Source organism: Acinonyx jubatus, chromosome E1 (genome assembly GCF_027475565.1).
Source record: "Acinonyx jubatus isolate Ajub_Pintada_27869175 chromosome E1, VMU_Ajub_asm_v1.0, whole genome shotgun sequence".
In the NCBI taxonomy this organism is placed as follows: Eukaryota; Metazoa; Chordata; class Mammalia; order Carnivora; family Felidae; genus Acinonyx; species Acinonyx jubatus.
Genome location: NC_069397.1, coordinates 10,976,988 through 11,093,707, shown reverse-complemented (window position 1 = coordinate 11,093,707; position 116,720 = coordinate 10,976,988). Strand labels below are relative to the sequence as shown.

At 55.9% G+C, this 116,720-nt stretch overlaps 3 protein-coding genes across 3 annotated transcripts; all 3 read left to right on the top strand.

The window, feature by feature from the left end:
* Positions 1 to 3,583: 3,583 nt before the first annotated feature.
* On the top strand, positions 3,584 to 24,361 carry DRG2 (developmentally regulated GTP binding protein 2). The gene is made up of 13 exons (XM_027047472.2): positions 3,584 to 3,769; positions 7,495 to 7,655; positions 12,219 to 12,308; positions 12,964 to 13,024; positions 14,953 to 15,043; positions 15,699 to 15,771; positions 15,867 to 15,957; positions 16,816 to 16,913; positions 17,323 to 17,399; positions 19,088 to 19,176; positions 19,962 to 20,020; positions 23,183 to 23,236; positions 23,592 to 24,361. The coding sequence occupies exons 1-13, from the start codon at positions 3,706 to 3,708 to the stop codon at positions 23,676 to 23,678; spliced, it is 1,095 nt and encodes a 364-aa protein (XP_026903273.1). The 5' UTR covers positions 3,584 to 3,705; the 3' UTR covers positions 23,679 to 24,361.
* A 2,667-nt stretch (positions 24,362 to 27,028) lies between these two features.
* MYO15A (myosin XVA) lies at positions 27,029 to 84,664 on the top strand. Its single transcript, XM_053211919.1, has 64 exons — positions 27,029 to 36,069; positions 38,170 to 38,252; positions 38,879 to 38,942; positions 39,763 to 39,872; positions 40,158 to 40,232; positions 40,484 to 40,580; positions 44,854 to 44,957; positions 45,093 to 45,156; positions 46,047 to 46,160; positions 46,716 to 46,877; positions 48,297 to 48,410; positions 48,879 to 48,937; positions 49,031 to 49,154; positions 49,410 to 49,505; positions 49,924 to 50,055; positions 50,605 to 50,730; positions 51,431 to 51,508; positions 52,297 to 52,445; positions 52,561 to 52,606; positions 52,795 to 52,923; positions 53,369 to 53,482; positions 53,809 to 53,984; positions 54,500 to 54,584; positions 55,319 to 55,372; positions 55,468 to 55,549; positions 55,633 to 55,763; positions 56,271 to 56,366; positions 57,399 to 57,634; positions 59,117 to 59,298; positions 59,629 to 59,701; positions 59,894 to 60,085; positions 60,409 to 60,569; positions 60,677 to 60,771; positions 61,306 to 61,432; positions 61,643 to 61,710; positions 61,784 to 61,861; positions 62,004 to 62,184; positions 62,284 to 62,416; positions 62,746 to 62,851; positions 62,984 to 63,056; positions 64,200 to 64,321; positions 64,561 to 64,620; positions 65,099 to 65,174; positions 65,499 to 65,614; positions 65,702 to 65,820; positions 66,617 to 66,758; positions 67,079 to 67,190; positions 67,279 to 67,353; positions 67,860 to 68,038; positions 68,681 to 68,796; positions 69,070 to 69,142; positions 69,410 to 69,482; positions 69,738 to 69,811; positions 70,056 to 70,138; positions 71,612 to 71,742; positions 73,159 to 73,253; positions 73,507 to 73,584; positions 73,876 to 73,972; positions 74,992 to 75,152; positions 76,202 to 76,335; positions 78,315 to 78,448; positions 78,775 to 78,908; positions 80,079 to 80,219; positions 83,319 to 84,664. Exons 1-64 carry the CDS (start codon positions 32,488 to 32,490, stop codon positions 83,418 to 83,420), a joined length of 10,578 nt encoding a protein of 3,525 aa, XP_053067894.1. The 5' UTR covers positions 27,029 to 32,487; the 3' UTR covers positions 83,421 to 84,664.
* A 4,495-nt stretch (positions 84,665 to 89,159) lies between these two features.
* Positions 89,160 to 110,877, top strand: ALKBH5 (alkB homolog 5, RNA demethylase). Its single transcript, XM_015079549.3, has 4 exons — positions 89,160 to 90,708; positions 98,941 to 99,021; positions 108,095 to 108,250; positions 109,134 to 110,877. The coding sequence occupies exons 1-4, from the start codon at positions 89,939 to 89,941 to the stop codon at positions 109,309 to 109,311; spliced, it is 1,185 nt and encodes a 394-aa protein (XP_014935035.2). The 5' UTR covers positions 89,160 to 89,938; the 3' UTR covers positions 109,312 to 110,877.
* Positions 110,878 to 116,720: the final 5,843 nt, after the last annotated feature.

Genomic DNA, 116,720 nt, shown 5'->3' with positions numbered 1-116,720 from the left:
TAACCCCTGCCTTCCGCAACCGTCCCGGGGGAGGCAGAGGATCAAGCTTCAGGCTTCCATGCGCCGGGTCTGGAAGGGTGGGCATCGCTTTTCCCTAATCAGCGGCCGCACCCAACTACAAGGGTGGAAAGGTGGCCTAGCTTTCCAGGGGGACAGGGGAATCGATCTGGGGACCAACTGGTCAGTCTGAGGTACAACAGCTGCAGGTGGAAGAGGTCTGGAGGAAGAGCAGAAGGTCAGCTTTGGATGCGCTAAGTCTAGATAAATATGCATTAGATTTCCAAGGGGTGATCATGTGTGGCTCTGAACCTCAGGACAATGTCTGGACTGGAGCAAAAATGTAAGGGGCGCCTGGGTGACTCAGTCAGTTAAGCATCCGACTTCAGCTCAGGTATTGATCTTGTGATCCGTGGGTTCAAGCTCCACGTTGGGCTCTGTGCTGACGGCTCAGAGCCCCAGAACCTGCTGCGGATTCTGTGTCTCCCTCTGTCTCTCTGCCTCTCCCCCATTTATGCTCTGTCTGTCTCTGTCTCTCTCAAAAATAAAACATTAAAAAAATTTTTTTTAATTAACATTAAAAAATTCAAAAAGTATGTTTCCAGGGGCGCCTGGGTGGCTCAGTCGGTTAAGTGTCCAACTTCAGCTCAGGTCACGATCTCGCAGTTTGTGAGTTCAAGCCCTTTGTCGGGCTCTGTGCCGACAGCTCAGAGCCTGGAGCCTGTTTCGGATTCTGTGTCTTCCTCTGTCTCTCTGCCCTTCCCCTGCTCACGCTCTGTCTCTCTCTCAAAAACAAACATTAAAAAAAATATTTCTACAGTCACGGTAGCAGCGTCTCCAGAAAGTCTGTAAACTCTGTTTCAAAGATTCCTCAAGTGAGATGAACAAACAAGGCTTCCCAGGTTTGGGTTTGGAGAACCCAGACCTTCTGAGCAGAAAGGGCCAGTTACCTAGACAATGCTTCATATTCAGCTTATCTCTCTCGACCCTTGAAGGAGGAATGAGTCTCATGTAATTTACGAAGCCACTGAGGCCCACGGGGACTGTGACCGAAGCAGACACAACAGCAGAGATGCCAGGACTCTTGGAAGGTGAGTCATATTTCAGAACGCTTCTGTTTCCCCAAATGGAAACTTTGTAGGCACAAGCATAGTTGGAAAAGCAGCCCAGTGAGCCACGTCATGTCCAATTTGGAGGCGGAGGAGTGTTGGAGACCTACTCCTGAGTAAGGGCTCTTACAGACCTCCACGTTGGCATGGGCCTCCCTAGGTCTCAGAGGGCTTTCACAGAACCTTCTTGAAAGCTTACCCAAACCCTCACACGCAGGTATTCTCAACCACAGTCTACTTTGTTATGTTCCCTTGGGGTCACTGGACTTGGAATTGGAGGCCCTGCTCTCAAATCTCAGCCCTGCTACTGAATAGCTTGAGCCACCAGACCAGGCACTCTGCATGGCTTAGTAATCGCACTTTGTAAAAGGTGGGTGAGAATTGCAAGCTCAAACCTCCCAGAAGCCCCCCTCGAGCCTAGAGCCTGGCCCATGATAAACATTCAATAAATGTGGGTGGAATCTGAGGAGGATGTGAGACCCACAGGGGAGACATCACTTACAGTGGCCCTGACATTCAAGAAAAACTTAGGGGCAAACAATGTGCCCGGTGCACATTTTCATAACAACCGTGTTATTCCCATTTTTAAGATACAGAAAGAGATTCGGAGGGATTAAGACATTTAACCAAGCTCGCGCTGTTATGAACCTCAGATCTGAACACAGAGTCATTTCCAAGGACCCACTTTCCACCCCCAACTTTTTATGAAAAACATACAGAAAAGTTGAAAGAATAATTCAATACACACCTACACACTGTTAACATATGGCCCCATTTACTTCAGCATCCTTTCTTTAAATGTATACATATTTGGAACTATTTAAAGTAAGGTACAAACATCATGTTCTTTAACTCTGATATAGACTGAATGTTTGTATCCCTCGAAATTCATATGTTGAAGCCCTAACCCCCCGATGTGTTGGTATTTGGAGATTCGTGTTTTGGAATCTGACCCTTTGGAAGGGTCAGATGAGGTCATAATGGGATCCACGCTCTTGTAAGAACACACACCAGAGAGCTCCCCCTTCTTTCCTTGTGTGCACGCACCTAGTAAAGGCCATGTAAGGACACAGCAAGAAGGTGACCGTCTACAACCCAGGAATAGGGCTCTCACCAGAACCCAACCATACTGGCTCCCTGATCTCAGACTTCCAGCCTCCAGAGCTGTGAGAAAAATAAATTCTGTTGTTTAAACCACCCAGTGTGTGGTATTGTGTTATGGCAGCCTGAGCAGACTAAGACAATCCCTAAATGCCACTGGGTACATCTGTTAAGAATAAAGACATTCTCGGGGCACCTGGGTGGCTCAGTCGGATGAGCGTCTGACTTCAGCTCCGGTCATGATCTCGCCGTCTGTGAGTTCGGGCCCCGCGTCGGGCTCTGTGCTGACAGCTCAGAGCCCGTAGCCTGTGTCTCCCTCTCTCTCTGCCCCTCCCCTGCTCATGCTCTGTCTCTCTCTCTCTCTGTCAAAAATGAACATAAAAAAAAAAAAAAAAGAATAAAGACATTCTCGGGGCGCCTGGGTGGCTCAGTTAAGGGTCCAACTTTGGCTCAGGTCATAATCTCGCAGTTTGTGGGTTCGAGCTCCACGTCAGACTCTGTACTGACAGCTCAGAGCCTGGAGCCTGCTTCAGATTCTGTATCTCCCTCTCTCTGCCCCTTCCCGCTCGCACTCTGTCTCTCTCTCAAAAATAAACATTAAGAAAGATTTTAAAGAATAAAGACATTCTCCTACATAATCATACCCATGAACAGTAGCAATGATTCCATAATATCTAATATCCAATCCAAAGTCGAAATTTCAATTGGATTAAGAATGTCTTTTTATAGCTGCTTTTGAAATGTTAAACCAGATTCTAGGCAAGGTCCACACATCGTATTTAGTATCTTTTTTTATCTGGAACAGTCTCCCTATCGCACCTTTAGTCATTGACAATTTTGAAGAGCCCTGGTCACTTGTCTTACAAAACGTACCACGTTCTACATTTGTCTGATGGTTCCTCGTGTCTAAACTCAGATACGGTATTTTTTGGCAAGAATGCCACGTAGGAGGTGCTACTTTATAACGCACCACATCAGGAGGCATCTGATGGCAGGTGGTTAAGGCTAAGTTGGAACATTTCGTTAACGTGGTAAGGGGGACCCGCTTTCAACCTCTACACAAAACAAGAGCCATCAAGCTTTCAGCTCAGCGATTCCTGACACCAGCAGAGCCAGGTGCGCTTGGAACCCAAAGTTCGGGGTTCCTCACCCAACATTCCCTCTTTGTCTCCCAAGCTCGCATCCCGCCCAGCTCGCGCCTGGCCCAGTACAAAATGGCCCCGCCCCGCCCCGGCCCCGCCCCAGCCCATCCTGGCCCCGCCCCGGTTCTTAGTTGGCGACGGTGGGGAGGCCAGCCCCGCCGGCCCAGCGGGCGGAACCAATTGTGTCTAGCACTCCGCTCGACGTGGCCGCACGGACTCTGAATGCCGGAGCGCCGGGCGCACGAGGACGCTGTTCTCCGTGCGCTTCCGGGCGCACGCAGTTCGGCCGCCGCCGAGAGGGCGGAATTCCCGGTGCCGCTGCCGTCTCTGTCGGTGCGCCCGGTTCAGCCGCCACCATGGGGATCCTGGAGAAGATCTCCGAGATCGAGAAGGAGATCGCTCGGACGCAGAAGAACAAGGGTGAGGGCCGGCCTGGCGGGGCCTTCCTTTCTGCCCGCCTCAGTTTTCCTGTCTGTAAAATGGGGGAACAACTCCAGCGATAGAGCTGAAGCGGGCTCGAAGGCCGCAGAAAAGTGCCAGAGACGTGACCTCGTCTCCCAGCGCGCCGAGGCAGGCAGGACCAGGCAGGATCCGGGTCCCAACGCGCTGGGCTAAGTGCAGACGATCCCTGTGAGATCTGCTTGGTGCCAGACCAGGTGACCGAGTAGAGAAATCCCAGCGCGCAGCCAGCATCTGACCCAGAGAGGCATGGTCTGGGTTCAAACCCGGGTCTCCCGGTGGTCGGGCCTGGGGGAGTTGGCGCTCGCCCCGCTTTGTGCTGGCAAGTCCAGGAGGACCCCTTTTACAGGTACCCAGCACCAGGAGGTACCCCTTTTACAGCTTCACCCAGCACCTCGGGAACAGAGACCATCAAGACTCGAGTCTGGCGGACCTGGATTTGAACTCCAGCGCCACCAGTACCTGCGTGAAAGCTTGGAAAGTCACTTCACCTCTTTGCGCCTCAATGTCCTCATTTGTCCCTGTCTCATCTTAGCCCACATCTAGGTTAAACTAGATAGCATGTGCAAAGTACTAGGCACATGGGAAGCACTCAGTATTTAGAGTAAACCCCCGACAGAGGTAGCACATAATGAAGGATCAAATCTAGGCTTCAGATTGTAAGGGCTGGAAGAGCTCACCGGAGAAGAGCAGTGGGGAGAAACAAATGATGACACCCAAGAAGGCTTCCAGGAGGAGGTGGGGCTTGAGCTGCTTAAGGGGAGGATACTGCAGGTGAGGGGCACTGTGGAGGCAAAAGCATGGGAGTCCTGGTGAGCGTGGTGTGTTCATGGGACTTCTAGGTCTAAAACATTCTAGAACAGAAGGAGGATCTGGAGTGATGGGGGATACGACTGGCCAGGGCGAGTGAAGCCCAGTGCCTAGCCAGTCCTGCTTTGGGGTTGCAGGAGCAGGAAGCAGGGGATATTAGGTGGCTAATCTCAGTGTCTGTCCTTCCTTGGCTCCATTTAGTTCTGGAGGCTGAGAAGTTGGGGGCATCTTTCATTCATTCATTATGTAAGTCTTTTTTTTTTTTTAAGTTTATTTGAGACAGAGAGCATGAGCAGGGTAGGGGCAGAGAGAGGGGGAGAGAGAGAATTCTAAGCAGGCTCTGCACTGTCAGCATAGACTCCAACGAGGGGCTCGAACTCACAAACATTGAGATCATGACCTGAGCTGAAATCAAGAGTCAGACGCTTAACAACTGAGCCACCCAGGTGCCCCTCACGATGTAAATCTTAACAGAGCCCTTACCGTGTGCTAGGCACTCTGGTTAAGGCCATCAGCACAGCAGGCATATCCTTGCCCTCATGGAGCTGACCTTCCAGTGGGTAGTCTGTAAACTAACAACCAAATAAATAAGATTGTTTCATCCAGCAATACATGCTGTGAAGGCAGACCAGGGTGACACAGCAAGGGTGGAGGTGGGGGCTGGGCCTGCTAAGGTGAATGATCAGAGAAAACCTCCATGAGGCGGGGGCATTTTGAGTTGAGGCCAAAATGAGAAGGTACCAGCCATGCAAAGATCTGGGGCAAGACTGTTCCCAGCAGAGGAACGAACATCTCTGAGGCAGGAACGGACTTGGCTTGTTCAAGGATCTGAAGGTCTGGGGCTGGAGTGCAGTGATGGGAAAGGAAAGGGCCAGTCATGTAGGGCCCCGTAGGTCATGGGAAAGAGTCTGAATTGTGTTCTCAGGGCAGCGGGAGCTAGTGGAGGGTGTTAAACGGGACAGACGTAGTCTGATTGCTGTTTTAAAAGCTCCCACCAGCTGCCCTGTGGATGATACTCCACAGGATCAAGGAAAGTAGCAGGGAGGCTAGGCGTGCTGCCATTTTGTCAGTGGTAGAAAAGGGGATGGAAAGGTGATTTAAGGATTAAGACTTAGTCCTTCCCTTCAAGAGGTGCTTAGAATCTCAACGATCTAGGGTGACAGGAAGGTCCAGATGAACCTGACGGTTGCCAAACCCATTCTTGACCACTTCTCCCTGCCATCCATTCACTCATTCACTTGTTAGACGTTTCCTGAGTGCCTGCCCTGCGCCACGGGAGACTGGGGATCCTGCCCCACTTGAGTGAGGGAAGTAAAGAAACAAGATAGTTTCAAATGGTGGTAAGAGCCATGAACACCATACCCAGGGTCATGAAGCAGAGCCGGGGCCTGAGGAAGGGCAGGGGTTACTGTGGATCATGATACTAACCAATTTTTCCTGGGTGCTTAATGGTGCTAGGCATTATTCTTAGTGCTTTAAGCCTTACAGAAATCCAGTGGAGTGGTTACTACTGATAACGTCCCCGCTTTGCAAATTGAGAAACTGATAGGCAAGAAGATTAAGGAACTTTCCCAAAGTTAAATGGCCAGGAATGATAGGGTGGGATTCTAGCACAGGTTACTTACCTTTGCGGGACACTGCCCACCGCCCCCTCTGGCTGAGTAGGGGAGGCCTCTTCGAAGAGGTGACATCCGAACTGAGCCTCAGATGTCGAGAAGGAGCCGGCCCCGTGAAGACAAGGTTGAAATGGAAGGGATAGCAAATGCAAAGATCCTGAGGCACGAAGGGTGTCAGCATGTCCCGAAGAAGCAAAAAGAAAGCCACTGTGGCTGGAGTATAGTAAATAAGAGAGAGTGGAAAGAGATGTTGGAGCAGTAGTGAGGGACCAGGTTACTAAGCCACAGCCCACTTTTCTAGTGAAGATTTTGTAACACCTTTACTGTCGTGAAATACCACTCCCCATCACTGTGCAACTTTTGTACACACCGAATTTGAGAAAAATCAGTATCGTGCTCTAATCCTAATACAAAGGCAGAGCGAAAGGAAAGTAATTTATAATTAAAATAGCGTTTATTTCAATATTTAAATGTTGGGGCACAGCCAAGGTACAGCGACGTTATAATGAAGTGAGATATTTGCACCTCTGGGCAGAATCACTGGGTATGTGGGCTTAGCCACGATCTACACCAGCGCACAGTGTGTTATGTTGGTGACTCAGGTACCCTGCAAGAGGCATCACTGTGAGCAGCCTGGGATCCCAAGATGGTGAGCACCTCTGGGTAAAGTTTGAAACACAACATGCTAGACTCTTTCCTTGACGTACACAGCAGTCGCATTCCTGGAAATTTCAGTGTTTATTAACACTGTAAGAAAATGTCCTGGGGGTTTCTTTTTGTGAAAGAGAGTTAGGCTCTAGGCCCCGGTGCTCCTAACCCAGGTTTTCCCTCCACAGATGTCTTAGGGCTGTGAAAAAAAATCCTATGGGACACGGGACAATTCTTGGCTGTGCCAGACTGACTCACACTTTGTAGGGCCACTGGCGTCCCTGGCCCCTGTCTGGTAAATGGTGATGGGGACCTCACCATCACACTGACCACAGAAAACATCCTCTGGCACACCCCAGGGGGTGGTGCTGTCCCCTGGTGCTGACATGGGGTCATGCGGTCTTAATAAGGACACTGGCTTGTATCCTAAATGAAGTGAGAGGCTAAGGTGGCATTTTGAGACAAGGAGTGTTTTCTTTGCTGATCTCCTCGACGATTGCCATCCGGTTCTGATGTTTCCAGCCAGCATTTGGTTGTATGTGGGGTTGCCCCTGACCCACGGGGCTTGGATACCCTGGATACTTACCTTCTGTCTTGCTTTCCGTCCTTCAGCCACTGAGTATCATCTGGGCCTGCTGAAAGCAAAACTCGCCAAGTATCGGGCCCAGCTGCTGGAACCGTCCAAATCGGCCTCATCCAAAGGAGAGGGTTTCGATGTCATGAAGTCGGGTGACGCCCGTGTGGCGCTGATTGGATTTCCCTCTGTGGGTAAGGTCAGTGATGGTCAGCGTGGGCCTTGGGGAGGAAGCAGCCTGTCTTCCGAACACGACTGCCTGCGCCTCCTCGCGCTGCCTTTCTGAATTCGCTCCAGGGACCAAGAAGACCCAGCCTCCCCCAGGATCAGGTCCCACCCCTTTATCATCCTGCCTGGTGACCATTGTTTCCTGTCTCCGCTCAGTCTCTGACCCATCCATCATGCACAAACGTTTATTGAGTGCACACCCTGTGCCAGGCTCTGTGAGGCACTGGTAATATGATAGGGAACAAGATAGTTCTGTCCCTGCCCACACGGAGCTCCCCTTCTTAGGGGAGAAAAGACAGTAAGCAAACAGTGGAAGACTGGTGAGGACTGTTGTGGAGGAATATGCAGGGCAGGGGTGGAGTTTATGTCAGGGAGTTCAGGAAGGCTGCTCTGAACCACTTCCTTACCTTCTGGTACCACCGAGATACTTCAGGCTCATCATGTATGTTCCCTGCCCCAGCCCTAGAATCGGCCGTTATTTCCAGGGAGCCCTGGTTCCTTTTCTTCTTCTGAGAATGCTGTTTAGAAACCAAGATCTGGGTGTTAACTCACTTTGTAGCAGAATCGTTCTGGCTGTTGCGCAGATGATAGGTCGGAAGCGGGGACCCCGGCTCAGATATAGGCCAAGGGAACAATGACCAGGTGGCTTGGACAGACGCTGGTGGAATAGCATCAGGGGAAGTTGGTAACAGCTCTCGCTTCCCGAGTGCTAACTACAGGCTGAGCGCTATGCTTTGTACGGGTTTGGTTTTGTTTTCCCCTTGGCCTATATGATGGGTGTGTGTATCACAGGAGGTGGGAATTGATCTTGCGCTCTGTCTACACACAACACACACACACTCTCTGAAAATGGGATTATGGCTACATTGGGCCCTGGCATTTTCACTGCCCCGTGGGTATCCGTCTCATTCATACATTAGAGTTACCTCCTCTCTCTTTTTTTTTAATATATATATATTTTTAACGTTTATTCCCTTTTTGAGAGACAGAGACAGAGTGTGAGCAGGGCAGGGGCAGAGAGAGAGGGAGACACGGAATCTGAAGCAGGCTCCAGGTTCTGAGCTGTCAGCACAGAGCCTGATGCGGGGCTTGAACTCGCGAACCGTGAGATCATGACCTGAGCGGCCAAAGTTGGACGCTTAGGCAACTGAGCCACCCAGGCGCCCCAGAGTTACCTCCTCTCTTAGCAGCTGCCTAGAATCCCTCACTGTGGTCATAGTGTCATCAATAGTCTGCTCCTTCCCTCCTCTGCCGTGGTAGCTAGGTCACCCCCAGGCTTTTGTTTGCCCACACGGTGCTGTAGTCACTATCCTTGTGCATGGATCTTTATGAACTGGAGCCGGTATTTGTGGAGGACGCATTTGGCCAAGTGAGCACAGCAGCTCTAGGATGTGGGTTTTAGAAATGGCCGTCAGCACACTGCCATTTACCCCCCAAAGGAGCTGTAGCCAACGCCATGTGGGGACAGTAGGAATGTCTCTAGTGTCTGCTCACGTACCCCTACACGTGATGCTGCATCAGCGCTGGGCTGTGAGCTGGCCCAATCTCTGCCTCAAGTTCTGCAGAAGGGTTCCTTCCCTATGACAGGCAGGTGCTTCTTAATCTTTGGGAACGCTCTTACCCCAGTTGGACCTTATTATCAGTACCCAGTTGGGTGCACTGCCCCCTGCCCTCCATCTGTGCGGGCTCGGGAAACAACGTCGTTTTCGTTATCATCCGTGCAGGTAGGATGAGGACGGGAAGGTTGCTGTAGCCGAGGGTGATGAATACCCTGGAAGGGAGCCACTGTGACCCCCCCCCCTCCCCCCAGGCCGCTTGCCGTCCATCCAGCCTGCCCCTTTCAACCCTCGTGCCAAACCTGAGCACCTGTTTGGCGTGCGGCTACCTGGCCAGCGCTCAGAAACCTGTAGTGATGGTGCTTATGACTCCTCAACTGGACGCCGAGCAGCGCAGGGGCCTCCCGCCTCAGCCCCTCAGGAGGAGCCGGCGCTGCAGGAGCCTCTCTGGAGAGGTGGGACTGTCCCCAGCCGTGCCCTCTGCCAGCTGGCCACCCGCACAGTCTTCAGTCCTGGTGTGGTTTCCAGATCCCTGTCTTTTTGTCTCTTTCTCGTTTTTCCCAATTTTGTGTAATAGAAATTTCCAAACTTGCAGGAGAGATGAAAGAACAAATGCAGTGTCCCCGCCATCTGGGTCCACCAGTTTGCCATATTGCTCCATCTCCTTGTGTTTGTGTGTATTTGTGTGCGTGTGCGAGTGGGCTTTTGTTGTTTTGACTGAACCATTTGAGACTCGGTTACAGACCTCATGCTTTGTGACCTTTGACCCCAGTATTTAAGCTTTATCTCTAAAGGATAAGGATATTTTCCTGCTGAGCCACAAACTATCTATCACACTAGACAAGATTAACAGTAACATAGTAACCATCTAATGCCTGGACCATATCCTGATTTCAACACTCGCCCCAAAATGACCTCTGCGGCTGATCCGTCCAAATGGAGGTCTGTTCTAGGACCACATGGGGCCCCTGTATGTATTATTCCTCCATCTGCTTTAATCTAGAACAGTCCCTTTTGTCAAGACCCTAGCTCTCAAGAGACCGGACAGTGGTCCTACAGAAAGCCCATGCTCTGCAGTTGTCTGCTTGCTTCCTTGTGGTGTCCCTTAACCTTTTCGTCTGTTCATTGTTCTTCCTGTGAGCCGGAAGTCAGGTAGACACCTGGGACTTGGGGCCTGGTTCCACATAGGAGACAGGGTAGACCTCGTTTTGCACCATGCCGGAAAGCCCCTGATAGCTGGTTGCATTTCCAGAACCACTGGGTTAAGGGGAGGGATACCCTGTCTCCCTTCCGCATAGTTGCATTAGCCTCCCCATCCCCCCCCCCCCCGCCAGGGGACTGCAAAGTGCCCTGCAAGGTGTGCCTACAGTAGTGTGCAGAAGTCAGGCCCCGTTGACATCCCCTTGGTGTCCTTGACACCAGTGAATTGTCCTTGCCTGTGAGTTTTGTTAGTGGTTGCAGATGTCGACTTTCTAGTTCTCTTCTTCCTTCCTCACTAATTAGCTGATGTTCCTCAAGAGAGTAGCACTTTCTGTCATCAGTGTTGCTGTCTGGTTAGCCTGAAAAAGTTCCTGGAAAGGCGGGACAAATGCTTATGTGTTGCCTATACATGACCAGTAAGGTGTTGGGTCATAGCTGTCCCACAGAGTGACAGGTAAGTATTTTCAGGCTTTAATTCTTCAGGTGTTTATCATGGACTCTATCCGTTTTCACCTTTTATTTTGAGTTTACTTTCCAACCTGCCGAGGACTTCTTTTCCAGATGAGAAGCCCAGGCTGGGAGAAGCCACCTTGTTTACCAAGGGCTATGCCCTTGAGGGTCTGCCCTGTGGCCAGATGCCACCGTCCTGTTGGGGATCTGGGCTCTCCAGCCACGGGAGGGCCCAGCCTCCCCACTGCAGAGGCCAGAGAGCCTTCCGTTAGCGTCCAGTCGCCATCACTCAGTGTCTCGGCAGCCGTTGCTCTCGGGCTGCCCCACCTGTCCCTACCTGTCTACCCCACCGGGTTTTTATCTTTCCTCGAGTTTCTAAGAGGTCCCCAGGGTGGAGAGTTTCTGGATTCGAGGGCAGTGTTTCCTTCAAGGTCTGAAGATATGTGAGTGAGATGTGCCCCCAGCCATTCCGGTTGCCAGCGAGGGGCACGGTCCAGGCGGCCCCGTCACAACTGCGTCTCAGACTTTTTATTCCAGGTGTCCTGCGACTAGGATGGGGGCAGGAGGCCAGGGCTGGCTTTCTTCCCCTTCTGGCTCTGCCCACTGCTTTGCTGGCCCTCTGGGCCACTGCATCCATCGCCGTGGTCTCGCCATGCTCGGGGCTTGGTGCCTCGGGTGCCTCATCATCTTTAACCCCACGTGGCCCCATGCGGTAGGGAGTGAGCAGATGGCCAGCCTATGCGTGAGGACTCTGAAGCTCAGAGCATGAAGTTTCTTGCCCAGGGGAGCCACATTTCTAACTCCCCACCAGGCCATGGCTCTGGTCCCACAGTGAACCGTGGCATAAATGTTCCCATCAAGACCCTGCCTGGCAGCCCCCTCTTCTGCCATCTGGCTCTGTCTCAGACCTCATCTGCCTCCTTGCGTATCTCACCCCTCCCTGGGTGAGCAGCCACTTTGAGTGCCACAGGCTGTTGCCTGCTTGAAGTTCTCCGGGGCCCAGGAAAGGCTGGAGGGTTTGGTGGAGCTAGAGAGGGGCCCCTGATTTAGTTGGGGATCCCACTTAGAAACCAGGTCCCTGTGTCCACCTGAGATGGGCCTTGACGCCTCCGAGGAATAGAGTGTCCTTCTGGCGCCCTACCTGCCCTGGGCAGAGCCAGAGGCGACCTTTCCAGCTGTTGTTTTCTTTCTAGCTACCCAGGTCCCCACCCTGAGGCGGAGGAGGGAGTCTCTGTGATGCCTGCATCCAGCAGGCTCCTGGCCTGTGGGGATTCTCGAAGGAGGCTGGGACAAGACTCCTCACTGCAATGACCTCTTTTTCCTCCTAGTCTACCTTCTTGAGTCTAATGACCTCCACAGCCAGCGAAGCTGCGTCCTACGAATTCACAACCCTGACATGTATCCCTGGAGTCATTGAAGTAAGTCGAGGTGTGCTGGATTCCAGAAGGGGAAAGGGTACATGCTTGGGTTTGCGATTATATATTTGTAAGTCATGAGTGGAGGTGTCCCTGGGGGGGCGGGGGGCGGGGGGCGGAAGCTCAGTTCTGAACTGAGCTTCTTTGCTCTCAAGCAGTGGTACCTCTGAGGATTCTGGCTGCTGGGACCCCAGAGATGCCTGCCTGGAACCCTGACTGGTTCTGGGAGTCCGGCCAGCACCTGGCCGCTCTTGCTGGTGCCCCTTTGTGCTCCACTGGCCCGCGCCACCCCGGCTTGGGTCACTTGGTGGTGGTTGGCTGTATCCCTCTGTTTTCTGTGAAGCTTCAACGCCTCGGGTAGCTGGGGTCCTATGGCCCAGAGCCTCCGCGGTGAAGTGATATTTTTGTAAGGTGCTGTTACCATCAGTGATGGGTGGGTAGGATTACAAAAACTCCAGAGTCTGTGCCTGGGGGCTCCTCAGCTTGCAGGATCTGGAGCTGGAGCTGTGCCAGGCTGAGCAGGCTTGGACCTGGCCCCCGAGGCTGAGCCCTGGGATTCCCAGACCCCTGAGCTGCAGGCCAGAGTGGGGGTCCTGGGTTCAGGCAAGCCCTTCCCACGGTCACCCCTCTTCACCTTACCTTCTCCTCTGCATCCTAGTACAAAGGAGCCAATATCCAGCTCCTGGACCTTCCTGGGATCATTGAAGGTGCAGCACAAGGTAGGGAGTGGGAACAGGCGGGTGGGAAACAGGGTGGATCTCTGTACCCCAGCCCGTCCTCTTCTGTAGGGATTTGCTGTACTGGCCTCACCGTTAAAATTGGACATGGCTGCAGGGCTCAATGGGTAGGGGTGGGTTCAATGCCCTGTGCTTCAGGGACTCTGGCCTCATACGGTCCTGGCAGGCCCCGTATTAAAGCCGAGGAGACTGAGGCCCGGCAAGGTGAAGGGACCTGTACAAGGTCGTGTAGCTTACCTGGCAGGTTTGAGTTCCCACTTCCATGGTGTGTCCCTGGACAGACCCCTGCAAGGACTGGCCCCTTAGCAGCTGGCTAGCTCAGGCCGTGCTCCTAGTCCTGGGGCCCTGTCCTTTGTTTTGTCATTGTTTTGTTTTATTTTTAAGAAAAGGTTTTTTTTTTTACGTTTATTTTTAAGTTTATGTGTTAAGTTTATTTACTAACTTTTTTTAAGTTTATTTTTTTAAGCTTTTTTTTTAAGTTTTTTTTAAGTTTTTTTACTTATTAAGTTTTTAAGTTTATTTACTTATTTTGAGAGAGACAGAGACAGTGTGACTGGGGGAAGGGCAGAGAGAGAGGGAGAGACAGAGAATCCCAAGCAGGCTCCGCGCTGTCAGCACAGAGACCGATGTGGGGCTTGAACCCATGAAATTGTGAGATCATGACCTGAGCCGAAACTGAGAGCCGGACACTCAACTGACTGAGCCACCCAGGCGCCCCTTGTCTTTGTTTTCTGAGATAGGAACATGCCTGTGGCTCCTGGTGGCTTCCTGCAGCATTGCGGACACAGTAACCAGCTGATGGTTATCCAGCACGGCTAAGTGCCGGGCTCTGCGCTGACCATTATCTCACTTAATCCTCACATAGTCCTGTGACTTAGGAACTGTCATTATTTCCCTTTCATAGCCAGGAGGAACCGCAGGGACAGACAGGTAAAGGGTCTGCCCTAAACGACTCTTCACCCATCAAGTGGCAGGGCCAGGGTTGGTGCCCACCTCTCTGGTTTAGTAACCCTGTCCAGGCTGGGCAGCGGGACCTCTCCCCGGGGGTCCAGTTGCCATCTCCTCTGCACGTTTCCGGACCCCACTGCCCCCATCACGGCAGAGTCCTGCCTACTTGAATTGGGCTGGTGGAAATGGTGATGGTCCCCCAGGAACCTGCTGTCCCAGCAGCATCATGGGGCCTGGTGTGGTCTGGCCACTGTGGGGGAAGTACGTTTGGTAGTGACAGGAGGCCCCTGGCTTGTGAAGATCACTGGACCCAGCCCCCCATTCTCCAAAGAGGGAGGCAGATCATGGTTGAAATCTACACTACCTGGATCCTAGTGCTGTGACCTTGGCAAGGCGCTTGACTTCTCTGGTGGTGCAATAACCACATGGTCTGACCTTTGTGTGGCAGTTCCTAAAGTACCTCTTCCTGTGGTGTCTCATGTGATCCTTTCTGCAGCCCTTGGATTGGGGGTGGATTATATCGCCCCATTTCCAGAAAGGGCAGACATGTTCAAATCCTGATAGCACACTAGCTTTGTAATCTTGGGCAAGTGATGAGCTCCAAACCAAGCCTCAGTTTTCTCATCTATAAAATGGGCTTGATAACACGGACTATATAGGGTGGTTGTGAGGAAGTGTTCACGAAGCGCTTAGCGTGTGGCCTATTGCAGGGTAGGGACAGGAGGAGAATGTTACTTCTCCTGAGGTGGTGATGTCAGATTGCCTTCTAAAACAAGTCTTCATGAGTAAAACAGCACACGGATTAGTGAAAAATGGCAAGGAAATCACAGCCAGGGGCTGGCATAGGGCAGAGACCATGATGGGTCTGTCGAGGACAGGAGTCTGGGGCTCCGTGGCCTGGGTGGGGGTCACACGGGTTGTGCCTATGTCACTGTGTGACCGTGTCCCTTCCACCTGTCCAGGGAAAGGTCGTGGCCGGCAGGTGATTGCTGTGGCACGCACGGCTGACGTCGTCATCATGATGCTGGATGCCACTAAGGGAGAAGTACAGAGGTCTGCAGGGGAGTGTGGGGGTGGGGCAGGCTAACATGTCTGGGGGGCGGTGGGATCCCTGGGCATGCTGGTAGGACACTGTGGCTCCAGCTGCTGTGTCCCTGATCATGATGGGTGATCCACGGGGCGCTTGGGCCTCTCACGCGTGGGAGCAGCAGCAGGACTGTCCACAGGCTAAACCCGTGCAGTCAGCCTGGAGCGTCCTCTCTGAGTGGCTTACATCTGGCACGGAGATGTCTGGAGGCTGGGGACTGTGGTACGCTGCACCGACTGAAGCCTGTGTCACCCGTGAGCCCCATGCTGGCTCTGGCTCCTGCCTGCAGAGGCCAAGGTGCCTCAGTTGCTGCCCAGAACCCAGTGGGAGCCCAGGCCCAAACAACAGAAGCCTTATTCATGCCCTGACCTGCTGGCTAAGGGGCACAGCGGGCCTGCCTCTGCGTGCCAGTCGCAGGCCCAGCCAGTCTCCCTCGAACTGGGCAGAAGGTCCAGAGGCTCCTCAGCGGCTTTGGGTTGTTGAGAAGGAACGTTCTGGGTTCCCAGTGGTGGGTAGGACGGCATTGGCCTCCCTCTGGAAGGGCAGGGGCTTCCTGTGTAACAGGGAAGCCATTTGGCCTGCCTCTGGACACCTGTGAAGGCTCGTGGGGGTTCTTCCCAGGTCTCTGCTGGAAAAGGAACTGGAATCAGTGGGTATCCGCCTCAACAAGCACAAGCCCAACATCTACTTCAAGGTGAGGCCCCCCTCACCAGGAGGCCAGGCACGGGCGGGTTTGGGATGATTGCAGCTGCCCCTTTGTGAGCCGCTCTCCTTTCCTCTCTCCCCCAGCCCAAGAAAGGTGGTGGCATCTCCTTTAACTCCACAGTCACACTGACCCAGTGCTCGGAAAAGCTGGTGCAGCTGATTCTGCATGAGTACAGTATCCTCCCAAAAGCAGCAAGGGAGGGCCCAGAGCCCTCAGGGCAGGGGAGGGGCCACCCGAGACAGGAGGGAGGCCTTGCGGCCCAGGATGATCACAGACCACCCCAAGCCACCCCGGCTCCATCCGAGCGACTGCCAGGAAAGCGGTAGTGACATGGGACACTTCCTGTCCCCCCTGCCTCCATACTCACCAAGCTGCAGGCCGGCTGGGCCAGAGCCGTGAACTCAGCAGTGGCTTCCTAACTCCCTGGCAAGTACTAGGCACTGGCAGCCAGTCACATCTGGAAGGAAGATGAGATGGTGAGGGGAAACAGCGCCCAAGGACTGGGGGTTCCTGGCCTGGGGAAGCCTCAGGAAGAACCAGGGGCCTGGCTGCTTGTCGGGGGTGCTGGAGGACAGGGCAGGGCCCCAGAGGCAGAGCAGCTCAGCATGTGAAGAAGTCACCTTGGGACAGGCTGTGTGCAGGGTGATGAGGCCCCTGTCACTGCAGGTATGCAAGCCTCCAGAGGAGAGCTTTGCGTGAGGCAAGCTGGGTTAGACCAATGCTTGCAGACAGTGCTCCTGGCACCGAAGCCTGGGGTTCCACTGAGGTGCTTTGGGGATTCTGGCAAGTCCATTTTTCTTCTTGCCTAATGGAGAAGATTGAAACCACTGATTGAAACTTTATGTATCGTGGCACCTTTTGAAAAACAACGAGGGCAGTCCCCAAACTTCAAAAGCTTGTAAAACCTCCAAAGCAGATGACCTCCGAGGTCCCTTTCGGCACTGTGTTTCCTAACTGGCTATCCAGGCCCCTCTCCTGCGGGGGTGCTGGTGGCTGCTGGTGCTCAGGTGGCCCTTAATCCGAGCCCCTCAGAGATCTTCAACGCAGAGGTGCTCTTCCGAGAAGACTGCTCCCCGGATGAGTTCATCGATGTGATCGTGGGCAACCGGGTGTACATGCCCTGCTTGTATGTAAGTGGCACTGGGCCCTAGGGCGCACATGTGGGAGCGGAGCTCGCCCCGGGGTGACCCAGATGGGAGACAAGCTTCCCAGAGGGGCAAGAAGAGCATGGAGCTGCCTTCACCCCCCTGCCCCTCTTCCCTGGCGGCTGCATGAGTTTTGCAGACCTCCCTAGCTTGACACCGGGTTCTATCCCAGCCTTCCCTTCTGGGGAGGGACAGCGGTCCCAGGACCCTGCACCGTTTCCCCACCCTTGAGGCAGCAGGGGAGGGACGACGCTGGCATCGGCCCCTGCCCCTGTTGTGTTCCGGCACGCAGAGGGAGGCACTGTGGGCAGGGCCGTGGCATTTGGGGACCCGGTTCCTGCGCTACTGTATTCTTTTCCTTCCCCGACACCCACCTCCATCTTCTCAACCCCAGGTTTATAACAAAATTGACCAGATCTCCATGGAAGAAGTGGACCGCCTGGCCCGGAAGCCCAACAGTGTGGTCATCAGGTGAGGGTCCCAACACCTTCTTGTGTGTGTGAGCCCGTCAGGCCTCCCCACCACGTTGGCCAGGCAGAGCCCCCACACGCACCCAGGCCAGAGTAGACCATCTTAGTAACGGCTTTGACCTTGGCCTGGTCCTACCCTGGATCGGCCTGGGCAGAGTGGATGGTGTGGGATGGGCTCTGGTGAAGATAACAGAAGGATTTCATCCACCAAGGTAAATGGATAAGAATTGTTAACAGGCTTCGTAGCTTAGTAGGTAACCGCAGACCTCAGAAATCCCAAGGGGCGCCTGGGTGGCTCAGTCGGTTAAGCGTCCGACTTCAGCTCAGGTCATGATCTCACAGTTCGTGAGTTCAAGCCCTGCATCAGGCTCTGTGCTGGCAGCTCGGAGCCTGGAGCCTGCCTCAGATTCTGCGTCTTCCTCTCTCTCTGTCTCTCCCCTGCTTGTGCTCTCTGTCTCCCCAAAATAAACAAACATTAAAAAAAAAATTTTTAAGAGATCCCTAGGCTGTGAGCCAGCTGCTCTTAATCCTCCAGAAGATGCGGCTACCACTGCATGGCGGAGGGAAGAGGGAAGTTAAGTCCTCGGGTGGGGGGGTGGGGGGCATCCTTGCCCTCCTTGGAGCGGTGGGTCCTGGGGACTGTAGTTCATTTTTTTTTTTTAACGTTATATTCATTTTTGTGAGACAGAGACAGAGCGTGAGCGGGGAAGGGGCAGAGAGAGGGAGACACAGAATCCAAAGCAGGCTCCAGGTTCCTAGCTGTCAGCACGGAGCCCCACGCGGGGCTCGAACTCACGAACCCCGAGATCATGATGTGAGCCGAAGTCGGACGCTCAACCGACTGAGCCACCCAGACACCCCTGTAGTTCATTTTTCAGTGTCCTTGCAAGTTCCTTCTTGGGAGCAGCCCGACCTGTGTGCTCCGCTCTCTGGCTTCCCGGCTATCACAAGGCATTCTGTAGCTTCACACTGAGGCAGGGCTTACAGGGAACCAGATGCTGAGCGGCCAAGGGGGCGGGGTGACTGGTGCAAATGATGGGTGAGGGTCCCGGACCCCCTCCCAGGCGTTGCCAGCTACCGCCAAGAGCAGGAGAGCGCTGGCATCCCTCCTGAAAGACCGCCTCAGTTCCTCTCCTGTCGCTATATCCCAGGCTGCCTTCAGGGGCTGCCCAACGATGTGCCGGTTCTCAGGGCATGAGGTCACCTCCTCACCACACCTTCATTTGCTATGCCAACAGCATGTCAGTGGAGGTCAAGGTGCCTGCTCAGGCTCATGCCTCTACAAGCGATCAAGCCAGGAGCCACCCGTCAACAAAACCCCCCCTGGGCTGAGCTGTGCTCGGCATTCTCCTTCCAGCAGGTGTCAGGAGGGAAGCCCCACCTCCTGGCGCTCTGTGTCCCTCAGAGATGCCACGTGCCCTCCACAGATGCCACCGGGACCCCCAGGAGAGACCGCTGAGCTCTGCTGGGCGTGACCGTGGTGGTGGCCGGAGGTGCTGGCAGCTGAAGTGTCGAGCCTTCATCAGAACTACAGGCTCAGTTCCCCACGGGCCCCAGATGGGCCACGCCGGCCTCTCTCCCCGGGCCAGCCAGATGGAGGCTGTCCCCTGCAACAGTGAGAAAGCAGTTCTCACTGTCGAGAACAGAGCCCATGGGGCTACTCTGACCGGCCGCTTTCCTCCCTGGCAGCTGCGGCATGAAGCTGAATCTGGACTACTTGCTTGAGATGCTTTGGGAGTACTTGGCCCTGACCTGCATCTACACCAAGAAGAGAGGACGTGAGTTAGATGGCGTGTGGCCCAGGAAACAGGCTGAGCCTCACCCTCCCATAGGGCGGCCACGCTCTGCGTGCGGACCCTGTGCCCCTGGCTCAGCCTGTCCCGTACAGATCTCAGCTTTTCCCCCATCTCGGAATTGTCACCGCCCTCTACCCCAGGCTGCTAGAGACCTCGGCTGAGCCTTTACAGTACAGAGGGCCACTTCCTGGGACTGCTGGTCTTGATGAATTCCTTGGGAGCTGAGGCGGGGAGGGGCAGTGGGATAGAGGCTGTCCTGTGGTTCCCCACTGGCTACAGCAGTAACCCCCCTCCCAGCCTCCTCGAGCAGGAGCGCGCCCCCTGGGTCAGGCCAGTGAATACACAGGAACCTTCATTCTGTCCCCTCCCCCTGGTTGCACACCTCACACACCCTGTGACCTTGTAGTTGAGTTCTGGCACTTTGCATCAGCCTTGACCTTGTCGGCAAGGGAGGAGATGTAGCAGCTCTGACCGGTCCCCGGCAGCTGGCTGCCATGTCTTACCAGTTCCATCCAGATGCTTCACGTGGCTGGACTTATTCTCATGGCTGACCGGGTGGCCGGCCCTCCTGGATGTGGGTTTATTTTTATTTTCTGTGTTAAAGTCAAGGTTGTAGAACCCTGCAAGAGGACCTGTAGGGCAAGTGTGCCAAATAGTGAGGGGAAGGTTGAGCCAAGGCTGGGGGCTGGAAGGGCCTCTGTCCCCTGATGGAAGGGCACAGAGCAGCTTGGGGCCGTAACTGTGGTTGCCTCCCTCTACCTTTGCAGAGAGGCCAGACTTCACAGATGCCATCATCCTCCGGAAAGGGGCCTCCGTGGAGCACGTGGTGAGTTGCCGAGACCTGTTGGGACAGTGGGGTCAGGGAGCTCTCTGTCCCTGCTGCGGGGTTTTGCTGAGGTTCTCCCGTTGACTCTTAGATGCCGCCGGCTCAATAGCAGAGTGGCCCAGCGCGGGCTCTGGAGTTAGACCTGGGGTTGCATCCCGGCCCCCCTTCCTTGCTGCGTATGAAGCCGCCAGGCCTTTCCCGCCGGCAGGGCTGGCACTTTCTACCCCAGTGGTGGTTAGAGGGCGGGGTTGAAGGAGGTCCAGCGTGTGAATAGTCAGCGTGCCGCCTGGCACTTGGAAGCTGTCCAGGAAGCGGTGGTCGTCACTGTCCTGTCACGTCTGGGTGTTGCAGGCTCAGAGCCACAGCTGTGCAGGTGTTCGTCAGGTAGAGCCACTGCCCTGGGGCGTTTCTGTGCTGTCACTCCACATTGTGTTTCCCCGGTGCCTACGGCTCAGAGCTACTGCCTCCATGCCCTCGGCCCCTCCTGGCTTCCTGTCTCTCAGTCAGCCCCCAGCAGCCCTCCCTGCTCCCACATCCTGCCCCCCAGCCCAGGATGGCTTTGATTGCTTTTTACACTCAACACACATTTATCGAGCACCAACGATAAAGCAGCCCCGGTTCCTGCCAGAACAGGGTCCATCGGGGTCAAAGATGCCAAATACCCAATCCCAGAGCTAAGCAGTCACACATAACGGGGAGTGGAACAAAGTAAGGGAATGGGGAGTGACCCTGAGTCTACACAGAGAGGCCAGGTGGTCTTGGGGGGAGGTGTCCTCATGGGGGCCTGTAGACCAAGTAGGACCTGACAGTGAAGGTTTAGGGGTGGTGGAAGCCCTCCTAAGGCAGGGGTGCAAGGTATGCAAAGGTCCTGAGGCAGAGGGGCTCTGGGCTGAGCCTGTGGGCTCAGGGAGAGGAGGGTGCATTTCTGTGTCTAGAGTTTTGTTGCAGGCACAGCTGTCACCTGTCCCTTCAATGTGACCCTGCACCATCTTTTTCAGAGGTGTATTGGGCCCTACGGGAGCAAATGATGGCTCAAGCGCCTGGAACAATACTCCAGGTCGACACAGGCAACTTCTTAGGTTTTTTGGGGGTTTGTTTTCCATCTAGCTCATTTCTTCTCAGGATGTGTACTGTGGACAGGTGGTGGGCCAGCCTGCGGTCTGGGCTCATGCGTGCATTCAGTCAGCAAGCCCAGCCCGAGGCCTCTGCCAGCTAGAGGTTCCTGATACAAAAGGGCAGGGCTCGGCCTTGAACGCTAGCACGCCCAGCAGGAGCCGCATCCCTCAGATCACTCCTCATGACGGGGGGCGTCCCTGCCGCTGCAGGCCTATTTCGGAACCTGTGACTGCTGAGGTGTCTCTTGGGGAACCTGTGACTGCTGCGGTGTCTCTTGGGGACCCGGCAGCTGTCGATACGGGTGCCTCCATGTGCTGGCCCTCTGTGGAGTTACCCTGCACCTTCTGTGGGTACTTTCCTCAACCCTCTCAGGCCCTGGCTGCTTGCCCAAGAGGATGTAGGACTTCAGCCACTCCCGGGAAGAAAAGCGGGAGATAGCAGTAGGAGAGGGTTTTCCAGGCGGTGGGACTAATAGGTACAAAGGCCCAGAGGCAGGGGTGAGTGTGGGGAATGCTGGGTGTTTGTCATCAGCTGCACGGGGGTAGGAGGTGACAAGGGTCCAGTGGGGTAGGGGAGGGGCTCTGGGGGCCTTGCTCCGGAGCCTGGACTGGCCTCCTCCCTGCTCACCCTCCCCACAGGTGCTTCCCTCCTGGGACACCCAACTGTCCCAGATGCCGCAGAGTATAGTACAGGCCTGCCTGGATGCTGGCAGCAGGGACCCAGGTAGACAGTGGAGCCAGGCAGACCGAGGGTCATATTCTGGTTCTCCCCCATCCTGTGTCAGCCTCCCTGTGCCTCAGTTTCCTCATCTGGGGGTAACTGAATCCCCACCCCCAGGGCCTTTGCGATGCACCCAGCCTAGGCCCCGGTACGGATTCAGTGAGAGCTGACAAAGGCCTCGCTTCCAAAAGGGTCATGGGCCGTAAGCCCCCAAGGCAGAGAGGACCTTGCAGGGCTCTCAAGAAGGGGGGGTACAGTGGGCACTGAGCAGCAGTGGTCTTCCTGTCGTCGAACGACACGTTCTTTCCCATAGTAGAAAAGACGGCCGTCCATGACCTGCCATTGTCCCCCATTGCTAGAGATGCGAGTGCAGAGAAACTTCTCCGAGCCCCGTGGTAAATGGCTCCTAGTGTCACAGACACTAGGGTGCGGTGCAGGCTGGAGGGCGCACACCCTGTCTGCCTCGAGGGCAGGAGCACCCGCTCCGTGCTCCCAAAGCTGTCAGGGTCCCAGGGGAGTCCTTGCGGGGGTGCGGCCCTGCTCCATTGTTGTGGGTCAAGCTGAGGAAGACGTAAAACCCGGAGACGACCCCTGGGCCAGTGGATTTCATTCTCTGCTCTAGAAAATAGCGTTGGAACCACTTGTGTGGGTCTCTGTGCTCATTACTGGCAGCAGTGTCCTGGCCACCACGGCCACCTAGAGGAGGCCCCGTCAGGTCGGCTGCCCATATGTGCTCAGGAAATGTTCTTACAGGCTCAGCGTCCCCACAGAAGCTGTCTCCCCAGCCCCCCTCCCCTGTGCAACCCAGGGCCCCCAGCCTCTGGGAAAGAGCTGGCCGCCCTTGCAAGTTCCCCTCCTTCCAGCTTCCTTTAAGAGCTCTGGGATTCCTGAGGTGGAGGCGGATGATGTCATGGGTGGGAAGCTCCAGGTCACAGGGGACAATGGCCAGGCATGGTGACTCCAGGCTGAGGTGGGGTGACCTGAACACTACCGTCACCCATCTGAAGGAGCATCTGTCAGGGTTGGCATTCAGGCAAGGCCAGCGGAAGCCTGCCGACAGCCAGGTCCAGACCTTCTTCTGATGGCTTCGAGAACGTTTCTAGTGAGCTCCATGGCCTTTGGGCCAACCTGGAAGTGGGAGTATCAGAAGAGCCTGCAGCCATGCACGAGACCGCCTGTGGATTGAGCCTGTGGTGTTCACAAGGCCAGTGCTGTGTGAGCACCTGCCTTGGGGATTGCTACTTGGCGGAGGCCTTGGGCTTGGGTGTGTGGCTAGGCTCGGTGGGCTTGGTACTTATCTCACTGTTACCCTCTCCCGTCCCCCAGTGCCACCGCATCCACCGGTCACTTGCCAGCCAGTTCAAGTACGCGCTGGTGTGGGTGAGTCTCTGGGAAGGAGGAGGGCCGGGGTCATGCCCAGCATAGCCTCCGGGTAAGGCAGAAGCAAGGCGTTCACGCCACTCCGCGTGGTGTCCCAGTTTACAGGGTGTGCGTGCTGACCCGTACTGGACTTGGGCCTCTCCCATCTTGGGATCCGGGGATGGTCAGTCCACTGGGGACATCTTCCTGTCTGGAGGGGGGGGTGTGGCCAGTGATGGGGCCCCCACTTCAGCCTCTGGCATTCATCTATCCCGTAACGTGTACACCCACCCACCTTCCTCCCGTAATAGCTATCAGCCTTGGCCTTGCTCAGTGCAGAGGCTGACAGGGCCCCTCTGCCTTGTTCCCCACCTAGGGCACCAGCACCAAGTACAGCCCGCAGCGGGTGGGCCTGACCCACACCATGGAGCACGAAGATGTCATCCAGATTGTCAAGAAGTAGTGCCTCTTGCTGGGCGCCCTGCCTGCCCGCCCTGCCTCCCTGGGGAGTCGGCCCCAGCAGGGCGCACCAAAGCCCAAACAGGAAAAATACAGATACATACACCCCAGGAAGGGGTCTCTCAAGTCTCTGCTGTCTCCAGAAGTTTCTTCCGTAGGCAGATGATGAAGAGTGTTGGGGCAAAGGGACATGGCTGGGGGACCTGGGCTGGTCTGGTGGCATTTCCCATGAGACTGGCCCCTTGTGTTTGGAACCCTCCCCCTGGCCCCCTTCAGGCACGGGAGGAGCAAGTTGCCCGCTGCCCCACAGCCGGGGCCTGACATCGATGGCTTGCTTAGTGCTGGGGCTAGGAGCTGACCCTGCCCGGGTCCCTGGAAGCCGTAGTTACTGTTGTTGCACCTTGGCCCTTTAGAGCCTGCTGGCACCTGGGGAGGGCGCCTCCCAGGACAGACCCTCGGCCCCACCCCAGGCTGCTTCATGGTGGCTGTAAGCCCCAGCTCATGCCTTCCTCAGCCTGAGGAGTCCTAAATATTGCCCTCCGAGGGCAGCCCCTGCCCAGCACGGACCCCAGGACCCAGAGCCTGCAGGGACACCTGGAGCAGAGGCTTTGGCTTTTGGTTTCTGTATTTTTTTCTCTAAGCCCCTGGTCTCCGTGCTCCTTTCTGAAATAAAGAGTGAAAACAATTCCTGTTCAGACTGAGGACAATTCTGTCGGTTTGGTGAAGTCTGTGGCCAGGCTGGGTCAGGGCCAGCAACGAGCGTGATGACCAGAGGGGGGTGGTGCCTGGTTTGGGGAAGAGCAGGCCCAAGTCCGGGGTGCATAGGAAAATGTGGGGTCTTCCAGGGCGGTCTCTGCCCTAGAAGGTTGGCCGGGGGCTGTGGGCTGTCCGTGTGGCACCTCCTGAGGCCGGGCCTGGCTGCCAAGGTAAGCTGCATCCCCAGAAGGTCCTTGAGCACTCACAGGGGAGAGCAAGGCGGCTGGGTAGAAGACCCGTTGCCTCGGAAGGCAGAGGTCGACAGGCCTTGGCCTGGAGAGTCCTCGCTACGTGCCACAGTCGGTGTGGAGCTGTCTCCACAGCAGCCTGTTCTCTAGGGGCAGCACCTTGCCCTGGGCTCATACAGCTTCTAAGTGCAGAGCTGGGATCTGGACCCCAGCTGGGTCTTCTGGGCCATAGGGGAGGCTTCCTGGAGGAGGTGTGCCTCTTGGGAGTGAATGGTAACAGGTTTTGTGGGGCTACCTGGCACCGGGCTGGCAGGAGGCATAGAGGGCTCCCCTGGGGTCTTCAGATCCAGCTGGAGTGTGGAGCAGGCCCACTGCCCAGCTTTCCAGGCTGTTCTTGGCTCCTCTGTCAGCTGCTCAGGCTCCTTTCCGGAGACAAAACAGGAATAATAGACATCATTAAATATACATGGGGCCCCAGGCGGTCGGCGTGGTGGGCTGGGCCTCCCTTCCCCGCAACACTGAGCTGCTCTGTTAGGCTGGCCATGCTCCTGGGGCCAGCCACAGGACCCCCGTTAGGCGGCATGCAGGCAGGGAGCAGGCCACAGGACTCAGGTAAGAAGACCCCGGCCCAGGGCCCTTGGGGTCTGCCCCAAGTACCTCCCCACAGGTTGCAGCGAGGGGAAGAAGGGAGGGGGGCAGTGGGAGAGCTGGGCCTTGCCCCTAACTCACTGTGAGGTGCTTCCCTGGGCCTCAGTTTCTTCATCCATAAAGCGGGCATGATGCCCATACAGCTCCCCTCTTAGTGATGGTGGTATGCCAAGACAGGTGAGTACTCAGTGGCTGACTTCAGCCCTTCTCCCGACTGCCACAAGGCCTGGCCATGAGGTCCCAAGTAAGCATTTCTGCCTGGGTGATGGTCACCGCCACTTCTTGCCTTACAGTTAGGGAAGGGGCCTGTGTTTGCAGAGCATCAGATCCAGGCCCATTCTGTCTGCCAAGCTGGCTGCGAAAGGGTGGGAGATGAGGCCAGAGGTCTGGGCGTCCCCGGGCTACGGGCTCAGGGCAGGCATTGTCAGAGTCTCCAGCCACTGGGCCACCGTGTTCCTCACCATGGACGGACTATTTCCTGGGCCAGGTCTGTGTGTTCCTAGATCAGGGCAACTGGTACTCTGTGTTGAATTTTTGGCTTTCCGGGGTCGGTGGCTGGCATGGGCCTGCGTGAGAGCCAAAGGAACCGCATGCTATGCACCCCCAGGTCGGTGTGAACTGGCAGCTTGCAGTGCCCGATGCTAGAGGAGGTACCCCCAGGGCTGGAGAAGGTTCCCACCCCACCAGGGTGAGCTCCAAGGTTTGGGCCCCCCTGTTGCCACCTCTCACCCTCCCTGGGCCTTCTGTGCTAGGGAGGCTCTGGCCGGGCTGATAGAAGTCCCTTCCTGCTCAGACAACCTGATTGTCTTTGTGAAGGTCAACAATACCCAAGCCCTCTCTCAGGCCCGTCCGCAGACTACAGGGCTGCTTTCCCAGAGGGCCCAGCCTGCAGCTTTACAAGACTCAGGTGCAAAGGAGCCCAGGGCGAGAATTTTCACCCCTGTCTGTCTGCCTCCCTGTCCCTCAGCTTCGCTGAGATTCCACGCTGCCTCTGTCCCCAACCCCCTTTGGCAAAAATCCTTCTCAGCCGCCCTCCAGGTGCCCTCTGGCTTGGCCCCGGAAGCAGTGCTGGGAAGCTCGAACCACCTGTGGGGGAGGGTCTCCGACTGCTTCGGGCACCCCCTCAGCAACTCTTCTAACCGCCCCCTGCTCCCCTCGGATCCCAGCTAGGAAACTCCTCACCCCCAAACGCTTGTGTTCATCTGCACCCACTTCTCCATGCTGGAGAGGCCAAGTCCGGGCCACCTTCTCAGGGCTTTCACACTGCGTGGATAATTCAACCTCCCTCTGTTCTCTCAATCTCTCTCCCTCTGTCTTCCTGAATCTGTCCCATTGACCTGCCAACGAGTCTATTCGTTTGCTCCTGCGGCCGTAACCAAAGTGTCACAGACCGGAGGTCCTAAGCAACAGAAATTTATTTTCTCACAATTTCTGGAGGCAGGAAGCTTGAGATCAAAATGTCAACGGGGATGGTTTCTCCTGAGGCCTCTCTCCCCGGCTCACAGGCCCACAGCTCCTCCACGGAAACAATTACGAGCCCCTGGACGTGTCATTCCCCGTGGCCACCTCTTTTTCCTGGCATAGATGCTCGGAGCACCCCTCCCCTGCATCAGTCTCCTCACTCACCAGCCCTCCCCAACATGCTGCCCGAGCAGCCCTGCCCCAGCCCGATGCTGCACATTGCTGAGCAGTGACCATCTTTTTTTTTTTTTTTTTTTTTGTAAGTCTATTTATTTATTCTGAGAGAGAGAGAGAGAGAACCAGTGGGGAAGGGGGGCAGAGATGATGGACAGAGGATCCGAAGCAGGCTCCTCACTGACAGCAAAGAGCCAGATGTGGGGCTCAAACTCACGAACCATGAGATCATGACCTGAGTCAAGGTCGGACACTTGATTGACTGAGCCACCCAGGCGCCCAACGGCGACCATTCTAACCACGTTTACCAGGCCCAGCAAGGTTGGCACAGTCAGTGCCTCACCTCTACCCCACACAGTCGTTAAGGGCTGGTGTGGGAAGCCCCCGACTTCTTGCTCTGTCCTCCTTCACAGGCTCATCCCACCCCCTGCCTCTGTTTCATCTGCCCTGCGGGTCTAAATTTCCCCGACTTCCCTCTGTCTCCCCAACCCTCCATGTCCTAGACCAACCCCGTCGTATTCCCGCCTCTCTCCGCTCATCTTAGCGAACGATTCCCCCGTTCACGCAGCTGCACCAAGCCAACCCAAGGGTCCCCCAGGCTCCACCTTCACCCCAGCCCCCGCACAGCCCCTCACTGGCTGTGTTGAGTGCGCTCCATCACAGCTGTCCCAGATCGAGCCGCTGTCCTCTCTCTCCCGGCCTCCACTGTGCGTCCCCTCCTCATCCTTCGCCACACGGTGGCCCAAGAGCTTTTCCCGCACCACTTTCCAAGAAGCAGTGAGAGGCAGTGGTTGAGGGCATGGACACTCTGGAGCCGGACTCCCCGAGCTCGAATCTGGTTTCAAGCTGTGTGGCCTCGGGCAACTTACTAGACCTCTCTGGGCCTGTTTCCCCACCTGTAACGTGGAAAGAATAACAGTACCTACTTCCCGAGGTTGTAGTGAGGGTTGAATGAACGCTGTGTGGCCCAGTAGTTCTCACTTCCTCGCCGGGGATTCTCTGCTGAGTGATGTAACCTAATAGAGCACCCTTCGTCTATAAGACGGGAATAGCAGTTCCCACCTTACACATCGTGTGAATTCAGTGGTAATAGCAAAGCACTCAGGACCAAGCCTGGCACAGAGTAAAACTTGTCAGTGTTGGTTATTTTTACTCTCAAAATGCATATCTGGTCATAGCATCCTGGCAGCCTGAAATTGTGCCAAGGCTCCCTACTACCTTAGGGATGGAGACCAAGGTCCCACTCCAGCCTCCATGTCTCAAGGGGCAGGTCCCTCCTGCCATCCTGGCTGCTTCTCGCTTTACATGCTCTGCATCACTTTGCCCCTCTCACCACTTGGCCTTTGCACATGCTGTTCCATCTGCCTGGAACACTGCTCCCTCTTTCATGTGATTAGCTCTTTCTCATTCTTCAGATCTTGGCTCAGGGTCACCTACTCAGGGGCACCATCCTGGTCTTCCAATGCACTGGGCTGTGGCCTGGCCTTCAGAGCTCTTCTCATGGCTGCAGTTTCCCCTCGGTATGGCTTTTTGCTTCAAGTCTGTGTCCCTGTGACACTGGGAGCTCCACCAGCACAGAGACCATGTCTGGTGCCACTCAACCCTGTGACCCCCCCCTCCCCCCCCGGCACCCAACATAGTGGCTGGCACACAGTAGACACACAATCAATGTCAAGGAATGAATGGACGAATGAGAAACGTGATCCCCGATAGCCCTTCTGTGCCTGCTGCAGAGGCAGGCTGGGGACACCGAGAAGGAGGTGGGACCCAGGCCCACCAGACAAAGGGTAGCCCTGGTCGACTGGGGACACTATCCCTATAGCCTGGGGCAAGCCTGGGCCCCAGAGACCAGAAAGGGTCATGGGAGCAGGCCCTGCTGCTGGCCCTTACCCAGACCACCTTCCCAGAGTGGACGGGAGCAGCCGGCTGTAATAACGATGCCAGCAATAATAAAATAATAATAATAAAATAATAACGACGATGATAAAATACGAATACTAATAATATTACTAATAATAACGGCAATTTACTCCAGGCTAGTCACTGTGCCAAGCTCTCGCGTTCATTTAATGCCGCGTCAGCCCTGGGAGCGGGAGGTACTATTAACACGAGGAGACCCAGGGGCAGAGGCTACATGACTTTGCCGTGGCCTCGGTTTCCTCAAACGGCACATACGGTCAGAGAACGGGGTTGGATTTTGTGGTTCCAGGCCCTGACGTTCTTCCAAGAGCTCCTCGAAAGGGATGTTTCCACTCACTGTTTCCAATTCCTTTTTTCCACTTCCACGTTTTTTATTATTATTATTATTATTTTGTTAAATGTTTATTTTGAGAGAGGGAGACAGCGTGCAAGCATGAGAGCAGGGGACAGGGAGAGAGAAGGGGAGGGAGAATCCCAAGCCGGCCCCCCACTCTCAGCGCAGAGCCCGACGCCGGACTTGGTCTCACGAACCGCGAGATCATGACCTGAGCCAAAATGAAGAGTTGGACGCTTGATTGACGGAGCCACCCAGGCGCCCCTACTTTTTTTCTTTTTAAATGTTCCTTTTTGGTGTGTTCATCTGGATCCGAAATACACTTACATGCTTCAGAAATCCAACCGATAACGGGAAAGTCGACAGCAAGATAGCCACTTTCATGAACTTCGTGAATATCTTTCCTAGTATCTCTACATGTAAGTCAAAGCAAATTAACTTACATTCTTCCCCTCAACACATGCACCTATGACAGAAAGAAAGGCCTAGGTGTGTATTATCCGCCACGCACTGTTGGACAGTCCATCATGGAATGCGTCTCCGTGCAATGCGTAGCTTGGTGTGCACGCCATTCCCCTGTGCACAACGGGCTCCGCAGGATGGATTCCCTGCAACGGACCCCTTTCCCTCCCTCTTCCTTTTTCAGTAACAGCTTTATTGACGTGTAATTCACACACCTTATGATTTACCAACTAAATCGTGTGTGGTGCAGTGGCGTCTGACACGTTCACAGGCACGGACACCCCTGTGACCACCACATTCCCTTCTAGCTAGAACCTTCTCCCGTCGGGCTGTAACTACCCTCACCCCCACTGCTCCACTGGGGCCACCCTTATGGCTCCGCGTAGCCACATCCAGCGCGTCCTCAACTTACCTGACCCGTGTGCCCATTTGCCGCAGCGCCCTGCCCCCCTCCACGGCCACTCACTGCCTCCTTGTCCCCAGACGGTGCAGCCCCCGGGGTTCATCCCTTCTCCTCCATCTGCACTCATTCCCTGGTGCCATCCTCCAGAGCTGTGGCTTCAACACCGGCTGGATACCACTGGCTCCCGAACTGATGTCATCAGCCCTGACCTCTGCAGAGTGCCGCCCACCCCCCCCCCAACTCCCTGGCAAGGCCAACATGTGCAACGCTGACATCTGGCCATTTGTCCTCTACCTGCTCCGCCCACGCTCTTCCTCCTCTCAGCCACTGGCCTCTCCATCCTTCCCCTTGTTCAGTAAGGAAACCTCAGAGGTACTCATGACTTCTCTGTAAATCCTGTGGGCTCTACCAACAGAATACGCCAGCATCCCACCACCGGCCTCCGCCTCTGCTGCCTCCAGCCCGGGCCAGATCCCCGGCGCCGGTCACCCGGACCACCACGCGGCAGCTTCTATGCCAGTCTCCTGCTCTCGCCCTCACCTCCTGCAGCTCTTGGCCCCAGTGTTACTTCCTGGTGTCACCTTCCCCAACCCCTACTCAACGCTGCACAAACGCCCCTTCCCCGCTTTATTTTAACCCACAGCACTTACCCACCAACTGACCGATTAGATCTCATTTTCCTTGTTTGTTGACAATCCCCCCCAGCCCTGTAATGTCAACGCCACAAGGGCAGGGTTTTCCTCGGTTTCCTTCTCAGCTGTATCCCCTGTGCTCTGACAGTGCCTGGCCCACAGCAGGCTTTCAACAAATACTACTGAATGGATGAATGAATGGACCAGCGAATGTGTGCTGCCTCCAGCACCCCCGGAGGGGCAGGGGCCGGGCTGACAGAGGAATCCAGGCGGGAGCCCTGAACACGGACATGGCCTCCAGTGGTATGTCAGAGATAAGCACCGTGGAGGCCTTGGTGCCTGATGGATGGAGGCCTGGCTGGGTCTCTGGCTTACCCAGTGGTTTAAGCAGGGCCTTCAGCCCCAGAGCTCCAGGAGTCGGCTGGAGTCGGCTCAGTTAAGCCCCTGCCTCCACCTTATGCGAATTGAAGATCTGTTTTCAGTCATTCAGAGCATGCCCTGATCCTTGATCCTTGGGCAGAGGGAGGAGGAGGAAAAGAGGGATAGTGCTGAGGCCTCAGGTTGCAGACCTGCTGCCCCTGAGGCCCCCCACCACCCCCCACCTTCCACACACACCCTTTGTCTAACATGCCACAACCCCTACCACTTAAAGTGCAGATTCTCAAAAGTGGACTGGTCACTGGCCAGAGACTGGGCGCATGGCCTTGGGTCAGATGTCCACCCTGGAGCAATCAGCTGCACCCACAGAAGGCAGGAGCTACACGATCACTACCTTCTCAGCAAGGGCAGAAACTGGGAGGAGAGGCCAGGGCTGGGTAGGCATCCCAGATGTGAGCCATGCATGTGGCCTCTCCAGCCACTTATGCTACCCAGGAGCTCCATCAAGTCTTGCTTCCTCATAAAGGAGACAGGGCATGGCTTATCACTCCCATCCTACAGATGAAGAAACTGAGGCCCAGAGAGGGTAAAAGGCTTTCTTGAGGGCATACAGCCAGCTGCTGGCAGAGCTGGAAGTCAGAGCCGGGACTGGCCCATCCTCTGTTTTTGCTACCCCAGCCCCCTGGCGTGTGGTTTCACGGGGCCCTGCGGGAGTTCCACCAAGATGCCCCCCACCTTGTCCTGCTTTCTGAGCTGGCAGCCCAGTTGTCCCCAATGCATTATTCATGCTCCTGAGAGCTGGCCAGCTCTGGTTACACTGACCGCAGCGCTGGACATGTGCTCTGCCCACTCCCCTCCTCCCTTGCCCAGGACCTGGTGGGTCCAAGTTTCCCCTCCAAGGTAACTTAGTGGGCTTTGAACATCCCACTGCGGCTCAGGGCATGTGGCTCCACTCTGGCCCAGTACAGATATGCTAGGTGATTTAGGGCAAGTGGCTTCCCTGTTCTGGGACTCAGAGTCTCCCTCTGTGAAGCAGCCGTGACCCCAGCATTTACCTGGGAGCTACCTGAGGCAGCTAAGGCACAGGGAGAGCTTGACTTGTCAAAACAGCCCCCCTCCTGGAGATTTTAACGCCAAGATGGTCGCCCCCAGCACAGGTCTGAGCCAGGCTTCCCCTGCTCCCTGGTAAACAACACCCATGCACTTTCCACCACCACTGGGGTGAAACCCAAGGCGGCTCTGGAGGAGATGAATTATGGATCCGCCCTCCCGTAATCTGGTCCCAGCCAGAAGAAGCTTGGCTGTCCCTCCCCAGGCCACCCAGACCAGTCTCAGCTGCTCCCAGCCCGAAGAGGCCGAGTGTCCAGCTGCGGGCAGGAAACGCGGTGTGTCCCCTTGTCTCCAAGTCCCAGAGCTGGTGACACGGGCCGCGGCCCGGTGGGGAGCAGGCAGCCACCATGGCGAAGGAGGAAGAGGATGAGAAGAAAGCTAAGAAAGGGAAAAAGGGGAAGAAGGCGCCGGAGCCGGAGAAGCCCAAACGGAGCCTGAAGGGGACATCGCGGCTGTTCATGGGCTTCCGCGATCGCACGCCCAAGATCTCCAAGAAGGGCCAGTTCCGGAGCGCGTCGGCTTTCTTTTGGGGCCTGCACACCGGCCCGCAGAAAACCAAACGCAAGAAGAAGGCACGCACCGTGCTCAAGTCCACGTCGAAGCTCATGACGCAAATGCGCATGGGCAAGAAGAAGCGGGCAATGAAGGGCAAGAAGCCGTCCTTCATGGTCATCCGCTTCCCGGGCCGGCGCGGCTACGGCCGCCTGCGGCCGCGTGCCCGGTCCCTCAGCAAGGCATCCACGGCCATCAACTGGCTCACCAAGAAGTTCCTCATCAAGAAGGCCGAGGAGTCCGGCAGCGAGCAGGCCACGCTGGACGCCTGGCTCAACCGCTCGAGCTCCCGCGTCGGTTCCCGCAAGCTGCCCTTCCCGTCGGGCGCAGAGATCCTGCGGCACGGAGGCCACCTCCGGAGGTTCCCCCGCAGCCGCAGCATCTACGAGTCGGGCGAGCCCGTGGGCTTCCTGCCCTTCGAGGACGAGGTCCCCTTCCGGCCCTCGGGCTCCCGCAAGTCGCTGTACGGGCTCGAGGGCTTCCAGGACCTGGGCGAGTATTATGACTACCACCGCGAGGGCGATGACTACTACGATCGGCAGTCGCTCTACCAGTACGAGGAGGAGCAGGAGCCCTACATGGGCTACGGCCCCTACGGCCCCTACGGCCCGGCCTGGCCACCCGACGGAGACCACGCCCACGGGTACCCGCCCGAGGACCCCTACGACTACTACCACCCGGATTATTATGGCGGCCCCTATTACCCCACGTACCCCTACAGCTACGGCTACGACGATTACGAGCCCCCATACGCGCCCCCATCGGGGTACGCGTCTCCCTACAGCTACTACGATGCGTACCAGGGCGAGGCGTACCCACACGGCTACTACCTGGATCCCTACGCACCTTACGAGGCGCCATACCCGCCCTACGACCGCCCGTACGACCTCCCGTACGACGTGCCCTATTTTGATCCATACGGGGGGCCCTATGGCGCCCCCTATGGCATCCCGTACGACGAAGGCATCTGTGGCGGCGGAGACCAGGCCATCTATCCGCCCGAAGTGCCCTATCTTTACCCGGAGGAGCCGGCCTTCGCGTACCCGTGGGTGCCGCCGCCCATCCCGTCGCCCCACAACCCGTACGCCCACCCCATGGATGACATCGCGGAGCTGGAGGAGCCGGAGGAGGCGGGCGCCGAACGGCAGACCACCTCCTTCCGCCTGCCCAGCGCCGCCTTCTTCGAGCAGCAAGGCATGGACAAGCCCGCCAGGTCCAAGCTATCCCTTATCCGCAGGTTCCGCCTCTTCCCGCGGCCCCAGGTGAAGCTGTTCGGGAAGGAGAAGCTGGACGTGTCCTTGCCCCCCTCCCTGGACATCCCTCTGCCCTTGGGGGATGCGGACGAAGACGACGAGGAGGAGATGCCCCCTGTGCCTCCGGTGCCCTACGCCCACCCCTTTTGGGGCTTCCTCACGCCGCGCCAGCGCAACCTCCAGCGCGCCCTGTCCGCCTTCGGCGCCCACCGGGGCCTGGGCTTCGGCACCGACTTTGGCCGCCCCCCACCTCGCCCGGCCACCTCGCTAGCGCGGTTCCTCAAAAAGACGCTGTCCGAAAAGAAGCCCATCCCGAGGCTCAGGAGTAGCCAGAAGGCGCAGCTGGGAGGCCCGGCAGTCCGGGAGGCGGCCTACAAGCGCTTCGGCTACAAGCTGGCCGGCATGGACTCCGAGCGCCCCGGCACGCCCATCGTGCTGAGGAGGGCCGAGGCGCGGACGCGCAACAACAACAACTCCCACCGACCGCCCTCGCCCGCGCCCGCGCCTCGGCCGCCCTCCCACTGGAGCGCGCTCCTCTCCCCGCCCGCGGCCCGACGGCCCCCCAGCCCGGGCCCAGGGCCCCCGCCCGCCGCGCCCTTCGCCCCCGCCCTCTCGGGCCTGCCCCGGCCCGCGTCGCCCTACGGCTCCCTCCGCCGGCACCCGCCGCCCTGGGCTGCCCCGGCCCACGTGCCCCTCACGCCCCCCGCCAGCTGGTGGGCCTTCGTGGAGCCACCTCCCGTGAGCCCGGAGGTGCCCCCGGACCTGCTGGCCTTCCCCGGCCCCCGGCCCTCCTTCAGAGGCTCCCGCCGGCGAAGGGCGGCCTTCGGCCTCCCCTGGCCCCCGCTGCCCTCGCCCCAGCCCTCGCTGAGGAGCCTGCCCGGCTTAGGCTACCGCTCGCCCGTGGGGCCCCCGTCCCCTCAGCCATCGCTCCGCCCTCGGCCCTTCCAGCCTCCCTTCTCGCCCCCGACGCGCCGGCCCCGCTCGCTGCGGGAGCCCCCGTCCCCGCACCGCCGCTCTGGGCGCCTGGGCCCACCCCGCTCGCCCGTGCTGGGCTCCCCGCAGCCGCCCTCCCCACCCCCTCTGTTGGGCCACAGCTCGCGGTGTCGCTCCCTCAACCTGCCTTCTCACCTCCCGAACACATGGCGGCGACTCAGCGAGCCGCCCACCAGGGCCGTGAAGCCCCGGGTGCGCCAACCCTTTCAGCGGCCTCCCAACGCAGGGTCCTGGCCGGTGGCTGCAGCTGCCCCTGAGCGCCGGGAGAGCCAGCGTGAGCCTGAGGACTCAGAGACACCCTGGACGGTGCCCCCATTGGCCCCCAGCTGGGACGTGGACCTGCCTCCCGCCCAGCGCCCACCGTCGCCCTGGCCGGGAGGTGCAGGCAGCCGCCGGGGCTTTTCCAGGCCACCCCCTGTGCCCGAAAACCCCTTCCTCCAGCACGTGGGCCCTGTGCCACCTCCTGCTTCCCAGTCTGAGGACCCAGCCTCCGCCGACCTGACCAGTGTCTTCCTGGGTAGGCACCACCACCCAGGGCCTGGACAATTGGTAAAATCAGCCAGCCCGATTCCTGAGAAGCCAGAAGAGGAGACCACTCCGGAGGGCCCTCAGTCACCAGCAGAGCCTGAGCCCTCCACCCCCACCCCTCCCAAGGATTCCGCGCCAGAGCGGAAGACGCTAAGGCTCAGCCTCTCCTACCCGCTGGCCACATGTGATAAGATGAGAGCCACGTGGCCGCCATGGCGCCGCTGGGGGACAGTGCCCAGCGCCCCAGCCCCCTTGGCACCCACTGGGGCCCCAGGGCCCCTGCCCAGGGTGGGCGAGTGGCGCCAGGCAGGCCCTGGGCGTTTTGCAGTGGTCATGCCACAGGTGCAAAAACTCAGCGCTTTCCAGCGAGTTGGTCCTGCCCCTCTGCAGGCCCCTGTCCAGATAAGCCGGGACCCGGAGCCCAGCCCCAAGCCAAGAGCCTGGAATTTGCTCTGGTCCTGTTTCTGGCTGCCGGCAGAAGCCCCTCGACCCTGGCCACGAGTGCTCGCCCGCCCCCAGTCCTGCCGCCTGGGCCGTGGAGCCAATTGCCTGCGCCATGGGGGCCCCTGGGAAGAAGCTGGTCCCAAAAGCTGGTGGAACAAGGTACGAGGGCAGAGGGCAGAGGGAGGGTTTGGGGCTTCTGTGCTGGGAAACAGGAACGGCCTCGGGATCTTGGTCAGCTGCCGCCTGCTTGGGCCTCAGTCTTCCCATCTGTAACCTGAGGAGAACAGCCTTGGGCTCCCAGAGCCTCTGGAAGATTGAACAAGAGGATGCCCAGCACAGGCAGGCACAGTACAGAGACTCCTGAAATTCTTCCCAGTCACTTCAGAGAAGGGATCTTGTCCCAGCCTGTGCTCTGGGCAGCCCTGTCCCGGGCCAGGCTGAATGGCGCATCTGTCCCCAGCAGCCCCCCAGAGATTTTGGCTGAGCACCCAACTTTAGGACTTGCCTGTCCACCCTGTCCCATCCCCACATCCACGTCCATGCTGTTCCTCCTGTCTCCTGCTGACCCTCCCCCAGACTGGAGTCTTTTTTTCTCTTCTGCATTCCTGCTTAAGGGTGGTCCCCTGGGCTGCAGGACTCTGCACTGCCCAAGGGTGAGGGGCTTAGGACCCAAACTTCTGGGTCCTCTGCATGGTGAGGAAAATGAGGACCAGAAGATCACACGGGGGACCAGGGGCTGAGCCAGGAGTCTGTCTGGGCCCTCTGTAGGGTGCAGGGCAGGTGGCTTAACTGAAGGGTGCCGAGCTCGTGCGTGGCTACCCTGCTCAGGGAGGAACGCGAGCCTGATGCTGGGTGGCCCTCTGAGGAGGGGGGTGGTCACCGGAGACTCCCCCGGGACGCCTGGGGTGGGCGGGGCACGCAGGGGGTGGCGGGCGTTTCTCAGCCTCTGCAGACGGTGCCCCGTGGAGCGGGCAGCTAGCCGGCCCGGCGATGGCGACCGGGGCGGCCTGGCTGCTAGGGGGGCCCTGGCCCCGGCGGCGGGTGCCCCGTGCTGTGTGGGCGGCAGCATTGTGGGAGCGGGGCGCGGGGCGCCCGGGGGTGAGGGGCAAGGATGCCTGGGCCCTCCTCACCCTGGAATACGTGAGTGGCTGAATTATTCAGGGTTTGTGGCCACTGGCGCACATGGCCAGACGGGTGGGCGGGAGGCCAGGGCCTAAGGGTGATACTTGCCGTGCCCTACTTAGCAGCCTGCTGACAGGCAGGCGGCATGCAGGGCTCTGTCCTGGTGTCCCCTTTCCTTGCCTGCTCAGAGAAGGGTGCGGGCTGGAGCTGAGAGGCTGGAGAGGCAGGAAGCACACGTGTGCTTGCAGACACGCAGGTCACATGCAGGCCTTTGTGCCCGGGACACGTTCTGAGGCGTACCGTGGCCCGACAAGGAAAGCGTGTGTGTGTAATGTGTGTGTGCCAGGGCCCGCGCGTATGTGGCATCCTGGGTGTCACGAATGTGCACATCAGTGGGCAGGATGGAGATCCCGCAGGCCACGGGTGGCATCGGGACTTTTGTCTTGAGACCCCCAGGCGTGGTTGAGACAGCCCCAGCTCTCTGTGCACACGAGAGTGTGTCAAATGGGCGTTGAGAGTATGTATTACAAGCATGTGTGCCTCCGGCCAGGCCTCCCAGGCCTGCGTGCATGCCCTCAGGCATTCTGCAAGACCACGGGTGTGCGTGGGGGCTGCATGAGCTGTTGCATACGGAGCTGCGTGTAGGGGTCTCTTGCTCACCCCGGGCTGGAAGCAGGGGTACGGTACTGAGCAGGGCGGTTCAGTGTCAGCCCTCCCAGAGGCCCCACGCACCAGGACCCGGACGTGCATCAGGTCGTTGCAGAAGCAAGGATTTGGGGTCCACCCAGGGAAAGAGCGGCTGGGAGAGCCTGAGGTTGGGAGGCCTTCTAGGCAGTCAGAGAGAACACTGTGTGTGTGCGTGTGCTTCCCCCCCCGGGGTCAGGATACTCGGGAGCCCCTGGGAGCACCTGCCACAGGGAACGCACGGGCAGGAGGCCGGCATGTGTCCCCCGAGTAAGGGCTGCACGCAGGCTCCGTGGGCCACAGTATTCCACGGCAGGGAGGCCTCAGGACCTGGCCGGGCCCTGGCCTCGGGGTTCTCTTCTCCAGAACAAGAGCAGGTCCCAGGCGTGTCCAAGCTAGGGGGCCACCCACGGGCGCTCTCTAGCCAGGCCGACCACAGACTCTCTCTCCCAGATGCACTCCATCCGCAACCTGCCTACCACACGGTTCCGTGACCAGTGCCGGGAGGATGGTGTGGAGGACATGACACAGCTGGAGTGAGTGGGGTGGGGCCGGCAAGGGGTCACCACGGGGCTGCACGCTCCTGGCCCGAGCACCTCCTCCTACGAGGGGTGCCCGTCACCTCCTAGAACATCTCCAGAGCCTCTGTTTCCTCATCTGCAAAGTGGGAGTTGTGAAGTGTCCTGGAGCCGGTGTGTGCGTGTCTAAGCTCTGAGTTGGACGGGCCTGAGTTCAAACCCCAGCCTCACCACCTACTGGCTGGGAGACCTTGGACGCATTACTTTGCCTCTCTGTGCCTCGGTTTCTCATCTGCAAGATGGGGGTGGGTGGCTGTTATTGGGTGGGAGGCTGTTATTGGGTGTTATTGGGTGGGAGGGTGCTGGCACGTTGGAGGTGCCCAAAACGTGAGGGCTATGCTGGTCAAGATCATTATCCAGTCACGGTGACTCAGCTCTCACGTTTGCTTTGCCAGAGAATCCCCCAACCCCACGAGGTAGTATATATATCCATTGGACGGATGAAGAAATGGAGGCACAGAGAAGTTAAGGAACTTGCTCAAGGCCTCACGATTGGTTGGTGACTTGAACTCAGGGCTTTCTGACCAAGGCCCTGCACTGAGGGGGAAGGTGGGCCCTGATGTCCCCTCTTCGTGCCCTTTCAGAGACCTCCAGGAGACCACCGTGCTGTCTAACCTCAAGACCAGATTTGAACGGAACCTCATCTATGTAAGTTCTGGGACTGGGTCTGCCCTGGGCTCAGATCAGGAGGTAGCTGTCTCTCGGGGCCACAGTGGGAAGCACAGATTTCTTCTGCTGAGCCACAGAAGCCAAGTTTGTGGCTTCTGGTTTGAACTCTGGGGTTTCTACCATTTGAGTATGACATACTAGAGCCTGGGGTTCTCAAATCCAAAACCCTAAAATACAGAGTCTTAGACTGGTGGATGCCAGGGAGAGAGACCTGGAGACAGGAAACCCAGAAATGAGTGGCTATTCACTGGGGACCTGATGGATAAAGCTTCCAGGGTCCTAGAATCTGTAGACCTGGATCCCAGGAAGGGGTTGGCCAGAGAGGTGGAAGGAAATCTCTGGCCCCAGAACAGTGGAATGGAGGGCCAGAGGCCCAGAACCACAGTGAAGGAAGGAAGGCCACCCACAAGGGCTCTGGCCACCTCAGAATGCCCTGGGCTTCTGACTCCCTCCCAACTCCAGGCAGTGGAGGTTTGACCTCACTGCGAGGCAGAAGCTTCTGGGGCCTGGTGCTGACTATGAATAAATGAAGGATGCAGCAGCTGACACAGCCACCTTTGCACAGTTGTGGCAGGGCGGTTTTGCTCACTTAGCCTTCTCCCAGCCTCAGCCTGGTACGGTGCCTGAAATTCCACTACCAGAGTACGTGACCCATCAAACTATGAGAGGGCCCGAGGTGCGAACACGGAGGCCAGGCAGCCACACATCTGGCCCCGTGAGAACGGGGCTCCGGGCTCCTGGGAGCAGGGAGAAGGGCCATGAGGAGGCAGAGAAACTGAGACCACCGTGTGCCCAGCAGACCTACATCGGCAGCATCCTGGTGTCGGTGAACCCGTACCGAATGTTTGGAATCTATGGGCAGGAGCAGGTGCAGCAGTACAGCGGGCGGGCCCTAGGAGAAAACCCCCCGTGAGTATCTCTGGGGATGGGGAGGGGGCTGTCCCGGGGTCCCCTGGGTCCCTGCCTGCCCCTGAGCCAAGGGTGGGGCCAGCTGGTGGTGGGTCGTCCACCTATTCGGCTGAGTGGTCTCTCCCCAAATTTCTGTGGCTCTGACCAGAATGGGGGCAGGGAGCATTTCCCCAGGGTGAAGGGTGGAGCAGAACTGGCTGCCGAGGTGGACAGAGATGTTCTCCTACCCGAGGGTTTTGAGAGGCAGGGTCCTGTCCCAGTGATACCTGTGGCCTGTCTCTCTAGGCACCTCTTTGCAATCGCAAATCTTGCTTTTGCCAAAATGCTTGATGCCAAACAGAACCAGTGCATAATTATCAGGTGAGCAGCGGGTCAGGCCGGGGATCTCTGTGTACAGGGTGGGCGGGGGGGTATGTATGGGAGGAGTCTCAGATGATGGGTCTGTATCAGGCCAGACCTGCTATGGGACCTGGGAAAGATCACGTGACATCTCTGGGCCAGCCAGCCCATGTCCTCTGGTGTCATAGGAGGTCGAAGAAGGGTAGGGGTAGGGGGAGCCCAGAACAGGCAGTGAACTGGTTAAGTCTCCTTCTGGTCCTTTTCCCGGTCAGTGGAGAGAGTGGTTCTGGAAAAACCGAGGCCACAAAGTTGATTCTACGCTACCTGGCCGCCATGAACCAGAAACGAGGCATCATGCAGCAGGTGAGTGTGTCCGTTACATGGTCTGTCTGACTCCCCAGGACTCCCAAGCTCAGTGCTCCCCGAGAGACATTTGGAGGATGGCGAGGCTGAGGCCAGGGTTGCCCTGGGGGGGGGGGGGGTGGGGCTCCTAGGACTCTGGCTCTTTCAGCCACACCCCTGCCCGCCCTGGCCATGCCTGCAGGGAGCTCCCTCCTGCCTGTGCTCCAGGGCAGCTCTGGTTCCAGCTGTGCTGGGCCTGGCCAGAGAGGAAGCCCCATGGGCAAGGGGAGTCACTCCATTTCTGCTGCCTGGCCTCACTTTCTTGGTGGTGAAAGAGAAAGGACAGGCCTAGTCAAGGGGGTGGGGTGCAGTAGACGCTGGGGTGCTGAGGACACGGGACCAGGGTAAGCACAGGATTGGAACATTGTGCATTGTGGAGAGTGCTAGGTCCTGCAAACCTGAGAGTGTTAGACCCTCATAAAGCTTTCCCGAGGGCATACTGTGTGTCCCTCACAGTCCGGGCTAGGTGATGGCAGCAGCAATGTGGACAAGTGTTCCCGCCCTCATGGGAATTTCGTTATAGTAGAAATGGAAGAAAAAAAATATACAAGTAAATCGTGTTTCTGTGAAAGGGTGGGAATTTGTGGAGGGAAAAAAAAGCAGGGAGGGAGATGGGGAGTTTGGGGGGGTTGTAATTCAAAGCATGGTGGTCAGGGTAGGCTCCACTGAGAAGGGGTGAGAGTGGGCCCTAGGACATCTGGGGGAAGAGCAGACAGGGAGCGGGAAGAGCAAGTGCAAAGGCCCTGGGGTGCAAGGAGGTCTGGTGTGCTCAGGGGATGGCAATGTGGCATCATGGAGTCCAGGCAAGGGAGGACAGTGGCTTGGGCCAGGGAAGTGGTGATGGAGATGGTGAGCACAGCTAGACCCGGGTGCAGTTTAAAGGTCAGCCAGAGACTTGCTGAAGGCCAGATTGGCGTGTGACAGAGTGGGTCGGTCCGGGGACAACCCCAGGCATTTGGATTGAGCCATAGGCAATGTGGAGGTGCCATCAACTACATGGGTAGGGCTGTGGAGAAAGACACAGGTACTCTGAAGTGTCTGCTGGGCATCCAGAGATGTTAGGAAGGTGGCAGATGTACCATGAGCCTAGAGCTCAGGGACGGTGAGGCTGGATGGAGGTGAAGCCCCACCAACTGAGACTCCAGAACCTGACTCTCAGACTCCCTGCCCCAGACTATGAAGATTTGCAAGTGGCCACAGCGTCCCAGCCAATGGCAATCTTGGCAGGGGATCCAGGGGCATCAGGTGGGGGCCACGTGGCCCTCAGTGGGAATTGGGTCAGCCCAGGCTTAGGAGTCAAGAGAGGTTACTTCCCCCGGTCCCCCCTGACACCTTCCTTGGCCTACCAGCCTCTCCTATCCCAGCCTGGGCCTCTGGGGCCCTCCCTTTGCTTCAGCCAGGGTTTTCAAAATCTAAGTTCAGACTTCTGGAAGGACTGGCCGGGTAGCAGGGAAATGTGTGCATTGAGCCCCTCCTGTTTGCTCGGGGCTTTCATTATGTTGTCGCGCGAGAGCCTCACGGCAGCCCTGGGAGGCAGGTATGTTTGTGTCCGTTTATGGATGCGGAGATTGGGGCCTGGGAAGGGAGATGACTTACCCAGTGTCCCCAGGTGAGAGGGTGGAGGAGCTGGGATTTGAAGCCCAAGGCAGAGAGCTGTCTTAGCAGGGGTCAGGGAGGACAGTCGTGGTCGTGGGACGTGCCAGGCATTCTGTAGAGGTAAGGATGGGCCCGCCAGCTGGGATGGTCACCACCTCATTTCCCAGCCACCACTCTGCCCTGCTCGTGTAATCCGACAGTCCTTACCCAGGGTCAGTTTCAGGCACACTCTTAAACAATCCAGGGTTTTATTTATTTATTTATTTATTTTTAAATTTTTTTTTAACGTTTATTTATTTTTGAGACAGAGAGAGACAGAGCATGAACGGGGGAGGGTCAGAGAGAGAGGGAGACACAGAATCTGAAACAGGCTCCAGGCTCTGAGCGGTCAGCACAGAGCCCGATGCGGGGCTCGAACTCACGGACCGCGAGATCATGACCTGAGCCGAAGTCGGCCGCTTAACCGACTGAGCCACCCAGGCGCCCCGACAATCCAGGGTTTTAAACAACGTCTCTTGCTTTGGCTCCACCTTACCCATCTATGGGCGTCATCGTCAACCTCTCTGTCATCAGTCAGCAGGGTAGTGCCACGGGGTACCACCCAAACCTTCCAACGTGCTGGGGAAAGTCTCAGGGTTCCCTTTTGTTGGACTAGCTCTGGCCATGTGTCCTCACTGGATCCGGTTGTGTCTTGATTGGCCGAGGCCCCGGCCACGGGCTCTGCGTCTGGGCCGGGAACGTGAGCAGCATTCCGCGGGGAGGAGGGTGGCTGGATGCCGCCCAGCCCAAACCGCAGGCTGTCACCCCACCTGCGGGTTGAGCTAGGGGCCCCCACAGGGCCAGATGTTCACCCGTCCAGAACACCAGTCCTCTCCCCAGCCCCAGGCTGGGTGCTAGGAACAGAGAAACGGCTGACCCACGCTCAGGCCCAGGCGGATCTCAACTTTACTGAACCACCCTAGGCCAGTTCCCCCTCTCGTCTGGGCCTCATTCTGCTCCTTCACATGGTAGACGTGGTATTTCCTGGACTGAACGGGACCAGGAGAGTGAACAGATGGAGGGGGCTGGCACCTTCCCCAAAGTAACATTTCTGCAGACGCTGGGCCTTCCCTGCCTCTTCCCTGAGAATTTATCGTGAGGAAATGACTCAGCCAGAAAATGCTGTACACCCGACACACACATGCTTGTCACGGTGTTGTGATCTCACTCGTATAGACTCTGGAGTCCCCGGGAACGTTACCTCGCCTTTCCATGTCCGTTTCCTGATCCGTAAAATGGGTGACATCAGCACCTACCTCCTGAGATTGTTGACACCCGTGTAATTAGGGCAGAGAGTCTGGCACATGGTAGGTGCTTAATAAATGGCAACGGTGATTGGCTACGCCTTGGGCAGTTCTGCTGTCGTGAAATGCTAGTCCTCTTGAGATCTGTGGAGCAGGTATTTTATGAGGGCCTCCCACGCCCCTGCTCCCGTGTAGACGCTGGGGTCCCAGAGGTTGCAAACAGACAAACATTCCTGCTGTGGGGGCTGACATTCTAGTGAGGGAGACGTGATACAAAGAAGTGAGGGGAGGGGCGCCTGGGTGGCCCTGTCGGTTGAGCGTCTGACTTCGGCTCGGGTCATGATCTCACGGTTCGTGGGTTCAAGCCCCGCGTCGGGCTCTGTGCTGACAGCTCGGAGCCTGGAGCCTGGAGCCTGCTCCGGATTCTGTGTCCCCCTCTCTCTCTGCGCCTCCCCTGCTCCCACCCTATCTCTTTCTGTTTCTCAAAAATAAATAAGCATTAAAAAACATTAAAAAGAAAAAAAAGAAGTGAGGGGATTTGCCAGTGGTGCAGAGGGAGCGGACTCTGGTCCAGAGGCTGGCTGGGGCCTGGGTATTGAGGGGCCAGTCAGAAGGGCTGAGGTGCCCTGCAGAGAGGGGGAGGGAAGAAGAGAGGCCAGCCGGGGGCTGGACTGTGCAGGGCGTGCGGTCAAGGCAAAGGCTTGGCTTTGAGCCTGAGGTGGTCATGGGGATGGGGATGGGGTAAAGGGGACATCCCCAGAGCCTTTTGGCACGTGGGCCCAGCAGACTCCCACACCCTGGGGCCACGCTGCAGGCCCCAGGCCGGGACAGCTGGGGTCTCTGAGATTCGTGGGTTTGCCCACCCCGGAGGCCCAGAGGGGTCGGTGGTCCCTCCATGGTCTAAGGCCCCTGGTGACCTGGCGGGAGAGGGGGTCAGTCCTACAGGTGACCTGCTTCTGTTCTTGTGCCTCTCTCCTCCTCCTCCATCCTGGGGACTCCTGAAGATAAAGGTACTTGGAGTGTGCACGTGTGCCTGTGTGTGTGTACGTGGTACACACGCTCGTGTGCGAAGGCAGGATGCGCAGGAAGAGGCATCCAAAGGCCCGTCCTGGCTGGGGGCTGTGGTGGGAGGGGCGGGGCTGGGAGAGGGTAGCTGCGGCCTGAGTGTGGGGGTTGGCAGCATGAGGCAGGCATTGGGGGACACTGGGGAGACCCAAGGGTTCTACAGGGAGCCCACCTGCGGTTGCCCCTCACACAGGGGGTCCTTGGGGAGGTCTGTGTCTGGGAAAACCTAGGGGTGGCCCTAGCTATGCTCCCTACTCTAGGCCCCCAGAACAATTCCCACATCTTCTGGGGTCCAGATCCTGGAGGCAACACCCCTCTTGGAGTCCTTCGGTAACGCCAAAACTGTCAGGAATGACAACTCCAGCCGCTTCGGGAAGTTTGTGGAGGTCTTTCTGGAAGGGTGAGTGGGACGGTGGAGGGACCCCCAAAGGCCTTGCAGGGCATTCCGCGTCCTGGTGCAGCCCCTGAGAGCCCACACCAGCGACTCCACCCACCCAGCTACCCTGCACGAGCTGACTGTGCTCCCCCACTCCAGGGGCGTGATTTCTGGTGCCATAACCTCCCAGTACCTGCTCGAGAAATCCAGGATTGTGTTTCAGGTGGGCCAGGCCCTTCCAGACCCTTGTGTGTTGGGACGGGCTGGGGGTATGCAGATACTCAGAGCCTGACACGTGGCAGGGCTGGGTAAATGTTGAATTAATGAACAAAGACGTGTCCGTGTGACCATGTGATCTGCTCCCCTCTCTCCCTCTCCTACAGCCACATTGACTCTTTTCTTGTCCCTGAAGCACATCAGCCATGATCCTGCCTCAGGACCTTTGTACCTACGATTTCTTCTATCTGAGCACTCTTAACCCCCCCCCCCCCCCCCCAGACACCTACATGACCAAACCCCTCACCTCCTCCAAGCCTTCCCTGAAATGTCATCTGCTCAGGGAAGCCACCCCATTTAGAATGAAGTCCCTCTCCACCCCCCTGGAACCCCCCCACCCCCTCCCCTGCTTTATTTCTCTCCAGAGCTCTTGTCTCTGTCTGACAGGTTTTAACCAGTGATTTGTTGAGTGTCTATCTCCCCAGCTATCAGGTGGGCTCCGTGAGGTCGAGGCTTCTGTCTCCCTTGTTCCCCGCTGGGTCTCAGGGGCCTACAGCAGGGCCTGGAATACAGTTGTCCCTCAGCCACCCCAGCTGAGTAAACCATCAGAAGGTCCCGTGTGTGCACATCTGGGCTGTGGACGCAGCATAGGCAGGTGTGTGTGCCCAGCGTGCACAAGCGAAGAAAGGCTGTCTTTCTCGTGTTTCTCCAAACGGAATTAAATCTTGACCAGAGCCCCCTCCCTACCACCATACCAGTCCCCCACCCAGTGCCAGGCCGGGAGCTTACTCATCACAGAGGTGCCCGGTCTCAACTGTGGGCCCTGGCGTCGTGTGTGTGTCTGGGGGTCACCTAGGTCGTGGCTCCCTTTTCTGCACCCACCTATCCGCCCTGTAGGCCAAAAATGAAAGGAACTACCACATCTTCTACGAGCTGCTGGCCGGGCTGCCCGCCCAGCTCCGACAGGCCTTCAGTCTGCAGGAGGCCGAGACCTACTACTACCTGAACCAGGTGAGTACCCGCAGGTGTCCAAGGGCCCCCCGGCCTGGCACCCCTGCCCCATCACCCAGGGGGGCTGAGGGAACCAACTCATGGTGTCCTAATAGCCAGCCAGCGTAGGCGATGGGGTCTGGGGGCATGAGTTTGGATTGAAAGTGTCTCATCACGGCAAGGGTGACAGGCATCTTTAGGGTCCACGGTGGGGGTAAGAGAGGCCTACCTGACTCTTCATTTCTCTATAGCTTAGAACAGCACTAAGCAGCTTGGAGCTACTGCACTTCCCTTTTCGGGCCTCAGCTTCCTCATCTGTAAAGTGGGGACAGCATAATACCACTCGTTAGGGATGCGGTGAGGAGGAGATGAGGAAAGCTACACCAAGGGCACAGGGCCTGGCGGGCAGCACCTGCTCAGAGCCTCCTGGCCCGTGGGAATGGGAGTGCCCACCTTGGGCCACACTGCCAGGGAGCCAGGTCAGGGACCTTGAGAGCCCCCAGCCCCCAGGGCCCTCAGGGACCCTGGGCAGGGGCCGGGGGCTCTCAAGGTCCCCCGGCCCCTGCCCTCGCCCAGGGTGGGAACTGTGAGATCTCAGGGAAGAGTGACTCGGACGACTTCCGCCGGCTCCTGGCTGCCATGGAGGTGCTGGGCTTCAGTGGCGAGGACCAGGACAGCATCTTCCGCATCCTGGCGTCCATCCTGCACCTGGGCAACGTCTACTTTGAGAAGTACGAGGTGAGAGAGCCCACAGCTTGCCGTGGGGCCCTGGCACCCTCGGGACACAGGTCATCTTCTCAGAGGCTTGCGGGCCATGTGTATTTGCCTTTCAGGTTCCACCACGCACATATCATTTGTTCCCTCTCCGGCCCCTACCGCCAGTGGGGTTGCTCATCTTTTTATGGATGTATGAGAGCTCTTTGTATATGTGAAGGAAATTGGCCCTTTGCCTCAGATATGAATTATGAATATATTTCCTGGATTACCATTTATATTTTGTTTACAAAAATTTTTTTAATCTCAAAAATTTTCTATTTTTGAGAGGCACACACACACACACACACACACACACACACACACACACACAGGGTGCAAGTTGGGGAGGGGCAGAGAGAGAGGGAGACACAGAATCCAAAGCAGGCTCCAGGCTCCGAGCTGTCAGCACAGAACCCAATGAGGGGCTCGAACTCATGAACCATGAGATCATGACCTGAGCTGAAGTTGGACGCTCAACGGACTGAGCCACCCAGGCACCCCAATATTTTGATTTGTATCCAGGTTTTTTTGATGTTTTACTTGGTGGTTGGTTTGGTTTGGGTTTTGCCATGTAGATTTGTAGAATTATTCTCAGGCATTTGGTTTATCAATCTTGTATAAATTTTAGGTTTTTTTTCTTATCACTTTTAGAGAGACTCATCTCTTTAAAATTACAACAGATTTCTCCCATAATTTTTTCAAACCCTTTTATGGTGTGTGTGTGTGTGTGTGTGTGTGTGTGTGTGTGTGTTAATATTTAATCTTTGGCTTATCAGGAATTTATCCCAGTAAAGTTTGAGGTAGGAATTCAATTCCTTTTTTTTCCACATGATTCCTCAGTTTTACTAATCCTGTAATTTGAGAAATACCTACTCACCATGTATTAAGTTCTTATGTACATTTTTGCCTAATTCCCAATTTTCTGTTGTGCTTCGTTAACCAATGTATTATGTGTCTATTCCCAGACTGTTTTAATTATCGTAGCTTTATAGCGTCAGACTATCTCGTAGGGCCTCCTTCACTCTTTCGGAATTTTCCTGGTTATTCTAGCTTATGTTTTTAATTTTTATTTTCTTTAATGTGTGTTTTTTTTGGGGGGGGGAGGGGAGAGTGGGAGAGGGAGGGGGCAGAGACCAAGGAAGAGAGAGAATTCCAAGCAGGCTCTGTGCTGTCAGCTCAGAGCCTGGCTAGGGGCTTGAACTCATTAACCGTTAGATGATGACCTGAGCTGAGATGATGACCTGAGCTGAGATCATGACCTGAGCTGAGATGATGACCTGAGCTGAAACCAAGGGTCGACACTTAACCACCTGAGCCACCCAGGCGCCCCTACCTTGCTTGTGTTTTTTATATGAACTTTAAACCCAGTTTGAAACGCAGTCCTATTGGTATTTTGCATAGACAGATGCACAGGAGACGGCCTCGGTGGTGAGTGCCCGGGAGATCCAGGCCGTGGCGGAGCTGCTGCAGATCTCCCCCGAGGGCCTGCAGAAGGCCATCACTTTCAAAGTGACCGTGAGTCCCTGGGGACCCGGATCTACCAAGCCTCCTGCCGGCCCTTAGACAGCATGGGCTCCTCCCTCTGCCTGGCTCGTTCTTCCCTTTTCCACGCCTACTCTTCCTTTAAGACCTGATACAGGCATTCCCCCACCTCCAGTGGGCCACCCCTGACCCCTGTCTGGGTCATTACTTCCTCCAGGCTCCCACAACCGCTGGCCCTTTGTCCCATCCCAAGGCTGATCTCACTGTGTCTGTCTGCTCATGCCTGTGTCTCCCCCCTTAGACCAGCAGCCCCGTCCCTGCCAGTGTAGGCAGGCAGAGGGGGGATGAGGGTGTCCTGTTCCGCCGCTGGCCAACTGCGTGCCCAGGACCAGTCAGATCATCGTTCCTGCTCCCTTCCCCATGTCCCGCCTCCAATCCTCTGGGGGCTTCCTGGAGGTGGTGGCCAGCCTGCTGTCATTCAGGGGTCTCATCCCTCCCCAGGAGACAATGCGAGAGAAGATCTTCACCCCCCTGACAGTGGAGAGTGCCGTGGATGCCAGGTGAGTCCTGGTCCTCCACGCCTGAGCCCCCAGATCCGAGACCCCCCCCCCCCCCCGCACTAGGCCCACCTGCCCCACACCTTCTCTGCTCAGAGATGCCATCGCCAAGGTGTTGTATGCACTGCTCTTCGGCTGGCTCATTGCCCGGGTCAACGCGCTGGTGTCCCCACGGCAGGACACGCTGTCCATTGCCATCCTGGATATCTATGGCTTTGAGGTAGGGCTGCACGGGTGGGTGAGGGACAGGGGACATAAAACGTCATCTCTCTCACGTCTCTGCCTATAGCCCACACCGTTATCTGTCCTCAGTCTCCTGCCATCACCTTCCCTCACCCGCAAGCACTCCCTGAGGCCACGGAAGGCAGGGAGGGCACTGGGCCTCCAGACGGGGGTGAGCGGGGCCCTGGTGAGGGGCACACATGGGCTACTGGCCAAGGAGGGAGCAGGCCCAGCCTCACCACCCACCTGGCAGGACCTGAGCTTCAACAGCTTCGAGCAGCTGTGCATCAACTATGCAAACGAGAACCTTCAGTACCTGTTCAACAAGATCGTCTTCCAGGAGGAGCAGGTGGGCGGGGCCTCGCTTAGCACTCTTGTCCCCTCCTGACTGGGCAGTGGGCCTCCTCGGAGCCTGACAGGATATGCTGGTCCTTTAGGGGCAAACCGGAGGGTGTCAGGTGAAATAGAGGGAAAGGCATTCTAAGCCAAGGGCCAGCACATGTGAAGGCCTGTGCTCTGGAGGGGAAGACGCTTGGTGCTGAGCCCAGAGAAAAGCCCTCTTAGGGGATCCTTCTCACCCCGTACCGGGCGGGCCCAGGTGGAGGGAGAAGCCGGGCTCAGAGGGGGTTCGTGTTGCCCTTCTGGGGAGGGAGCTTCCTGTGCAAGCAGAGGGGCCCCTGGTCAGGCCCCTTCAGGTGGATCCAGCCCGGGAGGTGGGTGGATGGGAGCTGGGCAGGGTGAGGAGGCTGAGCCCCTGACGTCTGCAGGAGGAGTACATCCGGGAACAGATCGACTGGCGGGAGATCACCTTTGCTGACAACCAGCCGTGCATCAATCTCATCTCACTGAAGCCCTATGGCATCCTGCGCATCCTCGATGACCAGTGTTGCTTTCCCCAGGTGAGCCACGGGGGTGCCCTGTGAGCCTGGTCAGGTTGCTCAACATCTCTGGGCCTCATGTCCTCATCAGGCCTGAGTCCTGCATTCTTCTGTGCTCTGGCCTGGGGACAGGAGATCAGGACACCCAGCCGGCCATTCACAACCTGGGGGTGGGTGATTGAGGCTGGAGAGGGGGCTGCGGGTGTCCAGAGGAGGGTACTAGCCTGGGAAGTTATAGAAGCCTTCCTGGAGGAGGTGACCTTGAGGTTGGGCCTCAAACTCTTGATTAGAAGACACGAGGGTAGGGTGGGCGCTCTGGGCAGTGGGACTAAAGAGTACAAAGAAGGCTGGGCTGGAGGGTGAGGCAGCTGGGAGCTAATGGGACACTCCTGTCTGGGAGGGGGGTCCACTTAAGCCTCCCCACCCAGGGCAATGGATAGCCAGAGGAAGCTGTGACTTGCTTCTCCCCAGTGCTCCCTGGGAACCGGTTCTCCATGGTGAACTTGTCACTGGCCCAGGAGCAGGGTACCCAGGTTCCCCACACACCCGCTGACCCTCACCTGCCCCCAGGCCACAGACCACACATTCCTGCAGAAGTGCCATTACCACCACGGCGCCAACCCACTCTACTCCAAACCCAAGATGCCACTGCCCGAGTTCACCATCAAGCACTACGCAGGCAAAGTCACCTATCAGGTGAGACCCGAGACAGCACGCACGGCCCCCAGTGCCGCTGTTCCCCGCAGCTGAAGATGGAAGGGCAACGTGGGCTGCGAATGCTCCCACCTGGTTCTAGTTCTGGCCCTGCCGATCCTCAGCTGTGTGACCCTGGGCAAATTGCTTCACCTCTCTGAGCCCATCTCCTTATCTGGAAGATGGGGATAACGATAGTGCCCATCTCACGTGCTGAGTGTGAGAAGCCTGGGGCTGGGGGTGGGTGATAAAGAGTAACTGTTATCAGTAGTGATGTGGTCACTCTCATCACTGTTATCTGACACATTCCAGCTTTTGTCCCCACCTGGGCCTCATTTTCCTCATCTGTAGGACAGACACAGGACAGTGTCCTCCACCGAAGAGAGGGCTAAGAGCCACACTGGTCATGTGAAGCTTTGGCTAGGACTCCCCTCCCTGGAGGATGGGAAGGGTAGTGGAGGCAGAAGGGGAGGGGACCATAGCAGGGGGAAGAATCCAGCACCTCCCAGGACAGATAGGGAGATGGGAGGCCTGGAGGGGCAGGGCCAGGGTCCCCCAGGGGCTGTGAGCCCCTGACCTGCTGGAGGGAGGCAGGGAGGAGGAGGGGAGCAGACAGGCTGATGCACATGGGGGTAGGGGTAGGCTGTCCCCCCTGCCTACCAGTGGGTCCACCCCAAACTGCCCTGTTGTTCCCCCTTTGCAGGTGCACAAGTTCCTAGACAAGAACCATGACCAGGTGCGCCAGGATGTGCTCGATCTCTTTGTGCGGAGCCGGACCCGGGTGAGCAAGCCTCGCCTCCTGCCCTCTGGCCCTGCCCCAGAGCACACAGCCTACCATCAGGCCCCTCTCTTAGTCCAGGAAATGGGGAAGTCCCCTGGCGCTGGTCTCGCCTCTGACGCGTCCTGGCCCCGGCCAGGTTCTGACCTTGACCCCAACCCTAACCCAGAGTCTTGCCTTGCTCTGTCTTTTCTTCCATTCTTGATCCTGTCTCCTGAAGGTCTGTGCCCCTGGCCGGCCCCACTGGATTGCCTTGTCTGTCCTCTGGCCCATCGCGGCCCTGCCCACCCAGCTGTGCCCTGCCTTATCCCCTCGCTGAGCAGTTCTCCCAAACGGCCTGTTGTGCTCAGCCACCCACCCCACTCGCTGGACCTCCACCTTCTCTCTTCCAAATGGGAACCCTCCTCCTGAGGTCATTGCCAGAGTTCATGACCATGTGTGTAACAGGCCAGCTCAGGTGCACAGTCAGTGCCTGTGTGCTCCCCAGACTGAAGAAAAAAAAAAGTCAGCCCAACCGTGGCATAGGTCCTCTGCGAGGACCCTGATCTCACCCTGACTCGGGAGGTGTGTGATCTGGGAGGACAGCAGCCTTGCAGAGAGGGCAGGGGCCCAGTGGGTTAGTTTGCTGATCACTTCGGTTTGGAGATTTGACTCCTTTTGTTCTTAACTCCTTTTGTCCGCCCCCTCAACCTCTATTTCCTCATTTCTGTCTCTTGGCCCCCATCTCTCCCCGTTTCCCTGTCTCTCGGCGCCTTGACCACTGTCCCGGCCTGCTGCCCGCCCCTGCTCAGGTGGTGGCACACCTCTTCTCCAGCCACGCGCCACAGGCTGCCCCTCAGCGCCTGGGCAAGAGCAGCTCTGTCACCCGGCTCTACAAGGCGCACACAGTGGCCGCTAAGTTCCAACAGTCGCTCCTGGATCTGGTGGAGAAGATGGAGAGGTGAGCATGGCGGGCGGGTGGGCACCCAGCCTCACCTCTGACCCACCCCGTGACCCTCGGGTAAGCACCTCCCTTCCCTGGGACCTCATACTACCCTCCTCCCACCTCCGTCCAGGTGTAACCCCTTGTTCGTACGTTGCCTGAAGCCCAACCACAAGAAGGTATGTGATGGCTGAGGTCCCTGGGAGAGCCATATCCTCTTCCCCATGCTGTGTGACCTTGGGCAAGTGGCTGTGCCTCTCTGGACCTCCATCTTCCCAGCCCACTGTGGGAGCTATTTGTCATCGATAGTGCCATTTGCACGCGGGTGGGCTAGTATGCCAACTCCTCATCTGGGCTTTCCTTACAGGAGCCAGGCCTCTTTGAGCCAGATGTGGTAATGGCACAGTTACGCTATTCGGGGGTGCTGGAGACCGTGCGGATCCGCAAGGAGGGCTTTCCAGTGCGCCTGCCCTTCCAGGTGTTCATCGACAGGTACCTCAGCCAGGGTGGGTCCTGAGCTGCCCAGATCCTTATGCAGCTCCCCCATGGCCCCAGGAATACAGAACCCAAGGCAGGACAGAGCTTGCTGTGCACAGTTGCTCAGGTTGTGTGCCACACAAGATTATTACCTGCTAGCTGCCACGTGGCAGGTACGTTTCTTATTTTGCCTTTTCTCATGCTTTTATTGTTAACGTGTGGAGATTCCGAGGGAATAATTCTAGGTTATTATGACAAGTTTCCAGCAGATGGCGGTAAAGCGTCTTATTCGACTGAAACTCTGTTGGGATTTTCTGACAGTCAGAAGTGGAGTCTGGGGATGGAGTGCCTATTTCTGATTAGAAGACACTATGACTAGAGCCTCTGCTAGAGACTCCGTGGTCTAGCGGGCAGCTGGGGGTAGGTCCCTTAGCCCCAGGCTGAGTGTGCGCCCCTGCAGGTACCGCTGTCTAGTGGCCCTCAAACACAACCTGCCAGCCAGTGGGGACATGTGTGTGTCGGTGCTGAGCCGGCTGTGCACGGTCACGCCAAATATGTACCGCGTCGGTGTCAGCAAGGTGAGTGCCACCCCACACGCGGTCCCTGAAGCCCCGCGTTCAGGGGTTTTAGAACCGGAGCCTCTGGAGGCAGAAATGCCCAAACTAAAGATCCCTGGCCCGGAGGCCGCGCAGTTGAGTTTGGTCGATGGAATGCTCACTCTGCCTCTGGACCTTTGCTCGGGTAGCTCCCACGGTCTAACGCACCGTCCCTCTTTGTTCTCCCTCTCCAAACTCAGCCTGCGCTGCTGCCCCATCTAGTCTGTCTCCACCGCCTTCTGGAGGGGAGGGGCCCCAGTCCACTCCCCAGGCCCTTATGTGCCTCAATGCCTGGCTCCTCTCCTCAGCTGTTCCTGAAGGAACACCTACACCAGCTGCTGGAGAGCATGCGCGAGCACGTCCTGAACCTGGCAGCCGTCACGCTGCAGAGCTGCCTCCGCGGCTTCTTCATCCGGCGGCGTTTCCGCTCCCTGCGCCGCAAGATCATCCTGCTGCAAAGTCGGGCCCGTGGCTACCTGGCCAGGTACAGCCCAGACACGGCAGGCCTCCCCGGAGGCCCAGGGCTAGGCGAGGCTTGGGAGAGGCCATACCTGAACTTGGGCAGTAAGCCCCCTGGCCTGGCGGCGTGCAAGCTGAGAGTCGGGGCCTCTGCGGGAAGGATGTTGGGATTCTCTAGGTCTCTGCTTTTGGACGTCCCACCCACCTACCCCCTGGCGCTTGTGATTGATGGGCGGGAATCTTTCCAGCCAAGAGGGGTCCCAGCCTACATCCTAGGAGCCCCAGTAGGATGTACATGCTGGAGACAGGTTAATCCAGGCCCTGCCACTTAATGTGCTGTGTGATCTCGGCTAAGTCACTGCCCCTCTCTGAGCTCCAGCTTCTCTTTGTAGCACAGGGCTGCCACACTGACCGTGGGCAGTGATACCCAGGCCAGGCTGGCATGGGCATCTCTGTATCTCTGTCACCTTGTGATCCCAACCCCTGCCCCTCCGTTCCCGCCCCCCCCCCCCAGACACTTCTTTCCTCCCCACCCCCCAGGCAGCGGTATCAGCAGATGAGGAGGAGCCTGGTGAAGTTCCGGTCCCTGGTACACACATACGTGAACCACCGGCATTACCTCAAGGTACAGTCCCACCCCTCACCCTCCTCCCGGGAGCCAGGCGGCAGGGAGAGGGAGGAGGCACTTAGCACCCAGGAGGAGACTGTTGGCCTCAGACAGTCTTGGGTTCGAATCCCCGCTCTGCCACTTCCTAGCTGTGACCTTGGCCTCCTGTATCCTCACTTTACCCGTTTACCCCCTGGGGTCTTGGAGGGGGGCGGGTTCAATGAGCTCAATGAGCTGTTGCGCGGGAAGGAATTGGCCTGTGCCGGGTTCACGGTGGGGCCTTGAGCAGTTGGGTATGATAGAATTTGTCGACCTGAGCAGCACTGGATATGGTCTTGCTCTTACCTTAATGCCGGTCTTGGCTTACTGTCATCTAAACCAACCACCAGAAAGACAATTGCAATCCCCAAGGCCCCGAAGAACCACCTGGCTTCTACTGAAGGTTTTGTGGAGCTCAGAGAGGATTCCATCGCACATCTCTCGGCTTCTTCCCAGAAAGCCCCCTGTGGGTCTTTCCCTTTCCCCAAATTATTACTCCCTCTGCCCCTTACCTCTTTCTCTTTGTCCCTTCCTTTCCTGTTTCTCTGGCCACGCTTTTGCCTTCCCTCTGCCATCTGCGAGGCGGGGCAGATGCCCCCTTTGCTTCTCTCGCCCACTGCCTCGTGCCGGGCCGGCTGGGGCCGCCCCCGGGCCCGAGGCCTGCTGTCGCCTCTGCCCACCGTTCCCCGCCTTGACCATCTGCTCTCCTGCAGCTGAGGGCAGAGCGGAGGCTCCGGGCGGAGGAGGCGCGGCTTCGGGAGCAGGAGGTGGGTGTGGGGGCCGGGCGGCAGCCAGGACAAGAAGGGAGGCTTGCGGGTAGAGTTGTGGTGGGCCTGGCCCTCACTAGGCGCTGTCCCTCCAGGAGCTGAGCAAGCGGGAGGTGGTGGCCGTGGGGCACCTGGAGGTACCCGCTGAGTTGGCGGGACTCTTACAAGCCGTGGCAGGTACTTCTGTGCCGGACGGTGGGGTGGGGGTGGGCGTGGGCAGGCACAGGAGCCTGGCACCTCATACCCTCCTCTCTCCACAGGCCTCAGGCCAGCCCGGGTGTCCCGGGTGGTCCCCGTGCGGACTCCCCGGCTCCAGGCCGAGCCCCGTGTCACACTGCCCCTGGATATCAACAACTACCCCATGGCCAAGTTTGTTCGATGCCACTTTAAGGTAATGGCTGGCATAGGCCCAAGTGGCTCTGGCCAGTGGGCGCTGACCAATTAAAGCTAACACTGTACTTGTCCGGGGGGCCGGCTCCTGGCCGTGCCCTGTGGCATGGGGTAATGAGCCCTTGAGTTGTGGATCATGAGGAGTCTGGGGGCTCCCGGGGAAGCGCTGGACAGAAGCAGTGGGCCCTCGGGGGCTTAGGAAGCAGCTATTTGCCAACCAGTTGGAAATATTCCAGAAATTTAACAACCGGTAGGGCCACAGTCATCCCTACTCTCACTTCTGGCTCTCCAGGAAGGGGGGCTCTCCAAGGGGCGCAGATAGTCTCCACCGCCAGCTTGCTGAGGGCCAGAGTCTGCCCCTCTTCAAGCCTCAGTTTCTCCATCCATACACTGGGGAAAGGAGCCCTTACCTCACAGGCTCCTGTGCCCCCACCTGGCATAGGGCAGTGGATCCAGATGTGCCCGTGAGTCCCAGGTCTGTCCCCACGCCCCTGCCCCGTGCCCCCAGGAACCTGCCTTCGGGATGCTGACCGTGCCCCTGAAGACACCCCTCATGAGGTTGCCAGTAGAGTGCCATGCAGAAGCCGTGAGCGTCTTCAAGTTGGTATGGGTCTGCCCAGGTCACCCCTGAATTCACAGGCCTTGAGGCCCCTTGTCTGTCTCCCCTGGATGCTCCACTAGCCCAAGCCCTTAAGCCCAGCCCTCTTCTTTGGAGGAAAGACTTCTGGGGGTGGGGGTGGGGGTGGGGCCAGGAGATAAAATCTGGGCTCCACTCTGGGCTAGGCTTTGAGGATTGGGAGTCTTTCTTCTCCCAGCCATCTTCCTGGCAAAGAGGCTGCCCCAGGGCCTTTGTGGAGCTTCCCAGGAACAGCAAGAATAGATCAGGCCCTCTCCTCGAGGACTTCCTAGTCTGAGGGGGGAGGTAGAGTAGGCCTAGTCCGAGGGGGGAGGTAGAGTAGGCCTGACCAGTGACTACAAACATGGACAGAGATTAGGCATGGCGGCCGGGGAGTCCAGACTGGGCCCCTAATCCAGTCCTGGACAGAATCAAAGAGGGGGCATGTGAGCTAGGGTGGAAGGGGTCAGAATTCACCAGTCAGGACAAATGGAGAAGGCACAGAGGGAAGAGGGACTTGATGTAGTCAGGACACATCAGTGGATGAGAGTGAGAAGAGCAGGGGCAAGAAGGGGTCAGGAGGTCTTGGCTGACAGATCTGGAACTTGGGATTTCATTCTAAGGGCCCTAGGGAGCCAAGGAAGGTGCTTCCGTGGGAGGTGGTGTGGTCAGATATGAATGTTAGAAAGTACTCTCCGGGGCCTGGATGGAGTAGGAGGTGAGGGGCTGGCTGGAGGCCAGGGATGCAGGGAGGGCTGGGGCTGTATGGGCAGCTGTAGTGGGACATTCATGAACAGGTGAGAAGGTCAGTATGTGCTTTGGGTCTTGACTTTTCTCATAGTCGGGATGGGCCACCTGGTCATTTGGCATAGGATGTGGCAATTATATTGTAACACAGGGGGCCGTTACGTGGGCTTTCCTGGGACGCATGGGAAGCACGTGAGAGGGGTGCCCGTCGGGGGTGGGGCCCTGGCAGGAACAACCTTCCAAGAGGCCCAGGAGAATCTGTTTGTGGCCCAGATCCTGCGCTTCATGGGCGACCCCCACCTGTATGGCGCCCAGGAAAATGTCTTCGGGAACTACATTGTGCAGAAGGGTCTAGCGGTGCCCGAACTTCGGGATGAGATCTTGGCACAGCTGGCCAACCAGGTGTGGCGCAACCCCAGCACCCACAATGCCGAGCGGGGCTGGCTCTTACTGGCTACCTGCCTCAGTGGCTTTGCACCTTCATCGCGCCTCAACAAGTACCTGCTCAAGTGAGTGGAACTGGGCAGGGCCAGGGCATGGGGACGGTGACGCTGGCATGAGACCCTGGGCTGGGATGTTAAAGGGCTGGCCAGGAGTGAGGTCTCTGTGCTTGGAAGCTGAGGCATGGGGGGCCGGTCAGGGGCTGTCCTCTTTCTCTCTTGGGCTCAGAGGAAGAAAGAAGGGCAGGTCTTCACTATGGAGAGTCGGGCTCAGGTAAAACTGGATAAAGGATTTGCAGAGCTCAGAGGGTGGCAAGACCGGGGTGTGGGGAGTTTGGGAAAAAGGCACTGATCTCATGTCATGGGAGTAGAGCGTGTCTGGACTCGAGAGAGTCTGGGTTCAAATCCCAACTCAACCTATAAAGCGTTGTAAGTGCTATGTGAGCGAGGTTATTGTCAGCATCCTGATGGTATTGATAATGATGATGAGGCCGATGATGATGATGATGATGAGGATGAGGATGTCGTCACCCTGTTGGGTGAGAAGGATGATTTGCAAGAGAAAGAGCTCAGGCAGGCCCTGGGTGTAAACCCTAGCTCTGACACCTATCTGCTGTGTGTCCTGGGGCAACTCCCTGCCCTTCTCCGAGTCTCTTTCCTCGCCTGTAAATTAGGAATGGTAACAGGATCCACCTTACGGGGTGGGTGTGAGCCTAAGAGCATGCAGAGCTTCACCTGGGCTGTGTGCAGTAGGTGGGCAGCTCACTTGGTCAGTCTTGCTGCCAGGTTGGGACCACTGCCTTGCTGTGCGGGGCTTCCTGTGGGCACGGTTCTAGGTTCCTTCTTTCGGCCACTCTGGGCCTACTCCCTGCTGCTCCTGGCCAGGCCCGACAGCATCAGGAAGGGGGACAGGAAGCCAGGTATGTGGATCACCTGCCCTGGCAGGGATCAGGCTTGTTGGTCCTGGGCCAAGCTGAACCCTCACGGTCATCTCCTGTATAGGTGGGAACTTGGAGGCAGGCTCAGAGAGGGCAGATGACCGCACAGGGATGCTTGGTGAAGGAATGGAAGGCAGAGTCTTCCAGAGTCCAAGTTCTTGCCCATACCCTGCTGTAGCCCCCAGCCTGTCAATGACATTTTGCTCCAACAAATTTTGGTGGGCCTTTCTGGAACCTCTTTGGCCTATCCTTTGGATCTCTGTGCCGGCTTAAGATACTTCTGGTTAGCCTGGGACCCTTTCAGCTTAGTCCTAGAACTCTGGGATAGCCTGAGATCTTTTTTAGTCTAGCCCCAGAACTCTGAGACTGACCAGAGGCCCTTTCAGCCTAGTCCTGGACCTCAGGGCTGTCCTGGGACCCCTTCAGTATCATCCCAGAGCTCTGGACCATAGCCCGGGACCCTTCTGATCTAGCCTCAGAGCTGGGGCCTTCTCAGCTTCACCTTAGAGCTCTGGACTAGCCTGGGCCTCCGTCAGACTAGACTTAGAATCCCTGTCTATCCTGGCCTAGCCACAGATCCCTCTTCATCCTGGTTCCAACTCTTACCCATCAGGTTTGTGTCTGATTACGGGCGGAATGGCTTCCAGGCTGTGTGTCAACACCGCCTCATGCAGGCCATGGGCCGGGCCCAACAGCAGGGTTCTGGGGCAGCCCGCACCTTTCCCCCGACCCAGCTCGAGTGGATAGCAACCCAGGAGAAGGCCAACATGGCGTTGGATGTGGGCTGCTTCAACGGTGAGCTGAGCTGTCCTCTCCACACCTTGTGCTGCCTTCCCTTCTCCCTGTATCCTGCACAAAGGGGCACCTGGAGTCCACGGGCCCCAGCAGAAGCCGTGGGGTGTTCTGGAGTGGGGAGGAGCCCTCTGGGTGTGGCTCTGGAAAGAGGTCAGCATGTGGGTGTGGGGGCTGGACCTAGAATGGGGGAAGGGAGCTGGGGCTTCGAGGATGCGGATCCAGGGTCCAGGACAAGAGTGGGGAGGCCTAAGAGCAGGGTGCAGGTGGGGAAGCAGTAGGCCTGGACCTCAGATGCATCCTGGCTGAGCCCAGCACCTGCTGCTCCCCCAGGTGACCAGTTCTCCTGCCCGGTGCACTCCTGGAGCACGGGGGAGGAAGTGGCTGGAGACATTCTGAGGCACAGGTCGGCACCTGGAATACCCCACCCAGCACATGCTTGTGAACCTGGGAAGGAGGGGAGGGAGGGGCAGAACACCAGATCCCCCGTGGGGTCCGCTGTGGTCATGCTTGGGGTCTGGCTTATGTCCCAGGGTTTTCCTAGGCAGTACCTGTTGGCTGCATCCCTCATTTCTGTCCCTCCATGTGCTGTCACCAGGGGGCTGACAGATGGCTGGCGTGGCTGGACAGTGGCCATGAAGAATGGGGTCCAGTGGGCAGAGCTGGCAGGCCATGACTACGTGCTGGACCTGGTGGCGGATCTAGAGCTGCTCAGGGATTTCCCGAGACAGAAGTCTTACTTCATTGTGGGTGCAGAAGGGCCCGTGGCCGGCAGGGGCGGCCCCAGAGCGTAGGTGGCTACCTGAACCCTTCGTGCAGATGGCCTCTCCCAGCGCAGTGCTCCCCTCCCAACTGCTGGCTAGGAGCTGAGTTCTAAACCTAGGCTTTAAGTAATCTCTGCACCCAATGTGGGGCTCAAACTCACAACCCTGAGCCCGAGAGTCAGATGCTCTACTGCCTGAGCCAGCCAGGCACCCCATTCTTAAAGGAGGAGAGTCAGCTGTTTCCAGGGCCCAGAGGAGAACATGGTGGTGGAGGGGGTGGGGGGTGGTGATTCTGGGAGGGCCATGATCTCGCGGGAGGTCAGCTGCTCCTTGTCCCCCTTCCCTACAGGGTGTTTGGGAACAGCTGGGACTCAGACTCGGACACTCCCACCAGACCGGAGCCCCAGGGACATGTACCCAAAGTGGCTGACTCCGATGGGTACTGCAGCCACAACGAGGACGGTACAAATGGGGAGACTGGGGCCCGGAGAGGGACAGCGACCCACCAAGGTCAACCAGCAGTGGCCACTGTCTCTGGTGGGGAGGGATCCTGGGGGCTGTACAGGGTGATCAGCAGGAGAAAATAACTTGACTTTTCTATCTCCCTCACACACCAGGCTCAGACAGCCTTGGAGAACCCTCTGTGCCCCACAAGGGACTGGACTGCTACCTGGACAGCCTCTTCGACCCCGTGCTGTCCTACGGGGATGCGGTAGGCTTGGGATGGGATGTTTGCAGACAGCTGGGACCGCATGTACACATCAAGTCACACACCCACAGGGTGACACAGGAGCCTCTCCCAGCCAGGGCCTGGGAGTGGTTTGTCTCATCTGGGTCTCCTGGGGGCCAAACGAGGGTGTCCTCATGACTAGGGAGGCTCCTGGCTGGGACCCCAGAAGGACCCACGGCTGAAGGTTCAGCCCCCTCCTCTGGTGAGAACCGGCACCCTTACTCATTCTGGGAACTCCCAGGAGCCCCTGCGTGGCATGATATGTGGCCCTGAGCAGGGTACAGCTCCTTTTTGAACCTGTTTACTCCTCCGTGGAGGGCAGAATGGGTTGGGGGTTTGCAAGGCTGTGGGGGTACTGCCTGGGATGCTGCAGGGGCAGGGGCTGGGCGTGGAGCAGACACTGGGCTGGCGGGAGGCCCCCGGGACAGAGGAGGTGGCCGGTGTCAGGTGCCCGTTGCCTTGGAACCTCGGGAGTATGGCATTGAGGCAGACACTTGAGCCATCTGCTGTCCCCAGGACCTGGAGAAGCCAACAGCCATTGCCTACCGCATGAAAGGGGGAGGCCGGCCTGGTGAAAGTGGCAGCAGCAGCACTGAAGACCCCCCCAGGAGACCCCCAGAGCCAAAGCCAAAGCCAAAGCCAAGTCAGTGCCTACCGCCAGGGTGGTTCCAGGGTTGGGCAAAGAGGAGGCCCCCCCACCGCTGGTTCTCGGGGCTCCTTCACAGGCGACAATGGGGGCAGCCATGGGTGTGGTGGGGGCGAGTCAACGGCAGGGTGGGGGTTAGATAGGGAATTCCACTTCCCTCCATCTCTCACCCCTTGGGATCTACGCCCTCCGACTTGGCTCCCCCAGTCCCAGGCCTGGATGCCTCCACGCTGGCTCTGCAGCAGGCCTTCATCCACAAGCAGGCCGTGCTACTGGTGAGTGCTGGCTGGGCTGCGGGAGGTGCCCTGAGCACGGGCCCGCCTGGTCACCACCACCACCTCTTCCCAGGCCCGGGAGATGACCCTGCAGGCCATGGCACTCCAGCAGCAGCCCCTGAGTCCCGCCCCAAGGCCCTTGCTCCCAGAGGTGAGCCCGGCTTGCCCAGGTGAGCACTGCGCTGCTCCAGGGCATCATGGTGCCTCTCTGAGCCCATCCTGGGCAAGCACGGGGTCCCTGAGAACGGGCTGATGTGTCCCAGGAAGCGCACCTTCTTCCCTGTTCTCTGCAGAAAGCCCTAGCGCCAGAGGCGCGGCCGAAGTTTGTAGGCACGGGACCCCCAGCCAAACCCGTGCTCCTGCGCTCCACTCCAAAGCCCTTGGCCCCGGCCCCTCTGGCCAAGGCCCCAAGGGCCCCCACCAAGCCCGTGGCTGCCCCCATTCTAGCTCAGGACCGGGCTTGTCCAGAAACCTGTGAGTGTCCTATCCCAGCAGTGGGGGCTTCCCAGGACAGGACTGGGGGTGTGGTTGTGCTCCTTGTGGCCTTATCCTGTCCCCGCCCCTTGCCCACAGCTTCGCCCTGCCCGGAGCTGGTCCGGTATTCAACACTCAACTCGGAGCACTTCCCGCAGCCCACACAGCAGATCAAGAACATCGTGAGGCAGTACCAGCATCCTCCCCGGGGAGGCCGGCCCGAGGCCCTCAGGTCAGCTGTGCCCCGACCCCAGCCCTCCAGCCCTCTGGACGAGTGGCCTCCTCACCGTGCCTGAGTGCCCATTAGCAGTGTGGCCATCTACCCAGTTAGCAGCAACCTTTAGGGAGTGAGTTTGTTTATGATCTAGATGAGCCCTTTAGGCAGAGGGGAAGGCCCAGACTGCTGCTCTCTAGGTTGTGCTGTGTGATCTCAGGCCAGTCTCTGATCCTCTCTGGGTTCTCATGTGTAATGATGGGGGTCGGGGGAGGGGGGCGGAGGAAGAAGTTCCCTGTCATAGGAATTTGTGGCTGGGAAGAAGAAACTCATGTCCAATCCACCAGGAAGGATGGCGGAAAGGTGTTCGTGAAGCGGCCAGACCCCCACGAGGAGGCGCTGATGATCCTCAAGGGGCAGATGGGCCACCCGGCGGCAGCCTCTGGCAGCCAGGTGAGGGGCAGTTTCTGGCTGGGCCCAAGCAGAGCAAAAGACAAAGCGGGGCCTTGGAGAGCTTCAGCCACCAGCTGCCCCCGTGAGCTAAGACCTGTTGCCCCCTGAGCGCTCTCTTTGTGGTGGGGACAGGTGCCTAGAGAGGCCGTGGCCTTGGTGAAGCCAGTGACCAGCACACCACGGCCATCCATAGGACCCACTCCAGGTGAGGGGCCAGGAGGGGAGGAGGGGCAAAAGGGCTGCTGTCCGAGTTTATGAGGAAGGCTGTGTGAGCACAGGTGCGTCCTGGGCTACATGTCAGTGGCGTGCGTGTGTCTGTGTCCCCGAGCCCACGTGGAAGTACCAGGTGGACACTTGTGTAAGTGTGCCAGCACTTAAATAACACTGACTTCAGGCCAGGCCCACTCTGGCCTCACTGAATCCTCACTAAAATCTTTCAAGGAAGTACTACTCTTGTCTATATGTTACAGATGGAAAACGGACGCAGGGAGGTTAGTGACTTGACCATGATCACACAGTTCAAAAGTGTCAGATCAAGTGTCTAAACCAGCCCTCCTAGCATCACCATTGGAACCCTAATTTTACGTTCTCTGCCTATGGTAACTACAGTGAATCTTAACGGATGTAAATCAGCTCGCATCATGTCCGTGCCAGAAATTCTCCCGTGACTCTAAGGATGAACTCCAGACTCCTCACTATGGCCTATGAGACCCTGCATGATCTGCCCACCTTCCCAACCTCATCCCTTCCCACTATCCCCTTGGCACACACAGTTCCTGGAACACAGCAAGCCCACTCCTACCTCAGGGCCTTTGCACTTGCTCTGCTTAAAATGCTCTTCCTCAAAAGATCGTTGCATGCCTTCTCATCATTCAAGTCTTGGCTCAGTGTCTTCCCAGAGAGGTACGCCAGATCACCGAGACCAAAGGACCCTCACAGGCCAGCCCCTAGACTCTTTCCCGGCTAGCCCACATTTATTTCCAGCCCAGCTCCTAGAATTGAGAGCTTTGTTGTTTCTTAATTGTCTGTTCTACCTACACTTAACCACGAGACTCTAAACACAAGGGCAGGCTCTTTGTCTATAATGTTCACCGTGGTACCCCCAGCCTTTAGCACAGACCTGCTGCATATACGAGGGTGTTGCATGTATGTGTCAAATGAAGGACTGAGCCAGGGTTGAGTGGTAGGATTGTACAGGTGTGCCCTCAGGATTGGTATGTGTACAGCCTGGGGTGTGGGAGAGCACCCAGCCCCTGCCCCTTCCCCGACAAGAGGTCGCCCCTTTGTCCCCTTCCTCATCAGCCCTGCCTCTCTCACTCATGCCTGTCCCACTCACTGTGCTCCCCAGTGGCACCTTCGCGGTCACTGGAGCCCCCCGAGGAACCCCTGCAGACGCGTCTGCACCGCCTAGTCAACCCCAACTACTACGGCTACCAGGATGCCCCCTGGCGGATCTTCTTGCGCAAAGAGGTACCCGGCCAGGGTGGAGCCAAAGCAGGGGCTGATGGGGGCAGGGCCCCCTCCCTGGCAGAGAGCGGGGAGGAGGGGCGGGAGTGGGGGCACAGGAGCCTGGTCTGAGCCAGAGGGCAGAGTCAGAGCCAGGGGCTCTGGTGGTATGGAGCCAGCCGTATCTGGCTGGGGGTGGGGCCGAGTGTGAGGCACAGTGAGGGGACTATCCAGAGGGCCTCACGGGAGCCCCGATCCCGCAGGTGTTTTACCCCAAGGACAGCTACAGCCACCCTGTGCAGCTAGACCTCTTGTTCCGGCAGGTGAGGACTTCTCTTCCCTTTCTGGCTTGGTGTACTCATCAGGGCAATGGGTACATAGACTAGCCGTCTGCTGATTTCACTTTTGTACTCTTAGATTTGGGGTCCTTGACCACAGTGAGGATGGGAGGTTGTTCTAGTGAATTTCCCACCCTCATGGACAAGGTCAGCAAGCCCACGGTTCGATTTAACCAGACACACAGATTGTCTGCGTTAGATGGGACTCAGAAGTCAAATCCGAGCCCTACCATGTGGATGAGGAGACTGAGGCCTAGGAAGGGCAGCCCTGGTTGTGGAAAAGAGGAAGGAGAAAGGGGAGGGTCCTCAGTAAATGAGATCTGATTCACACAGATGACCCCACTGCTCTGCCAATAGGACCCTCTACATTCCCACTCACCCTGGAACCGTCCAGCCTGAGTTCCCAGCTGGGGTTGGGGGGGGGGGGTCCCACGAGCTCCCTGCGTTTGGCCCCTTCCCACAGATCGTCCACGACACGCTGTCCGAGGCCTGCGTGCGCATCTCCGAGGACGAGAGGCTCAAGATGAAGGCCCTGTTTGGTACCACAGGGGGAGGGAAGGGACGTTGCTGGCACAGCCGGCCAAAGCCAAGCCGGCCCTTTCCAGAGGACGAACCCAGCCCCATTTGCCTCCCAGACACCCCTGGCCTCTTCCATGGCCAGGCTGCCACTCTGAGTTCAGTTTTGCCTAACACAGCGTGTGGCCCTAGTCATCCTGTCTGTCCGTGGATCTTAGTTTCCCAGTGTAGCCAGTGAGGACACACTTTTCCAATACGTTCTTGCTGGGTGTCAGCCTCCCTCCCTGCAATGTGGGCTGGCGGGGGAGGGGAGAGACCCATCCCTGACCTGACCTGGCATCCCTCAGCCCAGAACCAGCTGGACACGCAGCGGCCGCTGGCAACAGAGAGTGTGAAGCGGGCCGTGGTCAGCACCGCACGCGACAGCTGGGAGGTCTACTTCTCCCGCCTCTTCCCAGCCACGGTGCGAGCCCCCTGCCAGCCCCTGCTCACCCAGAGGCTTCAGGGATGAGGCTAGGAGACTCTCACATGTCCCTTATCCCCACCCCAGGGCAGCGTGGGCACTGGCGTGCAGATCCTAGCTGTGTCCCACGTGGGCATCAAACTCCTGCGGATGGTCAAGGGCAGCCGGGAGGCTGGTGGGCAGCTGCAGGTTCTGCGCACGTACAGGTGACCGGGAGGCAGGCAGGCGAGAATGGGGTCAGCTGGAGACGGGGTTAGCGGACTGGCATTAGCATTTCCTCACTGACTCTTTCCCAGCCAGTTACCGAGTGCCTGTGATGTGCCAGGCTCTGTGCCAAGCCCTATAAGCAAGCCCATTTTAGAGATGGGGAAACCGAGGCTCAGTGAGAAAAGTTGCTCTCAGGTCAGCCAGGAAGCGGATGAGCTGGGAGCCCATTACTACCCTCTCCTGCCTTTCAGACCACACCTCAGCCCTGCCCTCACAGAGCTCACTGTGCAGCGAACGGTGTCTGTGTTGTGAACAGCCAAATTTTAGTGCAGCCGGGAAGGGAAGGGTGTTCTGACATAAGACCTCACTGAGTCCTTGGGCCCCCTCCCCTGCCAGCAGCCCCTTTTGTTCTCTGTCACACAAGGACAGGAGTAGAGCCTTGTTCATCGGTCGCGTGACAGATGCAGAGAACTTGGTCAGTGGGTGAAAGAGATACGTGTGTGGGCAAAACCAGGGGGGTTGGATCAAGAGGCAAAAACAAAAAAAAGAGAGAAAGGCAAAGGGTAGTGAGGGCTGGAGTGTCAGTTCAAAGGGTGATGAGAAGTGAGCTGGAGCCACAGGCAGGACGGGGAGGGGAGGCTGGGCAAGTTGTCAGGTCCCCCGGTGGCAGGGGCAGGGGGGCTGAGGCGGGGCTGGGCTTTGGGAATGGTACAGGGCAGAATGAGAAGGATGGGTGGGGAGGAGGGCACCTCTGGCCAGGGAGCCCTGCCTTCATGCCACTTTCCCGTTCTCCAGCTTTGCGGATATCCTGTTTGTGACCATCCCCTCCCAGAACATGCTGGAGTTCAACTTGGCCAGCGAGAAGGTCATCCTCTTCTCAGCCCGAGCCCACCAGGTCAAGACCCTGGTGGATGACTTCATCCTGGAGCTGAAGAAGGTCAGGATCGCCCTACAGATGCCCCCCTCCTCAGGTGCTGGGTCCCTGGCCCCAGTGGGGAAGCTCAGGTGAGGGATGGAATGGGTAAGCCCTGTGCGTGGACTCTGGTGCCTGGGTTCATCTGATTCAGGTCTCCAGTGCTTTACATGGCCCCCCTTCTACTTGTCCAACGCCCTTTCCTCTCTCACCTGGGGAATGTTCCCTTCCCTGATGAATCAGGAAGGAATACCTATGGAGGAGAGGAGCAGGGGAGTGGCCCCAGGCTTCTGGGAGGAGGGGGATGGGACTGCAGCCCCTCACCCTGCCCCTGGCTGACGCAGGACTCAGACTACGTGGTCGCAGTGAGGAACTTCCTGCCCGAGGACCCGGCCCTGCTGGCCTTCCACAAGGGCGACATCATTCATCTGCAGCCCCTGGAGCCACCTCGAATGGGTCAGGGCCGTGGGACAGAGCGGGTACGGGAGGGGGAGGCTGGGCAAGGGGGCCTCCCTCCAGGTGCTGATACAGACTTCACCCCCAGGCTACAGTGCCGGATGCGTGGTCCGCAAGAAGGTCGTGTACTTGGAGGAGCTGCGGCGCAGAGGCCCTGACTTTGGTGGATATCCCCGATCCCCCCGGTCCGGTCTCCAATGCTCCCAAACCTGGAAAAGCTAAACAGTCTGCCCCGGTTTCATGCATTCACACTGCAGATGCTCCGTGGGGGTTTCTCGGTGCCCCAGGGGGGTCTCGCCCGGCCAGGTCTCCTCGGGTGCCTGCTCTGGCCAGCCAGGTCCTCCTGGTGGCCACCTAGCCCAGCTCTCTGCCTCCATATCTGGATGTGGGGTCTCCATGAGTATTCGTGTTCCCACCTATGTGGCCCAGGTCTCTCTCTCTCTGCCTGGGAGTCTACAAGCACCGTGTTTTCTGCTCCATCTCCCGATGAGGGAATGTCTTCCCCTTCCCCTGTTTCCTCGTCTGCAGATAGGCTCCGTGACATGCCTCCCTCACAGAGCACTGAGGCAGGGTCAAGAAGGTGCTCGAGTATACCTAGAGGGTCCCCTGAGTCCCAAGACGAGACCCTCCTGTTTGTCTCAGACCCTTTACCTCCCCTCCCCCCCCCAGGCTGGAGGTTTGGGACCATCCACGGGCGTGTGGGCCGCTTCCCTTCTGAGCTGGTGCAGCCTGCGGCCGCCCCTGACTTCCTGCAGTTGCCAGCTGAGCCTGGCCGGGGCCGTGCTGCTGCGGTGGCCGCTGCGGTGGCCTCCACGGCTGCCGCACGGGAGGTGGGCCGCAGGAGAGAGGTGAGACCGGCAGGGCCAGGTGATGGGGCTGAGACAGCGGGGGTGGGTGGGTGGTGGTCAGCCCGACTGTGGAGGTGGACAGGAGCAAGGTCGTCCTGGCCGGGACAGGGCGAACTTGGTAGGGCTAGCCAGATGTGTGACCCATGGCATCTGACCAGAGGTGGTTGGAGGTGTGGCCAAATGGGGTAAAGATGGTGGGGGTCAGCAGAAGGGTTGTGATGAGGCCCGTGGGGCAGGACCAGCCTGGGGGCCAGCAGGTGGTCGACCTGGGAGGGGGTGGGGCCAGCCAAATGGGGCAGGGTCAGCCTTGTGGAATGGAACCAGTGAGGGGTGGAGTGAGGTAAAACTAAGAAGTGAGGGGCAGGGTCAGCTAGGACTAAGCAGTTGGGGAGGCCAACCCCAGGATGGGATGTGTATGGTGGGGGTGGGGGCAGATGTGGCAGGGCTGGGGGGCAGGGGGGCAGCTGGACATGTGGTAGGTGTGACCAGGCAGAGGGTGTCAGGACAAGTGAATGGCGGTGGGGCCGGATCAGGTGGGGTGGCGGGCAGCCTGAGAGGGTCTGGCCAGAGTCATCCTTGAGTGTGACCAGGTGTGACCGGGTGTGGCAGGGCAGGCCCTCTTAGCTCTGGCCCTCCCCGCAGGGTCCCCCAGTCAGGGCTGGCTCCCCTGACCGTGCGGAGGACGGCCTGACTCTCCCACCGTACACGATGCTTGAGTTTGCCCAGAAGTATTTCCGAGACCCTCGGAGGAGACCCCAGTGAGTGGCGGCCCCACCCCTTATCCTCACTGTGAGGAGGGGAGGGTCTTTCTGGGGCTTCTCCCAGCCATCCAAGGCGGGGAGACCCCACTTCTGGCAGGGGGATGAGAAACCACCCCGATGTGAGGTCGCCTGCGGCCTCCGCTTCTGGGGGCCATGGGAGCCTTCGTGCCTGGTTGACTGACGTTGGGTCAAGAACATTCTGTGTGGCAAAAGGATGTAGCCAAAGGCTCGGAGACAAGACTTGTCAGTAGCACCTGTTTCCTGTTGCAGGGATGGCCTCAGGCTGAAATCCAAGGAGGGTCGGGAGTCTAGAACCTTGGAAGACATGCTTTGCTTCACCAAGGTGTCCAGCCCCAGGCCTGTTTCCCCATCTGTAAAATGATGACGCCAGAGCCCCCTCCCAGGCCCCTCGGGCAAACAGTCTTGTCCTCAGTGGGACCCCTCCCAGCCCTCAGCAGCCCAAGGGCCTGGATTCCTCCCAGGAGCAGCATCCGTCCCACTGTCAAACCTGTGTCCTTTTTTGTGAGGGGGACTCTCCTGTCTCGTGTGGCCCTCCTCTTTCTGACTTGTCCGTCCGCCATCATGACACGGACCCTCCCTCCCCCCACAGACCCCGCTCCAGGAATCTCTCATCGAGCTCAGCGACAGCAGCCTCAACAAGATGGCCACCGACATGTTCCTAGGTGTGGGGTTGGGACTGTGGCCAGGGCCTTGGGTCAGGGGGGATCCAGCACTGTGTGACCCTGCTCATCCCACTTCTCTGGCCCTCAGAGTCTTCCCCTCTCCTCAACTCAGACCTGGGGACCCTTTAAGGGAAGAGGAGCCTCCCAGCGGCCTTTGGCCATGGCCTCCCAGAGATAGACCCAACCTTGGGATGCCCTGGGGTGAGTGGGCAGCTGGGTGTCTGGTGGCCTGAGTGGGACAGGTCTTTCCTACAGCTGTGATGAGGTTCATGGGCGATGCCCCGCTGAAGGGCCAGAGCGAACTGGACGTGCTTTACACCCTCCTGAAGGTCAGTCCAGCCGATTTTGTCAGATGCTTCCTTTCCTGCTGTGTGGCTCAGTTTCCCCATCTGTCAAAGTTTCAGGACACGGGGGTGGGAAGCCCAGAGAGGAGTACATCCTGCAGGTGGGGTGGGGGCTGGGGAAGGGACCCCAGGCTTCTCTCCAGGTGCTCACCCTGTTCTCGTGTGCCTGATGTGTATGGTGTGGGCCCTGGCATGGCCTCGGCATGTGACCTGGCCTGCCCTCCTTCAGCTGTGTGGGGACCATGAAGTCATGCGGGACGAGTGTTACTGCCAGGTTGTGAAGCAGATCACAGACAACACCAGCACCAAGCAGTGAGTGAGCTGGGCCTTTACCTCTGCCCTCTTGTCCCCACTCTGTGTCCTCACTGTAGGAGGGGCCAGTTCAGTCTCTCACCTCCCCAGGCCTTCCCTCCTGATTCTCCCCCCTCATTCTCTCCTTCACTCAGTAGGCAGAGTACATGTACTTGGAATTGCCGGGTCTGGGACAAGCCGTTGTCCTCTGAGCTTCAGTTTCCTCCTTTGTAAAACGGCAGCAGTAATGTGTATGCCCAGGTTCCTGGTTGCACGCGACAGAAGCCCAGTTCAAGCTGGTTTAAGCAAAAGAGTTCAGGTGACTAAAAAGTCCAAACGTGGATTCAGGCATAGCTGGATCCAAGTGTCATTAGGAAGCCGTCTTTCTCTATATTCTGGATCTGCTTCTCTCTGTGTTGATAGCGTTCTTAAGTAGTATCTCCAATATGCTGGTAAGATACCAGCTCTGGAGACACATTTTCCAGCTCAGTAATCCTAGGGAAAGCAAGATTGACCCAATATTTGTAGCAAAAAATGACCCAATCCAGTCTTATTGGCTTACTTGGTCCCGTGGCCATCCCTGAGTCAACCACAATGGCTGGAGGACACAGAGATTTGACTGGCTAGTACTGGGCCACATATTTGTCCCTAAACCAATCACCATATCCAAAGGAAGACCGAACCCTTAATTGGCCAGACCTGGACCAGATAACCATCCCTAAACCAAACATCATCGAGGCCAGCGGACTGCAGGGTTCTAGTTGGTCAGACCTGGCTCCCATGCCCATCCCCCAACCACAGTGACCTAGGGAGGCGTGAGTGTTTTCTTAAAGGAGCCCAAATGCCGTCCCCAGACACCAGCAGGTCCCCACAGATGAAAGCCTCACATCCAGGGCAGTGTGAAGGTGAATTACCGTGTCTTGCGGGATGAGCACCCAGCAAGTGCCCAGTGTGTGATGTTCTTGTTACCGCCAGAACCATCCTCCTGTCCCCGTCTACTCTACCTCCCCCACTTGCTCTCTATCCCCCCAGGAATTCTGGAAGCACTCAGCACATCCCCCTGTCCCTTCACATGCCCAGGCCTCCCCTACCTCTACTCTGCACAGTCCCAGCAGGCACCCCCTTGCCCTCCTTCAAGGACCTTCACCCAGGAGCCTCCACAGAGGGATTCTACCGGGGAATCCTCGTGGGGTGTGTGTGTGTGTGTGTGTGTGTGTGTGTGCGCGCGCGCGCATGCGTACATGTCCGGCGTGTCACGTCAAGGGCCTCATCTCCTACTCTCCCTATCTCCCACCCTGGCTTCCCGAGCAGATCGTACCTCCTGCATGGCTTTGGGGCCCACCCGCCCTCCTCTCACTGGCCAAGGAGGAGCATCCTCACAAGACAGGAGCTGCCCGAGAGCCAAAGAACTCCAGCCCCGTCCTGGAGACTCCTGGCATGGCCCTCCAGGGCTGTGGCCACCCGCAGTGTGTCCCTGTGTGTGTGTTCCTGCAGGGACAGCTGCCAGCGAGGCTGGAGGCTGCTGTATATCGTGGCTGCCTACCACAGCTGCTCCGAGGTCCTCCAGCCACACCTTGTTCGCTTCCTCCAAGATGTGAGCCGGACTCCGGGCCTGCCCTTCCAGGGTGAGGGGCCTGTCTTCATGGGGATTGGCTGGGAAGCCAGCAGCGCGCAGAAACGTAGAGGGCTTGGTCCCTCACATGCACATGTTTACTAGTATTAATTCTGTCCCCAAACATTTGCAGGGGTCCCACAGGGGCTGATGTGATGGGTTATCCGATCTAACGCAGAGAGTGGCATGTCAGGGAAGGCTTCCTGGAGGAGGTGTGGCCCTGGGTAGTGAGCACATGGAAGGGATTTCTAGGTGGACTGAGTGGCAGGAGCAAAGGCCTAGAGGTGGGAATGTGTGGCATGTGGGAGAAGGAAGGAGGCGGCAGGGCCTGGAGTATGGGCTGAGGCCCTGCTTCTCTGGCCATTGCAAATCAACAAGGGTCTTGGGTGGGTCTGGGCAGGGGTGAGGCCCAGCTGGTGGCAGGGTCTCAGCCTCTCTACTCTAAAAGTATGGAGGGAAGGGGCCGGTCCTCGGCCTTACCCCCACCCTTGTTTCCGAAGCAACCCCTGGATTTCCCCTTAAAAATGTTTAGGGCTCTGTGATCCTCATGGCAGTCATGAAGAAGATAGGAAACCTCAATTTGTCTGCCTCTGAATCCTTCTCTCTCTTTTTTTTTTTTTTTTCAGTTTATTTATTTTGAGAGCGTGCACACCAGCAAGGGAGGGGCACAGAGAGAGAGAGAAAGAGAGAGAGAAAGAATCCTAAGCAGTCTCCGTGCTGTCAGCACAGAGCCCTATGTGTAGCTCGATCCCATGAATCCCATGAGATCACGACCTGAGCCAAAACCAAGAGTCGGACGCTTACCTGAAAGAGCCACCCAGGCAATCCATGAATCATCCTCTTTGATTTGGTTAACATTCCCAGAGTCTAAGATGAATAGACCCAGCTCCATGAGGCAGGGCTCCCAGACCCATGAAGACAGCAGAATGTGCCCTAGAACTCTTGCCTCGACCTCCCCAGAGCAGGGTGAGGGCACATTTAATACAGAGAAACAGAGAAACTTGGTGGAATCTTCTGCCCTGGACTCTTGAGTGAGGGAGGGCGGTTGGCAAGGGGGTCTCAGCCGGCAGGGGCACAACCACATTACCATAGCCACGCAGCCTGTTGGGGACATACCCCGCCAGTCAACAGCTGCAGGTGACGGCTATTTCCAAGGCTCCTAGGCAGCCAAGGGGACTGTGGGCTAGCCAAAAGGCTTTAACCACGTGAGCTGTGGGTTCGAATGCAGCTCTTAACCTCAACCAGCTCTCCAGCTCCAACCTTGGGCAAATCACCGTCCCTCCCTGAGCTGCTTCCTCAGCTACCAAACAGGAGAGTAAATGCCCCATAGGCTGTGGAGAGAAGCCAGTGGGCTCATGGCTGGTGGCCAGAAGAGCCTCTTTGCCCCGCTGCCTACCCCGGCCAAGGCCTTGACTCCCTGTTTCTGTAGGGATTGCCAAGGCCTGTGAGCAGAACGTGCAGAAAACCTTGCGCTTCGGTGGCCGCGTGGAGCTCCCCAGCAGCATGGAGCTTCGGGCCATGCTGGTGAGCGTGGAGTGGGGGGTGGGGGGTGGGGGCACGTCAGGATGAGTGTGAGACATGAGCCCTGTCCAGAGACCCCGTGTGCACTCACTGCTCAGAGATGTGCCGTCAGGCCCTATCAGGTCCAGGTGCACAAGTGTTCCTGCACAAGCCTGTCCAGAGCCCCTTGGCTCAGGGACTAACATGGCAGGGGACAATTGCTGGCCCAGGTCCCAAGTCCTAGCCTCTCTCATCTCCTCCCTTCTCTTTGTCCCAGGCGGGCCGCAGTTCCAAGAGGCAGCTCTTTCTTCTCCCCGGAGGCCTTGAACGCCACCTCAAAATTAAAACATGCACCGTAAGTGAGGGAATGTTTCTGGCAGGCAGGTGCTGGAGGGGTCGGGGCACCTCAGCCTCTGGGGTGGACCTGGCTCAGAGTCGTACTGTAGAGGCAGAATTTGAACCCTGAGTCTCTCAGACTCCAAAAACGGTGCTCCTTCCCTGCATGAGGCTGATTGGCAGTCCTCAGAGGATCCTTTGTGTCCCTGCAGAGGGCCTGAGGAACTCTGTGCTTGGGCTCCCGGGGCCTGGGTGGACTAGGAGGACAGAGATCAGCTTGGCTGGCACAGCCTCACCTTCCTTCCTGCAGGTGGCCCTGGACGTGGTGGAAGAAATCTGTGCTGAGATGGCTCTGACTCGCCCCGAGGCCTTCAGCGAGTACGTCATCTTCGTTGTCACCAACCGAGGTGAGCGGTCAGGAGGACTGAGCACACTGGGCCCGGCCTTGTAAGGCCCAGGTCAGATGCCACTTCCTCCAGGAAGCCCTTGCTGCCTTGGGTAAGAAATTTCCTGTGCGCCAAGCACCCCCAGCTCTGTATGTTTGTCTTGCCTACCAGACCCGAAGTTCATGGAGGACTGTGCCCTCCCTGACTCCTGCCTCTGCCCTTTCGGGCCTGTTCAGCCGGGAGCATGTGTGCCCTGCCCTCAGGGAGCTTATATCCTATTTTTTTTTTCCTTTTTTTTTTTTTTTTTTAAATTTGAAAGAGAGAGAGTGTGAGCAGGGGAGAGGCAGAGAGAAAGGGAGACACAGAATCTGAAGCAGGGTCCAGGCTCCGAGCCGTCAGCACAGAGCCCCACACGGAGCTTGAACTCACTAACTGTGAGATTGTGACCTGAGCCGAAGTCGGACGCTCAACCGACTGAGCCACCCGGGAGCCCCACACACAGTCGGGATTTAAACCCCAGCAGATTGGCCTCAAGGGTCTGGGCTTTATCGTCATGACACGTCCCTTCTTCAGTACGATGTTACTGAAGATACGGAATGGGGAGCAGAAATGTCAACGCAAGAAGGAAAAACTGAAACGTCCCTCACAGACTCAGATCCCCCTCACTGGCAGGCCCCAGTCCTCCCCACCCTCCGCCCGTTCCAGGAACCCGGCGAGAGGTCTCTCCTGAAGGAGTTCTGGAGAAAGGCACCCATTGGTCTCATGACCTGAAGTCTGTTGTGCTTCTCCTTGTCCCCAGTGTCCTCTGGGAGGGGGCCGGGCTTCCTTTGAGCAGAACCCAGGGCACTTTCCAAGACCTCGGTGGGCTGCAGCTTTGACTGGAGTTATTCCCGTCCCTGGTCATCGACGTTCCACAAACACTGGGCACCCTGTTCCACAAACACGCTCTGCTTTAGGGAGGACTCCGTGTCCTGGAGTGGGGCCGCGGCCTCGCCGGGGGTCTGCACATAGGCTGTCCACCCGCCCCCGGCTCTCCACAGGCCAGCACGTGTGCCCGCTCAGCCGCTGTGCCTACATCCTGGACGTGGCCTCGGAGATGGAGCAGGTGGACGGTGGCTACATGCTCTGGTTCCGGCGTGTGCTCTGGGATCAGCCACTCAAGTTCGAGAATGAGCTATATGTGACCATGCACTACAACCAGGTCAGCGCCTGTGGTCCACTGTGCTGCTCTGGAACCTCCCAGGCGCCCCCGTGTGAAGTCAGACTGCACAGCCTTGGCATCTGGTGCCTTCATGTTTCCAGCCCCATTTCTAGGCCTGATGCCCAGGCTCCCTTGCATGGACTCTTGGGTGCGGTCTGACCATGTCGCCCTCACTACCTAATTCGTGGGCCTTTCCACCTGCCATCGCTCCATCTGCCCTGTGATTCCTGCACTTGTGCTCACCTAAGTCCTCGCTGCCAGGGCCGCCCCAAACAGCACCTCTTCCACGAGGCGGCTCTGACTTCCCCTTTCCTCCTGACTTCCTCCTCTGAATGCACGATCTGTCCCTTGTCTAAACGCCTGACCAGCTCTTGCTGGCATTGTTATTTTTGTCTTCGTGTTATTCCCTTTTGAGATTCAGGTAAGGCAGGACCATGGAGTTTCCAAAACCTGGGTTCTCCCCTCCTGTGCTCACATTGGTGGGAGGGATCGGACAGAGGGCTCACGTTTTTGTCGAGCTGGTGCCAAAGCTTCCGCTATTCCAGGTACAGAATACTGCCACTCAGCCTTCACGGCCTCATGCTGTGGCTGTGGACGACCAGCCCTGTGCAGCCGGGCACGGGGTTAGTGAAGCTGCGGCCTACGGGCCAGCAGCATCCCTTGGGAACTTGGGAGGATGCAGATCCTCTAGTCCTGCCCCAGATCTAGTGTATCGGGGTCTCGCGGTGCTCCCCAGCATGCACAACTGGTGCGTGCCCCGTTTTCAGAAACCCCGGACCCCTGGCCATTCCTGAATGCTGCATGCATTCAAGAGTGTCCACGACACTCTTTCCTGGCCACTGTGGGGACTCCCACAGGGACCTCAATGCCATGGCCCCCACAGCTCACCCTCACGTGCCTATTCCCCAAAGCCCAGGGAGGGGGCAGGCTGCCCCAGCCCCGAAGCCAGTGGGACTGGAACTATTAAACTTGCACGTGTCCCCACCTTCCCCTCACGAAGGCAGGAGCGCATACCTGCCTGCAGGCCCTTGTGGAATTCTCCCCCACAGGTCCTGCCCGACTATCTGAAGGGCCTCTTCAGCAGCGTGCCGGCCAGCCGGCCCAGCGACCAACAGTTGCAGCAAGTGTCCAAGCTGGCTTTGCTGCAGCACCGGGCCAAGGACCACTCGTACCTGCCCAGCGTGTGAGCACCTGCCCAGCTGTCAGCCTCCTCCCCCCGCAGCCCCCCACCATCCTTCAGGCCCTGGGCCCTACTCTTGCACCGGTGTCTGGGAAGCTGGCTGGGAAGGAGCGGCTGGCCTGGGTCTGGGGCTGAAATCTTTAGCCTCGCAGCGTGAGCTGGGACTCGGCCTCCTTCCACAATAGGTTGCTTCTGGCTGGTATTCATAGCTCAGAGAAAACGGGATGATCAAAAAGCTTTTGAGATACACGCACCCTGTGGCCACAGAAGCGTTCACCTCAGTGTCCCCTGCAACAGCAACCCCAACCCCTGACAACAGGAGGTTCCTTAAATAAATTCTGGGGCGTCAGGCAGCCTTTAAGCCGACGTCCCCAAAGAGGTGATGAATCGGTCATCCTAAGACTTTTGGTCTCAGAATGTTTTTACTCCCTTAAAAATAGGACCCCAAAGAGCTTTCATGTACGTGGGCTGCGGTATCAATATACTTACCCGCGTCAAAGTTGAAATTGATTTATTTAAATATTGATTTCTTATTTGAAGTATAAGTCTAATGTATTATGCTCGAACATAAATAATTGTATGTTGTAATAACGTGAGCAGTAAGGATAACTCAAGTAGCGTAAATTCATATTACGCATTAATGCAACCAACTTATAAAAAGCTGTGTTTTCCAAAAAGAATTCAGTGAGAAGAGTGGCACGGTTTTACATTTTGCAGATCGCTTTACCAGCTGGCTTAACGGAAGGCCGTTGGATTCTCAGATGTGCTTTTGCACTCAGTCTGCAGGGATCTCACATGTCATGTGGCCTCTGGCAAATTCTCCTGCACATTTGTGAGAGAACGGGAGAGGAAAAGGCCAAATAATGTCTTAGCATTATTAGGCAGGTGGCTCTGACCTCCCAGACCCTCAGCCACACCTCGAGAAGCCCTGGGATGAATAATAGTAAAGGTGACGTAGGTACGGTGTCTGTCCAGGAGCTCGTAGTACAGTAAGTGCTCAATATGTAAAGCTCTTTTTTTATTATAATTTTAAGCAAAAGGCCAAGGGAGCACATAAAGCTATAACCCCAGTCCTGGAAAACAAAAATCTCACTGAGTTTTCCTTTTTGGAAGGCACTCTGCCTGCGTTACCTCAGGTAATCTTCCCAACTACACTGTATTTTCCCCCTTTACAGATGGGAAGACTGAGGCTCACAGAGGTTATCGGGCTCACTGAAGCTTACCCAGTAAATCGTGGGGAACTGGAATCCAAACCTAGGGAGGCCAGGTCCAGATGCCAGGCCTTTACCCGAGCAGTATAAAGAAGGAAAGCTGTTGCCCCAGGGGTCTCTTGGGGGAAGGAGGCTCCCCAGACTTTCTCCCAACCTTTCCCCAGTCTGTAGCCCAGGGCAGCTGGGATGGGCTGGCATTGCTGTTGGTGTTTCTCAGATGCCCCAAGAGGCAAAAGGGGGCTTCCCCGAGAGAGCCAGCGTGTGTCCGAGAGAAGGGACTGGAGTAGGGGGTCTGATGGCCCTAGGGGTCCAGCCTGGGACCCAGTGCTTCTCTGCCCCATCTCTGACCAGCTGCTGGTGGTTGCTCTGCCTACCCTGCTATTTCCCCCACCCTTGTGCGTCTCACCCCTGTGGCCTGGGCTTCTCTTCGGGAATCGGGGCTACAAAGGACTGACGCACCTTGGGTCCAAGCTTCGGCCCCCCAGTTCACCGAGTCACTGTGTGACCGAGGACTAGTCGGGGACCTTCTCAGAACCTCAGTTCCCTCTTCTCCAAACAGGGAGCCTAGTGGTACCAGCCAGGGTTATGGAGCGCCTGCTGTGTCCCAAGATGCTGAGCGAGCACTAGACAGCCAGCATTTAGCCTTCCAGGGAGGGTGCAAAGATCACATCCATTTGGCCTAACCCTGCCCCGCGGTGAGGATGGGCTGAGGCCCTGCACGGAGCACGCGTGGTGGTGGCCACTCAGGATCGCTTTTCCCTCCACGTGCAGGCGAGAGGTCCAGGACTACATCCCGGCCCAGCTCTACCGCACCATGGCTGGCTCGGCCTGGCTCAACCTGGTCGGTCAGCACCGGCAGCAGACGCAGGCGCTCAGCCCCCACCAGGCCCGTGCCCAGTTTCTGGGTAAGAGTCTGGGGCCGGGGGAGATCATCACGGGGTGCTCTACTGATGAGGGGGCCCGGAGGGTGGGGACGGAGGCACCTTTTTCTTCGCACCAAGGCATTTTCGGTGCCAGCCAAGCTGAGCGCCTGCCTGGACAGAACATTTTTCTAAAATTGCCATCAAGGCAGCACCTAGGCTCTGGGTGGCCCTGGGCAGCTGGGGCGGCTGGAGAGGTGGGGGGAGCCCCGGGGCGAGGACCCATACGCTGGACACAGCCGGGGGAAACTCAGACTGCAGTCTGGCCCTGGCCGCTGCCCTGACCGACCACCCCCCTCTCCCCACACCAGGCCTCCTCAGCGCCTTACCCATGTTCGGCTCCTCCTTCTTCTTCGTCCAGAGCTGCAGCAACGTGGCCGTGCCGGCCCCCTGCATCCTTGCCGTCAACCAGAACGGCCTCAACTTCCTCAGCACCGAGACCCATGTGAGTGGCCTGAGCCTGGCCCTGCCCCTCGTCCCCCTCTCCTCTGAGCCGCACTGCCTTCCGGGGGGCGGGCGAGCTGTGTGGCTGCGTGACCTCAGGCAACATCTCTTCCCCACCACGAGCCTCACTTGTCCATCTGGAACATGGGGATAGTGGTGCCCGCCCCACGGGGCTGTGGTGAAGGTGAAAGGTCAACCGTGAAAAGCGCTCCAACGGCGCACAATCTGCTCAGGCTGCTGTGACCAAGGTCCGCAGACCGGGGGCTCCAGCAGCAGACATTCATTTCTCACTGGTCTGGAGGCCGGAAGTGGGGGACCAAGGTGCTGACAGGGATGGTTTCCTCTGAGGCCTCTTTCCTTGGCCCGTAGATGGCCGCCTTCTCCCTGTGTCCTCACGTGGCCCTTTCTCTATGTGCATACCCTTGATGTCTTCCTCTTCTCGTAAGGACACCGGTCAGGTTTGAATTGAGCCCACCCTGACCGCCCCCATTTCAACTTCATTTCCTCTTGAAAGGCCCTGCCTCCAAACACAGTCACATTCTGAGGGGCTGGGGGTTAGGACTTTATTTGGAGGTGATTCTAGGAGATGCTGGAGTGAGGAAGTGAGACCAGGAAGGGACCCCTCCCACACCTTGGGAACGCACTGTCTGGAAGAATGTGTTAGCAGCAAGTGGCCCCTGTGGGGACTGGCGCTCAGTTGAGCTGGGGGCCTAGGAGATAGCATGGAACGCGCCCTTGGAGGATGCTCTCTGTTCTGGGGGCGAGGCAGCTGGGGTATCTCCCTGCCGTGTCGCCCTCTGTCATTAATCAAGGCATTAACTCTCATCGCTCTGGCTTTCCCTGCGTGTGCTCCGAGTTTGCTCCTGGGGGCAGAAAGAAAGCTCCAGACAAAGAGAGGCAGGTGCTAAGAAGCAGCTTTGATGTGAGGGTCAGGGCACCACTGGCATTTACTCACCCTCAGATCCCAAGCATTCAGGACAGTGCCTGGCACGCTGTTAGTGTTTGTTGAAGTCCAGAGAGGTAAAGCGACTTGCCCCAGGTCACCCAGCAAGTTGCTGGGGAACTGCTACTCCAGCCGAGACTTGCCTCCTGCTGATGTGATCTCAGGGGAGAGGCAAGCAGGGGTGAGACTGTCCCACCCACAAGCCTGTCTCCTTCCCTCCCCCTCCAGGAGCTGATGGTGAAATTCCCCCTAAAGGAGATCCAGTCCACGCGGACCCAGCGACCCACGGCCAGCTCCAGCTACCCGTATGTGGAGATCGCCCTGGGGGATGTGACAGCCCAGCGCACCATGCAGCTACAGCTGGAGCAGGTGACCCAGCCCCGGCACCCAGGCCTTGTCACCCGGCCCCTCCCTTCATTCCACTCACCAGGCTCTCCGCTGGGCCTGGCTCTATAGTAGGTCAGGTCCTGACCGTGCCCCAGACAGCGTCCAGCCCAGTGCTGGGGACAGATCTAACCCAACTGAGCACAGAACTGCAGGTCATTAGGGTGGTCTCCCAGTGAGGCGTCTTGGCAGGGAAGGAAGGGCCTAGGTTATTTGCAGTATATTGAGGAGTTTGATGGGGAGCAGGGGAGACACGGGCAGGGCAGCGGAGGTCTTGAAAGTCCTTAAATGCCAAGCTAAGAATCTGGGGCATTCTCCTGAGGGCACTAGAGAGCCAGCCATAGAGGGTTGTTGAGAGGCAGAGACACGGGAAGTTTGAGGAAGTTCACATGGACTGAGGCTTGGAAGATGGATGGTGGGGTCTGGGTTTGAAGGGAGGGAGGGGGAGTCCCCGTGTGATAGACAAGGAAACTCAGGTCCACCTGCCCTGTACCTTCCCATATTCGCAGCAATTAATGGCTGCTCCTTAAAAAGCATGACTGACAGGCTCCTTTCCAAGTCTCATACCCCTGGAGTGAGAGTTCGCACCCCATTGAGAGAGAAGACTGAAGCCGAGGGACAGGTGGGATCAGGGCTAGGGCCTATGCACAGCTGCCCTTGCCAGCCTCCCACACCCCCTCAAGACCTGGGCCTAGGATCAGCCCCCACGCGAGGGCCTGCCTTGGAGGGGCTGACTTCTCAGGGCAAGAGGGAGGAACTCCCACCGCCCCAGCCCTGCCTCTGAGGGACACAACAGAGCCCTTTTGGCTCCCTGTGCCCCTTGGAGAGCCTGCAGCTCAGGACCGAGCTCCCCGGTCTGCTTCCTGCCACGCCCCAATCCCACTTCTGCCAAGCTCACCACCCACCCTGGCCTTACGTTCTGGCCTAGCCTGCATCCCAGAACCCTCCTCTCTGAGCTCCCGGCACAGCAGACCTACCTTCTGCTCTTTCTTGGGCTCCTTTTTCTGCTGCCCCCTCTCCTGGATGACCTCTAAATGTTGCTGAGTCTGAGCCCTCCCTCCGGCACCCTTTCTGGCCCTGAGAAAACCGCATCTGCCGTGACAGCCCTCATCTGTCTGTCTCCTGCTCTGACCCCTCGTCCTCTCCCCGCGGAGACCAACAGGCCTCTCCACCTTACCTTGGAACCTTCCCAGGGACTCAGGCCCTGCCCTAGAGGTCCTTTCCATCCCTGTCCCCTCCTCTCCTCACCTCTCTGGCCTCTGCTCTCACCCCCTCCCCTCTGCTCACAGCCATAGCCTCTTCCAGCTCCCTGTTGCCAAGCTTGCCCTCCCCTCTCTGCCCCAGACCCTTTCTACTCACTGTTCCCTCCACCCGAGTGCTCTTCCCTGGCTCGTTACAGGGCTCCCTCCCTCCTTCCCTTTATTTGAGTTTCAGCACAGACATCACTCTTTCCAGAAGCTTTCCTGAGCCTCCTCCCTGATATATCACTATCTCCACCTTGGTAGACCTCATTATGGCTTGCAGATCAGTTATTTGCTTACATATTATGTCTCCCCCACCAGAACGCCAGCCCCAAGAGGCCAGAGCTGTGTCTGTTTTGTCCGTGTTGTGTCCATAGCACAGCAATGAGCCTGTAGTAAATGCTTAGTAAGTGGATAGTTGGATGGATGGTTGGAGGAGGCCTTTTTGGCTTTTCTACTTCCTTGCAGACCCCACTGCTGCCACTTCTGCCCCTGCCTTTGGCATGTTCGAGGTTGGGGGGGGGACACATTCCTTCAACACATAACCATTGAACATCTCTACATAGCAGGCCCTGCACTGGCTGTAGGGATACCGAAGTGACTGAGACCCCCTCAGCCCTGACCCTCATGGAGCCCCAGGTCAAAGAATCTCTTCAGTAAACCGTGGTCAGTGCTGAGAAAGGTATAGCTGAGCTATCTGGCATGTAATCAGCGAGGGCTTCTAAGAGGAGGTGATGTCTGAGTATAGCAGCAGTGCAGCCGACAGTCCTAGGTCCCCGTGTGGCCCACCTCTGACAGGCTACCCCTTGAAGGGATCCCAAGGGATCTGAGGTCCACCCGCCCCACTTCTTCTTGAGCTTCAGCTTGCACCCCTGTCAAATGTGCAACAATCCCAGTAAGGCCTGGCATCGTAGCACGTGGGTGGCAGGGTTGGCTGGAGGACTGACTGGAGCAGAGGACGCCCATCATACGTACTCTGATCTCATTACGAGAGGTGGCCCCTCCGGGGTGGGGCAGACACCGCTGAAGTCAGCACGGAGCACTTGGGAGTGTGGCCTTGGGCCTCCTGCTACCTGGGTTCAGGTCCCCATCAGCTACCAGATGTGAGGTCTGGGGCAAGTGGCTTCATGGCCGTGTCCTCAGTTTCCTCGCCGGTGGAATGGAGTCTAAAAGTGTCTGCCTCATAGGGACACGGTGCGGACTAGAAGGGGTAAGATCCCAGAAGCTGTCAGGACAGTTACAGCTCAGTGAGTGCTGCCCTTTATGCTTACCTTCTCTCTGAGCAGCCCCTGTGCCCCCTGCCCCCGGAAGTCCCTGCGGGGATCCCACCCCCACCTGGGTCTGAAAACCACACGCGGGTGGATTTGCCATAATTTTCTTCTGCCTCTTACTCCGTACCCCATCCAGGAGCCCTGAGGCTGGGCCACCGCTTATTCTAGGCTGTGGGTGCCCGTGTTGACCGTGGCAACGCATAGTTAGAAACTTACCACTCATTGACTAGAGTAAGATTTTTTAATTTTTAAAGGCTTTACACGTAATAAAATCTCACGGAATCCTCACCACAACCTGTGAGGCAAGCAAGCCCTGGTAAACTGGGACCCTACTGGCCCCAGGTCACACAGATCACACTCGGCAAGGCCAGAAGCAAACCAGAGGCACTTGATCTCCTGCTTCCTTACCGCTTCCAGCCTATTAACCCAACAATTCTCCCTTCCGGCTCCCCACACGCCTCCCGGGACCCTGGGGGAGGTGGGGACAAAGGTGGGAGCCACTGGTCCTCACCCCGAGGCGAGAGCCGGGGAAGCGTCGGCGGGTGCGTGGACTCTCACGGTCTCTCCTGCAGGGCCTGGAGCTGTGTCGAGTGGTGGCTGTGCACGTGGAGAACCTGCTCAGTGCCCGGGAGAAGCGGCTTACGCTGCCCCCCAGCGAGATTACGCTACTCTGACCCGGCCCCCAGCCCTCCAGCTGCCCTCTGCCAGAAGGCTTGCTGTGTGGCCCCAGGGGAGTTACCGGGCCTCTCTGGGCCAGTGACCCCTGTAAGGGGCCAGACCCTTGGTGGAGGAGAGACCAAGAGGTGGTAGCAGGAATGACCCAAGTCCCCGGGCACCTGAAATGACAGATGCAGAGTTGGGATGGAATTGCAGTGTGCAAACTTGGGTCAGATAACAGGAGGAACTTCCAAAGGCGGGGCTGTGGGGCCCTCTGTCACATACCCACTGTGGGCCCCGCCCCTGACTCCCACCTGTGCTAGAGGAGCCCCACACCAATGGCCCAGTCAAATTGGACTTCGTGTGTGGCTTACCCACGTTCTGATGCTCAAATCTGCACCACGTCCACGTCTCAGCCCCTCGTGCGTTCTCCTTGAATGCTCCCCACGCAGCCGCTCAGCTGGGATTTGTGACCCTTGGTCATTTCTATGCAAAAACGTGTGCCTGGCGGCCATTCCTCTCTCCAGCCAGTTGGCTGAGGAGCTGGAAAAGAAGCCTAAGGAAGGAGGCAGGAATTGGAGGCCCAGCTGTGCCCCTGGCTCACTGCCCCTGAACAGAGCTTCCTGCAGAGACCTCTGTCCTTTCCTCTCCCTTCAGAGCCCTGTCCCCCAACTCCATACTCCTTAGGTAGCCCCAGCCCAGTCCCCCGTCATTGGATGGGTCACACAAGTTTTGAGAGTGGTGTAGTGGAGGGAGAGAGAAGTTTTATGTCAGGGTTGGGGAGGAAGAAGTCTGGGAAAGGCTTCCCAAAGAATGGGACATTGGGGTTGGGTTTTGAAGGATGGGTAGGAGTTTAAGAATAGATGGAGGGGAGGGGAATGAACATTCCAAACGGCAAAAACAGTGTTTGTTCTCTACTGTATCCCCCAGAGCCTAGGACAATGCCTATCACAGAGTAGGCACTTGAAAAATGCTTGTTACATGAATGAAAGAATAAATAAATGTTGATGGAAAGTGTTGGTGCTTTGGGGAACTTGTGAAGGAGGGAAGCACTAGTCTCGGGAGAAGAAGGCCTGGTAAGTATGTGAGGGCATAAGTAGCTGGAGCCACGGTGCCCGAGGAAGGATTTATTTATTCCATCAATACCTATTTTTTTAATTTAAAAAAATGTTTTTAACATTTATTCATTTTTGCGAGACAGAATGTGAGTAGGGGGGAGGGGCAGAGAGAGAGAGGGAGACACAGAATCTGAGGCAGGCTCCAGGCTCTGAGCTGTCAGCACAGAGCCCGACACGGGGCTTGAACCCATGGACCGTGAGATCTTGACCTGAGCTGAAGTCATACTCTTAACCAACTGAGCCACCCAGGCGCCCCTTAATTTTTTTTAATGTTTATTTTATTTTGGAGAGAGAGAGAGAGAGAGAGACAGAGCATGAGCAGGGGAGGGGCAGAGAGAGAGGGAAGAAGACACAGAATCCGCAACAGCCTCCAGGCTCCAAGCTGGCAGCACAGAGCCCGATGCGGGGCTCTAACTCACAAACCACAAGATCATGATCTGAGCCGAAGTCGGCCGTTTAACCGACGGAGCCACCCAGGTGCCTCTCTATCAGTACCTATTAAGCACCTACTGTGTCCTAGACAGCTGCCAAGCCCTGGGAGTTGCTCACAGTTAAAGAACCATACGCCACGACAAAATCTGGGAGTGGGAGCTAGCTAGCTGATGAGGGGAGGGAACAGCATGTGCAGAAACCCTGGAGGGGACATCACCAGTGGAGGACTTGAGGCTGAAGAGGCCGGCAGGGGGTACCGAGTAAGGCTTGCAGACTACACTAGGGATGTGCGATTTCATCCCAAGAGTCACGAGGAGCCTTCAAAGGTTTTTCAGTGGGAGACGGGGGAATCTGCTCAGATCATACTTTGAAAAGATCATCCCGGCCACAGAGCAGAGTGAATGTAGGGGACAGGGAGACCAAAGTAGGGGGGAAGCTACTGTAGCATCAGCTGGGAAACTCTGTGGTGCAGACACTGCTGGTGATGACAAGTGCGGAGGAGTTGTTATCTCTGGGGGATCGATCCGGCTGTCCCGAGACAGGAAAGGTCAAGGAACAGCCCTTCACGCCCATACCGCAGGACTGTCCCACCTTCACCCGGCAGGCTGGCTTCCCCAGAAAGCAGCCTGGCCCCGACGTGAGGAGTCCAGTGCATATAGCTGATTGGGAACATGGGGCAAGTGGAAAAGAGGAGGCAGAAAGAGTGAGTTATCCATCGGGCTGCCCCTGCCACAGTCACTCTGCCCAGGTGAGAGGCGAGAGGCCTTGTGGGCTTCAGAATACAGGTGGGCCATGTGAGTGAGGCCCTTTGGAAGTGGCTCCTTGAGGTTGAGATGTCCTGCTGGTACGCATGGGACAGAGAGGAGCCTCTCAGCCCAGCCCTGGCCAGACTGCAGGTTGGTGAGCTGGACAGGTGACTGAAGTCTGAGTTTTGGGGGTGGCCTGGTACATGGCACTGGATAACCAGAACACCAGAGCTTTTGGATTTCAGGACCTGGGGCTTAAGACATAAGGCTCGTGGTTTTTTTTTTTTTTTTTTTTTTTTTTTTAATGTTTATTTATTTTTGAGAGAGAGAGAGAGAGAACAGGGGAGGGGCAGAGAGGGAGAGAGACGATCTGAAACAGGCTCTGCGCTGACAGCAGAGAGCCCGATGCAAGGCAGAAACTCACGAACCGCAAGATCATGACCGGAGCCGAAGTTGGATGCTTAACCAACTGAGCCATCCAGGTGCCCCATGGCTCATGCTTTTAATAGCTGTTCTGGAGACTCATGATAGCATCAGCAATTCAGGCCCTTGTAAAAGGAGGTAACAATCCCCACAAGGCAGAGTGGAGAGAGTTGGGGGTGACAGAAGAGTCAGCCCCTGCTGTGTTCCCCAGGCGTCCTAGGCCCCTCTGTCTGGGCCAGGACCCAGAAAGACAGGAACTCCAGGTAAGTGTGGGGAGATCCAGAGCGAAGGGACCAAGCCTCAGGGTTCCCAGACTAGTGTGTGGTGAGAACAATAAAGGAGAAATGTCTAGGTGGCATGGGAGTCTGAGACAGTCAACTGGTAAAGGCTTGAGGTCCCAGATGGGTGTGACAGGATGTGCCTTATTTGGGCACCAAAAAGTAACCAGAAGGACTTCATTGCTACCCCTGTGTGCAACAATAGGCTAGACTTGGTAAGGTTCTGGTGTCCAGATACTCCCCTCCCTGCCTCGGGGTGCCTCCGCTGCCCAGAACCCACAAGCCTATTGAGAGAATCTTGGCTTGGTAGTTGAAGACCCAGGCTGTACAGCCAGAGAGGCCTGTGTTCAAAGTCCACGTTTGCTGATTAGCTGTGTGGCCTTTTGCAAGCTCCTTGCCCTCTGTGAGCCTCTACTCCCTTCTTTGGAAACTGGAAACACTGACAGAAGTGTTAGAGCAAATACCTTCTAAGTGGTCATCGTTGGGGCCAGCATAAGATACAAATAGATGTCTGGGGTGGGGAGTAATTTTTTTCTTTAAAAAGCTCATTCTTACCAAGTTTTTACTCTGCACCAGGCATTGTACATATACTGACGCATTTAACCCTCCAAGTACCCCCAGTTAGTTGGTACTATTTTTGCCATCTCATATATGGGAAAACTGAGGCCCACAGAAATGAAGCAGGTGACCACTAAGCCTAGCCAAGATTCAAACACAGGCACGCTGGCTCCAGAGTCTGCTTTCTCTTGTGAGGCTCGGAGAGGTGAGGGCTCTGGCTCTAGAAGTCAGGAAGGAGCACATGGAAGTTTTGGATGAGGTGCCTGGGATGGGAGGGGTTGTTGAGACCTAGAGAAGAGATGAGCCTCATTTTTGCCTGGGTGAGGGGAGCTGGGCTCCACAGAGGAGACGCTGGGAGTTTTTCTCCTTATTGAGATGGTAACCTCTCTGTCAAGCAGGTGTGCGAGAGTCCAATGCCCTGTTAGAGGGCAGTTTAGGGGTGGGTGCTGGGCTTTGTAAGAGCCCAAGCCTTCACAGGCTAATTGCTCATCATGCAGGAAAGGAGGCCCTGCGCAGGCGTTCACACAGTATGGCCCAGGCAGGACTGGAGCAGGAGCCCAGGCCACCTGACCACAGCCTTGCCCACTGGCCACTTTCTCACCACCTGTAGTTGCCTTCCTACCACCAGCACCAGCACCAGCGCCCCACTAGGCTGTGTCAGAAAAGAGCCAGAAACGGACTTACTAGAGGCTGCCCCATTTTCCCCTGCACCTGCTATTTCTTGGAAGGTGGCCCAGCAGGGAGCCTGGGGATGGCACCAGGTGTCCAGGATTCCCTATCTCACAGGCCCTGATGGCCTGGCCTTGCCTGAGTAACTACACATGCCCCATCTCCCGACACGGACCAGTAGGCCCTTCAGCTTGGAAACTGAGACCCCGACTACGGATGTGCAGTCTCCTTAACACACACACGACTGTGTTTCGTTCTCACAACTACCATTTGAGATGGGTACTAATGTTCCACTTTACAGACCAGAAGTCGGATTTAGAGACGAGGAGTCACTTGCCCAGGTTCATACAGCCTGTCAGAGGAGGTCAAGATTCAAACCCATGCCTGTCAGTCTGTTGCTTGCCATATCGGGGTGTGGGGTCGGTGGTGGAGAGGGTGCGGACGCTGGCTGGGAGCAAAATGGCTGGGGCGGTGAGGTTGAAGGCAGATGCGGAAGCCAAATCATGAAACCAAGGATGCATTTTATTTCAATGAGAATCTGGGAAGTCAGCTAGGGATGTGAGGTGAGTCTCAAAAAATCAAAATGAAGGAGATGGGGAGAAGGGAACAGGCATTTCAGGAGGAAGAAACAGCTTGGGCAAAGGCCAGGAGGTGTGACGGAGTATGTCTGCAAGCCCAGGCAGCGTCAGAGCAAGGCTGGGGCTCAGAGTTAGCGGAGAGGGGAGAGGAGGCAAGGCCGGAAAGGTCTTGAACAAAGGCCTTGAACGCCAAGCAAAACAGAGGAACGCGATCTTGGGAGTCACGGGAGGTTTTCGAGAAGAAACTCCTATCTGGAGACACCCCCCCCCGCCCCGCTGCGCGGAATTGCCACCCCTTTGCTCACGCCCTGCACCCTATCCAACCGCACTGCTGCGAAACTTTTGAATCGTCTATAGTAATTCTCTATAGTTTTGCCTTCACCGTGAGCCTACTAGTCTCCGTGAGTTTCCTTCGGTCGTTCCCGAAGAGGTGCCCCTACACCCATCTCGAGCCCGAAGCAAGACCTACGCCGAATCCCCGCGCGTCCCGCGGCTGCGCACGCGCCCGCCATCACCGGGACGTGACTCGTGGAACGTCCACTCCCGGCGGCGGGGGCGGTGGGGCGCCGGGACTGTGGGGCGGCGGGGCTGGGGGCGGGGGGGGGGCAGGGAGGTGCGCCCTCAGTGCGTGCAGTTTCTGGGGCTGTCGGCCGTCCGGGCTCAGAGCTGGGGCCTGGTGCTCTCGGGCCCGTAGTTTGAGAAGTTTCCGCTGGTTTCAGAAGTTTCCTAAAGCGTCTGAGGGCTTTTCTCCGTTGGCGTACCCATTCAGGCACTTACATAGCCACCTATTCATCCTTCAGGGGGTCCTCGACGCCCTCCACGCACCTAATTAAGTGACGGACGCAGTAGCCAAGGCGACCGCCTGATTGACAGGCATGAACGCGAACCAACTTCCGGAAGCTACCGTCTGGGCCCGCCCAGCGCGTGGCCCGTGACCCAATGAAAGAACAGGAAACGCCAAAGGGGGCGGTGACCGGGCAGCCTAGGTTGTGGCGGTTCCCCGGTGGTTGCGCGTTTAGGGCTGAGGCGTTTTCGAGCATTTAGACAATGCCGTGACGCAGCACAGCGACAGCGTTGACAGCGTGAGCGCACCCCTGTGGAGGGAGCCCTTCGGTCGCGGAGGTGGCACGACAAGAAGGCAGGTTGCTATTTGAGGGTGCTCCCTTGGAGCGCCTCAGTGAGTGGGGGAGGGGCGGCGGACGCCGAGCGGTCCCCATCTGCGCTTGCGCCCGGCACCCCTGGTGACCCGGCCTACACGCGCGCGCATGCTTGCTGCGCGCAGAGCCGCGGTGGCCGGCGGCATTGCGCGTGCGCACTGAGAAGCCCGCTGAGGAGCGGCGCTGGCGGACGTCGGGCGGACGGCCCGTGACGTCGTGAGGAGCGCTTTAAAGTGCGGGCTGGGCCGGGCGTCCGAGGGTCTGGCTGGGAGTCGGGTCGGTTCTCCGCAGCGGCCCTCCGCGGCATGAGGCGCTGCCGGCGCCCTTGCTCCTTGGGACGTGGAGGAGGTGGAGGAGGAGGAAGCCCCGTTGCCGCCACCGCTGCATGACCCTCCGCCCCTGAGGCCCGACCCCGCGCCCGGCCCCTTGACGCCCCCCGCCGGGCCCTCCGGCCTCGCATGGGGGCCTGGCGCTGAGGAACCCCTTTCCTCCGGGGGCGTCGGGGCGCGTCCTCCGAGAGCCATGCCCGGCCGCCCCTCCCGCCCCGGCGGACCCTAGAGCAGCGTCGCGGGGGCCATGGCGGCCGCCAGCGGTTACACGGACCTGCGTGAGAAGCTCAAGTCCATGACGTCCCGGGACAACTATAAGGCGGGCAGCCGGGAGGCAGCGGCCGCCGCCGCCGCCGCCGTAGCCGCCGCTGCCGCCGCCGCCGCCGCCGCCGAGCCTTACCCGGTGTCCGGGGCCAAGCGCAAATACCAGGAGGACTCGGACCCCGAGCGCAGCGACTACGAGGAGCAGCAGCTGCAGAAGGAGGAGGAGGCGCGCAAGGTGAAGAGCGGCATTCGCCAGATGCGCCTCTTCAGCCAGGACGAGTGCGCCAAGATCGAGGCCCGCATCGACGAGGTGGTGTCCCGCGCCGAGAAGGGCCTGTACAACGAGCACACGGTGGACCGCGCCCCGCTGCGCAACAAGTACTTCTTCGGCGAGGGCTACACGTACGGCGCCCAGCTGCAGAAGCGCGGGCCCGGCCAGGAGCGCCTCTACCCGCCGGGCGATGTGGACGAGATCCCCGAGTGGGTGCACCAGCTGGTGATCCAGAAGCTGGTGGAGCACCGCGTCATCCCCGAGGGCTTCGTCAACAGCGCCGTCATCAACGACTATCAGCCCGGCGGCTGCATTGTGTCTCACGTGGACCCCATCCACATCTTCGAGCGCCCCATCGTGTCCGTGTCCTTCTTTAGCGACTCTGCGCTCTGCTTCGGCTGCAAGTTCCAGTTCAAGCCTATCCGAGTGTCGGAACCTGTGCTTTCTCTGCCGGTGCGCAGGGGAAGCGTGACTGTGCTCAGGTAACCCACCTGGGAGGAGGGGGCGGCCCTGCAATCCTGCTGCCTTAGCTGCCCACCCTCACCCAGGAGGCAGCAGCAAATGGCCCTCACGTTACAGTCTGACCCATTCTTCTGCTTTTTGGGGTGAGGAGGAAAGGGGTCTGCGTTTAAAACCGCTAGTAAGAAAGCAGGGAGGGGTCAGGGAACCAATCAGAATTTTGTATCCCGAGGGCAGGTTTGGAGTGATCGCACACTTGATCAAGAATTAATACAAAGGCATATTTCTAGAAGGCTAGGATTTTAGGAGTGTTTTTCTATGTGTGATTTTAGCAAGTCACTTTTCCTTTCTCGGCCTCCGTTTTCAAATCTGTTTTTAAGAAAATGAGTTGAATTTCTATTTAAAAGTTTTTCCAACTCCGCCATTCTGTTGTTTTTGTTTTTTTTTAAACAGAGGAAATGTTTAAGGATTCCTTAACAGAAAATACAGAGGAACGTTCTCAAAAGTGTTGAACTGGTACACGTTCTCTATTTCCAGTATGGGGAGTGACTTCCCTGGAGTTGAACAGATTAGTGGTTGGGGCATAAATAGAGTGCAGCAAGCAGACTGAAAATTCCGCCCCCGTCGGCTGCAGAAGAGCCCGTTGGCCTTTTGTAAGAATGTGTTACCTGCTACCGGGGCCATATGAAACAAAAGTGGATCTCTCTACCTGGTATTTGGCCTTATAGTTGTGTCAGACACAGAACTTAGGTTCTTGGCCTGTTTTGGGCCCCAGATCCTGCTGAGAATTACGTAGTCTGGCCCCCCAAAATGATTGCCTGCTGGGACACCTTTGTTGTTTATATGAGGCAGAAAATGTGTTTTGAAGCAGAGCCCTTCCAGCCTTAAAACGAGTAATCTAGCATGGTACTTCAGTAATCCCCAAAACCTCTTAGGGGATCGAGACTGCAGCTGCTCAAAGCAGCTTGGTTGACCACTGAATTCTAGTACAGGATCAGGACACACCAAATTTTTGTGAGCAGCTTAACCTTTGAAGTCAGTGCTATAGGCCCTGGTCATGGGGAGAAGCAGGTCTTTGGAGACCTCTTAACGTGAGGCAGGTCATCTATCTCATTTCAGTTGAACAGCTGAGGCTGCTTCTCTATCTGGGGGTGGCAGCGGAGCTTTGCGATACTCCAGGTCTTCTGATGGGAAAGTTTGGGAAGTCAGTGGTAGCAGAAACACTACTCTGGCTTCCTTAGGCATCTGAAACTTAGAGGGCCACTTATCTGTCAGGTGCCCCTTTGTCATTTGAGCTTCCAAGCTTGTCCTCAGATCTAAGTGGCGCTCCCAGATTGATGTCTTAGCAGAGCCTTTTAAGATGGGATTTCCAGAGCAGACCTTCACAAGTGGCTTGCTGTGTAGGGCAGTTTGGTGTCTGACTTCATAGAATGGCTCTTGATGCTAAAAGGACCTCACATAAAGGCCATTTAGTCTCTTAAGGGGATATTAATTTTCTGCATAGTCATGGATCCTCAAGGAGGTCTAGCAGTGGTTGGGTATGTAATGGGGAGATCATAAGAGGCGGTTTGTGACTGAGACCTTCCCCCCCCCCCCCCCCCGCCCTCCCCGCACATGCACACCCTTGTATTGAAGAGCAGAAGTTTCAAGTTCTTAAAATGCAGGTCTGTTAGTGATCAGCAGGATTGCATCATCAGGAAAATTCTCTTCATCTTTTCCTTGGAATAGTAAAGTCCTAAAGCTTTCCCAGTCCCTTCCTGGATTCTGACTTGGCTGTGGAGTTAATGTGGGAGGTTCAGTCATGTCCTGAAAAGTGCTGCCCCAGGCTTTGAATCCAGCTCAGCTCTCATTTGCTTTGGGATCTTGTGGGCGTTTTCTGAGCTGGTTTTCCCATCTGTAAAGTGGGGTTAATGCCAGCTTCCAAAGCCTGTGTGGTGATTTGGTGTTTCATACAGAGCCTGGCACAGGGTAGACACTTAAATGGGTGTTTACTTTCATATACAACCATGTAATGATTCCTCGCTCCCTTCTTGGGGGAAGGGGCTAGAGATTTGGTGGACCCTATCACAGGGCTCTTCTCTTCATGGAGTGCACAGCTTAATGGAAGCCCAGGAAGGTAGCTGCAGAAGTACTTTGAAGGTGGGAGGGCAGAGAACCTTTTAAGCCATTTTGTAGTGTTAGAAGTTTTCAGAAGCAGAAAGATAGAACTTGAGGGCAGTAAGGCACTAAGGTGACTAGAAGTTAACCAAGCAAAGAAGCAGGGAGAGCTTGGCATCTTTGGTGGTAGTACCAGAGGGTGGCCATCGGTAAGATGAGGGGCAGGTGGATGCTGACTTGAGGCTGATGGAATTTGTCTTTAGTCCTCAGATTCAACCAGGACCTGAAGTAGAGATTCTGGTGAGGCATGCCATGGGAAAGCTCTAGGTCAGATCTTTTCAGTAGCAGTACTGTTGGCATTTTGGACTGGCCGAGTCTTTGTTTTGTGGGGGCTCTCCTGTGCATTGTAGAATGTTTAGCAGCATTCCTGGTCTTTGTCCACTAAATACCAGTATCACCTTCATGATGACCACAGATGTCCCAGGGGTGGCAAAATCATCCCAGTTGAGAGCCTCTGCTTCAGGCTTCTGGATGCCCTGCTAATTTTAATCTTTCAGCACCTGCTCACTTAACACTCTAGTTTACTTGGTATGCAGGTGGGTGAACACCTGTCTGTTAGTGATTCTCTTTAAATGCTGCTTGGTCTCTTCCCCAAACTGGTAAGAGGGGATGCTTTCTGTCACTTTCTGGTATGTATCCCAGCCCAGAGTGATGAGCCCTAAGTCTGCAGATTGGAAGGGAGGGACTGATGAAAGTAGTGGTTCTCTGTAGGTAGAGAGGGGTTCTAGTAATTCTCCTCACAGACATTGGTTATTGGTGGCAGTGGAGTCTGCACTCGTCCAAGGCAACATGGCAGGGATACAGTTTTATATTTAATAGTTGTCGGTGTAGATGTTAGCGTGTGACAAACATTGACTCAGCAGTGTCCAAATGTGGACATTTAGAGCAAGGCCTCACAGACCCTTCTGGAAGTGCTTCAAACTTCTTTCCAAGCCCAGTTGTTTTTTGTTTGCTTGTTTTGTGACCTTTCCATGTTGGGCCTAGTTGGGTCACCTCTTAGTGCTATTCTCTGGGGACTTAAGTCTCTTTTTATCTTTTTTTCATATCACCTTTTCTTGTGTTCCTTCTCCTGTTCTCTGTAGGGTGAATGGGCAGATTAAAACAGATTTCAGTTGGATTAATTAGAATAATTTCCTCAAGCCTAATTGCTTGCTTGCTTGCTGCTACTTTTAATCACTATTGCATGGTCTGTGGTTGTGGTGGTCACGTGCCTAGAGACCTAGGCCTTAGCCACCTGCCTGGAAATGACTGTTACCATCCAACCATGGCACATGCAGAGGTGAGCAAAGCCTGTGACTTCCAGGTAATAACTGATATCGGGTGGAGTGGGCACCCCTGTCCGTTCTGGGCCAAGGGCTGATGTTGTTCAGCTGTTTGAAAGCAGAATTTAGCTTTCTGGCTTAAAATAGTTGGGAAAGTAGGGCAGATAGGTCCTGGGCCACATCTCTTGTGTGCGATCTTCTGATTCCACAGGAGGGGGAGGAACCTTAGGATGAAGTCAGGGCTGTGCATTCCCAGGAGGACCCCTGGGCCAGGGGGGTTGACTGGCCTTCGTTCTGCCAAGCCTAACAAGAAGGCAGAAGGCAGCAAAGGAAAGGAAGCTAGCAGGTGAACCATGGGCTTAATCATGAAACTCAGAGCAAGCATAAAGTAAATAGGCCATAAAAATTTCAGGGCTAGCTGGCCATTTTCTGGCGTGGGCAATCAGTGTGCATCCATCGCTGTGGTAGGTGCTAGCTGTCTGGGGGCATGGGCTCATCTTTGGAGATTTCTTCTTTGGGGATGGTGGGTATGTGAATGTCATTTGTTGAGGCCAGTGCGGCCCTCAGGGCAGATTGGATCTTGTGATCAGAAAACGCAGATGGGCTTTTCTCTCTACTCCTCATTACCTACTTCCTCCCCCCAACCAAAAAACCAAAAATCAGTATAGATAGATCCTGAAATCAGAGTTGGATTTAGAGTTCCAGTGTCCCCACTTTAGCTGTTTGACGTTTGGTAAGTTTCTTAACCTCTCTGGGCCTTAGTTTTCCTCTGCAAAATGGGGCTGTTGATGCCATAGAGTTGTTACCGAAGATTGAATTTCTTCCTACATTATTGAATGCTTGAAGTTTAGGTAAAGTGTCTCTGGAGACGAGATGCTTTCTGTGCTCAGGTACTATCTATTTATACCTTGATGTGTAGAGAATTGGGGTCTGAAGCAGGCCAACCTTCCTTATGTATCAGAAAGTCCTAGGACTTCTCATAAAGTTAGGTCATATGTCTTTTTAGAAGTTTGGGTCTGGTTCTAATGAGTGTGAGCTCATAATCCCACCCTTGTGCCCATATGGCTGGCATGCTGTCCCCAAAAACCTGAGTTTCTTAGTCCTGCAGGCCTATCAGTGGCATGACCTCTGGGGGCTGCCCAGAGCAGGTAGCTGTAGTTGGAGGGAGGCAGTCACTAGGCAGTCCTGGTGATGTTGGCCAGTCCCTCCATCTCTGGTTCTGTTCTGTCCTGGGCAGGGCACAGAGTAGATGGGCATTGGTGGCCATCTTGGAAATGTGCCTTAACAACCAAAACTTAACAGTCTCCAAAACTGTCTCCTAGAAGAGAGGTGTACAGTCCTGCACAGTCCCTTAGAGTTTTTCAGACTCCTCATTTAACCTCCATCTAATCTTCTAAGGAAGGATCTCCTGTGAGATCTGTTTTTTAGATGTAGAAACTGAGAATAGTTGAGCTTAACATACATTTTATTTAGGGACAACTGAGTGCAGAGATAAATAAGACCTTTGCAGCGCTTTGTCTTGTAGAGAAAACACCATTTCCATGAGGCCAAACATAGTAGAGGGGTGTAGGTGGATGGTGTGGGGGGAACTCAGTCTGGGAGATTTGAGGAAAGCTTCCTGGGGCGGGGGATGGGGGCGACTCTTCAAGAGTTCCTGTAAGGCATAGTGCTAGTGGGTGGCAGAGCCAGGTTCTGTCACTCTTGATGCTTGTGGCATGTGGTCACTGCTACATGGGGTGGGGAGATCTTGAAAGGGCTCAGGAGGGAGCAGGAGGCTGACCAGCATGAAGTATTTCCTCTTCTCCCTTCCCTGTGAAAACAAAAGAGCAGGAGGCACTGGAACTTTTCTTCATGCCAAGGGTAGGGCTGGACCCAGAGCATATTAAGTTTCAAGTTGGCAGATTGGGACTTTCAGACAGTTTCTCTTGTAGGTTCCTTAGCAGTGAATAATCTTCTGTGGTCTTTGTTGGACACTTTCTGCTGAAGTTTAACCAGAAGAGCTTCTCTTGGCCAGGACTTAGAGCCTCCTGCTCCTAGAGGAGCCTGAGGTGCTGAGGATGGGTCAGTGGGCTATGTCACAGCTGCCAGGAAGTTCTAGAAGACCGGTGCTAATGAGCCATTCAGGTGCGTTCAGTGCCCTGGTCATTTCTGGGGGCCTGTATAGTCCTCCTTCCATACTCGTTCCTCTGAGGCCTGAACTCAGTGGCAGAATTCTGGCATGGCTTATTCTTCACCCTGGAGCCCTTTGGGAGGTTGGGGGCAGTTAAGGTGTGACAAATGTCTGGCTTTGCTCCTTTTGCATTAAGGGAAATGGTTCTTTGTTGAAGATGGGAGGTGAGGACCCCAGGTGCCTATAACCACGTCAAATGGACTGATTGATACTTGTTAACAGTAGGTTGCCTGTGGCCAGTACTGTAGGCTCAGGCCTTAGAAATGTGCCTTGAGGGCAGCTGGGTGACTCAGTCGATTGATTGAGTGTCCAACTCTTGATTTCAGCTCAGGTCATGATCTCACAGTTCCGGGAGTTCAAGCCCCATGTTGGGCTCAGCATTGACAGTGCAGAACCTGCTCCATATTCATTCATTCATTCATTCATTCATTCATTCATTCTGTAAATAAACAAACTTAAAAAAATGTGCCTTGGATTACCTTTGGAGAATTGGACTTAGTTCTTTCTGGGGATGTCCTGTGTTTATACAGAACAGTCTTGCAGCCCACAGTTGCATTCTTCCAATGTGGAGTGACAGGAGCCTAGGACAAGCTCTGGAACTCCTAGCCCTGGAATGGGACCCATGAGGCCTCTTCTGCTGGCATATCCCTGCAAAAGGAACCCAGATCACATTTCCTTGGCAGGTGCTGAGCCCAAGTCTTTAGCTTGCCCCAGGGTGGTCCAGGGCCCTCTGTCTTGGGTCGTGTGCTTGGTAAATGGGAGTGCAGTGCCAGGCACACTGCATTATCCAACTTAATTCTCACAGCAGCCCTATAGCTTCCAGGGGTGCCAACCACGTGGTCCTACAACTCTAATTCTGCCTGGAAGGGAAATCTAATTCTGTCCACCCCTTTAAAATCTTGTTATTGTTGGGGCACCTAGGTGGCTCAGTTGGTTAAGCAATCAGTTCTTGATTTCGGCTCAGGTCCTGATCCCACAGTCATGAGATCGAACCCCACAACGGGTTCTGTGCTGAACTTGGAGTCTGCTTGGAATTCTCCCTCTCCTTCTGTTCCTCTTCCCCTCTCCTTGCTTGCACACACTCTCTTTCTCTCAAAAAATTAAAAAAAATAAATCTTGTTGTTAGTAGTAGTCATAAAAGAATACCTAAGTATTAAAGCATAACAAAGTGAACACCCGAAACCTGCTGTCCTTATTACAGATGAAGAAACAGGTTTAGGCCCAGCAAGTGACTTCACTAAGGTCACAAAGCCTAGAAGGTGACAAAACTCAGGTTTTAACTCGGGTCTCTTCAGCTCCTCCCTGTGGCATTTCTGTAGGCCTGCAGATATTAATAGGTGTTATTTGAGAGAAGTTTCTTGGTCAGTGCTCAGTTAAACAAAGTCAGCAGATTCTTTTGCTGTAGTAATTCTCAGATTCTTTAACATACTAAACTCTTCAATATTTTTCAAACTGATTTGACTGTGGATGTTTGTCCATAGTCTCTCCTAGGACTGGTGTTCACAAAAAAAAAACAAAAACCCTCAAAACCTCTGGCCTAGGAGGAGCTTGAAGGGGAAATATTTAAGATAAAGATTCTGTGTCTCTTCCCAGCATGGCCTCAAATCAGAGGGCTTTCCCTCTTCTTCTTCTTTTTTTTTTTTTTTTTTTGTCTTCTAGTTCTTGCCCACATTGCGGCAGTCTGGCCATTTTGAGGAGTTCTTTCCTGGCCTGCAGTGTTTCTGACAGCTATACAGGTGTCTTTATAGCTGCCCTTAAGAGAGCTGGTTACAACCATGGAGAGGAAAATTTGTGGTCTGGGGGGCCCCGGGGGATGCTGAGCAAGAGCAGGCTAAGAAGGTGTTCACCTCCCACTAGGCCTGTGCCTGAGCATGTGTCTGGCTGTGTAGAGCTGCCTCAGCTCGGCAGACGAACTTGGGGTGGGAGTGCCTCTGGGTGAGGGCATGTGAGGAGGCTCAGGATGCTGAGTTTGCTTCCAGGGTTTCAAATCGGAAAGATGTTAGCTGTGAAGAGGACAGTCATCTACCCACATTCATTGGTCTAAGCAGTTTTAAAAATTGTGTAACTTGGTGAAAATAAATAGATATTTGAGTGTGATGGGAATTCTTAAAATATCCCAAACACAGCTGTCTTCAAGATTTTGGATCCCCCCAAATGGAGGTTTTTGAAAGCTTGTTTTCAAGTACACAAATTCTCTTTTTGAACATTGCAGCCTTAGTTCTCTTTGGTGACTCAGGGCTGTCAGTGTCTTCCTTGGCTTCCTCTTCATGCCTAAAGGTAGGGGGAAGGGAGGGAAGAAAGCAGAGGAGATGCACTTTGTCTTTTCACCACGGTCTGGCCTGAGTCACTCTCGCTGCCTCCGAAGTGACTAAAGGTGTACCGTCTTGGGGGTCCTTTAAAAGAAGGGCTCCTGGCTTGTGTGGGGAGATTCCTGCTTTGGTGTCTGCCTCAAAGCCTGCCTTTGCCTCATCCCAGGTTTTGTTCTTGAGTGGATCATGCTAGAGCCTATGAGGTTATTTCCCTTTCCATGTAGATCCTTGAACCTCTCAAAATAATAGGGTAGAGGTGTCTATTAAGACCTGGACCATATTTCTGTCTCTTTACCCTGTAGGAACTTTGGTTGTCTGTTCAATTTCCAAGCTCATATGCTCTGTGTTTATTTTCAGTGGATATGCTGCTGATGAAATCACTCACTGCATACGGCCTCAGGACATCAAGGAGCGCAGAGCGGTCATCATCCTCAGGAAGTAAGTGCCCCGTTGTCTGGCACCTGCAGGCCTGTCTGGAGATGTGGGTCTGGTTTCCCTTAGAACTTGGCTCCTCTTTATCAGTAGCATGGCAGCATGAAGCCTGGGAGAGGAAAAGGCTATAAGGTTTCATACTTTTTTAATTCCGTGAGGAAAAAGCTGTTTTGGTTTTTTTCATTGGAAAATTAAGCTCTGTGGCTGCTTAACTTGGGAGTCGGGGATTGAGCAAAAGCACATGCTCCCAGTGTTTATAGGCATAGTCTTATTTGGGGACCCCTCTTCCAGACCTTCCCTCCGCCTCTTTTTTCCCCATCTCCTTGGTTCTGATTTGTCACATGTGCTCTTGCTGGTTATTTTTAGACTGCGCCTTAGCAGCCTGATTTAAAAATGCCTGGGTTTTCACTTCTAGGAGGAGCAGGGAGTGAGAAGAGAAAACAAAGGTGGGGCATTAGGCTGTAGTGTTCAGCCTTCACATAGCTTGTGACTGTCCCTCCTCTCTGGCCAGGGAGTCAGGGATGTACTGACCTGGCCTCTTCAGTGCTTCTTTTTCTCTGCTCGTGAGGTATGTGAATGGACTGAGCTAAGCAGATGCTGGGTCAAGACAAGTCTGTCTTTAGAGCGGGGTCCTGAGAGGCTAGATGATTGTCCAGGGTTGTACAGACATCAGTGAGGAAAGCAGCACCAATGCTTGGACCCCCCCCCCCCCCCCCCAGCTGGAACACGATGTCTTATAGCTTACTGTCTTTTTTTTTTTTTTAAGTACAATTTTTTAGAATAGCTTTAGATTTACAGAAAATTGTAAAGGTAGTAGAGTCTTTTTGCGAGTCTCCTCATACTACTGTTTCTGTCGTTACCATCTTACATTAGTACGATGTGTTCATTGCAGTCAAAAAAGCAGTATTGATACTTTAATAAAATCCTACTTTATTCAGATTTCCTTAGTTTTTTCGTAGTATAACTTTTCTGTTCCAGGGTGCCACATTACGTTTAGTTGTCATGTCACCTTAGGCTCCTCTTGGCTATGACTGTTTCTTAAACTTATTCGTGATAACAGACTGGCCAGGTATTTTGTAGAATATCTCTCAATTAGAATTTAACCATTTTCTCATGGTTAGATTGGGGTTAGGGTTTTGGGGGAGGGAATCTACAGAGGTAAAGCCCCGTTCTCTTCATGTTCTATTGAGGGCATAGGACTTAATCGCTGTTGATGTTGACCTCGCACATCTGGCTGAGGCTGTGTTCGCCGATTCTCTGCACTCTAAAGTCAGTATTTCCCCTGTCTCAGGAGGGAAGTCGCCACCTGCAGCCCATGAATAAGGAGTGAGGAGTTAGCTCCACCTCCCTTGGGGGGGAATCGCTACACAAGTTATTTGGAATTCTTCTGCAGGAAGATTTTGTTTCTTCTCTCTCATTTGTATATTTCTTTTTCTTTATTCGTTTACTTATACCCATATGGATTTACGGGTATTTGTTTTATGCTCAAATTAGTCCAGCTTGGGGCTTTAGGAGTTGTGTTCCTTTTTTTTTTTTTTTTTTTTTTTTTGAGTTTATTTATTTTGAGAGAGCACACGCACAAGCACGGGAGGGGCAGAGAGAAGGAGAGACAGACTCCCAAGTAGTCTCCACTCCATCAGTACAGAGCCTGATGTATGGGTAGAACTCATGAACCCATGACCTGAGCTGAGATAGAGTTGGATGCTTAACCAACTGTGCCCCCCAGGTGCCCCACATTTTGTTTTGTTTTATTTTGTTTTGAACTATGTCTTTACTTTCTGGCTTGCCATCTTTTTGTTTTGTTTTATTTTTATTTTTGAGAGACAGAGCATGCAAGTGGGGGAGGGGCAGAGAGAGAGGGAGACAGAATCCGAAGCAGGCCCCAGGCCCCGAGCTTTTTACGCAGAGCCCAACGCGGGACTCGAACCTCTGAACTGTGGATCTCCCCTGAACTGAAGTTGAATGCTTAACAGACTGAGCCATCTTTTTAACTTCAGTCTATAACTTGAGCATCTTGGCCTTTTGGGTTCAGAACTCCAGAATAATGTGGTGATGAAGTCTCTTTGGCATGGCTCTGCCATTTTGTCAAATCAAAACTGACAAGCCTATGGTGCCTGCAGAGCACCAGGCACATGTGACAGCTCCAGACATGGGTCTGTTTGGGAGCTGGCAGCATCTCCCCTCTAGCCTAAGAATATTCCGGGAATTCGTTAGAAAAAGGGTTTTTAATCTGCCTTTTTGCTTTCTTTTCCTGTGGTTCCCAGCATAGGCCAAAACCCAGAACACAGAAGTGATGGAGCCCAGAGTGTAGCTCTCTTCTGGCCTCTTCTATGCATTCATTTCTTCTTAGGCTGGGACAAGTGATCCACCTAGGCCAGGCACTTGGAGAGGAACTCCCAGAGTGATGTAAAACCAGAGCAGCAACTTGCCAGGTGCTCCTCCAAGCCTCATAGTAGCTTATCCCCAGGAAATCTTCACCAGAGGTGCACATGGAAGTAGCCATAGCTGGAGGTCATTCTTCCAGCTGTTTCTTTCCTTTTGAATGATGGCTTCCATGCTTGACTTCCCAGGCTGCCATCCCAGGTTGGCTGAGTCAGATGTGTCTCAGGGGAGCTAGGGAGCCTACGGAGTTAACAGGTCCTCCTGGAAGCTCTTTGGCCAGTGGGGCCCCTGGCAGTGGTCTGACCTTGGAGAATGACTGTTGTGGGTGACTGGTACTCTTTGACCTTTTGACTTGAATGGGCCCAGGAGTCCGCCATAGACTGGGCTAGAGAGCAGAAGCACAGAGCTTTGGTATGAGGGGGCTGGAGAGGAGTGGGAGGGTAGCCCCCAGCTCCCCCAGGGCAGCTGAGCTAGAGTAGTGCCCAACTTTAGGGAGCCAACTCAGGTGACCAGATGAGAGGCCCAGGGTAAAATCCTTGTTGGGCTTTGCCTATCCACCCAGCCTAATTTCTTGGAGTTTTCGCTTATATTAACGTACTTGCAGTTCTTAGTATGGCCCACGGACTTGCATCCTGGGCTCTTGCAGCAGTTTGATCCCATCTAACATGTTCATCTGTCGTCCTCCTCCTACCCTGCAAATGACCCATGTGCGTATGCTAAAAGTTGGTTAACCTAGCCATCTTTCGAGGCTCAGGTATTAACTGTTTTGACATGCAGGAAGCCTCATACACATACCTGTAGCTCTCTCAGTGCACCTCCCCGCCGCTGTAGACTGTTATAGCCCATATGCTTGCTGTTGTGATTTTCCAAAATCTGTGTTCTGTGGGGGTTGGAGATCCCTGTCATCCAGGCCCAGCATTGAGGCCTGGCCCAGAGGAAGTATCAGAGGAGGACAATTCAGGTGAATGAGGAGCAGCTCCAGAGTAGCTGTATAGGCTTGTCTTGGAAAAGGACAAGTAGGTGACAAGATGAAAAGGGGAGCATCCTGGCCCTGCTTCTCGGAAGCACGGGGGATGGAGCCAGTCCTGCCTTCTCTTCAGTTTGGATAACAATTGCACAGGCTGTTGTGGGAGAGCCTGGTGGGGGGGGGGGGGGTGGGGAGGGCTCTGTCACCAGCTCAGGTGAGTCAGAGCTGGGACAGTCCTTTTAAAGGCCTCATGGTGGGAAATGGGTGGTTGGCCACCAGGTGCTTTTTGGTTCAACAAAATGCAGCACCTTTGAATGGGATTGGTGCCAAGTCTTTATGTGAGTGGTACTGTCGTTTCTCACGGGGAGGACTTGGAGGCTGGGAGTGACCACCTGAGAGCTTCCACACGAGTGGAATCCATGGGCTGCAGCTTAGTGTTATAGTCTGCTGGGGTCACAACCATAAATGGCTGAGTAAGGCCTTGAACTTGGGTCTGCTGATATATAATAGGCTGGCATTTTGCATGCCATTACACCACAAGCAAAGGAAGCATGGTCTTAAAAGCACAAAGTAGGTCTGCTGGGACCCAGCAAAAAAAAAAAAAAAAAAAAAATTTTAATTAAAAAATTAAATCCAGCTTAGTGGGATGCGGGGGTGGGTTGGGACAGGATTGGTAGATCTGGCTCCTAAGCTAGAAATTGCTGGGCAGGCAAAAACGGCTAGAAGGCAGGAAGTATAGAGGCTCTCTGTAGTTGAGGGGTAGTGTGGGAAGGAGTTCTTAGATCAACTCTTGATCATCAGGAGATGGCTTGTGGGCCTTCAGGGCTTTCCACTTGGTGGCCAGGGCACCCAGTCCCTTGGTCTACAGAAGGTACCCACAGCTGTCCCAAATCTGCCTACAAGACTTGTATTCCTGCATGGTTCTCCAGTCAATCAGATAAAGTGGCTCAAGACTGTAAATAACCCACTTCTTTGCTTTTGGTCAAGTGAGCTCGGCTCAGAGTGGGTTGAAGCTGGGAAGAACATCTAGAGGTTTATTTGCCAAATGTTAACCAAGGCTGGTGTGTGCCAGTAAGCAGTGGAGTGTGGGGTTTGCATGAGAGAGACTGTTTGTAGGAGGTTGAGTGAGCTAAACGGTTTATTTGGTCATTCAGGCCAAGGGGTCCAGGGGTCAGGGGGAGACTCTCCCGGAAAACAGAGTGGTCCAAATGTGAGAGTCTGTGTGTGTGAGTGGAGGGTGAGAATGGAGGGTTCGTTCTGGGCTTTGTCCCTCTGGGCATGGGGAGGGGTGGCTAGCTCTAGGTTTCCCTGACTAGGCCTGGGACATTGCCCCCACCAAGACCCAAGCCGTGGCTTCTATCTCCATGATTCATGTCCCCTGGTCCAAGGGTTAACCCACTTTTGTTTCCTGGTCCAGTGAGTGTGTGTGTGTCTATGTGTGTATATCCTGCACAAGGAACAGTGGGGAGGGGGAGAGGGGGCGCTAAGACCACCTGGGCATGAAACTGGCTTAGGCTCCTGGCCTGGCTCTACCCCTTCCTCACTGAATACAGGTTGGTTATATCTGAGTTCTGTGTTCTCACCTGTAAATTGGGGCAGCAGTGGTGCTAGGGATGGTTAAATTCAAGAATGCTGTGTCTGCTTCTTCTAGCCCCTTTCTCACCATACTTCCCCTCTGATTTTGATGAAGCAAGGGTAGGGGATGAAGAAGACTGTTTATTCGAAGTAAGGTGTGAGCAGAGGCCCAGAGAGTGGGAGGAGAGGGAAACCTGGAAATACGTCATTCACTGGCCCAGGCTGGGAAAGCAAGCTTGTTGTCTGGCTATCTGGTGTCCTAGAGGATGATATCAAGGCTTACCAGGCTTGAACAAGGGGATTCCTAATCACCCATGATGCTGGCCCCTTTGTCTGTCTGTCATCTGGGGGGCCCTGGCTCCTGGAGCTCTGGGTTGCAAGTATGTGGTGTGACATGTTGGTCATTAGACTGAATGATTTGGAGAGGTCTTTGGGACCTGGTTATCTTGCAGGCCTGGTTATGGAACCCCTTTCTTCAGGATATACGCCTCATGTGCCTTTTAGGCCCTCCTGACCATAGCAGGCTTCTACACCTGTCTCAGAGCTGCTTTGTGGGGAGTGAAGTGTGATGTTGGAGGGAGGTTGGTGGAAGATGGAGGGTGGGCACTGTTGCCAGAGAGACAATGGTACAGGTTGGGGTTGTGTGGGAATCTGATTCTCAGAGGTGCTAGAGCTTAGACCTAGAGGCCCCCGATCACTTAGTAGACAAGGGGGCACTCAGGCCTGCTGCCTGCCTCTTCACTCCCATGGGAAAGTCCCACTTTGTACAAAGCACAGGGGTGCTTGGCGTGAGGGTGGAGCCAGAAGTTGTGGGATGGTTGGCATCCAGGCCTGAGGTGCAGACTGGTTGCTGTTCTCCCAGAAATGGTGGTCAGCCTGGCCAGCTCTCTGCTCTCTGCCGTAGTACAGAGAGCCCACCTGGGCTTCAGAGGCCATAATGGGATGGTAGCTGTGTGACTTAGGCCAGTGATTTGGTCTCTGATTTAGCATTGCTTCCCCATCCCCACAGTGGAAATAATCCTCCTCAGTGGCTTCTCTGGAGTATTCATTCAGTGATTGATAAAGGAATAGGAGGGGAGCTCCTGGGACAGTCAACTCCCTCCTTCCCTTTAGGTCACGTGTTAATGTGTTAACATTAATGCTGTCATCCTCCCTTTGTTTTGGCTTTATCTGTACCTGGACCCAATCCCTGTTTTGTCCTGAGGGCTGTCCCGACACGTGGGTGACCTCATTTACCTGGGGTGCCTTGCTGTAACTGTAACCCCTGGATATCGACTCAGATCTACAAGGCAAGTCTCTATTCCTCTTGCCACCTGAGGAGGCCCAGGCCTAGCCCTTACTGCTAGAATTGGGCTTCCTGACTTCAAGTTTATGGATCTGTTTGCTGAATCCTGAGGGACCTAGGGTGCTTCTTGGAAGTTAGCTGCCTTTTAAGAGGGATGTGCTCAGAAATGAAGCTACCAGTGGGCTCTGCATTTGGGATATTATTCTATCCTGGCTTCCTGCAGGAGGGTAGCTCTTTGGGAGTGGAAGGAAGGCGAGAACTTCTCCAGCTGTTCTGAAATGTACTTGTAACAGCCCCAGGGGATGTGTCAGGAGCACTTTAGGGCCCCGGACACTTTTATGTCCCCAGGTGGGTCCAGGAGGCAAGGTTTTTGGTAGGGTCACCTCTTACTAACCCTTCTTCGAGGGTGCCTCCTGACGGCAGCGGAACTATCATGTACAAGGAACAACTCTCTTCCCCTCCTTCAGGCAGTTAGAAGCAGAGCCTGTCCATGTCCTTGGCCTTTCTAGTCTCATCTGGTCCCACCTGTCTCCCTAGCCTCTCCAGTGGTCCTGCAGCCATGGTGAGAGGCCACCACCACTGTCCCTGGCTGCGCAGACAGGCCGCCCAAGAAGGCAGCTCAGGAAGGGTGGAGGCCCCTCCAGGGACCGGTGTGTGCCAGCTGTGCCTGCGTGGCAGGATGTGCTCGTGTTTTCCAACCTCAGAGGTGTGCAGGCCAGGCTCTCTTTGGTGGCCCTGCTCTTGGTTTCCTTGCCATCCCTCACTTACCTGAGGAATCAACTGCAGGGTGCTAAACCTTGCCCACCAGAGCTTTGTTGGGGCTTTTTCATCCTGCAGGGGTTTTCCTGTCCTGAGCATGTGCTCCTGGTCCCTGAGGGGTCTTAGTGTTGGAAGTAGCTCCACACGGCCAGAGGGGGACTTTACTCCATAAAGCTTCACATGCTTAGAATACTCTAAGCCAAGTTTAATGGCCAGTGTCTCATTTGGTCTGATCTCTGCCACCTGGACCTCTCAGCGGGGAGGGTTGAGGTGGGGGGGGGGGGGGAAGGTGGGGGGAGGCCTGACCTGGTAAAGAAGAGGTCCTTGGGGACTCTGGTGATTTTAATTCCCACCCTCATGTCTGGGTGTTGCCTAGCACCACCTCTTCCTGGTACTCCTCTCAAGAATCTTAGCCTTGAAGGAGGCCACTTGGTTTCTAGAGCCTTAAGAACTGAAAGAGTTCCTAAGGCCAGCCGCATTTCTCCCTCTTTTGCTTAGATGGAGAAGTAGGCCCAGAAAGGGGTGACTACTAGCCTGGATTCTAGGAGGCACCATTAGTGCTGCATCTTCTTCCTTTTGTTTCTAGGTAGGTCCTGCTTCCCTGAGCCTGGAGTGCCCAGAGTAGAGGCTGAGACTGGTGAGCCTGTCAGTACAGATGGACCACTCTGGCTTCCCGGTCCATGAGGCCAAAGCAAAGGGGCAGGGAAAGTAGTCCTGCCTGCCTACCACTTTGGGCCTAAGGGTGTTAGAACATTGGTTCCCAGCTAGAAGGCGCCCCCTGCTGGCCTCAAGAGAAAGGCCCCTGCCTAGGGTCAAAGCCCTATGGTTCGGGCTTGCCAGGCTTGGCGTCTCACCTGGGCTTAAACCTTTTCCCCATGATTTCCAGGACCTGTGACCCATCACCTTTCCGACCTAGTTTTCCTCATCTATTTACAGCAGGCCAGCCAGTGGGAGTAGGTAGGGGGACCTGTGGGGTTTGGGTACAATTGTTACCAAGAACACCATGTGGCTTAGGCCAGGGCAGCTCTTGGGTTTCCCTCCTGCTGTCTTGCCTGCAGTGTTATTGTGAGGATGCTCTGCCCTGACCACAGCACGTTCCTCAGAACCAGGTGACTACGTTGTGCACAGCTGCCTCTGGGAATGGTGCCTCAGGGCCTTCTACCACATGTGTCCCCATCACTCCCTACCCCAGGCTTCCTCCTGTCCGTTGCTGCCACCAGCCTGACTTGCCAGCCTTCTCTGTATCACCCAAGAAGCCTCAGGGCTTCTTTGAAGTTTCCCAGGCTAGCTTCCTCCTAGCGTGGCTTCGTAAAGGACTCAGGTCACTGCCCTGGACTACCTCCCTGCCCACCTTCTCCATCTCCTTCTTCCCCATATCTCTCTTCCTCATCTCTCTCCCCCATCACTGTCTTCCCCATCCATATGTGCATGTTCTCCTTGTATTGGACAGTGTGTTTCTTGAAACTCACACTCTGTGCTAGGTGGGGACTTTGCCTTCAAAAGCCCCCTGGCCTTGGATTGGTCAGCATTCTGTAACCAGCAAAAGCTGCCAGGTGGCTGTGGTAGGACCAGAGCCAAGTGTGTGAATGTTAAGTTGGGCCTGGGCTCTCTTGGCTCTGCCACAGTCTTAGTGTTCCTGTGTGAGAGTGTAGGAGAGTCTCTTTTTCCTTCCATAGGCTCAGACCAGGGGAACTTTCCTTCCTGTCTTGGTATTTCCAGGAAGGATGAAGACATCTGCTAGAGTATTTTAGGGTCCTCAGTACTCTGGCAGGTGGAGTAGATGATGCCCCTAGAGAACCCTCTGGGCCTGAGTAGGGTGAGCGGGGCTGCCTTGTGCATCTGAGAGAGAGCCCTGGATCTTTCCCCTGGGGCAGCAGATCCCTATCATTAGAGGTTTTCACATAAAAGTGTTCCTGTTCTATTCCTAAGCCCGAACTTAAGATGGAGGGTCTTTGCAAGTCAGCCAGACCTAGTTGAACCACGAGGAGACAGAGGCACAGAGTAGAGACTGCTGGCCCCCCCCCCTCTCTGGCCGGAGAGAGAATTGGTTTGATGGGGCCCATACCCTCCCCAGAGGCCTACTGATAACCCCATGCGTGTTTCCTTTGCAGGACGAGATTAGACGCACCCCGGTTGGAAACAAAGTCCCTGAGCAGCTCCGTGTTACCACCCAGCTATGCTTCAGATCGTCTATCAGGAAATAACAGAGACCTTGCTCTGAAGCCTAAGCGGTCCCATCGCAAGGCAGACCCCGATGCTGCCCACAGGTACTCAGCCTAAAACCTTCCACAAAGGCCAGCAAAGCAGCCCCCTGGCCTGGCTGCAGAGTGAGATGGGTGGGGAAGCCTGGGTCAGCTGCTTAGGAGTCTGGCATTGTTCACCTTTCTGAGATTTATGTCTGCCTCCTCTAGGTCAGTGGCATTGGTGGCATTCCCACCTAACCTGTGACCAACTACGTGTACCCCACAGAGAGAAGGGATTGGGCCGAAATTCCGAGAAGTGGGAATGCTTCGTGGCCTTCCCATGACTTCCCTTATTCAGTCTGCCCAAATGCTTTTGTGGTTGTATTTAAATGTTAGAAGGAAAGCTTGGGACTTGAAAGATAGTAGACCAGGGACAGGGACCCATTTCAGAACGATTCAGGAAGGTTTCTGGGGAAGTGTTTGAGATGAGAAGAATGAGAAAGCCGTGTGCAAAGGCCGGTCTAGACCAGAAGTACTGGGCTGAAACGGTGAGGCAGAAGGAGCTTGATGGTTTCAGGGCCTAGTGGAGTCAGTGAGCAGAGGAGGGGTGGGCAGGAGCTACGTGGTGATGCAAACGGGGACTGAGAAGTGGAGGTGATGGCAGGACTGTGCAGGGTCTAAGAGGCTGTGGTAGGGAAGGCCGCCACCTCTCTGGCATCTGGCGTCTCAGCCATGGTGGTGTCCTAGGGTACTGGACAGAGGCCCCACGGGGTGATTGAAAGGTGTTTCAAAGACTAGGTGTGGCCACTGCACTTCTTGGGCACAGAGACAGTGCCAGTACTTCTGCCAGTACTGCCCCTCACACAGAACCACCCAGCTGGGTGAGCCGTCCCACAGATGGTGAGGGCTCCACCCAGACACAGAGGTGGGTGTGAGGTAACGCTTGCATCCACCCCTTTCCTCGCAGGCCTCGGATCCTGGAAATGGACAAGGAAGAGAACCGGCGCTCGGTGCTGCTGCCCACACACCGTCGGAGGAGTAGCTTCAGCTCTGAGAACTACTGGCGCAAGTCCTATGAGTCTGGGGAGGACTGCTCGGAGGCAGCAGGCAGCCCCGCCCGAAAGGTGAAGATGCGGAGGCACTGAAGCCTGCCGCGCCCTCCTGGGAACTCTGGTTCATCCTCACGTAGCTGCCCTCTCCTTTTGTTTCGTTTCGGTTTTTTGGTTTTTGTTTTTATTTTTCATTTTTTGTTTTTTGATCCTTACATTTTTTTCCTTGGGTTTGCTGCCTGTTAAGGCTGAAGAACAGAATTGGTTGGGACCTGATTCTCATGTTCTTGGTTTTCCTCCAAAATGGAAAGGCTGTTGGCATCTGTAGAGGACAGAAGCTCACGCTGGAGTGGCCAGTAGAGGTGTGAGGGGCAGCTGTCCTCAAGTGGGGCTGTGTCAGGCTGGGTTTATTTAAAAACAACAAAATGTTTTGGTTAAGAAAATTCTTGTTTTGCTTTAAATGTAAATCTTCTCAGTGTTGTAAATGAAATTCAGTCTTCTGCCCCTTCTCCTCCCACTGATGTCTGCGTGCTGGGTTGAGGTCTCGTGCTCCTTGCTGGTTCTGCGGGAGGCCTGCTGTCCTCCCACCTCTCACCCGCTCTCCAGGCCCTGGAAGCTCACGCAAACCCCCCTCTTCCTCCTGCGGCAGAGTTGTTCAGAATGACTGGGTGGAGGTTTCAGCAGTCATGTGCCACCCCAAAGTTATTGGCTGAGACCCCGGGCTTCCTCCACGCCCATTGGCCTGCTCTGCCCACAGGTCCCTGGGCTGCCAAGGGGCTGGCTACAGTGGTCCTGACCTTTCTTGCTGAGGGCACGCCTCTTTGGTGGGTTGCTCCTTTCAAGCATATGCGTGTGATTGTACGGAACAGTTAGACTTCCCATGTCGGGGCAGTTTTAGGAATTGTTTCTAGCTAGAGGGACTGGTGTCCTTCCAAGTCTAGCATTTGGGGTATGGAAAATTGTTGTGGTGTGTGGTAGGGTTTTTGTTTTCTTTTGTTTTTGAGTTTTTATTTTTTCCTTTGGTCTCCTGGCTTTTTCCTAACCCTTTCCATTCTCCTACATTGGCCAGCTTGGGCCTTCTCTCCGTGTCATCCCCATAGGAAGGCGCCCACCCCCCCCCCCCCACCCCCCGTCTGCCTGTAGCATGCATCCAAGGCCAGAGCTCAGGACTGCAGACTGGGTTGGTGCCTCCTCTGCCTCAGGGGCGTGGGAGCTGGGAAGGGGCTTTTAAGAAATAATAAAAGGAAAAAATAAAGTCTTTGGCAGTTTCTACCTACTCAGATCCTCAAAGGCTGCAAGGTTCTGATGATGTAGATTCATTAGGAATGTCTCCTTGCCAGCCAGGGCCAAGCCCCAGGCCTGCTGAGAGCAGAGGCCCTCCCAGTACCCAGGTTGCCACCACCCCAGGGGCCCTGTGCCCTGTCTTACAGAGGCCCAGGCCTGAGGCTGCAGAAATCTGGGGCAGCCACCATCGAGAAGCCCTTCTCAGGGGCCAGAACTCCTTTGCCAGCGTGGATTCAAGTCGGGACTGCATAACTAAAGCAGTTGCAGTTTTATTTTTTTTACAGCTTTTTTCCCAAAAATGATTTGTAGTTGTGTGTGCAGCACTTTGCCCTGATATGTGTGCTCTACAATAAAAACCAAATCTAATATATTTTGAAACAGTTGTCTGATACTGTCATAAGAGAGGACTTGGTGCTTCCTTAATCCCTTTATTTTCTCCTTAACTCTGAACCTGGGCTGGGGAGGCCAGCGTTCATTGCCTACCAGGGAGGGCCCCACAGGAGACAGTAGGGCTGAGGGCTGCAGGTGGTTTTGCCCTCTGCCTGCTGCCCTCTCTCCTACTCCAAGGAGGATGGACCGTGTGTCCAGGTGCCCAGGACGCCGTGGGCCTACGGGAACCAGGATCACACCTTGCTGAGTTCTGAAGCCCTTCCTCCTGGGCGTGATCAGACAGGCTGTGTGCCAGTGAAGGAGGGACAACGTGAGCATGGGGAGAGCCTGGCCTTTGTAAAAGGTAGGCAAGTGGTTTTGCTCATTAAACAGTTCTTGGGTTCTTCTGTATTTTGGCCAAGCTCTCCCTGTGGCCGCAACAGTAAGCAAAAACGCTTCTGGTCCCTGCTTTCAAGATGTACTACAGAATTGTGGGATACAGATACAGGCATGAGGCTGACGTGTTTAGGTGGACTGGGGTTCGGCCCAGAGGGTTTTTAGTCCCTCCAGATCCCGGTCCTGGCTGCCAGATTCTGGTCCGCTTTAGTCTGGAGTCTCCCTCATGCACTTCCAGGGCCCAAACCAGTCTGGCCAAATTCTTGCAATAGAAACCTGGCAAGTCCCTTAACTATCCATTTAAGAGAGCAGAAGAGAGAATCTAGAGGGAGTAAGTGACCAGCTAGGGCTTAGTCCTACAAATTGGTGAAAGGATATGAAGGGCAGTGAGGTAGAGCCTCCGTATGGTCTGTGACTAGTTGGACCTGCAGGGGTAGCCACTGGGCAGGGTGGGCGGGGCCGTGGTTGCCCCAGAGAGGAGGCAGTGGAGCTGAGAGGGAGAAGGACTTGCTCAAAGTCCTCCAGACTACGTGGCAAAGCGGGGCATCTTCCACTTTCTGCCCAGGCCCCTGACTCAGGCAAAAAATGGGGGGCTTATGTGGAGGGCTGGGGAGCTGGGACTCTACGGTAACTGTGACAAAACCACACTCGGGCTCTTTCTAGTCCCTGAAGGAAAAAGGCCCTTTGCTGTGCAGGAATGAGGGGCAGGAAGGGGCTCTAGCCCTAACAGGTCCTGCTGTATCATTGGCTTCAGTCTCTGCACAGCAGTTCCAAGACACCCTGTCTCTGGACTAAGCTATTTTTCTGAGTAGTCCCCAAGCCCTTGGGGGTCCCCCGTACCTGACTCCATGAATCAGACTGCCTCCAGCCCAATCTTGCCCATGGTAGGTGCTCTAACAGCATCTGGCACCAGCCCTGCCTTCCTGAGGAGCCCATTCCATTCCCCTAACCCTACTGAACTGGGGGGAAATTGAGGCCCAAAGTCTCCTTCATTCATTCAGAACATTTGAGTGTCCTACTATGTGCAAGGTTCTGTGTTGGGTGCTGAGGATACAAGACAGATCTGGTATCTCTCTCTCTCTCTCTCTCACACACACACAGGGCTATTCTAAATTGTGCTGGCCTAAAAGAGGTATAGCATAGAAAATACAAATAGTAAGATATACAGTACACTATAAGTTCTGCATAGCCAAGTGTTCTTCACAGAATGCTTTTGTTGATCTTTTTGAATTCTTGTATTTGTAGCCTACTTGTGGTTGTAATTCAACCATGATACATGGCGAATGGAGTTGTAGCCCATCTGCTGATACTAGTTTCCCAGGGCTCCTGTAACGAATTACCAGACTTGGTGGCTAAAACATCAGAAATTTATTTTCTCACAGTTTGAATGTCTGAAAGCCAAAATCCCTGTCACTGGGCTGAGATCACAATTCAAACCATGCTCCTTCTGGTGGAGACTCTAGTCCTTGCGTCTAACAGTTTCTGGTGGCTGTCGACATTGCATGATTGTGGCCACAGGACTCCTGCCTCTGCCTCCGTGGTCACGTGGCTGCCCCTTCCGTGTGTACCAAATCCCCTTCTGCCTATCCCTCATTAGGACACTAATGACTGGATTTGGGGCCCACCTGGATAATCAAAATTAACCTGTCCACGTAGCAATCTTTAGTCACATCTGTGAAGTACAAAAATTTGCAAGTTCCAAGGATTAGGACCCGAAATCTTTGGGGGTCACTGTTCAGCCTACTATACCACTCTCTTCCCAGTAAGTTTGTCATTAAATTTGGTAACGTGGCCTACTGGTTCCTCATCCTTGAACAAATTACATTAATTGGATTGAAATTTCTCAGCCTCAGCACTATTAAAATTTAATCCCCATCATCAATATTTTCTCCATTGATTTCTTAAATCCAGACCTGTGCTCTCCAATACAGCAGCCACTGGACAATTTGTTGAACACTTGAAATGTGGCTGGTTTGAACTGAGATGTACTTTAAGTGTCAAATACACACCAGAATTTGAAGTTAGTATGAAAATAAAGAATGTAAAATAAATCCTGAGTTACTTTATATTAATTACATGTTGAAATGACAATATTTTGGACATACTGGGTTAAATAAAATACACTTTAATTTCACCTGTTTCCTGTTACTGTTTTAAATCTGGCTACTCATAGATGTGAAATTACATATGTGGTTTGCATTCTCTCCCTATTGGATGGCACTGGTCTAGAAAGTCCTCAAATCCAGCCTGATCTGTGGTGTTTGCCAGTTTCCATGGTGTAAACACTCCTGTAGTGGCTGATTGCAAGCTGTCAACATAAAGTCGTTGAACATGGAGTTGTGAAGAGGTGGACAGAAGAAGCACACTATTTATTGCACAGTATCTCCCCCAGACAGAGACAACAGATGCAAGGAAAAGAAAGTGTGGAGAGATGAGCAGAATGTTGTAAAATAGGAAGTGCTTAGTTCTGGATATTACCTTTGTTTTTAACACGATTTTATGTAATTCTCAATAATGACCTTAACAACTGAATCACAAAAATTCCAAAAATTTTATTTTACTTAAAATTGGCTCTTGTGAGTGGCTTCCCAAGGGAGGGTTTTGAGCAGAGGACGTGATCAGACTTAGGATCCCTCAGGCTGCTGTTGTTGAGGACAAGTCGAAATCATTAAGAGATTGGCATTGGCATTAGCAAGAGATTAAGGGGCTCCAAACTGAAGAGCTGTGGCCTACTGGCAGGGTTGAAGCCACTGGGTGGTGTGAGGGGTCCTCCAGCTACGTGTCTGGGTGCTCACCGGTGCAGTTCTCCCTGTGCCCACGATGTGGCAGCACAATGTAGGTGACAGTGCTTCAGAGCGGAGCAGGGGACCGCTGTCCCTTGGCTTGGATGGGGAGCTAAGGCCCCAGCGGCAAGAACTTCGGTTCCTCAGTGCTTCTGCCCTGTTTGGCAGGGTTAATTGGTGTGTGGAGGAGGAGAGACCCAACCCACCAGGGTATGTTCCCATGAACCTTTGCTCGTGCCAATACCCTTTGCTTTGGGCAACTTCCACTGGAGGCTACCTTCTCTGGCCCCCTACCCAGTCTCCTCAGGGCTGCCTCTGGGCTCCCCAGACCCCTGGCTTCCTTCAGCACAGCCCAGAGTGTGCTGTGTGGTCCCAGCACTTCCACTCCAGGCTGGGACACTAGGACCCAACTCCTCCCTCTTCCTGGACTCTCATTGTGAGTGCAGCCCTTTACAAGCTGTCCCAATTTATTCTCACCACAACCTTTAATACCTTACTTGGGGCCAGGGCCCAAATCAACTCTGCTACGTACTAGCTATGTGATTTTGGGAAAATTACTTAACCTCTCTGATCTTGGTTTCTTCCTTTGTACAACGGACATAGGACTAAATGAACGACTACAGGGCCTGGCACAGACTAAATGCTCAGTGTTAATAAATGGTAGCAATTAATATTTTCCCCCATTCTGCAGATGAGTAAACCGAGGCCTAGAAAAATGAAGTAGCAGAGGCAGGATTAGTATTTGGGGCCACAGACAGGAATGAAGCACAGATAGGCCTATGACAGTGTCAACCTGGAGCATCAAACCTGACAGTCCCTGCAGGGGGTGGGTGCACCTGAATCACCAGGTCCTATGGCCCAGTAGGAGCTGGAAAAAAAAAGCACAACTCAGGATCTAGGCTCAGGGGGAGTGTCAGGAGCATCAGGGCTGAGTCCTGTATCCAGAGAAGGACCACTGGCTGGAGGTCTAGAGACCAGTCACTTCTCTTTGAGCCCGCATCTTCCCTTGTAAAATGAGGATAGGCCGGGTCTGCTCCACCATTGTTCCTATCTGGCCTTTCTTTCACTGAGGCCCAGCACACTGTTCACCTTCTGGGGACTGAGGGCCCCCACATCCACCGGCCTCTGGCCTATCTAAACCCTAAGAACACCCTGAGAGCCAGCTTCATTCACCATGAAGGATGAGGTGCTCACTCCTCTCCTACCCCTGGGCCCAGACTCCCCAGTGACCTCCCAGTCGACTCCCCACCCGCTTTTCTCCCTCATTTCCTTCCACCCCAGGCCCTGCCCACCCCCAGCCCACACTCCACTCCAGGAATCCTAGGGCTGCCTGGCCCCCCGGGGGAAGCAGCCAGGAAGAAGCTGCGTGTGTGGTTTGGGCAGCAGAGGAGGGTCGTGGCCTCGGCCGGGATCTGGGCCAGCTCCTGGAAGGCAGGGCCTGCCTCCCTCAGTCAGGTTTTCCTCCCACCCCCTCGCTGCCCCTACTCTGCCTCCCTTTGGGGCTTTCCCATGTCACCCTTCCCTCCTTCCCTTCTTAGGTGGCCTTGGGCAAGTCACTTCTCTACCCTTAGCTTCCATTTACTGTCTGTAAAGTGGGATCTTCCTTTGTACCTCCCTCCAGCGTGGCTGCAAAGATACAAGCAGATAAAACACAGATATGGCATTTATTGGGGCGTCTGCCTCTGAGGAACTCCTTGATGCACGCCAGCCTGGCTCGGGGATACCCCTGTTACCCACCCGCTTCTCCACATGCCGTCCACCACCATTTCCTATGAACTTGACTCCTAAACAATGTGGATGATGATTATTTGTGTTTTATATTAAAAAACATTTTTTTAATGTTTATTTTTGAGAGAGAGAGAGAGAGCACAAGCAGGGGAGAGGCAAAGAGAGAAGGAGGCTCTAAGTTGAGCTATCAGCACAGAACCTGATGAGGGGCTTGAACTCACGACTGCGAGATCATGACCTGAGCCAAAGTCAGACACTCAACCGACTGAGCCACCCAGGTGCCCCATTGTGTTTTATATTTTTAATAAAATATTTCAAACACACTGAAAAATACTTAAGCTAACAGAGAAGCCACAAGAGCACCTACCACACATATTAACATTTTGTCTTAATGGCTTCAGATCTTTTTAAATATGTATGTTTTAATGTGTTAAATACCTACTGTGTGCCAGGCACTGTTATGGGTACTGGGGACACAGCAATGAACAATGGCATTAAAAACCACCAAGACCGTATTAGGGAGCTCATTCTCAAGCTGGGGAGACAATATCCACATAAAGAAGTCAAATAGGTACTGAGTGGGAAGAGGTCATCAGAAGAATCAGGCAGAGAAGGGCATCAGGAGTAAGGGAAATAGGCTCCTTTGAGCAAATACAATTTAAGTTAAAAGCAACTTACTTCTGGCTTGTTTGTGAGGGGTTTGGCTAAGTGAAAACCTGGGGGCAAAGTGTTCCAGGCAAGGAATCAGTAACTGCAAAGGTCCTGAGGCAGAAGCACACCCAGCACATTTGAAGAACAGTGAGGCAGCCAGCGGGTCCTAGGGAGAGTCCTAAAAACAGGTGGCTCACTAGGTATAGAACCTGCCCCACGCTTGACTTCTACTTTGAATCATCTCATTTAGTCCACAGTCTATTTTACAGAGGAGGAAACTGAGGCCCAAGGTGG

Bases quoted from the DNA above. Each gene is read 5' to 3' on its own strand.
- DRG2 (XM_027047472.2), top strand. From the start codon at position 3,706: ATGGGGATCCTGGAGAAGATCTCCGAGATCGAGAAGGAGATCGCTCGG. The intron at 15,772-15,866 runs GTGAGGCCCCCC...TCTCTCCCCCAG, and splicing joins AGCCCAACATCTACTTCAAG to CCCAAGAAAGGTGGTGGCAT. The intron at 20,021-23,182 runs GTGAGTTGCCGA...CCCGTCCCCCAG, and splicing joins GGGCCTCCGTGGAGCACGTG to TGCCACCGCATCCACCGGTC.
- MYO15A (XM_053211919.1), top strand. From the start codon at position 32,488: ATGGCGAAGGAGGAAGAGGATGAGAAGAAAGCTAAGAAAGGGAAAAAG. The intron at 59,299-59,628 runs GTGAGCTGAGCT...CTGCTCCCCCAG, and splicing joins GGATGTGGGCTGCTTCAACG to GTGACCAGTTCTCCTGCCCG. The intron at 73,254-73,506 runs GTGAGCGTGGAG...TCTTTGTCCCAG, and splicing joins TGGAGCTTCGGGCCATGCTG to GCGGGCCGCAGTTCCAAGAG.
- ALKBH5 (XM_015079549.3), top strand. From the start codon at position 89,939: ATGGCGGCCGCCAGCGGTTACACGGACCTGCGTGAGAAGCTCAAGTCC. The intron at 99,022-108,094 runs GTAAGTGCCCCG...TTTCCTTTGCAG, and splicing joins GCGGTCATCATCCTCAGGAA to GACGAGATTAGACGCACCCC. The intron at 108,251-109,133 runs GTACTCAGCCTA...CTTTCCTCGCAG, and splicing joins GACCCCGATGCTGCCCACAG to GCCTCGGATCCTGGAAATGG.